Genomic DNA, 143,623 nt, shown 5'->3' with positions numbered 1-143,623 from the left:
CACAAAATAATCTGTTTGAAATGCTGCCACCAGGCAGACGCTACAGGAGCCTGAGGGCCAGGACTGCCAGACTGGCAAACAGCTTCCACCCACAAGCCATCCGGATTCTCAACAAAACCCTCACGTACTAATCTGCCTTCGACTGCATGCATAAACAATATCTTGCACTTAAAATTTTGCACTACATGATATTCTGCACTGCATTTTTAGCACTATTGTCTCTGTTGTTTATTGCTATTTATTTATTGCTCGATTGTGGAATGTAGTCTGCTGCTGAGGGAAGTGAACAAAATAAGAATTTAATTGTGTGGTACAACTATACATATGACAATAAATCTGTTGAATCTTGAAGAAATCCTGTAAAATCTCACATCCACCCAGAAGTGTCTATTGTTGGACTCAAACCCCCATTTGAGAACCCCCATTGAAATGCTCCCCAGCTCCCCCTGTTGGGAGACTCAACAGGGCTGCTCACGTGCGAGTCTGTGGCGTGCGACGCACAGGACCACAAAGATGTGGAAGCTTGCATATCGTATATCCTACACTGGAAAGTGTCCTCGCCAAGCTGTGTGTGCGTGTTTGTGTGCGTCTGCGGGCGAGCGTGTGTGGTCACGAGGCTTTCAGCACGCTGCGCTGCCAGATGGCATTGCGGTACTTGGGCCACCCCGGCTAACAAGGGTAGAACTGCAAAAAACTGGGAGAAGATGGGAATATGAGTCGGATTTAGGCTTCGTGGTGTGGCTAGAATGAGTCAAAAGATATAGATCAATGCATGTGTCCACAACATTGGACACAAAATGAATAGGCTGGGTCGCAGGTGGAGGCAGAGGACGACCTCCTCAACAATCTTCAATGAAACAAACTTATGTTTGTAGAATTCTGCTTCGACAAGCACTGGTCACTTGGCAGCTGTTCTGCAGCTTGTAACGTGTGTGTGTGTGTGTGTGTGTGTGTGTGTGTGTGTGTCTCTTGGCCTGGACCGCATGCCTGCTGGGCAACAGGGCTAGGCCAGGTGTGAGGTGGGCGCTGAGGGAGGAGTAGGACGAGTGGACCTGTTAATTAGAGAGAGGTGATTAATGGTGCAGAGAAGAAGGGGGATAGCGGGGGGCTATTGTGAAGGGAGGACGCAAATTGTTTAGGATGGGCAAAAAAAGTGATCAGGTAAGAGGGGGATGCATACATTTAACATTGCCTAACATATTACTACAAAGGTCATCATCCATCTACCGTGAAACACATTATACGTATAAGATTTTTGCCTGTTTGGTTTTTTCATTTCCGATTTGTTATGATAATGTCAAAAATACCGTTGTGACAAAATCTCCTCGGGGGATGCGGCATGTAAACACCAATCATTTGCCAGATGCACACCGGTTTCACAATTGAGACTAAGCATGTGCCTATTTCCTCATGAGGAGCAATTAATTCAGGCAGAATCAAAGCGTATGAGAGCAGAGTGAGCAATGAATGCGAGACATACGGTACAGTGGTAAAAACAGATAAAAACATAAAAATAGCATATGCATATTAAAAATTTGTCACAAAACAGTATAGCCAGTACTACTTATATATGATAAACATGTATAGAATTATATAACATAAATAAAAAATATTTAATGGAAAAATGAAATTTTATTTACCTTATACTGTATTTAGGAGTAAAAATACAAGTGGTTAGCAGCATGTAACTCAATGTGTTAGAGTAAGAGCAGCATGTATTCTTATATAATAGATTTAAAGGTACAGTGTGTAAGATTTAGAACGTTTTCCATTACGGACAACAGGAGGTGCTGCATTTACCATTTTCCGTGGCTATAACAAACATGGCCGCCTCCGGAGAAGTGCCACCCTCCATGTAATAGAATTTAATGACAACTAGACCCATGATTATGACTGTTGGTCATTAAGAACATGTTTTTTTGCACGTTTTTGAAATTTGCAATCATTTAGTTTATTCATTTTTAATGGAAAACAGTCTTAATCTTACACCGCCCCTTTAAGTAAAAGTAGAAAGTATTGAACTACTCTGATAAGTGAAATTAATTTCGTACGTTATTTGAGTAAGGGCTTTGCATCTCTCCACCAAAGACTTTTTGATAAGATTTTCAAACTTTTTCGATGACTCAAGTACAGTTCGAATTGAAGGTGAAATGATTGGATTCAAAGCAATGGGACTTTTTTAATTGTGATTTTACATTCATTTGAATGAAACTCAGAAATATAAATATGTCATTTTGTGATAAGTCTCTCAGGACATATCCCAAAATATTTCATAGTGGAATGATTTGGTTTGATTTAATGCACTTGCATCTTGTAATTTAAAAAGAAAAAAAGTGTACGTTTTTGTAACACCTCGAGTAAAAACAAGTTTTATTTTCAGGGTGCACTTGAAGGAAACTTTGTTTCGACGACAATAAAACACTGACGTGAGGCCAGCTAGAAGACATCCGCAAGAAGACACAGACTTGAGAGCATGTCCCGAGACATTTACAAATGTGTCTCGGCTTCCTCTTCCACACAATGTGGAAGTATTTCTTTTCGTGAGATTTCCCTCCATTCTCACCTCAATCCAGGCTCAGGAAACCGCCCGGCCATTATTCCCCGCCTGATTGCTCCGCGGCCAGTGTGATTAAGGAAGAAGACTAAACGGTCATTTTTCACAGTGATGGACACAAGAAGAAAGAAAAGTGGAGGCGGGCTCTGTTTAATCTTGCACCGATAGAGGGACGGCGCTAAGAAGACAGGGAGCCGTCATTTCCCGGGACGTGGTGTTGAAATTAAAAGTCCGGCCTTGATGGCTTCTTGGATAAGCCGCAGCTGGGATGCCTAGGACGCTCCCGCTTTTACGCGCAAATACTTTACAAATGAAGCTATGATTCATGTGATTTTTTTTTTTTTTTTTTTTTACTTCGTTGTGGTACACTTGGCGAGCGTGAATGACGTTGATGCAGGAAGATGATTGACCTCAAAAGAAAGACGGCAGACTCTTTGGAGCCATAAACAGAAAAGAGTCAGAGGGATGCCTGGGAAGCTCAAATCATTCATCACATTGTCACAGGCCAGACATTTGGCGACCAATCCTCAATTTGGAACGGCTGTTTGCTTGAACGTTTTACGCTGCCAAGAACTGTGACGGAAGGTTGTGACTTTTTTCATTCTGTGAATGCTGAAGACAATCACACATGTTAGTTTACTCTTATTTTTGTGATCATTATTTACATTATCTCTTCTCCCCAGTCCGCTTCGTGTTTGTTTCGAGATCCGAGGTGATGTACACGTCCGCTTCGTGTTGTTCTTTTGATACCGCGTCATCAGTAGGTAAATGAGTTGTCAGTGTAAAGCCCTTTGAGAACCTAAGGTAGAAAAATGCTATCTTAATTATTCTTATCTAAGCTCTCAGAGCGCATGTTGGCGGATCCCGACGGCCCTTTCTGTCCTCTTGTCCTTCTTTTAGTCATTGTCTTTGCATGTTTCTATAATGCAGCGCTTCTCAATTATATTTTGCCAAACCCGGCCCTAAGATAGAGAAAACCTTTCGCCCTCCCCCCACTCCACTTGCTGACTATGAATAAAATTATTTTCTATTAAAATTGTGTAACTATACCTAAACCTGTATCCTTTTTTAACATTAACAAAAGAAAAGCGCAATATAAATAAACTTTCAAGAACTGTTCATTAGTTTTACAGCGTGTTATACGGGTCACAGTTTAGTCTAAAGGTGAAAAAAATCAAAGAAAAGGATCAAAAGCCTGAAACAAAAAAAACAAAAAAAACACAAAGCCTTTGTGGTAGAATATTTAACTCATCTACTGCCAATGTTGGATATATACATCACAGATCCATTTTTACTGGGCTGGCAGTGACTGAACAGAGTGTCAAAACAGAGCAGCGAGTTTTCGTTGTGCTTCAGTAGTCACACAATATGTGTTTAAACAAAAGCTTTTAGTGTATAATAATTATCCTCATTAGAGGCTGAAAAATTACTTATTTCAATCCAATTAAGATGAATCATTCTCGCCACTTGTTTTCCACACGGACCCATGATTGATGATCCACCCCGGCATCGCCGTCAGCATGCACTCCGCTCGGCAACATTTGTGAATATGCCAAAAAGCAATCCAGCTTTGATAAGAGGTTCAGAATTAGCGCCTTTCGTCTCGGCGCCATCGCAGCAATAAAAGTGCAGATTTCAAGCGCACCTGTGTGAGCATGTGTACATACTGCTGAATGGAGCTTGTGTGTGCGTGCTTGGGTGGCGTGCCCCAGCAGAGCAAACTAGCGGGCCCGTCTGTTCTCACAGGGGGCCAACAGCGGAGGCCCGAGAATCTGAGTTAATTGGCGATGTAGCAAAGCAGAGCTGTGCAAAATGCAGATTTTTTTGGGTTTTTTCGCAATTCAATTTCATGGATGAATTTGAATTTGAAGTCACATTGAGCCGATCCACAGCATGGCACAGGAGGCTTTTTTTTTTTTTTGAGGGGAAGAGGGGGATGGAGGACAGGGGTGCACAGGGCAACCTCCGAAAAACTACTAATTGCGACCACTGGGTTTTAGCAGAGAGTCTTTTCCAGCTCTATCATTAGCTAATCTGCTGTGTGTTGTCCCCCTGGCCTACCATCACCAAGCCCCGCCATCAACAAAAACAAACACACTCACACACTTTCAAACACTTCCAAAAGCGCAATTTGACACACTCACATGGCATGATCTGTGTGTGACCAGACCATATTTGCACTGCATTTGGCTGGTGTGGCAACAGACAACATCAACGGGTATTCGTTCGGAGCATTCCAAAATCTTCCGAGGGGTGAGGGAGAAAGTAACGAGATTCAGGCCGTGCCCGGCAAAAAATCTCTCACCAAAGATCTTCAGTCATGTATGCAGACTACGGTTGGGGGACGGCATGACACAATCCAAAACAATTCATTGCTCATTAAAATAATTGTTGAATCGTTTTATTATTGATTAGTTGTCATTTAATTGATTAGTTGTTGCATCGCGGCTCAAAAGAACAGTGGGGGCAAAAACTTACCCAACACTGGTCAGAAGGAACCAACGTCTTTTTTGGTTACTTATTTAACCCCAAATAGTTGAGTTGAATGAATGACCCACACAACAACCCAATTTCTTTATATATTAATTTTGACCCAACTAGTGTTTAAGATAATGGTTGAATTGTTGGATTTTTGCTTAAACGAATGTCCCAGAAAAGTGGGGTTGCTTCCTTTTCACCCAAAAGTTTAAAAATTATTGTCAGTGTCATAAAATACTGCCAGTTTTGGCCATAAAACCAATTCATTTCATGAATTTTGTCAAAATGTATTTTTATATACGCCGCGGGCCACTGAGATGTGGATGGTGGGTGGCAAATAGCCCCCTGGTCCTAGTTTGGCAACCCACTACAAGCAAATGACATGAAGCAGAAAGGCTTCTGAAACACGGGTTTCCTTTAATTCACTTTTACATGGCACAACAACTGGCAGCCATTACTCTTCCTGTCTCATGTCTCAGTTTCTCCAGGCGAGGACCACACCGTTTCTACCTCTTCAGCTCCCGCCTTTCTTTAAATAGAAAGATCAGGCCGCAGAAAAACAACTTTCTGCTGATGCTACTACTCCTTCATCCTTTCCATCTTCCCCTCCACCTCCCACACCTATCACACACGTACACGCTGATAAGTGTGCCCCCCCACCCCCACCCCACCCGTTACGTATCTGCGCGCTGGCTGCATTGTCATCCCAAGGGCTCTTTGACAGGAGACGTGCAAAAGCTATAATCACTTGCACCTGAATGTGAAGGTTATGAAAATTCTCCTGAGGAAAGACTTTTTGTATTGATACAGCATGTAAGATGACCACAACGGGCACCTAATGAGAAAAATGTGTCAGGGAAGCTTGGGTTTGGTTATTTTGTGTTTCTTTTTTTCTTTCCGGGCTTCACCTCACTATTTTTACAGTGGAAACTCCCCGTTCTACTGGTTGCAGCCAAATATGCGGTTTGGCCCAGCTGGGAGAGGTGAGAGGGCTGAAAGGTATTGACATAACCTCTCGTTCCTCACTTACACCTGCAAAGGCTTGCTTGACTGTAAGACACCTGTCTGCCTGAATGAAAAAAATACAACCATTTTTTTAAAAAAAAAAAAAAGGAAACGGATGAAAACAGAAAAAATACCTCATGGTCGAGCAAAAGATGAGATCAAATAAAAGCAAGTTGAGGTAGGGACCACTTCCCGTCAGCCCGAACACTTTTCCATGTCAGCACTCTGGCTGCTAGTCAAAGAAGAGCAAAGGGATGCATTAACATCTGTAAAAACAGCCAGCAAAAAATGAGACAAATCTTCTACCTCACCACTTTGCATCTCCTGTCACAGGAAAGGTGAGAGCCATCAAAAGCGCATCAATTTCACTCAATTCAGAAAATCTGCCATGACAGGAACAGTACAGCTTTCTTTTCAAACGAAGAGCAAATTAATTTTACTGAGCGTTCTTCTTGGAGTTGCAGAATAAACTGTGCTAGGGGGTATTTGCTGAAAAAAATAAATAAAATTAAAATGAAAATGAAAACGAAATATAATAGAATTATATATATATATAGATATATATAAAATAATTTCCCAGGGGATACATGATTGACAAAATGTTGACAAAATTTTACAAACATTTTTTGTAAAGCATTTTTGTTTGTTTTGTGCAATGTTATGGACTAAACTACAAAGTGAACCACAATCAATTTGTGTTAAAGCATTTTTTGTCAATGTGAAAAGCTGTTCTGCATTTCAAAAGATTTGATGGAAGTAAAAAAAGCAGCTTTTTATTCCAATGTGTTAATTGAAAAAATACAGATAGATGCATATTTAAAGCATTTTTTGTTTGAAGTCTCATTTCAATTTTTACTGATAAAACTACTAGTGATTAATATGGATGAATTACTTACAAAGGCTTCCATTCTATTTTATTCACAACATACCTAAAATGCGGTTTTAAATTTTTCATCTGTGCACATGAAGCTTTGCCTAACTTTGTTAAATGATAAATTTGAATGATGAAAAGCATTTTAATTCTACCCGAGTATCAGGAAGGGATTTAAATATTGTTTTTCCATTCACATTTTACTCAAATGTGACTCAGACCAGAGAGAGAAATAGCAATAAATATGATTTGATATCAAGCATTATGGCTTCCACGAGAATTTCTGGCACTCTATTTTAGACCGTTGTGAGGTGGGAAAATATAGGTAATATCATTGAAGAAAAACAATCAACATCTTTACCATGTTATTTACCATGAGTCATATTTTAATATCAGGAACGCGCAAGTGTGATGAGCGTTACGGAAATGAATAAGTGTTGTGTGAAGTGTCATGTTCAAACTTCTAATGTTATTTGGGGAATATTGGAGGTGCATTTTTCCACCCTCTCCACCCGGTCCAACCGGCATTCCATGTCCTCATAAATAATTCATTTCTTAATCTGATTTCCCAGAGCAATTCTCAGTGTGTTAGTCACATATTCAATAACGGCTTGTGGTGAATAATCTGGCCGTGTGTTTCCATGATCCCCCCCCCCTCCCACACACACACACACACACACACACACTCCCATGTTGCGTGGTGTGTGTGTGGTCTAAAAGTGGCAATGGAGGCCGCGGGGGCGCACATCATCAGTCAGCATCCTCGCAGGTTGACAATGAACAGATGCGCGCACTTCTGTGGCGACCGTGTCGACTCCTCTCCGTCATGTGCTGGCGCAACAAGGGCAATGATTTAACAACGTCTCAATTCAGAATGAGCGGAAATGATGGAGCGCTACAAAAAATGCCGGTCTGTCATGTTGTAGGATTAACTCATTCAATGCCGTCCACGCGCTGACTCGTTTTTGTCAACTGTTTAGCGCCATCTACGAGATAACTCGTTAACTCATTCACAGCCATTGACAGGCAGGAATATCAAGAGCATAAAACTGAGCGTCTGGCAGTGATTGAGTTGTATGCGGGGATTATGTTCAATTACCTCATCTGACCTGGGGAGTCCCCAGAAGGAGCCGGAGTGAATTATTGAGGAGCAGGGTCGTAATAGTCCTCACTGGCAGTTCTAGACAGTTTGTGCTGGGGTGGCAAGGGGGTGGTAGAAGGTTCAGGTGGCGGAAGGCTCCGGCCTTCCTGTGTGGCTTATAGAGTCTTTTAAACAGTGTAGGGAGTAATGCATAACAAAAGTAATTTCATTACTGATAATGTAATATGTTACACACACAAAATAGTAATATTGTACTCGTTACAAATGAGAGTAAAGTAATGGATGACAATGCATTTTTAGCCTGAAATTTGTGGTTCCCCCCCCTCCCCAAATTCGTCAAAAACAACGTGAGATCGGAGGAGAAAAGTCCGGGGCAAAATGTTTACTTGCTGATCTACTACTGCTGCCCACTCACTTATCACGGGTGGGGTTCCATTCCCAGTGAACCGCGAAAAACGAGGGATTATTGTACTATAGTTATAAATACGTTCGAACAAGTCTTTTTTCGACTCCGCATTAGCAGCTCTGTGCTTCTGTAACTCAAGTGGTGTAATACAGTAAATGATTTCCAAATGACTGCTTGACCTTAATTCTTCTGTACGCCGAATAGTACAGAAATAAACCTGAAAACTATTGTGTGATATTAATTACTATAGAGTGAAAAAACATCAAATAATGTGAAATATAATTTCGGTTCATTTCTTTTTTTTTTCATTCATTTCATTTTAAATGTGGGGGAGTTCGTGTGGTTTTTATTGTTTTTTGTTTATTTTTTTATTTTTTTCGTTAGGGCAAAAGCCAAGTTGCCCACATTTTTGGACTCTTTAAAAGTCTACACACTTATGGAAATATATTTTGTCTTTCAAATTATTCATTTGCAGAAATCAAATTCAAAATATTTTACAGAACAATAAAACACAAAGACCCACAGCTTTTGGCATGTTAAGCTTGTGATTTTGTCAAATGCTTCTCTGCAAAACCAAACCAAATGTGGAAAACAAACAATTTGGGATAGGGAAGAATGTATCTTACTTTCCCCATCTATTCGTTCTCCAACTTCCAGTCACACTGTCTGGACCACAAACAATCAAAACGTCAAGATTTCTTCAAAACAGGCCATGTGCCAGTTTCATCATTTTCTCACAATCGTTCAATTGTGTGTCGGAATGACCACAAAAATTGTGAAAAAGAACTTAAGAATTCAAGATGTCCATGCAAACAAACAAAACGTTTTGTCATATTCCTTAAAAGAGTCGTTCTGACTTACTAGCTGTATGTGACGAATATCACATTTGAAAAATCAGCCGTCTTTGGCCCATCTTCTCCCGTATACCCTCCTGAGACTTGGCCTATTCATTTGTGTCCACTATTGTGGACATTGGGTCTCAGTGAGCAAAGTAAATTGCATCCCACCCAAACAGAATAGATATCATTGGAATGACCAGGATGTCCTCTAGCTGACCACACTAGCATTTAGTAGAGTAGCTCAAATGCATCTAAAGATAGAGATCAAAATTAAAGGACACAAACGAATTAGCTGGGTTTGGGGAGGAATATAAAGGAACTCAAAAAAAGAAATTAGGTTGCACAACATAAAACATTCAACAAATCTCTTTTGACGAAGCTGCATTTTGCAGGGTAACAACATGTCCATTCTTCGGTCTGATTTTCTGATTTTATTAATCAGAATGCTGTGTTCAGCCAAGTGGGGCCGCGTAGAACGTATCATTTTAGATTTTAGCGTTAATTTCCCCTTCAAGAAATATGACAGTCTTGTTGATCGATTACAAATTCATTTGTTTAACAAATCTCAAAATTAAGGACAGATTTTTTTTTAACTGTTTTCTCTTGAAACACTAAATTTCTACCGCAGAATTAACGTGGAGAATGTCATACACGTTACACACAAGGCTTCTGCTGTCGACCCGCTTTGTGTGTCTGCGTGAGGAGCAGAAAGAGAGCGGACAACGAGACCGTCACTAATGACAGAATTAGAGCATACAGCTGAATGGGGAAAAAGACAAAAACAGGACAAAAAAAAACTATGGCGCTCAAACATCCAATTAGGGAATTGCCTAACGTCTCGTCAGAAACTTGTGCATATTCAGCAACACTCAAGTGCTGGCTGCCAACTCCTGACAATCCTTATCTATTAACTCTTATCAGTCAATACCGTGGAACTCAGATCACCTCTGACCTTAAATACAGACAGAGTTAATGATCAAGAAGTCTTGTGGCAGGATGTTTTGGGGATTTTTATGGGACCAAAGGAAGGATGACTTGTGGCTTTAAAATTTGATTGTCCGGCAAGTGCACAGGAAGCACGTAAACACGCAATCACAAGCACACACACGCATACACAAGTGCACACACTAGGTCTGAAATGGCAAACCTAGAGCACCCCCTAGTGGCGGTTCTCAATAATCCACAAAACAGCAAGAGTCAACATTATCGCACGCACACGTCGAATATCGATTGGAGCCCCCACATCCACCCAAAAAAAGAACCATTAATCCTACATTTAATACAAATTGCCCAAGTCATCTTGTAAGATAGATCAAAGCAAGTCTAGTCTGTAAAATTTCCCAAACAATGATAACATATTTTTTCACACCGACTGTACTGACTGAATACTAAAAATCAAGGCAATAATGGACATTTATTTTGATATCTTTTGACTCATTGGAGCTAACCTAATAAGTCCTAGTGTGCTCCTTGGAGGACACCCAGGTCTTTCCAATTATTTCTCATGCATTTAGATGGGGTGCAATTAAATTTGCTGTTTTTCTTGGACAAAATGGACCAAGCAGTGTCACAGTGTCACATGAATAGACTGGCTATCAGAAGGGTATAAAATAGTCCTTATTTTCCAAAGTCACCAAACTCTACAGCGAAAGTTTGAAATTGACACATGCTGCTCAGGACCTGTGGGTTTGCAGACCCCTGACATTTTAAAGTTAGAAATTGTCGACCAAAGAAATCTAAAGTCCGTCCCAGAGCTGACTGCGAGAAAGAGAGAGTAATATGTTCTGGTTTCTTGGTTCTAGTTAGAACCCAAACTGTAACATTGCGAGACTAACGTAACAAAGGAAGTACATGTCAAATCAAGACTGTCTCTCTCATAGGTATGCCCCCCCTTTGGTGTTCTGAGGCCTTACCCACACACTCACCGAGGCCAAGGTATGCGTCCGGGCTCAAATTATAATGTTTGTGATTAAAAAGCAAGACATGAGAGCGGAGGCATTTCTGCAATCTTGCACATCCTAATTTGGCGCTGGGGGAGCGAACACACCTGCCAGGCTGGTGCTGACGAGGAGGATATGTCGACTTGTTGTTGTTTGCGCCGTCACGACAAGACGGCGAGAAGCGGGGGGCAAACGCCCGGGCTGGGCAAGACGCGCGGCTACCCGGCCGCAGCCAATAACAAGCAAGCCCAACATGGTCAATTGTTGACTGCCTGATGATTGATGGTAGTTATTTGTGGCTTTCCAACACTCCTCCCCCTGTCTGCAACACACAAACACACACACACACACAAACATACACACCCCTTTATCCTCTTTCTTGGGCTTCCTCTGACTAACTCGCGTTTTTGTTTCACTGCTTTGAAGCTTAGGTAAGCCTGAATTCATTATTTTACAAACCACAGAATTGAAAATGAGCTAAATTGTGAATTTGAGGTTTTGCGCAAGTGGCGGAATGCTGGATGGCTGGTTTACAAGATGCGTTCACGATCGATACTAGCTACTTTGTATTTTGTCATTTTCTGTGATAAAAAGTTAATATTTGGTCGACAATTCATTGATAATGATTTTTTTTTGTAAACAAATGAAATTGACTGAAAAACACACATGGGCTCAGGTAACAACCAATCGCGGCTCATCTTGCATACATCACTTGACCAAACCCAGAAAACAGGTGAGCCGTGATTGGTCGTCCCTTAGCCTTGGGTGCGTTTCATTTCTCTTTCAGCCAGGTTACTGAACTTGTTTAGCCTTTTCCAGCAGTAAAAAAAAAATAATAATAATATTTGGTCTTAATTTGACAACGTAATTATAATTATATAGAATTAAAACCTTTGTCAACACATTTTTTTTCCTGTTGACTGAAAATGACATGTTTTGTTCTCAAGGCTCAGGTAACAAACAATCAAGGTTCAACTTGTGAATGTCACATGACTAAACCCAGAAAATAGAAGAAGTGTGTGAGGCCACATTTAGTTGACAGCAACACACTACAGCAACACACTACAGACCCCCCCCCACACACACACACACATATATATATATATATATATATATATATATATATATATATATATATATATATATATATATATATATATATATATATATATATATATATATATATATTCAGTATATATAATTTATAATTTATATATATATAATTTTTGTGTGTCAGGGGTGAGGAAGACAAAAAGAGGAAGAGGACAGGTCATCAGAGGCTCAAGTTGTTTGTTTATCACCTAAACTTGAAAGACAAAAAAAAACAGATGAGTTGAAGGGTGAAGAAGATGCGAGCAATGGTTGTATTTGTTTTCCGTGGCCATTTCCTCAATCCGTCAGTGAAAGAAAACAAAGCAATGTCTGTGTTTGCGTCTCTTTTTCTTGCACGTTTTCTCATAAAAACATCATTTCACTTTTTCTGACCAGGCCTACGGTGATTCGTTTGGCAGAACAAGAGAAATACATGGATTAGGGGGAAGGGCAAGACAAGACAAGGCCTTTAGTCTGGAGATCATTACCTTTGCATTATTAATGGATTGTCAAACCACAGAGGACACTCTCAGACAAAGAGGAGGACAGGGACTCAACACTGAAACTCATTGGGAAGCTTGGATTCAAATATGTCATGCGTAGCTTAAGTGTTCACATGAGGACACCATTGAATAGAGCAATCCTGGGCTCGAAATAAGCGGTTTCACGTCGCAGTTTCCAGGGTCAAAATTCATTCAAACATACAGACAGCAAAACTGAGAACCACAGATTTGGAACTTTTTTCATGACTGAACTGAAATATGCTGCAATTTGCTTAGGCCATCTCCACGTGCTCCTTATACCATCCATACAAGTGCTAGCAAGAAACTTCTGCGAGCTAAACCTACCGTTTTACTTCTAGTCTGCATTCATTCCCATGCCAACGGTAAAATGTGATGGCACTTTATAAACATCGTTTCTACGAAGGGATGACTGGTCGTAATTAACAGAGGACAACGTCAAGCTAATCGCTAAATTAACCTGAGATTGACATGTAATTGTTGATTATTGGGATTGATTGCTTGGGTGATCGAGTACACGTTTGTCGGTCCGCCTAAACACACGGTAAATTGGAGCATAAGCAAAATAGCAAACAGTTTAAAGGTCTCAGGGATTGTTGCATTTGTGTAGCATCACAATAATTTCACTGTTCGAGTCATTTTTGTTTTCGCAATCAGTTTTGATATTCACAATACATGGTCTCAAAAAGACGTAATGGATCCTAAGACTTGTAGTTGTTTCATATTGCGCAACCGGTATACCAAAATGGGAACAAAGTATTTATTTGTCCGAGATAGACATGGAAAAAAAAACATTGCTTCTCAAAATTAGAATTTTGATCTTGTAAAAGTTGTTTTGAGTCAAACACTGAGATGAGATTTACATACTGTAAATAATACAGTCGATCTGAATTTCCACTTTTACTTTCCAGTAGGATTGAGGAGACAGATTAGAGGAAAAAATAAACTGTCATCTTTGCGTTTGTGGTTGTTGTGCTCTGCAGGCAAGGAGTAGGTTTAGCCGATACTTTGTTGAGGGCAAAATTAACAGCGGAGCGTTTCATTAAATGCTCAATATATCTTGTGTTTTCTGGATCATTTAAGCCCCATTACAGAACAGTGGCACTGCCTTAATTTCTAAAGTGCCTTTCAGAGGCATCACCTCAGGCGCCTTACTCCTGCTATCGCACACGCGTACGATGCCGCCGAGCGCATCCGCGCGTACCCGTGTTGTGTTGGACTTGGATGTTCTTGTGCTGACGTCCTGAAAAGGAGCTGCCCCAACATTCGCAAAGTACATACAAGCACTAAAGCGTACCAAGAGGAGCGCCAATTGTGACTAAATTGGTTCAGTGTGAAAAAGAAATGAAAATATGGACCGCTGTGGCGCTGTCATAAAACAAACCAAGCCCAAATAAATATTTAAAATGAAATTTAGAGAGACACTCGAGGACATTCAGTTTTTGTTGATTGCAGCAACACCATTTGGAAAATCGTGGTCGCGTTAACGCTAACATTAGCAGAAGGATTTTGATTTTTGAATGGACTCACTATTCCATCCTCTTTTTTGTCTCCTCAAACAATACGTTTCATTTATTTTGTTGTTTTTGCAGATTCAGCTGTGACCGCAGTTGACTGCCCTGTTTAGGGAAAAGGGGAAGTGAAGTATGTAGTATAGCAGTCGGCACATTTGTACTTTTTTTTTCAGCCACCGTCTTCGAAAAAAAGTGATACAGACTCTTCTCGCCATGACAAATATAGCATTCAACTACTCTGAAGTCGATTTTGCACCAAAAGAGTCATGAAAATATTCAAAAAAGGTTGAAAAGTTCAGATGAAAATCAAGGTCTTTTTTTTTTTTAGTTTTTTTGTTGCCAGAATAAAATGTTTCACTTAGTTATGGATCTTACAAAATCTCACTTTGATGTAATAATGATTTTTTTTCTTTATTTCCCTTTGACTTTTAATGTGTTTGTTTCAATTAAAGTAATAACCTTGCAATACAAATCTCCCGATGTGCAAAAATGAAAAACTGTTCTTTGTGTAAGCGTGTGAGAATCCACATGCCGCATTTTTTAGACTATAAGATGCACTTAACATCTTTTCAGTTTTCTCAAAAATCGATAGTGACAGTGACCCTTATCAGGTGTGCCGTGTATGCTTTTCACTTTGAGATCTCTAATTCCTTCTTGAAAAATTCCAAAAAATGTGGTCACATAACGAATCACATGGAAAAAATGCAATATTTCTACAGCTGAATGTGGAAAGTTTTACATATATACTGCCGTGGTGTCATTCCATTAATGTGCATTATAACCAGATGTGCCTGATAACTTGGTGTGCCCTATTAGTCAAAATTTCCTGGAGTAGATATGTTTATTGAGACTGCGCCTTGTGCACCTTGTAATTAAAATTAATACAGTACATTACCATTGATTCTATTGGCTTTTATCCAACCATTAAAACTGAGCGATTATCAAAGTAGAAGCGGATTGCCGCAAAGAGAAGAAACTAGTGATAATATGGATTTGTGGCTATTTTGAGAGGCTGAATAGTTGCTAAGCTCTGCACACGGGGCAATATTTTATTTGGGCCCTGCTACTCTGTGTGCTGCCTCAGCTAACTTCTTTTTCGTTTGTTCTTTATGCCATCCAAGTGGCGCCGGGGTCACCTTTTGAACACATTCGAGATGCCATATTGTCCTGAGGATGAACCCTGAGGCAAATCGGTGCCAAGGTCAGATTGCCCGTAGGTGAATGTGAGCGCACAGGGATGCATTTGCCCATTTGGATTGAGGCGCTAATGCTGTCAAGGTCTGCAGGCTTTGATCGAGCACAGTGGCAGTACTTAAAGTTGCTTTGCCAACTTGATCGCCGGTGTGTGTGTGCGTACTTGTGAGAAAGCATGTGACAAAGTGTGTGCTGAGCCAGCGGTGCAAGGAGGGAGGTGGAGGTGAGTCCTGTGTTGTTTGGGGCAATTGATACACTGCAAATAGAGTGGGCTTCCTGTCCGGGTTTTGTGGCTAAGGTGCTAAATGCTTCAGGAAACCAGATATACATGCGCATCCTCTAAAAAGATGGAGGGATAGGGTGAAAACTTGGGTGGAGGCACCTTCGGGAGAAATAAAGAGTAGAGGTCAAGACAGCCACTCTGACCAAAAGTATATTTGGACTTCCACGATGATAAAACTCTTAATCTTGAATCTTAAACTTACCTCAGCCCCAAAGCACACCGTGTCAGCCAACACCGAGTTAGAAATTTTGGATTTACCAATCATTGAAAACTGGTGTTAGCCACAATGTCTTCACAAAAAAAATAAACAAATAAATACCCACACATAAAACAATCTGCAGAATTTGTAAGGAGACAATTTTGGACGCATGTTCTCCTATGACCCAGCCTATGTATTTGTGTCCACCCTTGTGTCCATTTTGACATTTATTGCTTCCCACACAACCAGATGAGACATCGCTGGAGTCAAGTATGCCCCCTACTGAGGGTAGCTCTAATGCAGGGATGTCAAAATCAAGGCCCGGGGGCCAGACCTGGCCAGCCACCTCACTTTTTGTGGCCCTTGAAATGCTGATGTGACTTCAGGTTTCTGACTAAAATATCAAAATTGCAAGTTGTCTCTAACTTTTAAAAATTTGGGGGAAGAAAAACAAATATTTTCTTATTCTCCAAATCTCTTTTGAACAGTTTTTGCCGGCTTCTGATATCAAATCTTGGTAAATGTGTGATCAACACACTTAAAATGTATATGAATTCACAGTCATTCAGGCCCTCTGACAGAAACTATCACTACAATGCGCCCCAAAATAAAAATTGGTTTGACACCACTGCTCTTATGAGACCAGGCGCCAAAACTAAATGTCCACTACGTTTTAACGATTACTCTTGAGCTCGTCGGGACCTGGAGTTGGACTCAGACCTTTGCCACTCTGATTTTGACTCTGACGTTGACTTTACTTGGACTCAATAAAGGTTGACTTGACTACAACCCTGCCATATTGCTACAGGCTATATACATGTTCAAGACAATACCCTCGTGGCATTGCGGGACAAAATGCTACATATATAGCATTTAGGCTATAAATAAGTTTGAACTTTTCAGCGCGTTAGTTTAAATATACATTTATGTCATCATATCACAAGCGGGACTTCATGAAAATCACATCACATGAGAGGCAGAGAACACCTTTGTCATTTGTTTCTCGCGCTAATGAAATGGAATGTGGCTAAATTAGCAGCTGAGGGGCAAGGACTCATTTACAAGACTATCAAATGATCCTTTACAAAACACACTCAATATGCATTAGATGTCAGCTTTGTGAATATATGATGGCCTTCACATTTGCTCAAATGAGGAGGGGGGGGGGGGGGGGGGGGTATTTAGATGTGCAGCAGAGGAAAATGCCAAACTGAAATCATCCATCACCGCGCAATAAAAAGGCCTGCAGCGTTTAGAATAGACGAGAGGAGCGGCATGTTTGTGTTGGCCCACTGGGTTTCCCTTCCGCGACGGAGGGAATGTGTCAATGAATGTATAAATGTTCAAAAATGTTCTTATTATTAGAAGAATTGCATCATTAAATCACATTATAAAAACAAAAAATGCACCATTAATTTCCTCCCCAAACAGCCGTGAGTACACATCTCTCGTCCTACTTTTTGTCTCTGCGTAGCCCCATGGGGCGGAAATTCCAAAGCCATTCTATTCCATTATGGAGATCAATCAGAAAACATGTTCCAGGCTGTATTAGTCGGGGGGAAAAAATGAGACAACTTCCTGATCAGGAGAAAAAGACCCCTGCTTCTTACAAGCTAATCAGAGGTGTTTCCTTCCTCTGATACGAACATGAAAAAAAATCATCAATAATAGATGAGGTAGGTGACTAGATCAATTGGTCTGACAGATAGGCGTGGACAGAGCAAGACAGAGTCCCGTGCTGGGCTAAAACAGCTGACCTGCTGTCAGAGATAGCAGCAAATACGTGGAGATAAGCACAACTATATAAGATGGTCGCTAAGGTTTACATTAGCCAGCAAAGCCATGGTTTAAACACCATTTTAAAAAAACAGTGAGTGCAGCTTTTTCAAGTTGGCTGAGCTGTTTGATTTCCACTTTTCCAAGCAAATCTGGATTGTAACTTTGGAAAATACAACTTTTGGGAATAACATATGTAATACAAAACACATTAACAATGAAAATGTGAATTTTAAAAGGCCCGATTAAATCTTTGCTCCCTGACCTTTAGGATATAAATCTGAGAAAGTAAAACAATTATGAGCACATCTTTAAAACACATGCAAAAAACTAACTAGAAGTACAACACAGGCCTTTCATCTTGATTTGTGAGAACATAGTAAATTGGCTCTGTTTGGACTTACAAGGTTCCAGCCTGACAGCAATGATGGCCCTTGCAGTCATTATTCTGGAAGATGAAGTGTCGGTGGAAAAAATAAAACCTGCTACGTAATCTCAGGATGCGATATTTGAATTAAAATGTAACAAACTCTACGTGAGAAGGACAACGGCTGCTGAACATAGACAACGCAAACCTGCATCCTCAGCCATCCCCGTTTGTGCTGACCTCCCCCTAACCTGTGTTTTCTTCCGTTCCCCATATGTGACAATGCCAACGCAGCATGACAAATGCAAACAAAAGGTTCACCCATTCATCACTGTAGCAAAAACATCGCAGATAATTAAACATGTATGAAAATTATGACGTTGTTTTTTTTTTTTTTGTTCTCTGGGTCGGCAGTTTTCAAATGGGGGTACATCTACTCCTGGGGTAACAGGGTTTCTGCAGGTATCAGCAAATTCAATTGAATGCTTTTTAGTGGCGTGGCTGGAACAGGATAGTCTTCTTTTCAAATCGAGAGTATATTAATTGAATGAAGTGACTTATTGCTCAACTCTTTTGTAGTGATTGTAGTCATCATTCATTGGGAAAGGTTCGTCACTGCCCGTTTTGCCAAGAAATGACTTTTTTAATATCCTCACTGAAACAATACATTTTCTTTTCCAAATTAAGAACAAAATGAATAGGAACACAAAGCTAATTGTGGCTGAATTATGTAAGATTGACTCTTTCAAAATGTGTGCCTTTGTTTTGTTGTTTTTATTTTCATTAGTATTGCAACTTTTCAGCAGATGAGCCAAGAAAAAAAATTGTTTATATTCTGAGGTTGCTGAATGAAATACATATTAACTACCTCTAAATTGAAAAGTTTATTCAATCAAATTCAGATGGCTCAGCATTCTATTTTAAGTCTGTTTATTTATTTTTTTTGGGCGGGGTGATTTTATGTCACCGTTTTATGTTATGTTTGGCAGTATTATTTTTTTATTATTATTATTATTTGTTATTGATATTTATGTTCTATGCCCTGAAATGCACTTGTGATAGCGCTATATAAAAATGTTTTTGTTTATACAAAAACGCTTTGGTACTTGGCTGGGGATTTAATTCACATGGGGTACATCTTTGAAAAAAAGGTTTGGGAGCTGCTGCTCTCACAAATTAGAATACAAAAGATGGAGCAAAAAAAAAAAGAACCTTGCAGATTTTTCTGTAAGAGGGCACAAAAGTACATAGAAAATAACAAAAAATAAACAGGACTACAGCTTGCCTCTACTTGGGGATGTGATTAATCCAGTGCATTGGGGGAAGATTTTGACCCTCAACAGGAAAGTCTGTGAGAGGCACTGATTTATTTACATTGCTTGCGGCCCACATTAATTATCAGGTGCAGGTGCAGCACTAAATTGCTTCTTCCCTATATTTGCACCACACGCAAACAGACAAATAAATAAATGAAACAAGCACATCTCGTTGCTTCACCAGCTGCAAGCTGCTAGCGACTGGGTGGCACAAAAACACTGGCCGTCACTTTACTGAAAGATTGTTATTCCCTCATTTAGAACAAAAGCAAACACAAATCTTCCCATGCAAGTTTTCTTTACAGCTACTTTTTTCTCCCATTTATTACTAACACAACAACTGGAACTTGAGAGGCGCAAACATGGTCACGAGGAGGATTCCGAAGTTCAAAACTCAGTGCAACATGTTTTCATTTCTTTTTATGTGCATCATAAGGTCGGAGGTAAATTGAAACTGTTGTACACAATGTTTTAAACACTTGTAAGAGCGCACTGGAAGATTTTAGAGCAGTTGAACACAAAGTCTGTTTAAAGGTGTTGAATAAAAAACGCTTCGATAGAGCTACAAAGGTTGATCTACACACACACACACACACACATATATATATATATATATATATATATATATATATATATATATATATATATATATATATATATATATATATATATATATATATATATATATCCTTTTTTTTTAACCCATTGAAAAAAGGTAGCAAATCTCATTTCTGGAGTACAAATGACTGGCGGGCACCGGTCGGCATGCGTCAGAGGCTCAGGAGCGGGCTTCATCACTGCTGCTGTGTCGCATTCATTTATTACCCAGTTTGTTTGCACTTTATCCACGGCCTTGCCCTGCCAGCTCATCCATCAAGCAAACACAGACACTCGGGCTCACGCTTGTGCTGGCTGACAGTCAGCACCTCGCATTCCTGGACATACGCAAAGCTTTCATGTTCAACAGACATCCCACACTTCAACCACATGCAGCACATATTGCATGAGGGGATCAAACACGCCACTTTTTCCTCACACCATCCCATAAGTCTTTTGTTTCCTCAGTTGCCTTTCTCCCTGTAGTACATTACAAGCATGCGCACTCCCCATGAGAGCATGTGTATGAGAGCGCATCAGTGAACAAAACCTGACTCATCAATATCAGTCAATTCGGCGCTGTCTAATGGATTCATTTATCAATACTGAACAAATTCCTGGCCGCAACCCTCAGGGGAATTGTAAAGGACAAAAAAAGAAAACAATGTTAATTCACAAAAACACAAATTGGACATCAATAAGTCCAGCTGATGAGCCTCGTTCACTCTTGTGTGAAGATAAAAAAAAATAAATTACTCCGACTCCCTTAGCCATATATATGTTTCACGTGTTTTAGATTCTGGATTCTTCTTATGCTCAGAAAACAGCTTTGCGCACTTTGGTGTTTCCTCAGTGAGCAATATGACATGGAAGATGCACTTTGAGCTGGAATGATTTTCAGTTCACAGCTGTGCATTTACATGTGTGATTTGAGTTGGTATGTATTTATAAGAGTATGCGTTTACGAGACTATGGTTCAGTGTCATCATCTCACAACTGAGAGGTTGTGGGTTCGATACCCTGACCATCGTGACTACGTGGAAGCTTCCTTGAGCGAGACGTGGAAACCCCCAGTTCGTTCTGATTTCCATCAGATTCAAGATTTAAGAGTTTTATTGCATAGTAATACCACACAATGAAATTCTTATTCTGTTCACTTCCCCAAGCAGACTACGTTCCATAATCGAGCAAATAATAAGGTAGGCAATAAAACAAAAACGAACAAAAAAAAGCAATAATAGAGCAATAAGGGCTGTAATAATGAACCACTATTAAATTAATTGACTTACTTTCAAAGCATATAATGCAGTGGAAGAAACGGCCTGCATATTAGAAAGATAGAGCAAAATATCATGTATTGAAAAATATTATGTATTTAGCGGCATTCCTCCACCATGCAGGGTTTGTTAGGTCCATGTGAGTGTGCGGTAAAGTAACTGGTAATGAGGCATATCAGTGGGTAAATGTCAAGATCTTTGAGTACCTAATGTAGAAAAGCACTATATAAGTGTAAGTACAATATATTGAATTTCTGGACCTCTCATAATGTTTCAGACTATTTGAATTTGAAAGTGTTTCCAAACCTTTGACTTGTACTGAATAATAGCATAGTGCACTAGAGCAACAATGTCAAAAAAGGTATACATACAGGTGTGAAAAGATCACATCCCAACTCCAACTTGATTATTGGTAATGTGTTGCAATAAGGCGAGTTCTTTGTTGGTTTGGTTGGTCTTGTACCAGTGAGCCATCAGCATGGATTTTCCACAGAGTCTCAAGGTCACTGTCCGAAAGCAATCACCTTCCTGTAAAGAGCTACATCACTAAAGCCATATTTATCTACTCGTGGGACAGCCTGGGATGATCGATACTCTTAATTGTGTTTACTGGAGAACTCGCTCACGTTGATACTTCAAATGCGAAATGATGGGAAAAGAAAAGTTGGAAATGTCCAGGCCGACCAGTAGAAACACTCGGCTGATTTATGAAAATGAAAACACTCAGTACATACTGGATGTTAGATATCTTATCGGATGTGCAGTCCCATTAAACAAGCGTGAGTGGGTCATTTGCAGGACCAGCTTTTGCCAATGGAAAAGTTTCAACACAGAGTATGAGGAGAAGGTATTCACATCAAGTTTTTGACCAAATTTGAATACATTATAGATTTCTTTTACTGTATTGTTTCAAAAGCAACAGAACATAATTTGTTCTTGGAGCAAACATAATGGGAGAAAAAAGAGTAGTAGTCATTTTGTTATGTTTTGAAGTCTTGGTCTTTACTTCCAAAGGTCTACGTCTTATCTAAAACGTCTTGGTATTGCCTTGCACACGACTTCCAAAAGTTTAGATCTTGCCTTGCCTTGACATGTTCTCCAAAAGTCTTGTCTGTCTCGACTTCCAAAATTCTTGGTCTTGTCTTGGTTGAAACTTCCAAAGGTCTTGGTCTTCTCTGGTCTTCACCTCCAAAGGTCTTGGTCTTGTCCCTGTCTTCGCCTCTAAAAAAAACTTGATCTCGCGTGAGTCATGACCTCCAAAAGTCGTTGCCCCGTCTCCTCCTCAATCTTCTCTTGTCTCCATAATGTCATGGTCACGTTCAGTGTGGTCGTAACTGCAAGGCTAGTTATTTTGAGCAAAACAACCTAAAAAGCTTGATCATAATGGATCTGTCTCTTTGTCACTCAAATCCCCATTGGACCATGCCCAATTGATTTTGGATTATTTTTGGTCGAGTATTGGTATAACCCTAACCCTAACCCAAATCAAGTATTTTTTTAGACTTAGAATTGTATTATATTGTTGGATGAATTTGACCAAAGTAACAGATTTGTCTTTTTTTTTTTCGACTCAAATTGTTTTTGATTGTTGGGTTCTGCATTTGATCCAATTTTTTGGATGAAATTATTGACCCCAAAAAGTTGTGTCTCTCGATATTTTTGTTATAATTTATGTTATCTTTGACCCAATTGCTTCGAGAGACGGATTTGTGCCTCACTTAAACTTTCTGACTATTTTTGAATAAACATAAGATCCAAAATTTGCAAATGCAAATCGGTGTCATTTTACAATACGTGTACAGCACAGGTTAGCTCACGTCTTATATCAAAGCTCTACGTGGCCCCCGCACGCGTGTGGGCGGAGTTTGTGTGGGGGTGCAACTGCCAACAGATGAAGGATCTCCCTCCCAATTCACTTGTTATTGTGCTGTCTGGGTGACAAGTATACCTATAGAGTGAGTATTTATTTCCAGAATGTTTTGTTCCGTTTTCCTGCAATGATGAATGTTTCTTTTATAAATCCATCGCCAGGCCTTTCAAACCATAAACAATATTTCTCCAGCTCAGATTCCTTGTGCAGCAGTCTTGGGGAACCTTGAGATTTCCAAGCTCTGATTTAATGGCTCGTAATTCTTGAAAGGCAATCCTTCTTCGCCCTGGGATGCTTGGATGCAGCCCACCGTGCTTGCCCTCTGCTCCCGTCGACATCTGCGGGCCTGTCCCGACGCAAGTGAAAGCTGCTCAGCTGGAAACGGCACCGGGTCCCTTCTGTCAATGGTATCAGATACTCTGCAATAGGCTGACGGCGCTCATGAGTTGGCATCGTTTGGATGACGGAAAAGAATCCGGTTTGGGGTACTTAGGGGTACTTATTCTATGGCTGGACCTGCAAATTGGGCTTTTCAAAATATCTGACAAATCTGCAAAGGTATATGTTTTTATTTTTAAACTATTGCAAAGATTGAGATGCGAATGGAATTCTACCTCATGTACATGCAGTACAGTGACAGACATTGTTTTAAATTAGAGATAGACCAATGTTTTTATTTGGTACTTTCTTAAAAATTAAAAAAAAAAAAAAAAAAAACTCCTCCAACTTTTCAGATCTGCGCAAAGTTGATATGTTTCTTGTTTTGTGTAATATTTTTTAAGAACATAGGTGCTATTGAAACATTCAAACAAAAACTTCAGGGACATTCCCAGAGTCATCAGCGTGTCCTCAAAAGTTCAATGAAAAATTGAACAGGAAGAAACACACTAGCTAATCAAGTTCTGTCAAATTTCAAAGTAAAAGCATTTTCACAAGTTTTCTTCTTTGTTCAGCAGTAAAGTTTATACAAAAACAAAAGGTGTGTTCCAAGGGTCGGATATTTTCAACACTGACGAAAGGTTTATCATGGAGTCCAGAATACGGCGCCAAATTGGGCAGAGCAAATAATCTTAAATTTTACCTTTTTTTGGAGCATTAGGCGCATAGGAATTTAAGGTGCCGTCTCAATGAACTGATCTTATTTTTTCCAGTTCCATATATAGGGCACACCGAGTTAAAACGCTTGAGCAAACAAGTCAAACTTTTCAACTTCAATATTACATTCATACATGTGTTGCACCCAGTGGGTGAGTTACGGATCTGGTCCCTAATCAAAGAAGAGCCTTGACTGAAAAACAAAAATGTGGCAGTGAATTAAAATGTTTTAAAATTAACAAAACTGTCCTCCTTGGTTCTGTACATGGAAAGAAGTTGATGAAGATGGAAAGAAGTAAAGCAAATATTTTACTGAGAAAATTCACCATTTTACAGCACTCACTGACTGACGAGGACATGAAATCTTTGACGTCACTTCCCAAATTTGTGCAGTCTCAACAATATTTAAAACAATCAAACTTCAATTGCACGGGTGTAAAACGTTTTTGTTAGCATTTGACTAAAGATGTTTGGACCTTTATAGCCACTATGTGTTGATCTGTGATTGAGTCAGAAGTTTTCAATGTCCAATAAACATACGCCAGAATTCCAAGTACAAGGTAGAAACAACGGCACGTTAAAAAAAGCAATCATTAGCCTGGTATCGCTAATTGTGTTCCTTCCTCTCACGTTTAATCCCTGGTTCCTCGCTTTGCCCTCATTAACAATAGATGAATTCATTAGACGCCTTCATAGGATTTCTGCACACTGAGCCCAGGAGATAAAACACATCCTTTTCCTCTGAGCTCCTCTGTTTTTTTTTTTCTTTTACTATCTCCTTCCTCTGCTCTCTTAATTGTATTGTTTGCTTGTTGTGTCGATAGCGGGATTAATTTCACTATAGATCAGGATTATTGACCTTCTCGTCAATGTGATTTCATTTCTGTACGGTGCTAATTATAGGGAACAGGAGCGAGCAAATTGTGTTGTAACTTGCCTCACTTGCTTTCCAATAAAACGCAAAGAAAACAACAAGAATTCCTTTTTTGCTGCAGGGTCGAGTAGAACGTTATCTCTGGAGGACGCTGTTAGAACGCTCCAACTGTGACCTTCATAACAAAAACATTTGACTTTTCTTGCCCCCGCCCTCGTCGAATTGCCCAATGTGTCACACTTGGTACTTCTTGGATCTCTCACCTTGTTTTTGGCGACGGGGAGGGCACCGTTCATAAACAATTAACCGCCTGGATAAGTGATACACTCAAGCGCTAACAGACCTGAAAAACTCTGCCTTATAAATCCTGGTAATTAGGAGGGGGTTCAATGCTGGATGTCACAGAAGAGGATGAGAGCCAGTGAAAGCAAAAAAAAGCTTGTGAAATTTCTGACTTTCTTCTAAAATCTGACTTTGCAAGTCAGAATTCTGATTTCACGCTTAGAATTCTAACTTTACAGTCTCAAAATTCTTTGATGTCAGAATTCTCTTCTGAATTGACTTCTGTCTTCAAGATTCGGAGAAAAGTCAGAATTTTGACTAAAATGGGAGAATTCCCTGACCTGAGAAAACTTAAATCTGTCAAACAGAATTCTTAAATTCAGAAATCTGACTTTAAAGTGAGAATTTTTAGGATTGTCAGATCTCCAAGAATAACGTAAATCGTAAAAGTATGAAGATTGAGTCCGAGTTCTGGAAATGAGTATTTGAAGTCAGATTTCTGACATTATTCTCAGAACTCTCACTCCTCAAACCTCTGCCTTATTCCCAAGCATCAGAATTTTTTACTTCTGATTCTCAAATCAGAACTCAGGAATAAAATCTGAATCTGACTCAAGCCAGAATTCCGAGTCTAAAGTCAGAATTTTGAATCGTGTCAATTCTGAGAATGAAGTTTTGAGCAGTAAGACTTTTGAGACCAAAATCAGAAATCTGACTTAAAAGTCCAAATTCTGAGAATAAAGTCAGAATTGTGAGATAAGTGTGTATGTGGCCCTTCACCCGCAGGCTGTAGTTCAGAGAAGAGAGGAAAAAGTTGCAAGCTCCAACCTTTGTTGTTTTGAAAGTTGAGCAGCCTCCAAAGGTCTCGTGCAGTGAGCTCCCGTGCCCGCCTCGTGTACCCTTACCACCACTCCTGCACTCTTCTAATGAACTGAAAGGTCAGAGCACTAATAAAACTATTATCAGAAATGAATCTCTCAGATGTGTTAATGCACTTTTAATTCCTGTTAGCAAATTTCATCCCCCAGCAGTTTGCTGCCCGCTAATGAGAAATAAAACGCTCCGCTCTGGGGAAGAGGAGGGTGGGGGAATGGGTCGATGCTCCGGCTAGTCCACAAAGCACACGCAAGCACGCACACACGCACACCTACACACGCACACACACACACTAACATAGCGCCGTCCACAAAGCCTGAATGTGCTGGATGTTATTCACGGACTGAGGCCTGTTTTCAGCCCTGTGATTCTCAGGGTTAATTAAAGAGCACATCTCCATCTGTTCTCATTCAGTCTCAGCCCACTCGCTCCCCATCAAGCACGCAAGACACACAAACCCGCAGGATCACACTTACCCTTCCCTCCTTTGTTGCTCTTTGTCAGCAGTAGAGGGCTGAAAAGTTGAAGGCGAGGATGTTCGCACAAAACGACCGGGCCCCAAGTTGAGGACGTCATCTGGACTCGGTCCCGCTCATCTTCTCTTGCGACTCGACTGATGGCACGTGCTTGATCGTGAGGCCAAAAAGCCACCAGGTAAGAATACAAAGACAAGAGGCCTCATTTTCACATTTGACCCTTCCGGGAAATCGGAATAAATGTTCAACTTGAAAGCTCAATTTCTAGGGCATTCCAATACAACGGAATGAACTTTCAGACGAACGCTTAGAAGGCGATGCTCACTACACGCATCAGAGGACGATGTCCAAGGCAGCAAGTTTCAACAATGTTCAATAACAAAACGTGTAAACGTGTAGAGGCTTCAAAATGTGTCAAAAGAAAACTTTTGAGTATAACAGTAGGATTTATTGTATGATAGCTTTATCTCTTGCGCGGTCTAGCTAGCTCGTGCTTGTGTTGTTCATTTTTATGAAGACTAAACTGATTGATGTCAAATTTTTCATTAAAAGTCTTAGAGCCTGATTTAGTTCATGTCCGCTATGTATTGTCTTTTATCTGGACCATTTGTCCTGTTATAGCTAAGGCAAGAACAATAACGCATCCCTGCACTTCTTTTACCTCCACGTTCCACCCAGTAAAGACAACCTGTATACTTTAACACCCGACACCCACGATGTGTTGCGACTAGCATGTTTTATAAACGTACCTGCACAGATGTTGGCTTTTCAGCTCTCGGTCCATTTCCATTTACAGAATGTAGAGGGCTCATTTTTCTTTGAAAATCCCTGACTCTTACATATTTAAACCCAGCGTAGACATTTCTGAAAACGGAGAAAAACTGAAGAAAACACTCAGATGATAACAGTCACCGATCTCAAGACACTCCTGTAGATAGCAAAGTAGTCTTCTCGCAACAAGAATATGCTGGTTAGGAACATTTGCGGTGTAATATGAGACAGTTTACAAGCTTTTGGGTTGTGAATTGTCACTTTTATACTGGTAGTTCTTGAGTTTTTGTCCAAAACCAATATGGTCGAACATGCCCACATGCTGTTTTGTCTTGAACAATTGAGATCAACCGCTTCTAAGTAATAATTACTTGTAAATCACTCTTCTAGGAAATAAACGCGGTAAATAGACTTGTTATGATCACAATTATTTGCAGATGCTAAATTTTCCCAGAAACTAGCGCAATCGTCTTATGTGGGTTTTTTTTCTTTTCGTATAATGGTTATCCATAAGATTTTTCCCATGTAAAAATGGTACTTTGGCGCAACAATTATTGATTTCCAAGTGACAAAATCATTCAATACCCTCCTTATTGCTTTATTAAATAAGCGAATGTCAAGAAACCTAAAAAAAAAAAGATGAATGTGTGTTTTTAGGGAGGGAGGGCGTATGTGGGCTGGTTTACGCCTGGTTTGTGTGAGCAGTAATACTTGTCATGTTAATGTGTGTGTTGTGACTCATCACATCACATTTCATGACTATTGTAAACTGAAATCATATTACCAATGGGTTCACATACTTTCATGCTAGGCACTTAGCCGTTTAGGTTGGGTTTTTTTCCGCTTCCACCAAGACCGCCATTAAACAAATTGAAGCCTTTTGTTTGTTTGCTAAAAGCGCCATTCTATTTTTGTATTAGCCGCGTGGTTGAATTACCACGCGAGATCTTCTTTCTTTCATACTAAAGAAAGTCGAAACAGAAAAGGAAGACATCGCAAGGAAGCACAAATTGTCAAAGGAGAGGAACTGGGGCGCTATTACCCAAACTATGGCTTTTAATCAATAAAGAGCTAAAAGACATCTTAATCAAAGCCATATTTCCTCGTTTGTCTAATGCGTCTGCAGCCGCCGTGCACATAATCGTTTTAACGCTGAAAAGGATGCATAATGTTCTCCCAGTGAGCCACTCATGCGCAGCAAGAAGAAACAAGAGCAGTCAGCAGAAACACACACCAGCCAGGCCCGCTACACAGACGCCAAATTACATTAGGATGGGCATATTAAGGAGAGATTGCATCCTGTAAACGAGAAAATTATTTCCACACTCAGACGGCGCTCGCGTAAACACACGTACACCAAGCATTTTTAACACATCGGATCGCCGCGCTCAGTGAATCTGTGAGAGAACAGCCACACATGCTACAACGCTTTTAATGCACCCGTTGTTTGTCCGACAGGCAGACATCTGATAGCTGTGGCTAAAAAGCTCCAATCGGGTTAGGGGTAATCGGAGCACATGACAGCTCACTGAACTGAGTTTACACACAGCTAACAAGTCCAAAGCGCTGTCTGGATCATATTGCCGGAGCTAATGGGTCAAATGGTGACTTTCACTTCATTGCTTGATGAAGTATGCGCATTTAGGTGTGTGTGTGAGCTTGTGCGTGTGCGTGCGTGTGTGTGTGTGTGTGTGTGTGTGTGTGTGTGTGCATTGCAGGCAGGACATATTTAAGGATTTTTTTTTATATTTAAAAGAAATAATTACATTGAGAGAAGTTAATATAAATCATTTCGAAAAACCTGTTCCACAAATATGCACCTATCCTACAGAGAGCAATTGCAGGTAATGGCAAATGTATCAAATGTGTATTCACATCAGAGTTTCGCAATAGTTTGCTAAACGTTCTTCAACAGATTTAGTGGTTTTTCAGGTTGCAAGGGAAATGTTAACATGCCCAAAATTGCCATGCAAACAAGAAGAGTAGTGGCCAAATGTTTGGCGAATGTTTGAGCAAACCCTAATTTGAACTCAGCATTAAATCTATTAGTGAATGTGCAAAATTTCCTTTACAAAAAGAAAAAAAGCAGGTAAATGTCACCATCTGGCAAACTTTGAACAAAGCCTGACAAGAAATGAAGTATCCACGTAAACATTATGGGTTCATTGGGGTTCGTTCAAGGTCGCAGAAGTCCACCAACAGTAGGCTGACAGTTTTAATGCTTTTTCACGTTCCTTGTGACAACAAGTCTGGCGAATGTTTGCAACCTTGAACAAACCCTACGAGATCAAAAGACACAACATTTACCAAAACTCAAGCGTGATAGGCGTTTTAGTGAGTTAAAAAAAAATTGAAAATGTTCTATTACTTAAAGGTGTAAAAATGGTTTGATAAACTGTCATTCATAATACATCGTCATCGTCAGTCTTGCCATTTTAATCCGTCGGTCCGTTGTTTTATTTTACCCACGCTCTCACTATCACTTTGTCGCCACCAGAGGTGGGCGTTAATTATTATTATTTCTTTTTTTTGCTCATCTAATCGTTCAGCGGCGAAACGAGCATTCGTCGGGTGACGATCCCCGACCGACAGGCCACCTCTGCTATTTACTGCGCATCCGAGTTAGCGCGCGTGTGACGAGCATAGTGGCGCTCCGGCAAAAGTGATTCATGGCGTCCGTCAGGCCTTCTGACAGGCTGCGTTCGATCCCCTGCTCAACACGCTGTAGCGGCTGTAACTGCAAGCGAGGGTGGCCCGGCACCCTGCACATCATCATAACTACTGAGGGAGTGTTGGGCTGCTGACATATTGATCGGCCCTCGGTTAGGAGATTTGATTGATTGACCTCAGACCCATGACTTTAACAGGGAGGAAAAGGAGGAAAATAAACTGGTAAGTCAAAGAAAATAATAGCTAAAGGGTAACGGTTTCTGTGACTGATGTAAAGTTATGCACAGATGTGTCATCTATTCCTTTGATATAAGATGTATTTACAATTGAAAGCTGTGGTAGAGCTGCAACTAATAATTACTTCATTGTTAATTTATTTTTAAAAAAAAACCATGTCATTCATTCCACATAAAGAGTACAAAACATTGAAAAACACAGATTAAGTAATAAATTATCAGTAGTTACTGGTTAGATCATTAACACATCATAATATGGCCCAAAATACTGATCATTGTTTTCCAAATTAAGAGCAGCCATTTTTAAATGGCTTATTTGATTTGATATTTAAATAATATTTTGTTAAATTATATTAAACCATTTCTGGAGAAAATTTGTGGGAATGCTGAAAAATAATTGAAAAATATAGAAATGTTGAAAGATATTGGATGCGGTGGGATACTGGTGAAATATATATAATAATATTGGATGATATTTAATTATGTAGAATTAGATGAATGATATTGGTGAAAGGTGTGATATTTGAGAGAAAAACGAGTAGTTTTTGGTATGCAGGAATTGTGGAAATGTTTAAAATCATCGCCAGATGAATTGAACATTTTGAATGTCGAATGGAAATGTATTGTTGAGTGGGTCATTAGAATTATGGGGATTTTCTGTGTGGGGAAAAAAAAGTTAAAAGGTTGCATGAAACAAGAAAAATAATGGCCTGCAAAGTATGGATTATTAGAACATTTGAAAGTTGGAGGTTGGGAAATGAAAAAGTGGTAAAGGGACAAAAAATGGATGGATTAAAAAAATATATGAACATGAAAATAAAGGTCGAATACCAACAATAAGGTCTTAAAGTGATTAATCGCTTAAATGGTCAGTTTAAGGGCAGCACGGACACAGAAGGGTTAACACGTCCGCCTCACAGTGCATCAGTTGTGATTTTGCTTCGGGCTCCGACCTTTTCTGTGTAGAGTTTTCATGTTATCCCCATGCCCTGAGTTTTCACCTGGTATTCTGGTTTCCTCCAACACTCCGGAAAAAAAAAAAACATGCATTCTGGCTATATTTGACATTCTAAATGGCCCTCTACATAACAGTTACGGAAAAACTTGGGGAAACCCAAGCGCACCTGGACTTGGATGACGTAATTGTGTCCATCTAATATATTTAGCCGTCGACATGACGATACGAATATGCAAGTGTTGGGAAAACTCATCGGCTCGTTCCGAACCCTGAGCCTCTTTTGGGGCCTGTGGGACTCAGGGACCAGGAAGGACCATGAGCACACTAACGATGGAGGAAACTGTGTCCAGTCGGCTGGAGCCTGAGATGGCGCAGAAGAGCCTGGACCATTGTTCTGCCAAGGCGATGACAGGCCGTGATTTAGGAGCAGGGTTGCCAAAGAGCGTACGGGGAGGGTCAGGAGCAAGAGAGGTCAGGGAGAGGCTCCACGGGCACCTTTCAACAATCCGACCCAAATCCCTCTGTCCATCAGATGGCACAATGAATCATGGCTGACCCAACTCAAGACTCGGCCTGAGCCTTTTTTTCCACCTCCAATTCCTTCAGTCAACACTTCCTCTCACAGGACTAAGATGACAAATCTCCTGTTTGTTTACTTAAAAATGAAATGCAATGGTAAAATCGATACAGACTTTGTAGTTCTTGCCTTTCTGCAGCCCTTTCTTGACAAATTCCAAGCTCTGCTTGACATGGATAAAAAGCCTGGACTCAGATCGTTTCAGGTTCAGTAACCACACAATACTTAACATTTAGTCACTACTGGCTAATTTAATAAGGGCGCTCCCTTCTCGGATTTAATCTAATTTTTTAGAAAATATTACAGTTCCAGTGCTGCATTTTAGATATTTGCATTCATAATCTCATTGAATAAGAACTGTGGTTTTTAATGATTTTCTCAGGGTAAAGCGTGTGTATATATATATATATATATATATATATATATATATATATATATATATATAGGTGTTCAGATGGCCCACCAGTAATTGAAGTTGATTGGATTAATGTTGATCATTTACTTTTTCGACAAATAAATTTTAGGTTCAGAGGGGTCAAAACAATTACTTATAATTTTTACTATTAAAAAGTAGATGAATAGACATAAATGTGTTGTAATAGTTGCCGTTCCTACTTATCACTTACTAACAGCATAGACTCACTCAAATATGTTGTTTTAGCCAGCAAAAATTGCTGTTGTACTTTTGAAATCAATTTGTTTCATAGACTGAATAAGGAAATATTTGTCTAAAATCTCACTCTTTCTCAAGTCTGCTTTTACGATTAAGTAAAAAGAAAATGATCTATGAATGGAAAATTTCAACGTATTATTAAGTGATGTGTTTTATTGTCATCTGTCTGTCTTCACAACTGTTCTTTAACTAATCAAAATTCTACTTTTGTTTTACTTATATTCGAATACCTTATTATTGAATCAAATTTTCAGTAGGTTATCCTAATGAGTACAAATGTCCCACCACCGGTAAAACCTATAAAAGTTGATTAGGTTGCAAGACCTTATTTCGAGTGTTAGCTCCCAGACAGTTGTGTGCTCTTGCCGCGACAAGGAGAAAACAAATAAGGCTTCCCCGCAGGCGAGACAACCACCAAAAAGAAATAGCCACAGCAAACTGTCAAGGTTTCTGTCATGTCCTCCATCATGTCAGTCGCCTATTGCATCCCATCGCATGTAAGCATGCGCGCCGTCGTGGTCAAAGATGAAAGTGCTGGAAAACAGGAGTCATTGTAAAGCATTTTCTGGCCCGGAGCCCCCTCCACTAACGCCATCTCCACCCCTCTTCCTCCCATCTCCTCTTGAAGACAAATGGGCCCAGGGCAATGACAGAGTGCCTGCTCTACAAATCACTAGTGGCTGGTCTGCTCGTCCACCGCTTCCTCCTCACGCCACCCCCACCTTCCAACACCCATCCTCGCCCCTCCCTGTCCCGAGACCCTCCATTAGTCATGTGTACACGGGCAGCAGCCAACAGCCATAATTAGACAAGGACAAATCACCAGCCAAGAACAAGGATGGGTCCATACGCTAAATAAGGCCCAGTTTCCATACTGGCCACTGGGCAGCGGGTCGGGCCGGATAAGACTGAGGCGTTGGTCCGAGGAGCGGTGAGGTGTGCTGCTCCTGTCCAATACTCCCTTCTTGGCCTGAAGCAGCCACTCATTTATTATCCATCGCGCCTAAGGTTTGAGCTCACCTCTTCTCACCACTGCTGACCTGGACCGCTGCGCCCCTCCAATCCATTCCAGCTTCCAAAATCCAAGTTGCTTCATTTCTTAACCTTCTAACACTTATTGTGTTGTACCCATTACAAAATCTTATTTCAGCCAAGTACTCCAAGTACAAAGAATTTTAAACCAAAAAACCCAGAGTAAACTGACTCCTGTGCCATCCTCGTCTGATTGAATAAACTTTGTAACTAAATTTGTTGGGGTACCTCTAAGCTTATTTTACTCAGCAACTACAGAAGATACACTTTCATTTTCACTTCACTGGAAAATGTGTTTTTAAATGGCATTCACTGTAAATGTGACACAATTTAATTTTTAATTCATTTGTAGACAAAGTATTAACTTTCACTCCTGATAATGGTTAAATAAGTGTGCGCCCCCTTTTGAATCCCATTCAATTAGATTTCCTGATAGCTAGATATGCTTTATTAAAATCTAACCAATGCCTGAACGAACCCTCAGGTGTACTCATACCCACGTCTAAGAATCTCTGCTCGAATCTCTGCTTTGGTTGTTGTCATTCCTGTGCTTTATTTGGGGTAAAGAACAAAATGATTACTGCAAGACAAGGGCGAGTATTGATATCAGTTATCGGGGCTATACTTCTTTCTAAACAGGAAAGGTTTACAAACTGATAGCATGACCACTCCCACAGGGATGAAGCCTTCCAGTTTTCAGATCTGCCAGCTTGCGCTTGGCTGTAAAATGAACAAAGTTAGGTCAAACTTGCCTCCGCACAATTACATCGCGATCCGCCAAATACAGCCTTAAGTCGTAAGGTCTTTTTGTATATATATCTCAGAAAAAATATATCAATTGGACAAATAAAAATCCTCTTTCACTTTTTTGCGGTTATAAATCATTGTAGACAATCTTTCCTTTAGTTCCTTGTCAAAGTTGTTGCGTAAGTAAAATTCTAGCTATTACTGTTTTCGACATTGAATCGAAAGGCTCGTTGTGAATCATCCGACACAATAGCATTAAGCCACTTTGTGGTGGGCTCACCATCTCAAAATAAGTAAATTAAACCCGTAAGGCAATACTTCAGTCAGAACATTAGAAGGTCCGAATTGGCAAACAATGTGAACCAACAGAGTCGCGTTACACACAAACTATGAAACCTGCAGTCAACAAAATATAAATTACAGCCATATGAGTGTAGGGCAGACTTAATCCACAGAGGAGTATCAATAACAATTGCTTTGGCCAGGTCAGACCTGCAACACTCCCTGGGCAAAAGTGAGTCGCCACACACAAACACACACGCATATATAGCATGTCCACCAGAGCAAATCTTATTGATCCATCCCCTAATTTCATAATTAGTTTTTTATTGGATTTCATAATGGTCATCAAGACACATCAAAAAGAAACTCAAAACCGGCAAGATTTTTCTGCCGGATCAACGTATTTTTTTGTAACTGTGAAAATGAAGCCATGACTCGTAATCATCATTCCTGTTTTTCTCCCATGTGCACTAAGTGATGTTTAGCATGGCACATTTTCTGCATGATGCGCGGCTTATTCGTCACGCTTCTCCCTCCTCACTTGCGATACTTGTTCAAAGAAAAAGTGATGAGAAAAGAAAAACATGTCTGCTGCTGGTCGTGATTGCTGTCTTTTGATCGTTATTTTCATCTTTCGCCTTTTGCAGGTCGTCTGAGCTCCACGTCCTGGCAAATAGCAAAACTCATACACTGTACAAATCCATCCATTCATTATCTAGAGCCACTTATGCTCACAAAGGTTGCAGGCTTGCGAGGGACACCATGAAGTGGTTGCCAGCCAATCGCAGAGTTAGGGTTAACCCTAACCCTAACCCTAATCGCACCCTAACGCCATATATATATATATATATAAGTAGTTTTGCAACGATTAAACAATCTTTGCTTGGAAGGCTTTCAAGAAGTGACCAGACAGGAGGTCAAAGTTCAGGTCAGCATTTTGGGCAGGAAATGGGGTAGAAAGTGCTATACGTCCGCTGCAATTACCATTTATCAGGCCCTCCGTCCACCGTATAGGGACACAATTAATAAACAGTACTTACAAGTTTGGACATTTTTTTCTTGATACAGGAAACCGCTTTTGAAAACTGTAACTGCTCGTACATCCAAATTTTATCGGATTGGTTGCAAGGTGGCGACCACAAACATCCAGGAACAGTGGACTGATGCAAACGGCTGATTAGCCTGTTTTTGCAGTGTTATGCAAGTGATGGTGAAAGATATATTGATTACAAAGCAGCAGAGGCGATGCCCCTTTTGACGGTGAGTTTGGCTAGCGCAAGAAACTCTCTTTCCAGAGAATCTGTGTTATGCCACATGATGTGATAAATGAACAAATGAGAAGCGGAAACACATTGGCAAGGCATTAGGAAACTGATCTACACAGTATACTAGAAAGGAAATGTCTATTCTCCCAAAAGTTCAATGCTAAGCTGTCAAAAAGAAAGAAAACAAGTCTTGCCACAGCCAATACAAATAAAAAAAGTTTTGATTCAGACTTGTTATTTTAATGCCCTCAAAAACCTTATGATCGACAAAGCCGAAGTTGCCTGAGCCACTAACCAGGAGGTACTGTTACAAATGTTAAATTTTTAAGGAGAAATGTGAATAGTTTCAATGAAAAGGCGTTAGTGCTATTTGTGCTTCTTTAATAATTATAAAATGTTTAGTTAAACTAGTCTTTCCGCCCGATTACATATTTGAGTCGAATAAGAAAAAAAAAAAAATTCTGATTCGGCGTTCGTTTCCAATGGGGAGTGAGCACTCACTTGTTCCATGCTTTAATGGAAATAGAACAGCACTTATCTAAGTTCCAAGTTTTGCGGCTGTAAAGTGGTAAAATACTAAAATCTACATGGAAAGTCTGAGTCTTCCTATATGGGTCAGATCAGATCAGCTACGGCTTTTACCAAGTTTCAAAAAGGTTACAAGGAAGCTGAACAAACTTAAATTCCAGTGAAGATGTTGCCTTGATCAACGAGCCCATCGATCCCTGACGGATTCCTACTCCGATATGTCTTATTTTATTAGTGGCTTCGGCCTTCTGCCACCCCATTTCTCCCTGATCAATACCAAGACGGGTAGAGCCCATATTTTTCTCACTTTTAGTGCCTTAACACTGTTTAACCAAGTCACCTGATAAACGACAGGCCCTCCCCAAACACTGATTTCATATCGATTTCTCTCTCATTCAGCCGCCCCTTCCTCCGTCACTCTTCCATTGTTTTTTATCTCCGGTTACCTCCCTCGATATCTCTGCCCTAAAGCCCCACCCCCATGCACACGTTAGCTTCAAGACAGTTGATCTACTGTCGTTTAACCGCAGACAAACGAGACCTGAGCTATGAAATATCAGTTTCATCTGTATCCTTATATATGTTAGTTTACATAAATGGATCCGCAAAAGTCTCAAAATTGTATTCGGTGGATGTTGTTGTCACGGAAACATCAGGGTGACGGTAAAATGACTTTACCTGTGGAACAAAAATGAAGATGGGTGTAAATGAGGAAATATATTGACTAAATGAAAGATTACAGTATCTGATATTGCAACAGTGTCTTTGGGTCACCCAACAAAAAAAACAAAGATGAGATTGAAAGTCATCGTGACAAGATTTAAAGTCATTGCGACCAGTTTTAAATTCATCATGACGAGAACTGAATTCATTGTGATGAACCTACTACACCGTAGTAGAGAGCACTTTGTTCACACATACTGTAGGACCCTTTGAAGAAATGAACTTTCTTGATGGATGGTAAAACTAAAATTTCAAGCCCCGCTGTTGCATGCTCTGGGGCCCGTGGTCCAGTTAGCCAATCAGATTGTTACAATCCCCAAAAATGTGTTTTCATTTTTTTTTTTTTTTTTTGAAGGATGATGTTAATTCTCATGAATAAAAGGATGGTAGGACTAAAATTAGCAATAGAGTATACTTTTCACTTTTGCAAAACCATGATTATGCAATTCAGCTCATTTTCAAATCTCTAATTTTTCAAATGACAAATTTCACTGTCAAATGATGAGAGGTCTAAAGAACAAATTGGCAAACTAAGCATTGACGAAAATGTTTTTTTTTGCCTATCATTGTATTCATCACTCACCGGCAGAGGTGGGCAGTCCGCCGGGGGCCGTCATCGGTCTGTCGCTGACGGACGCCTGTTTTGCCGACAAACGAAGATTGACAGACTAGAAAAATGTGTAAAATGTCCTCTAGTTGTGATGAAGTGAGGATGGAAATGTGGGTTTAGTAAAACGACAGCTCAATGGACCGATGATTACAATTTGGTTAGCCTTGGAAAAAAATGGTGGCCCAAGGGTGACGACAAATGATGAATAATGGACCAGCAACAACAATAAGAGTGTTTCCGAACGTTTCGGTGCCAGTAAAATATCAGAATCAGATTTTTTTGAGAAAGAGAAAAAAACATGCCAATGAATATTGAAGAAACACTATTTAAAAAAAATTCCACCAGACTGCATTCCCCTTATCTCCCTCTTCTGCCTTCCCAGCTCCATTATTTATGCAAAATTACACCTCCTCCTTTCCTGCTTAGTCTGGCTCATCCACTCAGTTACCTCTTTATTGATCCCTCATCTAAGGCACTTGTGTAAATCCAGTCTCTTCCTCCCGGCCATTAATGCCATTAAATATGCGTCACCTTATCACCAGACACTTTGAAGATGTCTGGATCGGTCGGGCTACGAGATTGTGATATTCACTTGTCCAATTTACCGGGGTACCTATCAGCTGCTTCAGGTTTTGTCCTGAAGACACATTATAACAACAACATCGTACTTGATGCTGCAGTTCCCGCCAGAGATACACAATGCGCTAGAGATAGACCAATAAGGCATTTTTTTTTTTAGCACTGATACAGATTATTAGTAGTCCAGGAGGCCCATAGCGAAAACAAGTGGTGACATGTTTAAAGGTATTAATTGCAGGTGAAAAAATACTGTAATTAAATCATCAAATTAATGTATTCAGTGTCCAAGATGTATTTGAAAGTATCTTTCAAGAGGCTGAACATTCAGTCCCAGTGGTGTGTTTGTTTGTCAAAAGAGCATCATAAAATGGCTGCCAACTGAACTTTCTACTGCTAAAAATGACTAAATAATCAGTATCCATTTAAAATGCTAATACACTTATTTTGGCATTTTCTACGGTAAGAAGTTCATACAGATTTAGCTTTAATAACAATTGTTTTTCATTTACAATTAATATCTTTAACCCCCTCGGGGTCAGCCCTATCCATACATTTTGTTTTTTTCTGGGGGGGTGGGACCTAAACCACCTTTATTTCCAAAAATTGTAAAAACGTGACTAGCAAAAGTAACTATGCTGTATATTTATACATTTATGAAATTGAAATAGAAATATGATCAAAAATAGAGTTGAAAAATAGAGTTTTATGACTTTTGAAGACTTTTGCATTATGGGCGTCCAGGCTTAGCCAATCATTGAAGTCATTGAAAGGCTTGCAAATGTCATAAGTTGAATGCTAGCTCCACCGGTGGTTTTAGGGTGTCAACACAAAAATTGCTACGGCGCCTCGTTCGTTAGTTGCCTTTGAACGGATTCTTGCAAAAATCGGGGGACGTACATGATAACACATGGGGTTTTCAATATGTCCAAAATTGACAATATTTACAGTTTTGAATGGCAGTAAATGAGCCCGACATGGGCTAAATTTGGCACCGATAGGGTGTACCTCTCGACCTCCCATTTGCAAATATTTAGAAGGGACGGCAGCGTGGCATATTGAAAGTCGTCATGTTTTGACAATCTATGCAATATTTTAGTCTCCTAATGTTTGTTTTGCATGCTTTTCCTTTGATATCACAAATTAAAAACACCATAAAGCCTGAGTTGGGTCAAAATTTCCCCCAGGGGTTAAAAACGCATTTTGGCCACTTCAAGTTGACTGAAAACGCCATCACATGCTCAAGGCTCGGGTAACGCCCAATCCCGTTTTACCTGTTGATCATGTGACATTCACAAGACGAGCTGGGATTGGTCATCACCTGAGCCTTGAGCAGGCGATCCAATTTTCAGTACACAGCAATCTGCAGAATGTGTTTTTCAAAGTATTGGTTGTTCATGGAAACAATACAATTTTCCCACCGCTGAAAAGCGCCAAATAAGTTTAGCATCCCTTTAAAGCGATAATCAGACATTTCTTGTCTGCCCACCACTTCCAAGTTGCACTGGCTAAAGCGCGCGCAGAGAAACTGAGCATGAAGTGAGTGGGCAGAGCAGATATTTTCTATTAACGGCAGGGGAGACGTTGTAGGGGTCGCGGGCATCCCGACCCACTCGGCCCCTCAACACGGTTCCCACAGCACAAACGTCGAGCTTTGAGCACCAGCTAGCGGTAGTGGCCATTAACTGCCAAGACGCTCCACACCAAACACATTAATCATGAGCAGGGGAGTGTAAAATTCAATCGGCTCCTTCCATCCATTTCACGCCAAGCAGACTGAAGGCCGGCCTTGTAGTGCCGCAGAAAGGAAGGAAGGGGGAGAAAAAAGAAAGAGGGGCGCTCTACACTTCATCAGAAGCCCTACTTCATAACAAATGGAGTGTCTCTCTGGCAGAGGAGCGCCATCACAAACGCGCCTTCTCTCTATCCATTTAATTCCGGCGCTGGAGGAAGGGTCAGGGAGGGAGCAGCGGGTGCGGGTTCTGCTCTCAGCTCGCCGCTTCCCCAGTCACACAGTAAACTACCTTTTAGGAATTGTTTCTCAATAAGAAATGATCAGTCCATTTATCTGCACCAGGCGGGCCTGTCTCCTCACACAGACCTCCAATATTTTTCGTTTGACCTGATCAGGGCTATAAACTAGACCGAGACACTTCCAATTTGTCACCCGCGGAGGCCTGTGCCAGTCCTGGGCTACTGATTGCATCGCTTCCAAATATATAGAAAAACACACACGCTCACACACGCATACACACACACACACACAAAGATTCCATTGTTTGAGAATATGCAGAGATTGACACGATTCCCGAGAATTTATAGGTCCGTTTTTCAAAACAGGTCCGTTATAGCCTCCTGAGAGACAGCCTGACCATTTGCATCCACTGATTCAATGGCATACATATGTAGATCGAATTTATTAACGCCCACAAAAAAATTAAAAACGGTACGGTCACTCTTTGTAGTCTATGACATGGTGATGACACTTTAAGACATACCCATTAAATGGTCTCTACCACCACCTACAGTCTTGAGGTGGAACACAAGTCAACAAAGAAGTTTATGTTCACTGACATAGTTTGACTGCCGTTCAACAGAATGTTGCCAAAATCGCAGAGAAAATCAATGTAATAAATCCTATGAAAATACATCTCAAAAATTGTACTTACAGTGGTTTTATGTGGTCCAAAATTTGGACAATGATTATTTTTGTACACAAAATCTCGCACGTCCAGCTGCAATCACATAGAATTGTCAGAATTGCATTTTGAAATTTGACATGTTTTATTCATCTGCTGGTAATTTCAACTCCCTAGTGTGTTTTTCTTCATTAATCATTTTATATAAAAGCATATTTACTCTGTAGCATAAATGGCTGATGTGAAGACCTTCAAACTGAAATTTAGTAAACTTAGAACTACTGTACATATTAACTGTGCTGTTTACTTTTAAAGCATGTTCAAACTTTGAACAAGGACTAATTACAGTGCACACATGACTTGTTTTCCCTTGCGAACTGGTTAAACATTATTTGAAGTTAACGGAAGCATATCAGTAGTTTGGAGGGGAGCGCAAAGTGAACCATACCAAGTATTAACCACCCAATCACTCCACACGCTCGCCATTAAACGCTGATGCCTCCGGATGTTGTTAAATGTTTCCAATTACGCAACTCGGATCGGCAACAGAGGTCAAACCAGTGAAACATCAGTGGAGCTTGATCTGGCTAAGCCAGGGTGTCCAAACTACGATCTGGGGGCCGTTTGCGGCCCACCATCCACATTTCAGAGGCCCACCCTATATATATATATATATATATATATATATATATATATATATATATTGTAAGGCAGTTCAGATGTTGGCGACCTATACTTGTGTATCAATTCTTGTTTTGGTTTTCCGAGCCAAGTTTGGTCATTGAATGCAACATTCGTGTCCAGTTCGCGGTTGTCATCGCGAGACGAGTTGTTGTTCTATGGTTGTTTTTTGGTACTCACGGCTCACTGCACGGATACTGCTCAGCGCTGTCTGTGCCCGAGCTAGAGGCCAAGAACAACGTAGAGTATGTTAACGAAACGTTCACTCGTGCGTGTAACTTGTGTGCGTATTGGAGACAAGTAAAGTGCACTAAGGAGTTATTTTTGTCGTGTGACTCTGTCCACCCACGCTTCGCCATCACACGTGGAAGGTAACAGCACGACAACTGGTGTCAGAAGTGGGATATTTCTACAAAATAATTCCGTAAAGAATCGAAAAGACTGTTTTCCTCTCCGCTCCGAACGGATTAACAACTGGAGTCGAGCTAAAACGCGTTGCCGTTCGTCTAATTGAACGTGGAAAGTAGAGGAGATCTTGTCAAGCTGTCGCAGCGTCGCTGCACACAACTTCCGGTCCGCCCCTTCACGATAAGAGCGTGAGCGGAAGTAGCGACGAAGTGGACATAATATACAATAAAAACTGAGCAAAAATGACGGAGGAATTACAAGGCGCAACAGCAAGCCAAGCAGAGGCGGATATAGCTCCAAAATGGCTGCAAACTCTCTTGGAAACTCAGAACCAACAAGCAAGACACCTTCAAATGATGTTGGCCCCTGTCCTTTCACATATAACAGGACAACCAACCACACCACAGATCCAAGCATTACTTGCTACTGCACAAGGTGGAGAAGACATTAATCCAATGCAGTCAATGGAGGAAAGCCATTCATTTGAACCAAGTGCATCTATTCATGGACCAACCAGGCCAAGAGATCGTGTTCCTTTTGCAGCCGAATTGGAAGTGATAAATCAAAGATCTCAAAGCTCAAGACCATCAAGGCGAGTTCCGGACACTGACAATAGACGCCCAGAAGTGAGAGACACGGAGCACGAGACCTCACATGCCCACACCACCTATGGAAGCAGGGAACCTAATACTGGAGTCTATTTTAACAACATGCCAGAACCTCAAAGACCTAAATTAGCCATATTTGATGGAACTGATGACTGGGACTCTTTCTTAATGCCATTTGAACGCCAAGCCAGAAAGTATGGATGGAGTACCTTGGAACGAGTGGACAGGCTGCATGAATGTTTGAGAGGCGCTGCAGTGCGGTATGTCTGCTCACTTCCTGAGCGCACGAGGGAAGATTATGTTCTACTTGTAGAGCAACTCACCCAACGTTTTGGAAAAATGGATCCACCAACAACAATAAGGAGGAAGCTGGGAGAACTGCGTCAGGGCCGTGAGACATCTGCTGAATTTGCTGAGGAGGTGAGACGCCTTGTCACACTTGCCTACCCAGGAGTTGATCTTCAGCTTCAGGACCAGCTGGCAACCGATGCTTTTCTTAAGGGCTTACGGAACCAAAAGGTGGCCTATGAAGTCATGAACCGTGAGCCAAGCTCTTTTGTTGACGCACAAAAGTTTGTGGAGGCCCATGAGCATAACTTCAAAGCCACAGTGGGCCGTGAAACTGAGCTAAGGAACCGAACCAGGCGCATCGCATGGGTTGATGAAGGAGACATGCTTGAAGATACTGCTGCGATATCCCGCAGGGTTCAGACTCCTCAGTATGTCACTTTTGACCAGTTTGTTACGCTAATGAATGAAGTGAAATCTCTTGCTAACAAATTCGAGAGTCTGCAGCTGCAAGTTGGGAATCTCCTGTCTCTAAATGCAGGACACCAACAACCCAAACCAACCCAAAGCCAAAGTCCAGAACGAAAGCAAAACTACCAGCAGCTGCAACAAAGCAGAGGACGTTCGCAAACACCCAGCCCTAATCGTGCGGTAGCTGGCCCGTGTTTCAAGTGTGGTGAAACAGGACACTTCAGAAAAGACTGTGTTACACCAATTAGCCCTATGACTGCACATAAACATGGCGACAAGCATCAAGAATTCCAGCTGCAATCGGATGGCGGTTCACACAACTCAGTTGTAGACTCAGATCACCAGTTACAAGGCCGGCAGATTGGCTGCACCAAAAAGATAGGTGAAAGTCTACAAATTCCTCTAACTATAAATGGCATTCCAACTCAGGCTGTTGCGGACACTGGAGCTCAAACCACTGTGATCTCAGAGGAACTGTACCAGCGTATCCTCAAAAGCAACATTGCACCAACTGATCTAAATGAGACCTATCTACTGAATGCAGGAGTTGGAGATGGCATGAAAGCTAAACATGGACTCAAAGTGACCTTTCAAATTGGATCCAAGACTATTCCCTGGGAAGTGCATGTAGCTTCCATAAGGGACCATGTTCCTTTGGGGCTGGATTTGATGAAGGCGCATGATGTTGTTGTCTACGCCCGTGGCAAGGTCTTCATTGGAAATGAACTTGTGCCATCAAAGATTGTGCGAGATGATGAATCGGACTACTGTGTGGCTAGAGTAACACTGGGACAAGCCATGACCATTCGACCTTCATCTGAATGCATCGTTTGGGTTTTGAGGCAGAGAAGCAAAGTCCTACAGCATTGCCAGCCCCCAGGGTTCCAAGACATTGACAATGACATTTCCCTACTGCCACTGCTGCTGCCATACGATCCAGGTGGGGAGTCCAAAGGTCCATGCGAGATGACCACATGTTCAATGGAGTCCAAAGGTCAATGTGAATTACCTCAGACCAGCACCTCAGCAGCTCAGCCAAGAAGAAGACGAGGCGATGCCAACTCATTGGCAGAGCCTTTTCAAACATCAAGTGGTCGCCTAGTTCATAGACCAGAGAGATTTGGACACTAGTTGCAAGTAGAATAAAGCTAAATGTTAAGAGAAAGTTCATTAATTCTGTTTAAGTTGAGTGTAAAAAAAAAAAAAAAATGTTTATGTGTTTTTACCTATATGCAAGTTAGGTTGGGTCTATGGCCTAAAAATTCAATAATTTAGTTTATGTGTGTGATTACACTAACACTCAGCAACTTTGATTACATTACCAGATACTGAAGGGACTCAGTATTCCTAAAGGGGGGGTAGTGTAAGGCAGTTCAGATGTTGGCGACCTATACTTGTGTATCAATTCTTGTTTTGGTTTTCCGATTCAAGTTTGGTCATTGAATGCAACATTCGTGTCCAGTTCGCGGTTGTCATCGCGAGACGAGTTGTTGTTCTATGGTTGTTTTTTGGTACTCACGGCTCACTGCACGGATACTGCTCAGCGCTGTCTGTGCCCGAGCTAGAGGCCAAGAACAACGTAGAGTATGTTAACGAAACGTTCACTCGTGCGTGTAACTTGTGTGCGTATTGGAGACAAGTAAAGTGCACTAAGGAGTTATTTTTGTCGTGTGACTCTGTCCACCCACGCTTCGCCATCACACGTGGAAGGTAACAGCACGACAACATATATATATATATATATATATATATATATATATATATATATATATATATATATATATATATATATATATATATATATATATATATACATATTGTTATGAAAACGTTAGAAGTGTGAAAAAATGTTTCCTACCTCTGGAAAAGAACATTTGGGAGCGGAAGCTAGACCTCATTCATTGTCAATTCCCAACTTTCAACAGTCGATAAAAGACATTTATTTGCACCCAAGGCTGAGTCCGAGTCACGTGATTTTGAGGCTCTGCCGATATCGAAGAAAATCGCTAAAGAGTTTTGGGGGGGAGGTTTCTCTTTTTTTCTAGCATTAAAATTTGCATTCGTCTTGACCTGCATGCAGACAAGCAACGACACCATCACATTTGGATGCAGATTTTTGGAAAACATAAATAAAGCTGTTCTTAAAAACCGACACAGTGTAAAGACAAGAACAAAAAAAGCACCTTTGGAAAATTTAATTAGCTCTGCATGCTCTCTAGTGGCCATTGCTAGTACTGTTAGCATTGAAAAAATGTCCTTTCACCTCGTCCTATAATGTATCGTGATTCGTTGGCGAGGTAAATATACTCGATTAAAAAAATATATACATATTTTTTTTAGATAAATAGACATCAGGCACATTGTCTTTCCATAAAGATTTTGAGAGTATTACATTATCTCTCCCTCATGAGATTTTGCAATAGACAGCAGAGGAGCTCCTTCTCCTAAATATATTCGGTTAGTTTGTGCATAGTTTATCGCTCATACAATGTATTCAGTGGTCTTTTGGAACAACTTTAGAGTGACTCAAATCTTTTGCTTTTTCCTCGATTTATTGTGTGTAGGCTTTACAGCCAATTCACTGTTTTCACATTCACATTTTTATGTCGCGTTCGTATTTGTCTGAAGACTCGCTCTTTTAATGCTTAAATGCTTACCAAATGTTAGAAATACGTGAAAAATGTTGGAAAACTAAAGTAGTATCGAGCATCGTTTAAATTCGTGGCAATTATAAACACATTATGTCATTAGTCTCCATTTGCAATAACTTTATCAAGATATTTTTACATCTAAAATTGCATTATGTATCATGTAAAATTGTGTGACATTCCTGATGATGACCCGTTTCCTTCAATCTGTCACGTGACCTCAAAATGTATGCGACAGTAAAAGCACCAATTAATACAACGTTCCGTTATAAATAGTAACAAACTTGTGCCGCGCCTTGATGCTTCAAAATGCAGTTTTTGCGTTTGTCGATCAACAGCGACATCTAGTGGCCAATCTTGAACACTTGCATAAGATTTCAACAAAAAGACTTGACACCACGTTTGATGCGGTTTGGTGATTTTATTCGGAGATGCAAGAAAGAAATGGCCAGTGACAACTATTCATAGCGGTAATAACTCGATGGGGAGGGATTTAGCATGCAACGGTGTCTTTAGCTAAATAGCTAGCCTACTGTACTAGCTACTGTTGTGCTTTTGTGTGTGGCTTAACGGAAATGCAGCAATAGTACAACAAATCATGCACATTTGTCTGAATTTCAAGATTATTAGCATTTCTAATAACATCATGACAAAATGTTAATAGGCGGTTTGTTGATATTCACCTGAAGACAAAGGAAAAGCAAAAAATGCACTAGTAACGGAGGTTTACTGATCTACTGCAAGGGCTGCATTCCTAACGTAGACGAGATTAGTGCTGTTGAAATTCTCATGGCTGAACAAAAAATGAAAAGTTTCTATAAACGCTAGTTCTTTTGAGGCTTTAGGCTACATCCGAGTACATTTGACATCGCCACGTTGACAAACAGCACTATTTGGTTATCACAGTTTTCCATGTTCAACGCCCGTATGTTTATGTGGAATGAAATGACAAATATGCTGACTGATGAAAGGAATATGGCACTGAATGGCGAAAAGGCTGTACAATCTGACCTTCCGGAAGGACGTTTACGCAAACGTCTTCTCACAGTGTCATCACAGGGATATTAAAAAAAAAAAATTAAAACTAAACTGAAGGTCAAGTTACAGGCCACGTTACTAAAGGCACAAAGGTCATGAGAGGGGAAAATTAATTTAAAAAGAATGTCAAAATCGGGGAACACCCACGACATTTCATTGTTTTTCCTCCGCAGTTTAGCATCCAGCAATGAACAAACACACTTTCTAAAAAAAAAATAATTAAGCTTAGAACCAGGTATGACTGTGCACAATCCCCGGATGGGATTCTCTGACTTATATACAAGTACGACCTCATTTCACATTCAACAGCAATGGCGCTCACACAGATCAATGTAATCCAAAAAGCCAGAGCTGTATGCATGGTCAGAGATGTGTGTGTGTGGACATGGTCAATAAATATGACAACTTTATTTACATGGAGTGAGAAGTTTTTTTTTTTTTTAGAGGATACGGGATCGCTTGCTGCCAAGTGAATCATGCTGAAATAAGGACAAAAAAACATTGTTAGTACAGTGGTTCAATACTTTTTGTCAATGATGTACCAACACAAAGCATTTTTAGATGAAAAAAAACACACAAAAAATTTACTTATACAGTTTTTTTTGTAATCGATAATACAGCTGAGTCTGCTCGGCGAGTGGGAGGGGACTAGAATACATGAATGCAGCATTAATGTATTATACAGCACTGCCCCCTGGCGGCCAAGGCAAGCACACCAGTTGGAGCAACACATTTACGCGGACATCAAAACGTCAAACAAACTGTTTTATGCTTTCTATTTTGTCAATGCTTTCTATTTTTATTAGATACAATACTGTAGAGTGATAGTTTATTTATTTAATAAATATATAGGGGATTTGGGCGTGGCTGGAAAAAAAATACTTTGTCCCATGCATTTCAATATGGAAACGTTTCCGATACAAATGATTTAAGTTACAAGTATGGCCATTAAAAAAAAAGAACATCTCAAGGCACTTTTGCACAACAAGCTACCACTTACAAAATAACCGCACATTTTTTAACCATCCACTTTTAGAAGCAGTTGAAATTCTTTCAAATAACAAATCTAAATACATAAGAGCCTGGGATTGAATATCTGGAAAATGTGAATATCAAGGCACCACTGTGCAACAAATTACCATTTACAAAATAGCCACGCCTTTTTTTTCATTTAATACCAACCATTTTTTTGGAACCTCTAACAGCTAAACTGTTGAAATTCTTTAAGGAACCTGGTATTTAATATCTGGACTCATAAAAAAAAAAAAAACTAAAATTATGAATTTGGAATTGAATAATTAATTAGAAATAAATCACGGCATTTTCTAAGATCGACTTACTTTAGCCTGCTTGTAGAAGTGAGGGGCCAACTCAACCAGCCAGGACGACTCCACTGCAGTCACATCCCGCATGAAGTATTTGCTCGTCTGCAACACTTCATTGAACACAACCCTGTGGTAGCGACATATTAAACCTGATGAGTGTAAATTCGCAAGAAAAATGATGGCAGCAGACACTACGACAAAAGTATAACAACCATTTTGGTGGTTTCTCTCCATACAGTACAGAGTTGGGGTGGATGTGAAGCTCACGATCATCTCGCAAAGTCCTGGCACAGAAAAATATTACTGGGGTCATAAACTGTGTGCTAATGTGCCGTACCAACGCCAAATACCAGTGTCCCTAATCTGTCTATCCCTAGACAGAAATGCATTTGAGAAAGTAAAGAGGCGTGTTTACCGGTATGAACCAGAGTGATGAATGCGTGCTGCATTAGCAAAGAACCCAGATACAATGCATCTCAAGATGACATCAGGATCACCTGACAGGAAGCAGACAATTGGCTTACTTGCACACACTGGCTTGGGGTCGAAAGGTGAAGGTACTGTCTAGAAAATAGTTGACACAAGATGTACCTTCGCTGGAGGTCCACACCACCTTGAACTTGGCCATGAGGCGCCGCAGCTGCTCTCGTACCGTCACGGCACGCTGCAGACCTTTGTAATTGAGAAAATGATCTTGACACCATTTGGAGCTCTTCTGGCGCTAAAATGGAAAAAAAAAAAAAAAAAAAAGGTGAGACTTTCCAGATTTCTTGACAACTTGCCAAATTCGCAAAAAAAATCTGGTAATATTTTGGTGTTAAACGTTTCAGGAGACTTCAACTCTTAAGTGTGTTTTTTAGCGCTGTCTGATTTAAATGGAGGTCAGTTTTGGAGGTCTTCAAGTTGATTCTGCGTGGATTTAATCAAAGCCATTTTCTTAGCCGCCTATCCTCACCAAGGTCGCGGGCCTGCTGGAGCCTACCTCAGCTGTCTCTGAGCAGTAGGCTGAACTGGTTGCTAGCCAATTGCAGGGCATGTGTTTTGGGAATGTGGGAGGAATATTATCGAGATCTTTTCTCTCAGCAAGATAGCAAATTGAAATGCATCCCCCACAACCATAGGACATCACTGGAAAGGTGAGGATGTCCTCTACTGAGCACATTTGGGACTTAGAAGACTAGCTCCAATGAGTCAAAAGATCTAGAACAAAATCAAATGCCCACTGCAGTGGACATAAATGAATAGGCTGGTTCTCTGAAGTGTTACGTCTCATAATGTGATTCAGTAACTCTGACACAGTGTAAAATGGTTAACTACGGTACTTGGAAAGTGTCATTTCAAAGTAGAATGTGGTGTACATAAACTTGGAAAAGTATTGATATGGGCTTTTGCTGTTGGAAAAAGTATTGATATGGGCTTTTGCTGTGTACACATACGGGAAACATGCTCAAGAGTACCTTTATGTAAGCTTCGTACACATTAAGCATGGTAAGGTGATCTCCCTCTGCAACAGCGAATTTCCTGTGCTGACGAGCCTGCATCGAGAAGTGACAAAAAAAAAAAAAAAGTTTTGTTATGCAGACCTTTTTGTCCGTTTTTAACAAATGCCATTCTTGTAATTCTCCTTACAGCGGCTTTCTTCTGATTGGGAGGAACCACAAAGATATTCTGAATCTGCATCATTGCCGCAATGGTGACAATCTCTTTGGAGCAGCCGAAGTTTCCCGACTCCAGGAGCATCTTGGCAAACATGGGGCTGAGGGGGAATTCGGCCATGCGAATTCCCATGGGATCCGTTAAACGTCCATAATTGTCCAGACCTATAAATGCAGAGTGGAAAAGACTCCAGATAGCTCCATTTGCTTGCTGCCACAGATAGACATACAGGAAACACTCATCATCCTGCGCATTTTCCTTTCATACCTCCAAGTGCAAAAAGAAGCTCCAGAGCCTGCACCATACTCTGCGCTGGAGGAGGCTGGTAGGAATTAAAAAAATAAATAAATAAAATATAAGATGATCAATTTCACCGTTAAAAGTTAATATGATTTCTTCTACGTTATTACAGTGGTAACTTGCACATTTACAGTGACATAATTTCTCGACTTGCAGCCTCAAAAGACATGGTTTTAAGCTATTAACATATAAAACCCTATTTTTTGATGTGTTTTTATTAAAACTAACCGTCTCGTGTGAATCACGGGTGAAATGGTCCAAAATGTGCAGAGTATGTCATAATTTTGATGCTAAATTAACTTCAACCGTTTCTTCAAGGAATCCGATGCCACTTCTTAATTTTTATTCACACTAATGTGCTTTTAAAATGTACTTTATGTGATTAGGAGCAGATGTGGGGGTTTTTTGGTTTTGTTTTTGTGAGACCAAAAAGTGTAAATGTGAGTATCAACAGTTGAAAAATGAGAAACTGCTAAACCGTGTTTGAAATCTTTCATTAAGAAAAATATTCTAGGAGAAGGTTTTGATATATTGTTTCAAATCAAATACTTCTTTTCCTGGGAGCACTGTGTCTTCTACTCACCGACAGGAAACTGAACCGCAGAACATTGTCAATGCCTAAAGCTTTGAGCTGCAAAATAACTGGCGCCAAGTTGGTGCGCTGCATCTCAGGCACAGTAGAAGCAGGAAGTTTTTCGTAGTCCTCCTCTGTAGACAAAAAAAAAAAAAAAAAAAACATGAGCAGTGCAGGACCACACAAGATGAAATACAGGTCTCTTTTCCTTCCTACGAGGAACAAACCTGTGTAAAGTCTGAAGCACTTCCCGGGCCGGTTGCGGCCGGCTCTGCCCGCCCTCTGGCTGGCTGAAGCTTTGGAGATAGGCGTGACCACCAGCGACTCGATGGCGGTGTTGGGATTATACGCGCGCAGCTTCACAAAAGCGCAGTCGATGACGAAAACAATACCGTTGATTGTGATTGATGTCTCTGCAATGTTTGTAGCCACCACCACCTGTAAGAAACGAGGCATTTTCAATGAGGTAAAGCATTCAGATTACACTATGTACTGTCACTACTCGGGATGGGGCGAGACACAAATTCAACAAAGTGAAAGTGAAACAATGGTATCCAATACAGTAATTGCCGTCAATTAGAATGCCTAAGAAAGCTAAACCGACTTTGCCCGATGGAATGGCACACTCGAGCAATGCTAGCTCGCAGCTAATTTATGCTGGGCACTGCGATTAATGCGAGCAACAGTTGCAAAATACAGTTAGCGCAATTAAGTGCTTTTTAAGCATAATTTCAGAAGAACGCTGTGTTGGCCAGCGTCTCCTGGGGCAACAGTCGAGTCAAGTTAGTGATTGCCGCAACTTGTTTACGAGAACAACTTCAAAATAAACACATGCCAAGGCATTGGTGTTGTTATATTATTTGGGATTGTTAAGTATATTTTGACATTTTCACCCTGTTTGGGGGTGATTTACTGTCATGCACAGCCTTAATAGGAAAGAGCATTCTCCTGTGTACCCCATGTCAAAATCAACCAAAAAAAAATAGATCTCAGCTGTGCACAGACAAGAAATTTCTACCGTTATAATCTCGTAAGATCTTGTCGTACAAGATCTTGTCCAATTCCTAATTACTACGACTGAAAATAACCTTTTCTTTAAAAGTCTACATGTGAAACAGTATTTTGCAGCGTATTTACCTTTCGAACGGTGGTGGGCACCCGCTCAAAGACCTTCATCTGCTCAGCGTAAGGTAAACCAGAATACATTGGCAAAATTCTTAGGTGTTTTTTCATGCCTTGTCGTGACAAGGACCTGGCCTGCTCTTGCAAGAGAGAAACCACCTTCTCCACTTCTTCCTAAGGGGACAAACCCAAATCACAATAATAGCAATGTGTTAAAAGAATAACAATGAGCACAGGGTCACAAACTAGCATCCTTATTTTTCTTATAGGTGACCCCTCCCCAGCGGCTCAGAGGCTGAGTGAGCTAAAAACTAGTACATCTGACTCACAATTAAGTGGCTCCAGAAAATGGATGGAACCACCTCCTAAATGACCCTTAAAGGAATTGTCCATTTATTTAGCCATTTCAGCAGTAAAAATGTAATTAAGTGTTTTGTCTAATATTAATAACATTAACTAATACACAAACACATAATACACACAGCAACGGTGTCAGTTGAGTCATTTAAGTCGATTAGATTGCGTTTGAAAAGTCATCCGACGGCTCCTTCCAGCCTATATGGAGCAGTTGAGCGCTACGAGTTGATAAGACTGCTAACATCTAGTGCTGCTCATCGCTGCTAGCGCTGCTAGCTGCTAATGTTGGAGCTGCCATTTATCGCTGGCAACATGCAGCATACAATGCAATATATATAATACACTCGCCATAATTAAGCATCCTTCGTTTGCAAAATTAGCAATTGAACTTTGATTTTCTTTTGTAACTGGGGTACTCAAATTACTCGTTCGCCTCTATTTCGGAGTTATTTTGAGCAGCTGAGTCAGCGATATAAAAACAGTTAGTATGGTTTGGGTAACTGAGTAAACCTCATTTAAACTTAATGCCCTTAAGTATACATGGGGGTATCACTGTTTCTGGAATTAAAAAAAAAAAAAAAAAAATCAAGCCTCCAACCTGCCCAGTCAGGAACACCAGCACATCCCCAGCATCCTCCGCCTCATGTATTTTCACCACTGTCTCCACTGTGGCTTTCACATAGTCAGGTACAGGACTGTGGACCGAAGACATAGGCTTTAGTCTCAAGAGTAAAAACTGAAGATTGTACAGCGTCACAACCTGATAGTGTAGAAAATATCTACTGGGAAGGTTCGACCCTCCACTGTTAGGATTCCACATGTGTCCTTGCTGGGATCGCCAGACTCGTTCAGGTTGAAGAACTCGTGGAATTTCTTTCGGAAACAGGAAGTGTATGGTTATTGATAGCAAGGAGATATATTCTAGACAAAAGATTATAGTCAGTGGATTAAGAGGTGCACTTATCCAGCCAGCACTTGGCACATTTTACAATCTGACCTGAAAAGGCCTTTAATTTTTTTCACCGCTCCAGTATTCTTCATCACAATGCCACATTTACCTTGGCATCCAGAGTTGCGGAGGCCACAATCAGTCGCAGTTCTCGCCGTTTCTTCTGGATCTAATTAAGGAAAAGATTTGCAGTGTTTTGAAACTAGTTGTGAAATGTGAACGATCAAATACACGGGTAATTATGATATGGCCAATATTAAGGTTCCCACATGTGTAAATGCCTCAGTGTTGTATGCGGGCTCCCTCTAGTAGTAATCTATGGAATTATGCCTATATAAGTACAGTGCAATATATTTGCATTTATTCTTTAAGAAGTGTTGTTTTTTTCATTTTTATTTTGGTACATTTATGGATACCAATTCAATTCTCTCAGTGTAAAAGTAAGGTGTGTTTTATTTATCCATACCGTACGCAGCGTTTGAAGTGCAAAATGCATAATATTACAATGACCACTATGAGAAATAAAGCCTGTACGTCATTTTTTGATGACTGAAAACCATTGTGCTACTTCATGATGTATACTGTAAGCATAATTTATGGTGCATTTTGATGTTGGTACTTTGTACAAAAAAAAAAAAAAGTTTAATACGTTTTGTGGTTTTAACCACCTACTTAAGAGCGATTGAAACAATGTCACAGCCCGTGATGGAAAAAAAGTTTGACCCCTTAACATATATTTTACACGTGTGATACCTTCTTGAGCAGGCCGATGGCGATATCTGTGTACAGGGTTCTTTCGTGCGCTTCATCCAGCATCAGCACACTGAGAAAGACAGCAAAGCGGAAAACATTAGCGCTGCTCGGACACACTATACAAAATCAGCTTCAAAGTTCCACGACTATACCTGTATTTTTTAAGCAGGGGATCGGCCATCATCTCCCGCACTAACATTCCGTCTGTAAGGAACTGAATCCCAAAGGCACAAGATGAAATAAACTTTAAGATGAAATAAACTTTATGCAAGATTTTAGATTTGTAATGGTATCTCTAGGCCTATTTACTCAGTAACTGCAGAAGATGTGTGACAAGCTATTTTATTCCTGGGTCATCTGACAGAAAATCGTGTCACAATTGAAAATGAACATCTGTATGAAACTAAAAAAAAAGTTTTGCAAACAAGTCACTATAATCTCATTTAGTAATTCAAACGTCAAGTCATATTCCATTTAATTTGCTCTTAATATGAAAAGAAAATTGCACTGTTCCTGTCATGGCATTAGTTAAGACAGCATTAGTATTAAGACACTCATGTTTTAAGTTACATGTATAAAAAATAAATAAATAAAAATAAATAAATTCCCCATATGCTTAGGGCTACCTTGATCCTTGTAGCTTGAGGGTCAGAGCGGTCATCAAATCGAATGGTGTAGCCCACTTCATGTCCTAACCGGGCACCTCTCTCTTCTGCAACGCGGGTCGCCACCTGACATCCAGGAAAAGCAAAAGTGCCTCAGCGCCAACGTCCTTGAGTGTTAAATCTGATTTCCCTCAAGTAAAAGGACTCTGGCAAAGACAAAGGCAAAAGTGCAGGACATCTGCAAAGCTCTTACAGTGATAGCGGCCACACGTCGTGGTTGTGTCACACCAATCACCCTCCCCTCCGCTGCCCAGCCGGCCTCCAGCAGGTACTGAGGGGAAATCAATTCAAAAAGATAGCTGCAGAATGAGCAAGGCAGATTTGCAGGAGAGCTGATGGAACAAAAAATGGGCCACACTACAGAGGTCATGTTGAAGTCACATTTGCACACATCACCTTGATCACCAGCTGATTTTCAAAAGTAATCAAGTACAGTACAAGTAAAAACATGTTAAAAAAAAGGGGGAGGGGGGGCAATAATTTGTTTAATTTTCGTACAGCATATTGTCATCCATGGGATGAAGTAACAAGCCTATTTTGACAAAGCAGGAAGTACATATACGATGATGTTTTGAGATACAAATGAAATTTGTATTACACTGAAATGAAATAGAATTAATTATTCCAGCCTCCTCCTCAACAACAATTTATTTTTTTGTTGAGGAGAAAGAGCAGTTTATTGTACTTTACAAAACGAAATAATAGTAATAACATAGTTATATAGAAGAAATAGTCTTGGGAATTTTGCGTGTAATGACTTAATGCTGCAGTCTGATTCAGCACGCTGCTCCCTCTTACGTGCGCGCCAAGTCCACCGGATAAACATGTTCTTAACGGCCAAAGGTATAGTTTAAATATAAACGTAGGTCTAGTTATCATTAAATTATATCACATGGAGGGTGGCAGGCGGACAGATGGATGGATGGATGCTCTGTGTGCCCCCATTGATCCAAAAACAATGTTCTCTTCAAAATTACATTTGTGGAATATGAATTAAGCAGGAAACTCCGTTTTTAGCAATCTAAGGAGCAGCTGCTTAGCTGGCGAAGGTCACATGACCAAACTCAGAAACTAGTTAAACTCTTTCAAGAGTAAACTCGTTTTGCATCACTTGCACTTTGCACCAACCTGTGGGATCTGTGTCGTCTTTCCACATCCTGTTTCCCCAACTATGATGACAGTCTGAAAGCTTTCCACCATGTACAGGATGCTGTTTCTGTGCTGGAAACACAATCATGTGATCCACGATGAGACACGGTCGCTCGTGTTTGTGGGAGCGTGAGACATGTTGAAGTTGTTGGGGACACCTTGAAAACGGGAAGCTTCTGTCTCTGCTTTTCGATGGAGAGTGAAATGAATGGGTTAAAGACGACGGTGGAACCGCTGGTTTCAGTGTTTAGTTCACGTTCCTCGGAGATCCCAGGCGCCTCGGACCCTGAACACACGAGTGGGAGAAGGACTAGTGGATTGACGGACAATGCATTCAGTGTAAAGCTAGATCAGAGAAAGGATAAGGATTTCGCTACTGTACTTTGCGCCTCGTGTTTAAAATTGAAAGGCGACTTTCCGCAGGACTGGCTGCGTGTAGCGCGCACATTCCCAAAATGAAGCCTTAAAACCACTAAAATGCTAACGAGCTTATAACGCTGTTCATACGCGAATAAAGTTGGACTCGTAAACACGAAAAACGGTGCCAAATAACACTCGGGCAGACTTATTAACTTACCCGGCTTCCAAAATTTCATCCTGGATCGGGTGCCCGCCATCTTGGATTCAACGTCACAGGTTAGTTAAGCAGATCATCGATGGCGTCACATCGATCTCTAATGCTGCATTCGTTGAAATTGGTCACGTTGTACTTTTCAAACTCATAACTAGAAAAAAAGTGCGCGAGAACGCTCCTTTGAACGGGAATAACCGAGTTGCGACTTCAGAATTGTAAACATATATCCGTATCCATTATGACATTTAGTTATTAGCAATACCTTCCCTTAAAGGGACATTGTGTAAGATTTAGACCGTATTTCATTAAAAGTGATTACATTAAATGAGTATACATTTCAAAAACTTGCAAATAAATTAGTTCTTAATAACCACCAGTATGTTTTAAATATAATCATAGGTCTCGTTATCATTAGATTATATTAAACAGGGGGGTGGCACTCTTCCGGAGGTTGCCATGTCTGTTATAGCTACAGACAATGAATGCAGCACCTTCTTCAGTCCCTAATGAAAAACTGTCTAAATCTCACACATTGCCCCTTTAATATAGTGCTTTTCAAAAGGAAGTAGACATGCATGATTCCTTGTAATCCTGTTTTTTTTTTTTTTTTTAAAGGGTTAGAATGGCTTGCAAGTCCTCCTCACAGTTCAGAGTCCTGAGTTCAATTCCAGCTCACTCATGGCTTCCTGCATGAGGTTTGCATGTTCTCCCCATGCCCGTGTGGGAGCTTTTTCTTTCCCCTCAGAAAATAAAACAAATGGTGCTTTTCATTTCCAATCATTTATTTAAAAAGTAGTAAAAATAAAACTGACAACCTCATTGAAAATGGAGGCCAAATGAAGCCCATGTTTAATGATTCCCCAAAAAATTGATCAGGAAACACGATCATTTCAACCACAATCTGCATATTTCAGCTAACAGTTTCATGACAACTTTGCAGAAACTGAGAACAAACATTCCCGATTCTAAAATACTGTTCAATGTTACATCCTGCCAGCTCTAATGTAAGTACACACATTTGAATTTGACAAGTTTCATTAACACTTTAAATTAATTTCAAAATAAAGGTAAGACTCTCATCTGGGAGCTACATTAAAAAAAATTCTACCCACTTAACTCATCGGTGACACATTGAGATATACTAACAGTTTGTCTTGATGTGCATCGGCCACGTTTAGCTTACGTCTGTGAACGTTTTTTTTTTTTTTTTTTTTTTCTCACTGGATGGACAGCTTGAGATTTAAATAGTAAATTGAGCTACAGCAATATTCAAAAGCATCCACCCGGAAAACGTAAACACATTTGGAGATGGTGAACGGAAATGTGGAACTAAAACTTTTCCTTGTTTTCAAATAGTCAATTGACACAGATAAAAAATAAGATTACAAATTACAAAGGCATAATATGTATTGTGTCAGTAAAGTTCAATGACTGGTGTCACCAAAGGTATTTTTTAGGGGTGTTTGATACATTTTTTCATACCGATATCAGTAAGAGTACTCAACTTTTGAGTAATCACGGATATTGACGTCAAGTACTGATACCACTAATATTTTTGATTGTTACACCAAATTTCACTCCAAAAACTAATCATTTTAAAAAATCCATATACTTAATCCAGTCTAAAAGTCAAAGACCCGTTTTCTGGGCGCTCAGAAAACAATAATTGGTTTTAATTTCCCATGTCACTTTCAGCATTCGCCAATATTGACATAGCTTTAAATTTGAGCCGGTTATCTTTACTTTTTAACTCATTCACTGCTATTGACGGCTGCAGACATCATTGATCGATTTTTAGAAAGTTGAAAGTAAATGATTTAAATGGCGATGTTCTATTTTTCTAAAAAACTGCTCGATACTCACACATCCATAGTATTTTTCCAATTCAACACGATCCTGTGACGTTTGCTTCATTGAGTGCACAAGGAGATGTAGCGGCTGCCCACGATGCCCTGAGCATCTGACATGTCCTGGCCAAGAAGACGAATGGCATAAACAAGATACAAATAACTTTTGTGACACCAGCCTAGTAACTTTCTCTAACACACTTTGTTTGAGAGTAATCAACAGTATCAATGCATCTGAGTGTTTGATCTTAAAAAAAAAAATGGATGTCAAAACTACCAAAATGAGCTGCCATGTCTGCATCTTGAAACCTGAGGAGTCCGCTCAGGAGTCGAACCATGTACAGTGACATGAATATAATAACAGATGGCAATATGAGTGTTCTTCAGCAGGTAAAATGTCAGACAAAAGGGACAGCATCCATACTCCATTTCCTGTCAGGCTTTGATTCATCAGAAATCGAACCAGCGCCATTCTATGCTTGTATTTAGAGTTTGGTCGGCCATGGCGACACCGACACAAGTGAGGAAGAATGACAAATGGAAAAGTTTGTCACCCGTACAAAGCAGCCCGGCAACAACACAAACGAATTTAATCACGTCAGTCTTCCAATCTTTCCATGATGCGGTGCACACTGAGGAATCGTAAAATTTGCGGGTACGTGGGCACCCCTTTTAAGCTGTAGAGTTCCTGCTTCTTGACGCAAATGTTCATCGAAAGTGTTGAATGGTATCCTGTCAGTCAAAGTGAAGGGCTGTGTAAAAGATGATCCACACCACCTGGGAAGCACAAACAATTCACAAATGAGATTAGTAAAGCTTCAGCTGCAGACACACATGAGGAAAAAAAAATGGTCACCGCTCCATTAGCTCATTCCCATCAACAAGTTAACTGATAATGCTTCCGATATGTTTGCAGGTACACGGATAAACCACCTGGCACATGTTTCATGCTTTGCCCTGTACTCTCAATTTACATACTGTAGCTGCTCACTTGAAAAAGTCCATTTTCATATCTTGTATGTCAAGGGAGGGCCATTGTGTCAATCGCAATTGACCGGTGGACCACCTAGCTATACTTAGTCGCCCGCATGACATCGCACAACATGGAAAAAAAAAAACTCAGCCAAAAAAGAATGTCAACTGAGGGGGAAAAAAAAACCCATCAGTGTTTACATTGAATTCCGCTCAAGCTGGGAGGTAAAGATGATCAAGTAAAAAAAATAAACCACCCATGACCTTGCTTCCAAGAGGATCTTCAAAATAAAAGCGTGCCAAGACCAATCATTTCTTACATTACTATCGCCATTTGGCTGTTGGACGAAATACAATGGCCTGACAGGCAGAAAGTCTATGAAGTATTTTCCTACCAGGAAGAGAGCAAAAGATGTCATGAATCCTTCTTTGGTGAGCTCCCACGTTCCGCCGTACTCTTCCTCGTCAATTTGCTGAAAGCTGCTGAAGTACAAATAGAGGACGCCGGCGTTGATGACGCAGAATCTAGAGGCAAAAAACACAGCCAGAAAATGAGTCAAAAGTGATCAAACATAATGACGAGCCACATTGAAGAGTTCTTCTTACATGGCTATTCCCAGAAATCCTTTCAGCGGGGCCACACCCCAGATGACACCGAGGATCACTGCGATTATTTGCCGGAGCCAGTAAATCACATCTAAAAACTCATCCTGCAATTACACAAACAACTGGAATAAAGCTTTTTTCAGTTAAATCCCCACAGCAGCTTCTTTTATTTTTCCTCACGAGATGAGTTCAAAAAATGTTTCGTAGTCACAGAATTGTAGTTGTCAAAAAATAAATGATGTATCAAATTATTGTTATTGCTACAGTCTGTCCTTGTTTTTGGTGTCCTTTAGTATTAATAACTTTGATATTGCTTTTAAAAAGTGCTCTATAAATAAAACAGAATTTAGTTACATTGCACCAACACAATATTCACAATACCCTGTATACTTATGTTTACTTATTTGTACCTCTCTTGCATGTTAGACTTGCTTCATTAAGGATATTGTCACATTCTGACACAACTCATCAGGTACAGATTCATTTAAGGTTACAGTTACAGATTACTAACTGGAAACTATGGTTTTGTTTTGAGGTGTAAATAAAAAAAGTATTACATTTATACCAAAATGACTTATTTTCAAGCCACTACTTCTAGAGTGTAAAACAAAGCCGGCATTTAGCAAATTTTGAGGTGTTCAGAGGTGTCCAACGTATGGCATGTGAACCGCATTTGGCCCGCTGCACAAACTAAAAGTTAAATATATTATAATTTGTACAAAGAAATAAAATTAGATGTCCAGATCCCAATTCCATACTCATAAATCAGGTTCTATTTTCAGCTGATTGTAATCAGGGGAAATTTCATTTTACCCTTTTTTTTATTTTTGAAGGACAGAAAAGTACACTGATATTGCCCCTCCTCCCCTCCCCAAAAAAAACTATAACAATATTTTTGTGTACCATGTGAAAAACGGCAACATAGCAGGAAACCGCATAAGTTAACACAGCCAGCAGGAGAACATTTAAATATTTTAAGATACTTGTTTAAATCACAGCTTCACAAGCCATATAAAAGGTGTGTGCACATTTTGTTTAAAAAAAATAACTAAATAGTTAAAAAAAAAAGGAAATACAAAAAAAAAAAAATGACAGTTTGGATACACTTTCTTTCTGTCCCTAATATACTGCTGTGGTATCGCATCGTAAATCAGTATACTGTAGTCAGATCCGAAAATCGGGTGACTCAAACTCGGGTGTAAAAAAATGTTAGCAGGTCATCCCCTCAAGAAAAAGTCAGAATTTCTTTTCAAAACACTGGTGGGAAAAAAAAAGATCAATTTTAGAAGCATTTTTTTCCACTGTGAAAAAGTCTGATAGCTTGAACGCGTCACATTCTTGATACCCAAATAACTTATCGAAAAGCTTAAGAAATTCTTAACTAATCACTATTTAACGAAAAGCTGTTTTGCAGCAGTTTGACAAATTAAGGAAAATCATGTTAATAGCTCGCTTGCTTTAAAACGCGTTCAACAAAGTAAAGCATGCGAACTTTAACGTGCCCCTTGCATCCTTCCATATTTCTGTATGTGACCTTCAAACGAAAAGTTTGATCGCCCTGATTTAAAATGTCTAAGGAAAGCGAAATAGATTGCGAATCCTTTTTACACAGGAGCCGCATGATTTTGCGGTGCGCCTCCGATGCAACGGACAGTAAACCGGGTGTTTTGAGAAAAGCAAAATGCGATAAACTGGTAGGTTACTAGAGAAAGAAATGCTGACCGACCTTCTCCTCCCAAACTGCATTACCGTTGAACGCTTTGCTCCATGTGGACTGTTTGACAACCCCATTCAGTAGCTGACTTTCTTCTTTCCGCTTCGAGCTGCTCGTCATTCTTTCCTGCTTTTCTGCGACAAGCGCGTCAAAAAATAAACAAAAATCCCCCAAAATTGCAACTTGAAGTAAAAATGGTCCCCTGCACCGAGTGAATGGAATCCGTGTATTAAGTAGTAAGGTATTAACAGTTGGGACTGTCCGCTGATCTGACAGATTTCTGACGCTAGCCTCAAAAAGGCGACAAAGCATGCGCAGAATAGTTTGACCTCGGCCAGATTTGGCCAATCAAAGAGTGCTACGTAGCTGCCTCTGTTTCTATAAAAAGTCCAGGAAACCTACAGCGACACTGCGTGGTCAATACTTGTAAATACTTTCCGCATATTCAAGCTGCCTCGCCTGCTTTAAACCCTTCCATCCATTATCTGTCGTCGCTTTTCCGCATTTAGGGTCGCAGGCCTGCTTATGCCCATCCCAGCTGTCAATGAGGCAGTAGACAGAGGACACCCTGAACTATTTGCCAGCCAATTTCAGGGCACGCAGAAACCAAGAACTATTCTCGCACCCAATCACACCTAGGGGCAATTTAGTATGTCTAATACAACTGCCATGCATGTTTTTGGAAGGAGGGAGCGGGGTTGCCCGGAGGGAATCCATGCGGACTCGCGGAGAACATGCAAACTCCATAAAGGAGTGCCGGAGTGAGGTGGATTTGAACTCAGGTCCTTGAACTGTGAGGTGGCCGTGCTAACCACTGCGTCACTGATCCTAATTTAAACTTGAATTTGAATGCCTAACCCTGGTTTAAAACCTCAATTGAAACATTAACTATAATTTAAAACCCTACTTTGTAACACAAGGGTTAAAACATTATTTGAAATTTTAACCATACTTTCAAAACCTAATTCAAAACTTTATATGGTTTAAAACCATAATTTAAAACTCTACTTTAAACCCTAACATCAATTTATATGAAGCCAAACCCTCCCTTTAAACCGTGCGGGCTTTGAAACTCCAAAACTAGGAATAAATCTTAATTTGAAACTCTATCCTAGTTTGAAGCCCTGCTTCGAAAACCTTCTTCAAGTTTAAAATGTATCTTTAGACCTTAAACCCAAAACCTTAATTTAGAGTCTTCCGTTCAAACTATAACTCTAGTTTGAAACCCCAATTTCCTAATTTGAAACCCTTTAAAACTTTAAAATCCTCACCTAGGTTTGATACCCAAACCCAAGTTTAAAAACTCTGTTTGAAACCCTAACCCATTCTTTAAAAACCAGAACCCTAACTTAAAATCCACGTTAGAATCCATAATACTTGTTCAGCATTTTGAACCCTAACCCTGGTATAAATTTCTAATTTGAAACCCTAATGCCCAACTTCTGAAACCCTAACCGTAAAACCCTCAATTGAAACATTAGTCAAATTTAAAACCTTTTTTGAAAACCAAATGCTATCTTAAAACCACATTTTGAACCCTAGTACTGGATTAAAACACTACTTTGAACCCCTAGCCCTAGTTTAAACCCCTAATTTGAAACCCTAACCCCAAAGCACTAGTACTTTAAAAACCTAAAATGCAAGTTTTAAAAATACTTTGTGACCCAAAACCTAGTTTGAAATCCCTAAACCCCCCAAAACTTTTCAAAGAAGTTGATTGGCTGTCGCGACGCGAAAGGCGGAAAAAGTAAAAAAAAAATTAACTTTGCGCGAAAGGCGACATTTCGCTTCTCGTGACCCCCCGCGGCCATTCGCGTCGCTCCATTCGCGTCCATCGCGTCGGCCGACGCGCATTCGCGCCGAATCACGCAAACGCCATTGACTACAATATAAAACTCTCCACTTTTTCGCCTCGTTCGCGTTTGGTGCACACGTACCATTAAACTAAATCATCTCCAAAACATTATTTCGAGTGCAGCCCACGCGGCCCGGTACCAGTTGATCCACGGACCAGGGGTTGGGGACCACTGTTTAGACTTTAGAACCCCTAGTTTGCGGCCCTAATCGAAAATCCTAATCCAAGTTCCAAACCTAAAGCTATAAATTAAAACAATTAGTCCAGGTTTAAAAGATAAATCTTGAAGCCCTAATTCAATCTCAAGGACAAGTTTAAAACCTACTTTGAAACTCTGTCCTTAACCTACAAAAAGAAGCAAATAGAACTTAATGTGCTTGTGTTTACCCAACGGCCTATTTGAGTAAGTCATCATTTCAATACTGTCTTGGTACCTCGACACTAAAAACATGCCAGATTGTTATTCATGGCTTGGAAAAAAACAACGACAAAAAGCACTCATCCCTCAGTCTAGCAAGCTCAGTGATGTTTGAGAAGGTTCACCTGCAAATTTGAAGGGAAACCCGTCAAGAAGTAAACCATTTTGGCTGTTTCATTTAGTGCTCGGGGTTGTTCCAGGATATGCACATTTAAATATGTACCACTGATGACAAACATCCAAAACCTGTTCCCAGCCTGCATCCTTGCCCGTGCGCTTCCGTCTTTTTCCTCACTTTTCCTCACTCTGATGTTAAAATGAGAATTCTGACTTCATTCTCAGAATTGTGACTCCGAGTTTGACTATCTTCAAAATAAATCAAAACAATTTAAGTCAGAATTCTGAATTTACGTCGAGAAGTATGACTTCATTCTCCTAATTAAGAAATTGTGAGAATTTTGACTTCTCAGAACTTTCTCACTTTAAAGACATTCTCAGAATGATGTGAGAAATACGACATCATTTTCAAAATTCTACTTTAAAGTCAGAATGTTTTGTTGTGAGAATTCTGACTTTATTCACAGTATTAATTAAACCAAAAAACGTCTCTCTTACAATGATACAAAAAATAGTCAGAAGCCTGAGAATACAGTCAGAATTTTGGCTTTGTTCTAAGAATTCTAACTTTATTTTCAGTGTTAATTAAAGATTGCAGTGACAATTCTCACTTTAAAGTAAAAATAGTCATAATTCCGACTTTAAAATGAGAATTCACTTTGAAATGTGAATTCTGAAAACAAATTCAGAATTATGACTTTTCAGCCATAAAGACTAGTCAGAATTCACACTTTATAGTGAAAATTCTGAGAAGTCAGAATTCTCATTTTAAAGTGAGAATATTATTGCTCTATTACTGTTTTTTTTTTTTTTTTATTGCCTACTTTATTATTTGCTTAATCATGGAATGTAGTCTGCTCGGGGAAGTGAACAGAATAAGAATTTGATTGTGTGGTATTGCTATATCACAATAAAACTCTTGAATCTTGAAAAAAAAAGTCAGAGAATATAGTCAGAATTGTAAGATTGAGAAAATCCAGGCCACCTTTTATTTTTCTTTACGAAACCTAATTCTCCTCTGTATATTTTTATACCAGCCCCCTCAGTGGTCTAAATTGCAATAAAAATGTGCAGCATTTTTGAAACATACTTTTCAACATAATTATGACGATATTAATTTGTTCTAAATATATACTACATTGAGTTATGACTCCAAAGTACTGCACATACAGTATAAAAGTGAGAAACAACTTTCATGACAAACCATTGATGAGGGATGAGAGGATGCAAAAAACGGATCCCTAATATACTTTACAAGGGATTTCCTGCATCAAAATTTGACAGTGGACAGCAAGTAGCCCCCAGGCCGTAGTTTGGACAACCCTGGCCCAGGGAACCTTACGCTCAACTTCAGTGAGTGTTTGATGCAAAAGCAAATGACAAAATTGATTCGCGTGACTTGGTTTTACCGAGCCTGCTTCTTTAAGAGAGGTCACCTGGGGCGACAGGTGTGTTGACGGCTTTTTTAGTTGCACAGTATCGGGAGGATGGAGCCCGTCCCGCCCGACGTTGGGGGTCCGGTTGTTGGCGGGACGTCTCTTTCTCCCTCTGGGGTTCTTCTCTTCGCCTCTTTACGGGCTCACGCCAACTCCACCGTCAGTGACGTCAACGTCACGTGTTCGCCTCTTCCCTCTCTCCGTCCGCCGTATTTTCCTTCCCTCCATTGGCTGCTCTCACACTGGAACCAGTGGAAGCACGCAACAAGCCTGAACCCAAACAGCGGGTTCGGCCGGGCTTCGGCCGATGGACGGAGCAGCTCCCACCTTGAAGTTGCCATCAATGAGGCGCAGACCTGCCGTCGCCCCCGCTGCCGCGCTGGTTCCGCCGAGCCGCTGCGAGCATTGAAAAGTTTTTTTTTTTTGGTTTGTTTTTTTTTCGGCGCGCGGGTGGTTTTGTCGCAACGACGTGCACCGTCGGCGTGAGGTGAGTGTGCCTTCCCTGTCTCCGTTTGGACCGCGGCCGGTGCTGTCTGCGCCCAACTTCGCGTCCACCTTGGCCGGCCAGCTGCACCGTACGTCGCCTGCTTAAAATGGCGACAGCCGACGGGGGGCGGAGAGGGTTGTTCGAGGGCTGGCGAGTCGGCTTTCTTTCTTTTTCTTTTTTTCCTCGCCAATGCCGCGCGACAGATTGGAACACGAGGATTAATATTATTGAGGTGTCCACGAAGTTGGCACTCAACTCCGCCTGCCCGAGTTTAGCGGAAGGAAGATGCACACGCGTCGTAATGGCAAATTGCGTGACGGCGATGACGTTCGAGTTCGGCTGCTCCGATTTTATAAACATGCATATATTTTTTAAGTTATTAGTACATTATATTTCCTATTAGATTTTTAGACAATTCTTGAGCGTGGAAAAATATTTTCACTCCTGTATATTAAAAATCGTCCCAGCTGAATTACGCTCCTTAAAAGTTGGTCAAAAAAGCTAGTACTATCCTTGTGCTTTTGATTTATTAATGTTCCTGACATTAAAAAATTCTCCATACGCAACACCAAAATATTCTTGCGATTGGCAATGCAATGACAAGTACAGTAGCACAGTGTAGCAATGTGGAAACTTGTTGTCATCTTTGGGGAATTTATATACTGTGCTTTAAATTTGTAATTACACTGATACTCATATACATATACATACATACACACACACACACACACACACACACACATATATATATATATATATATATATATATATATATATATATATATATATATATATATATATATATATATGGAGAGTATTAGTGTAAAGGCAAATTTAAAGCACAGTAGACCTATATGTAGCAATGTGACAAGTTTCTAAAAAAAAAAACATGAAATGAGAGGTTTAATATTTGACAATAAACAAAACTGCTTTGCTTACATGACCTATGCTTGGCCACACTGCTTTTCTCACCAATATTCTTCCATCTGTGCTAGTTAAGTTGAGTTTTTTGGGAAAGTATTTGAAACATTTCACTGATTTTGATGCTAGTTCAGCAACAAAAAAGTCATATCAGTCATTTATTTTCTTCAACAGATTTTAACAGATGTAATTGTAAATATTTACCTTCTGCCACCAGAAACAGAGGTGCAGTTTTTTTTTCACTTTCCAAATAAAAATATATATAATATAATAATAATTTTCAAGAGGCAATGTAATAAAAAAGTTCCCTAAATTTTTCCAGAATGTTTCATCCAATGATCAAAACTTTTCTCTGTGTTGTAATTTGTTTCAAGTGGCCTTTCCAAACACTGCTTGCATTTGCACATTGCAACAAGGTTTTAATTGTTAAAAAAAAACCAGGTTTTATTAGTACAGCATAGTCCTGAATGACAATTTGGAGTGTCCAACTACTATGCATGTTTTTGGGATGGTGGGAGGAAGCCAGAGTACCCAGAAGGATCCCACATGGGCACAGGGAGAACATGCAAACTCCACACAGGAAGGCCAGAGCTGGAATTGAACCAGTCCTCTGAACTGTGAGGCATACGTGCTTAACCACTCTTCTACTGTGCCCACCCAAAAAACAATGAGAGATTATTTTTAGGACTTCTCAATTCCAATATAGCACTAAAATTTCAGAAAATTATTCAAGTTTGTATTCTTCTAATTTATCATTTTTTTGTAAAACTGTTCCAATAGAGCGGACGATACTAGTATCCACTGCAATGATGAATACTGATATTTTGAAATAAGGCCTGGTGTCGCCCAGATACCAATACATGGTATTGGTATTTGCCCATCCCTAATAATGAGACACGTTTGCTCTGTCACAATTTTTTATAAATAAACTTCTAACCTTTCCCTTTTTATATCTTCAATCCTTGATTCTTGAAATATTTCAACTTCAAGCAGCTTGCTTGTTGCTTGCAATGCCAAACAGTCAGCGATGAATTTGTATGCTGGCCTGGTGATGAATCATATGTTGTTGTCATGGCTGTGTGACTCTGGGGGATTTAAGAGTTCACCCTTGACGACATGACTCAATGCTAGAGTTGGGTTGCATTGCAGTGAAGGCCAAAATATTGACAACACCACGGATGTACTTCAAACTTGTGGTGTTTTGTTCACCCAAAACCCGACCCCGCCCACCCCCGCTTTCTGGGGTTATTATTTCACCTTGCAGAGGATGCATAAATGAGATATTTTTGCTACCCTTTTGGGGCTGCAACTAAAAATGATAAAAATCGATTAACCGATAAATCAAATTGGGGAGGGGGGGACTAAGCATGGGTAAGAATGCCGAGTATAAATTTTGGCGCGATACCTTGTGTTATTTCTTGATATCGATACTCTGCATGATATTGACCGCTCTCTTACAGCAGTTTTACTTTCACAAAGTAGAAATGACAATAATAGAAAATTACATAACAATGAATAGAACTCTAAAATTAATTATCAAAAATTATTAGTGCCTCTTATACAATGGTGAGAACAGTCAGATTTCTCTTTAAAGGAAGTATACATATAAAAAAAAACAACTGGCACAGTTGCCATTTGTACTGATCATCTTTTAAAAGAACCAGTTTGACTCAAGTGTGCTATTTCAGCTGGCAACATCGCTCCTGTGGTTCTGACATCACTTTGTCTTGTAGACCAAAAATTAAGAGGTGAAAAAAAAAAAAAATTGGAGAGGAAGAATAGTGTTCTGCAAAAGAAGTTTAAGTTGGAAGAATTGTTGATTCTCAAAAATGTTTTTTTAAGTTATCATTATTAGGTGCAGTTTTCTTTTTTTTGTCTTCTGTGCTTATAATTCTTCTTCACCAAGCATTTTTTTTAACCCGAATTCTCGATTATCTTGTAGAATTTTCAGTAGGACTTCCAAATACCAAAACTCTGAATAGCCGCGACCCTGGATTAACGTAATTATTCTTTTTTTTTTCCCGCTCCTTTGGATTATATCTGCAGTCCTCATTCAGGGCTCCTACGTGGAAGGGATTTCAGCACGTTCAATGACGTCAGGCTCCCTCCCTACTGTCATGACGACGATGCGTTCGCGTGTCTCGACCAAGTTGACAACTGATAGTCGGGAGCCTTTCCCGGTCTCGACGAGCTCACGCTGATTCATTGGCGTATCCGGCGCAAGCAGGTTGGGGTTAGCGGTGGCAGCCCGCGTTCTGCTCGGTTGCTTAGCAGCTTGTGATGTCAGCCATTTTAGCTGGGACGGCACAGAGCACGAGGCAACGCCATTTTTCCTCCCTCTCTCTCTCTCTCGCTCTCTCTCTGCGGCTGTTCTGCTTGCCCCAACTGAGGCCACAGCAGCGCAGCCCTTTGCGAGCCACATATTCATCTGCTGTGTGACCCGAGACTTGCTCAGTGAGGATGGGCTGGCCCACTAGGAAACTGACATGAAGCGTTCCACTGTTGCCAGTGCCGAGCCAGAGTCACGGGCGAGCAATGCGAATCTCTCCGTGACTCTTGAATGTCAGCAAAGGAGCAATTGTGCAAATCCCTTAAGTTGGAGGTCAATGGGGAACTTAGATAAACTTGTCTTGAACTTGATTTTTTCTTCTTATTTTTGCTCATTGGGACACAGCACTACCTGGGTTGCTGCTGGTCAAACCCAAAGATAGATAGAAAATATTCATCCCAGATGGGAACAGTATGGAAGTGTGGCTGCCAATTCGGAGTAAACACTTTTGACTGGCAAACTCATTCAAACATACTCGCAAATATGTTCAAACGTATGTGTAGGCTACATGTTAAAAACAGAGCAGTATTTCTTAGAACGCCATGGGGTATTGACTTCAACTTGCACATGCACTGTGGAATAATGGGTGAAAATGCCGACTGGACATACAGTACGTAGTAATACTAAAACCATAAAAATGACGAATAAACTGGTTACCTAATTTCTGAACGTGTTGCTATATTGTAGGCCAGGGGTGTCAAAGTCAAAAAGGGACGGGCGGCCAAATGAAAAAAATGAACTACGAGCCGAGGGCTGGTCATATCAAATGTTCGTTAAAAAATGAAAATGACCGTGCATACTTTAGTGGATCTAATTGCACCTGCTGCAAACATAACAAATATACAGTATTACTATACGTTAGATCGGATAGATAAGGAAATATTTTCTTATTTCTCATTGTCATTTTTAATTTTCAACAGACAACCTTCATTTATGTAAAAATATCCATAACATTTTCTGTTCGTCATTCAAGTGAAATACTTTGGAAGCATAATTGAAAAAAAAAAAAATATCTAGGGGACCTTCAATTCTGGGGTTACATTTTTCACAGGGGTACTGTACTCAAACACTGTCCATCCAACCTGCTGGACAGAATCACCTTTGGCTTTGGCCTACCATGCACAATTGAGCGCTTTGGTTCCCCCTGTAGACCCAGGGATTGACGGACACGCTCAGCAACTGTGTTTTCTGCTCAGACTCACATGATAAAATCTCAATCTGTAAATGGCCGAGCTGATTTGGAGATCTTTTCTGCCGCGACAGCAACTTCGCTTTGTGAATTGGCTTGTCTGAACAGAGCCTGCCAAGTTTTTGAAACTTGTTTGAATTCTTCCATCTTCTGTAGCCTTTTGTTTCACGTCCACATTCTTGTTTCCTTCCGTGATGCCCCGATCTCAGATTATAGTGTTTCATTACCGCCACATTTTCCACACACATTCGAACACTCTCGCCAATTCGTTTGAACGTACTTGTCGGCTAAATGCTGAAAACAGCCTTATGAAAAAAATGCAGAGTGGACGTAATAAAACCATAAAATGTGTGTGTGTGTGGGGGGGGGTGATACTGTTTTTAGCATTTAGCCTACAGTCATGTTTGAAGGTACCTGCAGGTATGTTTGAATGTATTCATATTCAATCATGTACAAATTACATTTGGACAAATTTGCCAGTCAAAATTCTTGACTCCACATTAAGCTCGCTGCACTTCCGCAGAAGACTGTGAGAAGTAACCAAGTCAGATATTTGAAAGGCCACTGGGGCATGTGGTCAACAGGAAGAGTCAGTCAGCATCATCACTCGCCAATAACTTTCTGAGGCGGCCGCACCTATCTGGTGCCGAGATGGACTAAAACAAGGGCAGTCCACTTCGGGGAAGCTCCAAAATGCCTTCAAACAAACAAACAAACAAAAATACTGCTGTAGCCACAGCGAAATCACGTGTGCGCGTAAGCTATGAGGTAGACACACGCATTATGTGTTTCTGCACTGCCGGTGGCTAGCGCTAGTGGTTCGGGTGAAGGGGTAGGAGGGGGTTGCCATGGAGACGGTAACACACCAGTGGCGCTGCCGACCTGTCTCCCTCGGCCAAGCATGCTATGAGAAGGAGGAGGGGGAGGAACGCCGGGAAGGCCAGAGGGGAAGCGGAGGCGGGGGCGTAGCTGTGTGACGTCGAAGGACGTGCGAGGAAGCTCTAGTCAACAAGCAAACAGACTACTTCCATTCTTAAGCACGCCATTCTCATCACTCTCGTATAGTATCCGCTAGCCGCTTAGCGACTGGTATTTATCCGGCCTTCTTTCGAGGCTGCCGTAGCTGCGCTTGAGCTATTCTTGGCCGATCCGCTGCAGAGCCAGACCGGGCCTGCGCAAAAGTCGGGCCGAGGGATGAAAAAAAAAAAAGAGGTCACGGCAAAACAGGGGTTGAATAAGCAGCAGGACGAAATTGTTTCTTTGTGTCACCGGCAGGAAAAAACTGACGCCTCGCTAGCGCAGTAAACAAGCTTCAGACGCAGGCGGCCACCCCCGCGCCCACAATGCATATGAACGCAAGCACATGCGTGCCCTTGCTCACCCCCCTTCCCCACAACCCCACCCCCATCGCTTCGCTCTAAATCTCACAGGAAATCCACACACACAAACTTGCCTTCGCCACAACATGCGACTTCTAATTTGGCGACATTGACTTCGTACACCGAGAGCCGATTGGTTGGCTGGCGCGGCAAAGCTCGTGCTTCACTCGTGAGGCCCAGGGTACCGTCCGACATGAGGAAAAACTTCCACGGACGACTTTGTCGCGCTGTAACTTGTAAGGTCATTCTGTATTATAACAAAAACTAAAATCGGGAAAACATTTGTGTCGGTGTAAAAAAAGAATAAAAACAAAAACGCTTTCAACCTCCTTAGACCCTGTCTATTCATTTTTGTCCACTGTAGTGGACATTTGGTTTTGGTTGGTATCTTTTGGCTCATTGGATCTACCCCACTAAGTCCTAGTGTGCTCAGTAAAGGACATTCTACCCTTTCCGCTGATATGTCATGTGTTTAGTTGGGATGCAATTCATTTTGCTGGTTTGCTTAGACCAAATAGACTTAATGGGCACAAATGAATTGGCTGGGTCTCTCGGGAGGTTAAAAAAAAACTGGAACTTGAGCTTACATTTATAAAAATGCAGATCATCCGTTACTCAATAACCATTTTGCATAATCGATCCATCGTTTAGAGACCTGGTTCAATTTAAAAGATCCAGACCCATGGATTTTCAGCCTCTCATTTGTAAATGTTATCACAAACGGACGTATTGTTTATTCAAAATAAAAAATTTAATGGGGGGGGGTGTTAAACTTTTAAGCGCTTTTTTTCTGTCATTATGGACCAAACCTGTAACAAAATCTGAGTTAATTGATTTAACCCTCAATTTGAATGTCCAGTTTTGGAATATATATTTTTAATCCAATGAATTGATCCTCTTTAGTTGCAACCCTATTATAATTATAGTAATAAGGTCAACTACCAATTGATTAGGGATGTTCGATGCCACTTCTTTTTCAGATTGACACCAGTAAGATTAGTCAACTCTCAAATTATCGTGATAGCAAGTACAGTACTTATATTAGTAGTGATTTTGATACCAAAAAAAAATCCCTCGCCAACCCCTCCCCAAAAAACTTGTGTAAAACGTATCCAAGAGTTTGGCCAATTCTCATATCGGCTACTGACGAGATTTCAGGGTTCATTCACAATGTTTTGATTTCAGAATGTTGTATGTCGAACAGTTGTTTAACATTATAGTTTACTATATTTTTTTTTTAAATCTTGCACTTGACAAACATTCCACATTAAAAAGAAACAGTAATGCAGAAAATAATGAGAACAATTCGACTAAACAAAGTTTTTGGAAAAATGGACTGAAGTTAAAGGTCAAAAAGTGTCAAAAGAATGTGTAAGGCCCGTATTTTATATATTTTTGCTTCTGTCCACTGACTAAGAAGCTTCTTGACTTGGAACATTCCAGTCTAAGCAAGCACAGCGAGCGTTTTTTTTTTTTTGAGGGGGCAAAGTTGGGTGGAGCGCCGCATGATCGGGGGCGTCGAAGAGCGGGGGCGGGTAGGGTGGGGCGGTTTAGGTGATGGGCGGGGGTGTTATCGGGTCGGAAAAATTCCTCTCTGAAACACCTCCGAGCTTCCTCCACGACAGTTAACACCCCAAAGCGTCTCCCCATCCCCCACCGCCCGTCCGTTCACACCCGACGCTGCCGCGTAATGGATGGCTGAGGCCGTCCACCCAGAGGCCTTTGTTTCAGTCATGTGACCGCTCCGCCTTGGCAGCGTTGTGCCCCCTGATGCAAAATTGAAAGGCAGAAAAGCAGGAGGGGTGTGCGACAGCCCAAGGCGAGCATAGTAACACCCATGGGGGCCGGCGGCGGGGGGGGTCTCGAAGGAACAAGGGGCATGACGTCCCTTCGACAATTCCAAATCTCAGTTGCCAGTAAAGCTCTCACGTTCCGCACCATCTGGCATCTAATAGCTCAAGTCATGGGGCAAGATGGATTCTTATCAAGTGGAAGCTAATTGAATTCTTCGCTTAACCCAAGCGGCGTGAACCAAAGATGTAACGTTTCAATGCAAACAAACAACCGAGGTCATATTTGGTTGGGTGAAAGCGTCGCGCCCCCAAGCAATGAGAATTAACTCTTGTCAGACACTAACGCGCTACAAATCTTCTCTTGCTAGAAACTGTTTGTGTGTTTACTTTGCGGGTGCAAGAGAAGCATGGCCTTGACGGTGTTTGGAGAAGGGCGGGTTCGGGGTGTGCTCGCCGTTTTCAATTTGGCTTATCCAAAGGCGGTTGTGTCTTGCGTAATACGGAACAAGAGTTGGACAGGTTTTTTAATGAATCCCTCCCTGCTTCTTACACTTATTTCATTTGATAAATTAATTACTTTTAATGTACAGTTAATACCTTTAAAAACAGATTTTACACATGCTGTCAACTGACGCCTATTTGCTGTGACATCGGCGAGCTGAGCTGTGATAGGTTGTTAGCTGTCTTGCATACCTGTGATGTCATTTTTAGTCGAGAGCAAGTGTTTTTAAAGGCATTAATTGTACATGAAGAAGAATGTAGTTTTCAAAATAAAGACACAATTTAATGGCTAAATAAGCTTAGCATTCCTTTAAAAAAAATAAAAATACTTCAATAAATGTCACAAGCCTGATCATGTGATAGAAAATTGGGACTGGTCGTGTGTGTTTCAGCTAAGTGAGAAGACTTCTCAAAACTCTCACTTTGAAGACTAATAAAGAAAGAAAAAATTCTGAGATAAAAGAAAGAATCCTCCAAACATTTTTGTCTTGACCTTAATTTTGTACTGAGATGCGGGATATGGAAATATTCACTCACTTGTAGCAGCAAAAAAAAAAAAAAAATCATCAAACTATAGCTTACTATTTGACCTTTAATGCGGTTGCTAACAAATGTTTGTCCCAGTATTTGTCAAGGTGTGCAAGGGCTCGTTTTTTTTTTTCTTTTTTTTCTAAATGCTCTTGCTCCCTGTTGGGAGCCTGGGGGGCGGGGGCATGATGGAGGGGAAGTGAGACATAGTGGCGCGGGGGAAGGGGAAGGAGGAGCACTTCCAAAACGACAGTGCTGAAGGCCTATAGTGCGTCTGATTTGTATTATTTTTTTTTCCGCCAACGAATGAGCCTAATGGCACAAGAATACTTTGGGATCCCATTTGGGGGTTGGAATTGTTTAGCTTGGAGAAAGCCATCAAATTGCATAGCTAATACCCGCCTCTCGCTTTTCCAAATAAACCCGTCTCCTTCAGGACCTGACCTGAACAAGTTGCTCACGTAGTTGTCTTTCATCGTAACTGTCAATTTCTCCTCCAGGCCGCCATGAAAGCCGCGAGCGGACGTACGGACATGCTGTGCGGACTCCCTCCCTCCGCGCCCGGCCTATAGGCTACCATCAAGCGCCCTTCCTCCCCGTCACACCCCACTTGCAGTTATTTGAGCGGCGCTCCCCACCGTGTGGCCACACCATGGCCAGCAAGAGGAAGTCTACCATACCCTGCATGATCCCCAGCAAGATCAGGAACCACTTTGAAGACCTTGACCTGGACATTCCGCTTCTTCAGAAGCAAACGCCGATTTCTAGCGGCAGTCACAGCCCGTCGGAACTGGCCCTCTCCCCCAAACTGGAGGCGGTAGACCCCATGGTGGACGACGCGGGGACCTATATCTGCAAGCCGTGCAACTTCGAAACCTACGACCTAAACTTGTTCTTAGACCACGTGTACGCCGGGCACCCGGAATTCCGCTCGGATCCGAGCTTCCTCTGTGTGAACTGCGGCTTTTCGGCCTTGAAATTTGAAGGCCTGGCCCTTCATAATGCAAGGATTCACCCCAGCACCTTCAACTGCCCTCTGCAGCTGAGGAGGCGGGACAGGAGGGCGGTGGTGGAGCAGACGATCGTAACTGGCTCAGATGAGGGCAAAGATAACGAGATTTCTATCAGCAAAACCCCAATCATGAAGATGCTCAAGGGCAAATCGGAGCTCAAACGCATTGTCGTATCCCAGCCTCTCTCGGACGCGCTCTCCTTATCTGGCTCCAAGGAGCCCAACAAAAAGGAGGCGGTTGCAGTCTCGCAAGTGGCTCATGTGCCCACGCTTGTCCACAACGGGCCAAGCAAGGTCACGCTACCCTCAGCCATTCAGATCGTTAATGGGTCTGGAGCTTTACCTGTGCTCAAGACCCCCATCACACAGGTAGGTCCAATCCCTGCTTGCTTTCACTGTCGTCCTGTTTGCAAACTCCAAGGTGGAGCAGCAAGTCATGATCTTCATTAGGGGCAAAACAGGCCTCTGAGTAATTTGACTACCTCAGTAAAATAAAAAATGTTTGCTGCATTTTTATTTTCTCTGCCACAGATACACATTTATTGTGTAGTCTTCACTGTCAGGAAGAAGTCAAGCTGACGGCAGCAACAGGTCTTCATGCTTTGCGCGACAGTAACAAACCACTGGTGCAATGACGTTATCCGACATCAAAATAAACCTTGACCTTCTATCAGATGGACATTAATGCATTGGTACACTTTTATTTTGGAGTTTACTTCTCAAAGGCAGTTGAATAGACGTAAATGAGTCAAGTTACACATTTTCTGTCCCTACTGATCACCGTTTAACCAAATAGGCTTATTCAAATATTCTGTATTAGCTAGCAAAAATTGCAGCTGTGGTTTTGATGTAACTTGGTTTCATAAACCAAATGGGGAAGTAAAGTCTCACTAATGTTTCTGGTGGAAAGTCGTGTTGCTGGACAATTTCAATGTAACCAAAACAAATTGTTAATTATCTATACATACATTTAAATGTATTTTTCAGGAAATGTTTTGCCTTCTGCATTCTTAATTGTTCTTTAATCTATCAGAAAACTATGGTTTATTTTTATCAGGATGCCTGTTTATTTGATAGAATTTTCAACAGACTATCTGAATACCAATATATTTGATCGCTCCTACCCTAATTTTTGCTATAGTTTTTTTTTTTTTTTTTGATCATATCACTTTAGGTTAAAAAGTTAACAAGGTCTAAACGATTACTCCGCTTTTAAAAGGTCAATGTTTGTCTCACCTGTAATCCGATGTGTGCATAGGTGGTCTCTGTTCAGAACAAAAACCTGCATCAGTCCTCTCCGACGGCTGCTTCCACCAATGCCTCATCCGCCAAGAATCTCCCCAAAGTAATTCTTGTTTCAATTCTAGCTCCTCCAACATGGCTGCCCAGCAGCATTTAAGCCTCACGTTCACGCTCCCAACTCTTCCCATTCAGGTGATGATTCCTTTGAGCAGCATCCCCACCTACAATGCCTCCATGGACTCGTCCTCCTTTTTGAAGACCTCCTTCAGCAAATTCCCATATCCCACAAAAGCAGAGCTCTGCTACCTGACTGTGGTCACCAAGTTCCCAGAAGAGCAGATCAAGATCTGGTTCACAGCTCAGCGCCTCAAACAAGGCATCAGCTGGTCTCCCGAGGAGATCGAGGAGGCCAGGAGGAAAATGTTCAACACCGTCATCCAAACCGCATCCACCGGCGCACACAACCAGCCGCAGACACCCGCGCCTCACACGATCACAGTCCTGGGGGCCACCGGGATCCCCCAAATCCTGCAGGGCTCTCTTGTGAGCCAGGGGGGCGTCCTGGTCACGCAGCCCGTGATGGCCAACGGGATTCAGGTCAACGGTACCCCCGTGGCGCTGGCCGTCACGCCCAAGCCCCAGGCGGCGGCTCGACCCACGATGCAGGCCAGACCCGCCGCCGCCCCGGTGGCCGACAAAGGCACAACGCTGGGCTTGCTGGCTAGCGGCAGCGCGACGCAGACTAGTAGGAGTGGGGCAGCCGTGCCGAGCGACATCATCAGTAGCAGCGGTCAAGCTAGCGTCATTAACCTCGCTCTGGGTAGCAATAATCACGGCAATGCGAAAGGGAGTAGCGCCAATGCGAAAAGCCACAGCGGCGCTCATGGCAAGAGCAAAATCGACGCCGGCAGAGGCACGGGCGCCTCCAAACAGACGGACGACGGACCGAAGGGCAAAGACCCGAGCAAAAGCGACGCCTCCGATGACGCCGACCCGAGTGCCGGCAACTCCCTCAAAGTAGACGAGGCCTCTTCCCCTTCCTCCAAATCCTCGTCGTCGTCACCTGTGGCGGGCGGCTCCCGCGGAATCAACTCCTTCCTGGACACCGGCTTCGGCAAGAGCAAGAAGTCCCAGGAGCAGCTGGGCACTCTCAAGGACAGCTTTCTGAGCAACGCTTACCCCGACCAGGAGGAGGTGGACCGCCTCATCTCGCTGACGGGACTCACGGTGCGGGAAGTCCGCAAGTGGTTCAGCGATCGACGCTATCACCTTCGGAACCTCAAAGGCCCGCGCTCCGGCCCGGCGCCGCCGAACAAATCCTCGACAGGGACCGGCGCGGCGGGCCTGGACGAGGGCAGCCCCGGCCCCATCGACCTGTCTGAGAACAGCGGCGGCGGCAACTCTGGAGCCAAAACTCCGCAGCACAGTTCTGCGCCTCTGAGTCCGACGACAACGCACACTCCCACGTCTCCCTCCACGCCCTCTCGCAGACTGCCCAGATCGCCTTCTCCAGATTTCACAGTCGTCCGCTACAAGGAGAGAGAACCCCACCAGGTGAGTGCAAGGTCACGAAAAAAAAAGTGCTCGCTATTGTAGCGAGGTCCCAAGTAGGGACCAAGTGCTGGTAGTTAAGGAGGCAAATGACAGATATTTTCCCTTGCAGTAAACTGTAAATTAGCATCAAAATTATACTTTGTTTAAACACCTTTATTAGCCTTACCTTTGTTTATCAAACAGCTTTTAAAAGTTTTACAAACGTAGCTCCTTAGCGTTTAGTGCTGTCTTTCGCTAAGTTTGCGTTTGTTCTCAGTTCAGTTCATAAGCTTCAGCTTTTGTTGTCTCTCCCTTGCTTGGTGTTGCATGCTTGGCTACTCCTTTTCCCGTTTATCGAGAAGCAATACTCGTTAGATGTCAGTTGTTTTTGCTGCCATGCGGGCAAGGGTAAAATCCACATCACACGGCTCGTAGCTGCTGCCGACAGACACAGTGCAGAACACGATAACTTAGTGCCTCACATTCCTCTCCGTTTCGCGAGCATTGGCAAATAGGAAAAGAACCACTGTTAGTTGTAGTAGACTGTTAGTTATTCTCCATAGTATGTGTCCTCTATTGTGTCCATTTTGTCCAAGCAAAACAGCAAAGTGAAAGCTTCCCATGAGACATGAAAGCGATGGCCAGAATGTCCTCTTCTTAGCACATTAAGACTTTTTGGAGGCTATCACGATTGACTAAAAATATAATTGAGGCGTGTATTCGTTAATGGCAGTGAATGAGTTTTGTTCTTACCTCCTATTTTGTTCAGATCAAAGCGCTGGAGGCCAGCTTCACTCAGGCCGCCGAACCGTCAGGAGAAGAAGTGGAGCGACTGCGCAGTGAGACCAAGATGACCCGAAGGGAGATCCACAACTGGTTCGCCGAGAGGAGGAGGAAAGCGGCGGCGGCGGCCGAAAGACGGAAAGAGGAGACGGAGCAAACGTCGGGCGGAGGGACGGAAGCCGACGCCGAGGAGGAACCAAATGACGACGCTTCGGGCGAACTCAAAGTCAACCCGATTAAGATCAATCTAAAAATGCTGAAGGTGACCGAGGCCAACGGCAACCCGGAGGACGAGGCGGCGGACGTCTCCGGCGGGGTGTCTCAGTCGCGCGCGCCGAGCGACCCCGCGCCGACGCCCGGCGCCAAAGCGGCCGTTCTGCGAGGTAAGAAGACGGCGGAGCAGCTGCACCTGCTCAAGCAAGTGTACGCCCGGACGCAGTGGCCCAGCGCCGCGCAGTACGACCAGCTCATCTCGGGCACGGGGCTGCCTCGGCCCGACGTGGTGCGCTGGTTCGGGGACTGTCGCTACACGCAGAAGAACAGCCAGCTTAAGTGGTTGGAGGCTTACCAGAACGCGGCCTTGGACGAGGACCTCGACGGGGACAAGGAACTCCTCCTCCAGGCTCACCTCCATGCGCGCGCCGCTCAGGGAGACTCGCAGGTACCAGCTCCTGGTGGCTTTCACTTGGCCCTTTCAAGCAGACTTAGCATTTTGACACTTGTCACAGTGAAGCGCTAGCTAGCTAGATTGTGAGGTAACTAGCATTTCTCAACCGGTTGTGGGATCGTTCGCGATCTCAGTCATGAGACCGTGCTCGTTTTGTAATATAGAAATATCGTATTTAATGGGACAGTGTGCAAGATTTAGACGGATTTTATTACGGACAGCAGGAGGTTCTGCATTGACCATTGTCAGTAGCTACAACAGACATGGCCGCCGCCGGAAGAGTCCCACCCCCATGTAATATCATTTCACGATTAATTAGACCTACGATTATATTTCAAACATACTGTCGGTCGTTAAGAACAAATTTAATCATTATAATCATTTTTAATGAAAAACGGTATAAATCTTACACATTGTCCCTTTAAATACTATCATTTTGTGTCATTTTTCAAGTATTTTTACTCAAAAACTTGATATATCATCCTGAGAGCAAGCCTATTCATTTGTATCCACTGTAGTGAACATGTGATTTTGGTCTATATGTTTTGATACATTCGAGTTACCCAACTAAGTCCTAGTGCACTCAGAAGAGAACATCCTGGTCTTTTCATGCTTTTGGGTGCATTGCAGTTCCCTTTGCTGTCTTGAACAGACAAAATGTTCACTACAGTGGACACAGATTAACAGGCTGGGTCCCAGAGGAGATAATAAAAAAAGACTACAATATTGTATAGTCTACCAAGACTTCAAAAGTATAGTAAATCAATCCCATGTTTCTAAAATTCTTACAAAAAAAAGTCAATAATCATGCCCAGAGAAGAAATTTAAACAAATAATCTAAAGCTGCCCCTTTTTGTAAAAAGCAGGATTGAAGCAGTAAGTTTCAACAAAATCTAGGCTGTAAAAAATAAATAAATAAAATAAAGGAAATGAGGAAACCAACCAGAGGAGCTCTTTTTTTTTTTCAATTAAAAAAAAAAAAAAAAGATCCCAGAGGAACTCTCCAGGTGCAAATAAATTGCCATTTATACTTGCATGGGCAAAGGCAGTTAGGCCGAAAAACGTTGAAAAACATCTAGTGGTCTCTAGTGAAATTACAACTAATAAGGAGACCATAAACCAACCCTGAACGTCGGTTGAAGTGCACAACATTGAACACTGGTCATTTCCCGCCTCCAGTTCCAGGAACTAGCAAAGGCGACCGGTTTGACAACCGATCTGGTGAGACACTGGTTCGCCACCAGGGCGTCTGCGGCCGGAGCGGGGCAACCCGCGGCGGCCGAGCCGCCTCCGTCATCGGCGGGCTCCTCCCCCCTGGAGCCGCACCCAAGAGGAAGTAGCGAGAAGATTGAGCAGTCTATCTGCGACCAATCGGGTGAGGCCGATGCTCACAAGACTACCCAAGGTACTTTGTGTGTTTTTGACACCTATTAGGAATTACAGTATACTTCCACTCTAATTTTTTTTCTTTTTTACGGTTTCACGCACTACAGGAGCAGATTGACAAACGTGACAGGACCATTGGAAGCCAAGAAAGTTCCTCGATGGCTGCAAAAAAAAAAAACACTTCCAATTTCCTGCTGCGCACAGTCTTCCTTGTCAGCCGTTCAAGCAAGAGTGCAAAAAAAAAAAAAAATCTACAGTGATTGAGGACCATTCACCGTAGTTTGTTGCTGAATGCATTTCCTGAAGCCTTAAAAAGTCTATTAAAAAAAGGAAAAATAGAAGTCATCTTGCACTAACTCACTCTGAGCTCGGGCAAGTTGGACTCTAGCGTTTTACGACATGAAGCGCTGAGGTTGTTTTTTACATTTTGTCCACTCATTTGTACATGCTGTATAGAGGTATAACGGATGGGACGCAAGATAGCAATTACTGGCAAGTGGTGGAGTTTTATTTGTATTTTTTTTTTTTTTTTAAAGGGAGCATTTTACTGTAAAACTGAACTTTTCCAGGGTTCCTTATTTAGAATAAATGTATCGTTTTTACAGGTGTATTTGCAGAATAAATGCAAAGTCATAAAATGTTTCAGGACTCAAATTTCTTACTTGCTTACCAAGCAGGCAAGCTACGAATCACATTATTTTTTTGGTTGTTTATCAACGCACACCAAATTGTGTTTGTTCTGGGCCAGCAACGTTTAGTGCTCAAAAAGCTGTTTGAGAGTCTCCCACGGGAAATGACACGCATTGGGAGGCACAAAAACATCAAAAACGAGAAGGATTACGCTGCATATAAAAAACATGAGGAAATTTGCATGCCAAATTTCAATCATCAGACTGCAGTCGTCCACAAGCGCAAAGCAAAAATGCTATCAGTTTTGTTATCATTTTACCACGTGGCATGAGGTCAGTAGTCTGAGTTTGATTATATCCAGGGGTGGAGCTACATGACTCCTTGTCATTGGCCACAACCACACCCTGATTTTTTTTTCTGTCATTTTTACATGCATGCAGTATTCTTATACACAATAATACCTGCCATTAATAATACCTGCCTCTAAAGTAATGTTATGGCTCCACCCCCGACTTTCATTCAGCCCACAGATAACCCACACAGGCATGGGGAGAATAAGCAAACTCCACACAGGATGGCGGGAGCTGGAAGCGAACATTCCACTTCCACATGTGAGGCAGGCATGCTACTTATTCTTCCACCATACCATGCAAAATAACTGCCACATAAAATTCACAGAACCGGTCAAATGTTTAGAAACACCGAATTCAAGTGCTCTCAAACGAAGAGGTTGAGACATTCTTGAAATTGCACAATTGGGAAATCATTCTAGATTATAAAGCGGAGTGAAAATAACAAGATGTGCAAAGCTGCCTTTTTGGAAAACAGTTTGAAGAATAAAAAAAAAAAGATTTTGGTTTAAATTACATGTTCAACACTTATTCCTAGTGTGTTCTGAATGAATTTATTATTTAAAATCTAGGGGGAAAAAAAATCAGCTGGTGTTTCCCAAATTACTGACACATTTAAAAAGTTTTATTTTGAAAGGTACATGAGCACTACAATCTTCATATTTACAATTATTTTTCGGAACCAACTGCCGCGATTTTAATTTAGATGACGTCCTCATTATTTGAGGAATGAGCCACGTGCAGCTCCGGAGACGTGGGTTGCGCACCACTTACGTTGACGTGTCGGAAAACGGAGCCTGGCATCTTCACGCAAATTATTACCAAGGACAACGTTGTATAAAGTAGTAAGTATTTTATTCTCAGGCTTGAATATGTTTCTTATGAAAGGCAAAATTAAAATGAATACTCTTCCTCTCCATAGTTTAGGCACGTTACAGAAAGGCTAGACTGTCACTGAGGAAACAAACAAACAAACAAAAAAGACACTTTGGGGCCCTGCGCCCATATTCAAAAGTAGGCGTTGTGAGACATGAATTCATTTGACCTCTTTCAATCTCTAACAGCACAAAAAGTGTTCAGCCCACCAAAACGGGTACAAGATCAAAAGAAAATACAATTAGAGGGTGACGGGCAACGTTTTGTCATTATCACGCGTTGCTGAGACCCGGTCAGTCAAAACGGCTTTGTGAGCGCACCAGGTCTGCTGGTGAACGCTGGGGTCATTCAAGCAGACATTTGCAGTAATGCAACCTAAACAGGTGATGGGAGGGGGTGGAATCATATGCAGTCTCACACACATATACACTCAAGAGCGACGCTAAAAACTTTCTGGGGAACGACTCATGTTCTCCAACATCCAAACTGTCGCCTCCAACGGGTCATGATAGCTTTTATGTAAAGATGGGAAAACGAAGCTTCATGAAACACTTGTGATAGAACTGTCTTTTTTTTTTTTTTTTTTAAGGCTTCGAGATGGCACTCATGATTTAAAGATACCGTGGTGATGTAGTATCTACTTTGAACCTTGAGTGCCACCTAGAGGAGTTAATACACAATCACAAGTGCTTCATGAAGCTTCTCTTTCCCCATCACTAGATTTATGGCTTGAGAAGCTCAGCGGCGGACCACTGAGCGACAATACTGACTTACGTTACATCATGACGGCGAGAAAACAAACGGGCAGCGGAAAGGCACCATAACGTCTACCCGAAAAGGAGCGACACGCGCCCGTTTTGAGGTAAGACGAACAAGCGCAAGTCGGAATAGGTGCGGACGAAGACGGTTGACGCGTGATGGCAGTGGTGTAAACTTATTATAAATATGGCAAATTGTTCCGCTCCAAGAGGTCGGCTAAGCAAAGTTGGGAGCGATTGTGACAAAATGTCGACAATTGCGGGAGGGCGTTTTGAACATGATGCCGTAACATTTTTCCACCAATGGAGGATAAAAACATACCGAATCCAAAGAGATCGTCACAATTATTCAAGAGGTGAGATTAAGAGGACAATTTGGGCAAACAAAGGATCAAGGGACGGCGCTGCGGCTGTGTGGCGCTGCCAATGAGGTGTCATCATTTTTGACTTGCTAATTCGTTTGAACGTACTTGCAAAAACGTTGGAATATACTTGTAAGCTGATTGCTGAAAATAGCATTTCCCCCCCGATAATTTCATGGTGTGTTGACTTGTGCAAGCGCATATTGTGGCGTTGTTGCAAAACTGAAGACGATTGTTTCACCTTAAAAGTGACAGTTAAAATACTTATTACAAAATTATTACAAAAAAAAACCAAAACCCCACCTCAGCTATGTAAGGGTGTTGGACGAAAGTTTGACTTTCTGTACCGCCTTGTTTTTCTTAAAGGGATAGTACACTTATTTAGCCATTTTCATTTGTAAAAAGTGTTTATTTTGTCCATTAATTTGATCAAATTATTGTGCATGTAAATTTAATAACGCTCAAAACTTTTCAAAAAATTCTTCCCCCCGCTGTTTGTCAACTGAAAATGACATCACCCGGGCTACAAGGTTCGACGAACGAACCAATCAGGACTCACCCGTTGGTCATGTGATGAGACACAAGCATGATGTCATTTTTCAGCAAGCGAGGAATGTGTTTAAAGTTAACTGCACATGAATAACAAATTTAAAATAAGACAAAATAAAGTCTAAATAGGTAGACTATCCCTTATTTAATGCGTTAAATACAGTATATGGCTTAGAGATGATTTGATTTAGAAAGATAATGTAGAGGAAATGCATATGCTTAGCACCTTGGCAACCCAACTAAAAGCTATTTTTCGGGAAATCATTTGTCATCCGTCAACTCTCAGTAACTTCCACGAGAACTTTCAACGAGAAAACGAGTCTTAAAATCTGGTGCGCCTCTTAATATAAAAAATACGAAATTGGTATAGCGTAGGCTGACTGCTATTTCTAGTTTATTTTACTTGCAGAAGTCACCTGTAGCATTATGGGACAAATGCTATCTTTTTAGCGTTTAGCCTACAAGTATATTCGAACATAGTTTGCACGCGTGTGCAAATGTATTTGCAAACACATTCGAGCAAGCGTAAACGCGTTCGAATGAGTTTGTCGGCCCAAATGTCGGCTCCGCGCTTGCATCCCGAGCGGCGTGACGAAAACGTGTGCAAATGTGTCATGTGCAAGTTTGAGATGATTGGAATGTAACAGAAAAAGAAAAGCGCTGGCATCCCACCAGCTATGACTTCTTCCCGATGCCTTTCACAAGTGAAATATGCGGAGAGGGGGGTGCATAATATCCTCCGAAGCGCAGAGAGAGAGAGAGAGAGACACGCGTTAAAAACAGTCGCAGAGCCCTCGTGTTTGACACATACTGTATACATCGACAGGAAATGCAAAGATCACATTAGGAACGTTTAAATAATTAAAAGGAGGGGAAACGGGAGCTCTTTGAGAGCAGGTGGAGCGCCGCTGTCCTCTCGACTCGCCGACAGCGCGGCAGGAATAAATACGTTTCGGTTCATACGCGGAGATGAGTCAACGGCCCGCAACAGGAAACACTTTCAAACTTGCCAGCGAGCACCTGTAAGGTCGGCTTTTTTGTTCTACTACTTCCTGTGTGCGGCAAGCGGCTTCCTCTCTGGCGTCGCGCTCCCTCCCTCGCGGGGTGGGCGGACGGGGTGGCGCTGGGGGGGTGGGCTGCCTGAAATGTAGGCCAAAGCGGTGGTAGGCGTTTCCATGGAAACCATTCACAGCAGTCAGTGACATCATCGGTACGGGCAGAGGCGTGCGAATGGGAGGGGGCGGCTCGGGGTGGAAGGTGCCGGCTTTTGGATTCAGACGCGGTTGTCTCCGCCCACTCGAGTCCGCCGCAGCATCCTGACAAGGAGAGGGGCCAATTAGAAAAGTCGCGGCCGCAGCCTTCCGCGCGCTCGCCCGCACGCACCTTCTGTTCTGCGGGTCCATGTGGTCCAGAAGCGGCTCCTGCGACACCCGGAAGTCGTCCAGCGGCGACTGGTAGCGGGAGTCGAAGGAGCCCTCCCGCCCCCTGTACGCCGCCACGGCCTGGCCCGGCGACTGGGCCGCGGGCGACGCGGCCGAGGACGCGGGCGACGCCGAGGCCAGCTCCCCGAAACGTTCCCGCCCGGCTTGAGTCGACGCGGTGCTGGAGGTGGCCGAGAACGGGCACAGGATATCGCCGTTTTCATTCTGGGGAGGGAGGGAGGGAGGGACACGTGTGGCAAACAAGGGGCCGGGGCGGCAAAAACATAAGGGATGGGCGAGTATCAATACCAAGTACCGGTCAATTCGGGCAATTCCTTGGAGCAGTACCAAATTAAAACAACAGAAAGTTGCCAATAATTTCAGAAAAAATAAAATCAAATAAATAAATGCTGTATTCCAATGGGTAGCTCACTTCAAAATCATCTGTGATTGTTTCATTTCAAAGACAGATTTTGTGTCTCAAAAGCCAGAGTAGTATCGGTCTGAAAACCAGTGGCAGGTAACATCCCATGCAAAGGCCACGTAAAGCTAAATAGTAAATCCAGAGAAATGCTTACACGTCCTCTGACGATGTCCATGTGGACCAACAGCGAGGCCAACTCCAGATCCTCGTTGAAGCTGTTCTTCAGAGGGACCGACCGATAGCCTGGCGAAATGACGAAGAGGTCACGCTAGCGAACGATGGAACTTCATCTTCATTCTTTTGATATACATGTAGGCTTTTCTACATTTAGACATTTGCAGTTATTAATGCATCGCTGGGACCTTTTTTCTGAGTTTGGAACGTCCGTCTGCACGTGTCTCGTCCGCACGTTGGCGGCTAGCGCTTTCCTAATGTCCTTAGCTATGTGACTGGACATTTTATTTCACAGTCCAATAAGCAAACTGCAAATGGCGGCGCCTAACCCTAACCCAGATCAATGATCCATTGCAACAATGGTCAGAGCACCACCACAGCGTGCTAACAACTGATGGGTTGGAACAAGTGGCCGTGCCGCCGTTCTTACCAGTCTTCAGACTGTGGATGGGGAACGTGGCCTGGGCCAGGAAGTTCTGGTCACTGAACATGTCGATCTCGTAGACCACAAAGCGCAGGAAGGCAAAGGCCGAGTTGCTCACGGCGAAATGGAACGGCTTTCGGGGCCAGGTGGGGTTCAGACCATTATCGGCTGGAACGGGAAAGCGGCACAAGAGGAGGCGGGGTTCATGATTGGCGAATGGGGAATTCTCCTTTGTGTGTTACGACGGTAACGGAACGTGGAACTGCTCAAGCGAGCACTTGTTATTTGTCTTAGGGATGCCAAAACAATCTGACGTGACTACTGTGACATTTCTATCAAATTCTCGGAGCGACACGAGACGCTCTGTATTTGTCCAGCACGGAACGAGCCAATTCTTTCATGCTGAAAGTCAACGCTCACCTTCTGAATCGGTTTTTTGCTTGACGCTGTCATACTCAGCCCCGCATACCTCAATCTCGATCAAGGGGCAAACAATGCCCCGCCCGTGCTTGGGTAGGTGCCTTGCACCCAGCACCTATAACAGACATGGAAGTCAATACTTTTGTTGACATCGCGTTTCTTACTGAAAGAACCTACAAAGTGCTATAAATGGTAAAAATAGTTAAAACTGCAAACAACACCCGTGACATCATAGAGCATATAATAGCTTAACAGTATGAAACAGTATATCTTAAAAAGGGCTCAACTTTAAAAAGTAACTAATCTCATAGAATAGTAAAAAAGCCTCATCTAAACAAATATATATCATAACAGGATAACAAAGCATAAAAAAAACCTCAACTAGAAAAAAATAACAGAAGTAAACAAAACATAACGGCATAGCATAACATAACATAAAAAAAAAGGCGCAACCCCATTACAAATAGTTTGGATTTGAAAAAAGTTAACGGGTTACAAATTTTATGTGTTCATCAAAAGGCAAAATCTGCTTAATTACAATCCCAAAACCGCAAATGATTTCGTGTCAATGAAGAAACGAAGACCCCGACGGCATGACATCTCACAGGGAGACGTACCTCGATCTGAAGCGAGACCTCCTCCAGGCCGCGCACCGTGTGCCTGTCAAAGGGATCGAAGTTGTCGTCCCTCATGATGGGCGGCTGGAGGACGTAGCCGCTCCTCCCGTTCAGCATGAACAAGGCCTGGTTCATCTGCATGGGCTTGTCTGAACAGGACACCGGCGCAATCGTCACACGCCGATTGCGTACGGGGAAACAGTTGAGCGGAAAAGCGGCGCCTACCGGCGGTCTGGAAGTTCAGCGCCACAAGCTGCGAGCCGCACAGCCACATGGGCAGAGGGTCGTAGTTGGAGGAGTCCAGCCTCTGGCCTCGCGGGTAAATCCTGGACAGCTGCAGCCGATTGTACTGGAGGAACTTCTTCCCTTTGATCTTATTGACGTATTTCTCCGCCTTGGTCTCCGGAAAGGAGGACATGTCTCGGAAACAGGCGCGTTCTGTGCCGATCTCTGGGGGATGCGCAGAAAACAAGGACTGGGTTGATTCACCAGAATCCGGACCTGAAGGCTCCTTCGCGTAACCAAGAGGTGAGCCGTGACTGGTTGTTGCGGTAAACGGGCCTTGCGCACCGGTGATGACATTTTCAGTCGACAGCCAGTAGAAACGAGGCTTTAAAAGTATTGTTAGTGCATGAAAAATATTGTACCGGGAGTTATCGAATTAAATTCGTGGACTGTGCACTTAACTCATTCACTCCCACTGATGCTTACAGTCATCGAGGTGAGTCGGATATAAACAGCTCAGCACAGATTTACCGTATTTTTCGGACTATTCATTTTCCTCATGATTTGAGCCCTGCGGCTTATAGTCCAGTGCGGCTTTTCTGTGGGGTTTTTTCCCCACCGGTCGAGCAAATATGTGTATCTGTTCAAGCTGTCAGTCTATGGAACAACTATGAAATAGAACTGAAAAGATGCGAATTAATGGCTGTGCTCGAAAAGAGTTTTAAAAATATATTACTTTTTTTTTTAATTGTCTAAATTGAATAAGAGCTTGTACAAAAGTTTGGGTGAATTTGTGACATGTACATTTTACACAGTGTAGCAGTATATATGATCTTATTTATGGTTGCACATATGAATTGTGTGCAATGTGTTTTTATGTTCACTAAAATAATCTATCAAACAAAAGGGGGACAAAGAAGATGCAATTGCAGTTTTGATTTTGAACTAGTATTTAACGAACAGTATACTGTTGGTGTTGAAAATATCCATCCATCCGTTTTCTATAACTATGTTGGGACTAAATATGCAGGCATGTTCTGTCTGTTAAAGAGAGGATGTTGCTGATGGCAGACCATTATAAAAAATTGTAATAACTAAAAATAAAATAAAAAACGTCCACATACCATGTTTTTGTGTAAATATCTGACCTGCAACTTATAGTCCAGTGAGGCTTATCTGGGACAAAAATAGTTTTTTTTTTTTTTGCTCAATTTTTGCTGCATAGTCCAGAAGATAGGGTAATTAACAAAAAACATGCAGTGGAAGTACACAAGAACCTTAGCAAGCAATTTAAGCGCCATTTTCCAAGAAATGATGAGACATTTCTGTCAACTCTCAGTAACTTCCACTAAAAGGCTAAACTTAGCTCCTCCCCATAATGTAAAAATTTGAGGCTCTATTAGGATGCATCAGTTCTCCATACTACAAAATTCCCCCAAATTTCAAAAACAAAAACAAAAAAACAAAAAGGTAGTCATCACTGACGTACGACTTACTGTCTTCATCAAACGGCACAGGTCTACAGTAGACGACCAGGTCGGATAACTCCAGCGCAATCTTCTTTCTCCTCTCCATCATCTTTCCCTCCTCCAGCTGTGTAGATGCGCGCACGCACGCACAAACACACACATGCAAAATTTGACAATTTGACACATCAACGGCACGTGGACACACACAAGTGCTGTGTGTCCCTTTGAAAACACGGAATGCACAAAACACCTGCTCACAAAAGGCACAGCGCAAATGTGGGAGCACATCGAAGTGAGTGTGAATGAGACACACACACACACACACACACTCTCACCTTGGCCTCCGAGGTCATGGCCACCTCACGGATCTTGAGGACCCATTCTTTCAATTCCTCCTGGCTGCTGGCGGCAACTTCCAGCACCGGTCCTGTCCGCATGGCTGTGGTTGGCACGAGGGAGAAGACATGCGGCCTGCTTCCTTTTCCATCCGGCCGCACAACTGTTTCCAAAATGGATGTCAAATTCAAGTCAAGAAAAAGAGCACATTAAATATATTGTCTGTATTTATAAAAATGTATTTTGAAGTCCGCCCAATATGATTTACATTCTACAATAGGGTTGTAATAAGACAAAAACCTTGTAAGATCAAACACAAAAATATTGCAGGTATGCAAATTTAACGTGCGGCAATTAATCAAAAACTAAATGATGCACATCTATGAGTATCTTGTGGAATGAAACAATGTTTTGTTTGCGGCCAATATTTTTGTTGATTTGCCGACATTACAGGACAAACAATTACAGAGCAAACAAGCTTTATTATTTTAACCAAATCATTAAAAAAAAAAACAGTCAGCATTTACTGCATGGTCACTTTGAAAAAAAATATTTGAACAAAGGAATACATTTCAAAATGCTTCTTAAAAAAAAAAAAAAAATCATTTATTGATTAATAGATTATTACCGTAACCATTAGGTGCAGCACTAATAAAAATGAAACATAACTGTCAAATATGACAATACTGGATAATGTTTCCAGGCCCCTTCCAAACACACTTTCCTCTATTTCAATTTGAAGTTGCTACATTTTCGATAGAATTCAAATGGCCTATGATTAAAAATCTCTTAATGCTGGGATCACTCATTGAGTATCACATGACTGGAAGTGCGACAAAATGTCAAACTCAATACTGCCACTAGAGGGTGACAAACCCCCAGCTTTTTATATCCTAAATGCTGTGTGCTGACGAGAGGTCGATGAAAAACGGGTTTAGTCCTGCCTAGCCGCTGAGCCTCGATTCCTGATAAGAAACAAATGGCTTGCAATAATAGAACACAAAAAACAGGCCTATTGTAATAATGGAGTTACACAAATCAAAAGCAGTACAACTAATCGCAAAAGTAGCCAGCGATCATGGCAGAAGGCTTGCCTTCTGGCATAACAAAAGCCAGCATAGTGTAGGCTAACAGGAAGCGGAGCGAGAATGGTGGAGGGTTTTCACTCACCAATCTGACAGGAGGAGACGTCCACACTTCCTCTTAGCAGATCTCCCAGAGGGCTGTTTTCGGTCATCTCCTGCTGGATACGGGAGAGGAGCATAGGTGAATCGAGCGAATCTAAGGAAGCACAAAAGCGCTGCGTGGATCCTCACGCTTCTGTCTGGTTCAGCCGCTGACGGACTGATCTCCTCCACGTAGTTGGCAGGAAACCACAGCTGCTTCTTTCCTCCGCAGTCCCCCTTCCACCTGGCAAAAGCGGAGTTTGGTTATCAACGGCACGTGGACTCAGATAATGTACCTTCTACAACGGAAGTCAAACTCACCACCCTCCTTCTTGCTTGTCCACGTTGCAGATGGTGGCATTTTTAGTGAAGGAGAGCTCATCATCTCTTTGGGCTTTATATTCATACATGGCTCTTACTGTGCACTGCAAAATGCACACAGAAGGTTGATGGAAAAGTTGTGAGATTAAAAAAAAAAAAAGGGACAATAACATGCAAACCAAACGGAATTAGTAGAACTGAATTGTTGTTCAAAAGCCTTTTCCACCCCTAGTGTACATGTGTGCACGTGTTGCAACTCCCACAGCCGCAAACAGAAGAAACAGCAGGAGGGAAGAACCCGCTTGAGAAAAGGTTGGTGACATATACAACCAAACAGCCACGGGAATTAAAATTTATCGAAACCCAAAAACGATCATGTCTGTTTTTCCCCTCATCGAATCTTAACTTGATGAAGTAATTGTTAGACTTAATGGTGACATGATCAGCTTGATCGACTCTTATGTCCTAATTTTCCAAGCAATTAATGAGGTCTTTGATCAGTTGCACAAATAGCCACATATGAATGCTTTGAGGGTCAACATTATGTTTATTTGCACTCGTGTAATCATTCATTTTATAAGAATGTTTACTGTATTTTCAGTTTCTTAATTGCAATATTTACTTGTTGCTATAAAGCAATTTAATTATAATACAGCAATTTAATTACAGTAAGTTGCTGCATCCATTATTTTCTGTCTTGATTTTTTTTGTTTTTGTTTGACCTGACCTGAACTTTGACTTTCTGTCTGGTCACTTCTTGAAAGCCTTCCAAAGATCACTGATATCTTTACCTGCAAAGATTGTTTAACTGTTGCAAAACTACGTTATATATATATATATATATATATATATATATATATATATATATATATATTATATAAATACTTCTGTTGATGCTCTATAAACAGTATATAAAATAATGCAGTAAGTAAATAATCAAGTTATTGGATCCGATATTGGTTCATTTTAAACTCTGATCTGCAATCTTGATTGGCCCCAAAAATTGTGTCGAGTCCAGTAATTATATGGTGACAACTCGAACCTCCAGTCACTGGAGCAGACACTCACCTTGAAAGTAGGCATTTGATTGGCTTCGACATAAAAGCCGGGATTTCGGCCCTCATAGAGTGACCCATAGTCGGGCTCCTGTCAGACGGGACAAGATTTCTTAATCGGACTGTCATCATTTCACATTCAACATTACAGAGCCTCCTAAAAATCCAAACGGTTTGTAAGAATGATTTTCCAGGCATTATAATGTGGTGCTCACAGCTGTGCCGATCTTTTCCAGTGTGTCTTCATTGATGGGATATCGCAGTTTCATTTTGCGATACAGAGGGTGCTTCTCGTAGTAGCTGATGAGATCTACAAGGCTGTCAAACTCTGAGGTGCCCAGCACCACAGTCTGACCTTCCTGCTGTACACAACAGTGCTTAATCTTGCCCTCGGCCCTGCATGGCAAATGTAGATTCAATGAATAACAACCACACGATAAAATCGCTGATCCTATCTTTCTTAAGAACTTTTTCAAAATGTGAAAATCAAGTCGTGGTTACTTGCCTGAAAGAAATGGCGAAAGAGTTGGATTCAGCCCTCTTCCTGACAAGGAAAGCCCCGTCTCGAGGAACCCTCATCAGCATGTTTTCGGCATGACTCCTGGATAGGTTTGCATGGTACCACCTGGAGCAAATGAGAAAAAAAAAACCTCACTTTTGAACTGTTACATAGTCTGTATTTCCTACCTTCCAATCGTTTTAATAAATGTTTAGAACCAAAATGTGTACTGATTACCATGCCACCTACATATTCTTGAGGACTCTAATAAGCTCAGACAACATTTTCTGGGCTTTCTCCCAATCCAAGTACCATCGTTCCATTCCCTCCCCATTGGTTTCAACTATCAAACAATGGCCACAAAAACTGGTAAATATTCTTAAGATCCTTTTCTCATGCCACTAATTTCTTTAACAACCGACTTATAATAAGTGGCACTTGGTTCGTTTTACCAATACATGGGTTTATGCGAGTGTAATGCAAATAATCACGGAGTTAAAATTAGAAAAGAAAAAAATATAATCCATTCAGAGCCTTAATCCTGATTATAAATGCAAATCACAAAAACGAGTACCTTAAAAAAAGATAGATGCAAACAAAAACCCATTACAAAACGACAAACCACAACTGCAAATTAAAAACCACACTCAAAAAAAAGCAGGAAGGAAAGAAAATTTATCAAACAAAAAAAGTAAAAACACAACACAAGTGACCAAACAACTGTCCTGATGCCAAGTGTACATAGACACCCTTAAACTTGAACATTGAGTTTGTTGTGGGCAATCCATGACCAGCAAAAAAGTCTAATAACAAAACACCAATTACGTTAGTGTGTTTGTTTTTGCATTTTGCACAAATTGCGCAAAGCAATTTGTCGTTCTTAATATGTGTGTGAAACTCACTCTTTGCTCTCGTGGGCGTTGGTCTGCGGCACAGGCTCAGTCAGCTTCATCTCAAACTCATTGCAGCGCAACGCCACCTGCTGGTAGTGGTTGATAAGGGCAAAGAGCGTGTCAAACACCAGGTTGTCAGTCAGGTAGAATTTGGGGCTGCCGGCCTCTTGGCGGGAGTGAATGCGACAGTGCTGCACTCGCCCAGAACGCCTGAGGGGGGGAAAAAAATGAGATTGATGAAGGGTCAAATTGTCACATGCATAGTTTTTGTTCAATATTTTCCCGGAAAACTGTGCATATACATTCAATCATTCCTCAATCACTCCTTTCATGATTGCGCTTATTCTGAGTCAAAGCAATGACAGACAAAGTGAATGATCCAAACACCACAACATCAAATCCATGAAAGGGATATTCACTAGAATGGATCATCCTGTCACTCCGATCCTCCAATTTAGAGAATTGCCAACCAACAGAAACTCACTGCCAGAAGAAATTTAAATAAAAAAATCCGTGGGACAATTAATACAGTATGTCATTCAGTAATTGATTGCACAAAAGCAGTATTAATCAGAATGCCATGTTTAGATTGGTGGGGGCATGTCGAACATTATTATTAGGACCATTTTGGGGCCGACTTTCCCTTTAATTATATTACATATTCAATATAAATGTATATTTTTTTTTAAATGAAGAGGTGGGTGGGTGACATGACTGATGCTTTTCAGTGAGAGCCAAGGAAGTGTTACAAGATGGTAATCCCAAAAAAGCATGAAGAATTTTACCCAACTCCCACACAAAATTCCCACATTCAACCAACGATTCAAATCAATGTTGGATGTTGCAAAAGCAATTTGAAAAAATGCTGTTAAAATGGAAAATTAAACATTCTGTAGTTTAATATAAGCCAAATAATTTGATCATTGACCGCATTAAATTTAGTACCGCGGTTTTCAGAAAGCGCATCGGATTCCCTATGTGGAACATACCAGAACGACAGTGTGTAGTCCCCCACAAAGGTCTCGCTCTCCCGAACCAAGAAGGAGCCATCAGGCGCTCCGGTCTCCAGGCAGTATTCTGAGAGCAGCCGCTCAGCAATCTGTCGCCCGTCGCGCCCTGCACCCAACTTTCCATGGAACCACTTTTCTGTAACATGCTGATCCATCCCATTGGAAACCTGTCAATGAAGCAGAAGGCACAAAAAGAAACAAAAAATAAGGAAGTACTTGATGCAACCCCACACATTTGGAGAGCTGCAAAGATATTATCTTGGGACTGTCTGCAATCCCATAATATGAGGCCCGCTAACCTCTCTGTGCTCCTCCTCCTCATCGTTACCCTGATTGTTTGAGGTCTCCTCTGAGTAGTAGATCTTACTGCTGGTCAGGACGAAAAAATGAGGATACCACTCCTGCAGCAGAGGAAGAGGATATGAAGAGGCACAATGCATGAGCTACATTCATTATCAATGTGCTGCAAGGAAACGTGACTGTCATATTACAAGAAAAAGCAGTTCTACAATATTTGGGCCATGACACAATAATCTAAATAGAGACTTCACAAACATGTCTCATAAGACACATGCTGAGTTTACGGCTGTTCCGAAGGCAGTTACATGATTAATCGGGTCCTCCAGATACAGGATTCCGTTTTTGATGGAGTTGCTGATGTCGTTCTCAGAGTAAGGAGTCGAAGTAGACACCTCCTCATAGGCGCTGCCCTCAGCAAGCTTTTTATGCTGCGACATGGAAAATGACAGGAGTGAGACAAAAGATGAACAATTACATGCATTCGCAACGATATTAAATAATACAACAACATCTTGAGAAACAATGCAATTTTCCTTACAATATGCATTTTTGTTTTTATTATATGGCACTGTTTGTGGGGACATTTTGTGTCAAAAGCACTAGTGGCCTCAGTACTTGGTATCGGTGATGACTCAAGATTTAAGTACTCATAGTGGTATTGGTCTTAAAACAAATGGCATCAAACATCACTAGAAAGTACACCATATAGCAAAACCAATTTGCGCTGAGAGACAATATATGAGGGCTGCGTGATACAGCCAAAAAATAAAATCTTGAATTTTCTTTGGTCATTGTGGAGTCTGGACAACTACCTTTTTAAATTGGGGTAATATGTTCTTCAATGGTTTGATTTATTCAAAAATAAAACCTGTGAACAGTGGCTATTATGTAAAGGGCCCAATCCATTTCAATGACGGCTTTTCAAACTTTGCTGCCCCCCCCAAAAGAGAAGCCAAATGGACAAGTTTTGCCATTTTAACTTTTTTGCTTTATAAACTCTAACCATTTAGTAGAGTTTGCAAGTAATATTGACAATCACCCTTTTTTTTTTTTAATTAGTAATGACAATCAAGAATCATTTGGACCTGAATGAAAAAAAAAAAAAGAAGCAGAATTAGGAGTAAGAATTGCTACCTTGATGAGGATCTTCTTCTTGAGCTGGTTGGGCGAGGGCAGGCCATCCGCCGCGATATCAACCGCCTTGGTCAGCAGCATGTCTCCGAAGAGTTTCTTAAAGTAAGTGGCCATGTTTCTCTGCTGGACAATACTACAGTGGTCCTCAATGGACAGGATTATAGGAAAACTGTGGGAAAGATCATCCGATTCAAAAGTTGAAACTTCTTTTTTTCATCGCGCTTCTCATCTTATTTTCTCACACTGTACAATTTCCTCAGGCGACATTGTTTCTCCACACAGCCTAATTATCTTTGCCATAATACATCACAGAGGACACCTTAAACAAGACACTGAAGACGACAGTTTCAACAACAGTTCCTGTGAACTCACTCTGACGTGACAAATGCGTGCTCTTTGATGGTGGTCAACACGTCACAAAACTTGATCTTTGTGGTCAGGGTGTGCCCGTGGTAAATGACTGGCATTCCATCTGGACCATCCCAGCAGTCCACTGCAAAAACACAATGCAGTCAACCAATGCTTTTATGCAATTAAAAGAAACCAGCTTGAGCAGCTGACGTATGCGACCATGTAACGCAGTTATGAAACTGCTCTTTACGCGCACGTATGTATGAATATTCAGTCAAGCTGTACGGACAGTGTTTCCTCACGTTCGATACAGCGGCAACCCATCCTTAGACAGCGAGCATACGCCTCCAGCGACGACTCGCTGGAAAACTGGTCTCCTGTCAGATACCTAAAAATAAAGCATGTGACGAGTCAAAGCATGCATAGCTTCTTTCACTCGGAAGCATTCGCACTCTAATCACGCCGGTATCGTTCAGGCACAAATGTCATGCTGCCTTTGTTGACCTGACCACACGCATTTCAAACATAAATCAGGCACGCCATGTCGGAAGCTGTCATTCGGCTCTTTCAATGAGTATTGTTGGCCAACATACAAGTTTCACATTGGTGAAACGTTTCACATAATTGAAGGAACAACATGTTCCGGTATTTTCCAAACAAAAATACAGGCCTCTCATTCTGGAATTTGCTGTTGAATAATCCACTTGAGTTGCAATGATTCTCACTTTCCTCTGAGGACTCTTAACTTTATTCTCAGAATATTCTTAAGGGACAATTCTGAGAACTCAAAGTGCGACTTTATTCTCAGAATTGTCACTATAGTCAGGATTGTGACGTCTTAGAATTTGGACTTAACTGTATTCATCTTTACAAGTGAGAAATATGAGAATAAAGTTATGAAAAGTCTGAATTTTGAGAAAGTCAGATTGACAACTGTCTGAACAATCTGCTTTCTAAAACTGAGAATCCTATCAACCTTTGCTGACCCTAATCTTCTTTTGTCTATGGGTGACACCATTTTTCAAAAACATGAAGGTTTCACACCAAGATGTGGCCAAACTCCAGAAACTAATGTAAACAGAAACAAGCTGGACTCTTACGTGTTGTGTGAAGAAGAGATCCAGTAATGAGACAAAGGGTTGTTCATATTTTCGGGACAGACTTGGTCCAAAGAAGAATCCCAGATGGTGTTCTCTTTGGAGAACACGTATGTCAGGAACTAGACAGGCCAAACAGAAGCAACAAGTAGAATATTTTATTAATGAAGCATGGCAACCAATTCATGGTGTAGCCCGCCTGCTGCCCTATGACAGCTGGGATAGGCACCGGCAAGCCTGCGACCCTTGTGAGGACACGAAAATGAATGGCTGGATCACAAATCTTCTTATATTGGTAAATGCTGGTTTACACAAATGTATCAAATTGCCCATAATGTAGAATAAGCAAGACACTTCCATATTCTCGCTTACTCTTTCAGAGAAACTTGATTACAGTTACGAGAGTCCCAATACAACTTTTAAACTTCCGATGCAAAACTGATATTGTGGCCTAGAGTACTATTCAATGACAATATCGATCCAATAATTAGCAGGAATGATGTACACTTTTATTTTTTAGAATAAAATGTCCAAGGACACGTGATCAAGTTATTGATCAAGAAATTGTTTTTAAAACAGAATAGTTCGCAAAAATAGGTATGATAAAATATCAACCAGTTATTCCAAATATTTAAGGTAAACAAAATTTTCTCAAACTTGAGAATATATTGCACTAGAATAAAATGAATACAAAACCTAATAAAGTCAGTAAAAACACATTAAAGTACAAAATAAAAATTCAAGTTTACCTGAGTACAGTGCTAAAATTTGAGATTATGGATGTGGATATATTTTTTTCTGATAATGGACTGATATCTTATCAATATTGGCTACAGAGGAACCCAATTACAATGAGGTCAAATAAATTAATACAAGCTATAAATAAATATAAGATAAACAAAGGTAGGAAGACGTTTTAAGATTAATGAAAAATGTAGCAACATAAGACATGTATCCATGTTCACTTTAATGCACCATAATATGACCTGTTGCAAAAAGGTACCCACTCCCACAGATTGGTTTGCAGAGCTCGCTGTACTTCGCAGAAGCGTCAAGCTTTGCTTTCTTGCGACCACAGAAAGCACCTGTCACTTTCTGCATACTAGTCACAAGTGTTAAAGGCCAATGATCAAGTTTTTTTTGTGTCAATTACTGAGTACTACCTACACAAACAATACTGGACAATGGAGGTGAATGGGGAGTGGGAAAGTACACACAATTGACAACTATTTCACATTTTATCAGAGGGCAAAAAAAATAAATAAAATAAAATGTAAAAAAAAAAAAAAAAAAAACCATAGTTCAGCTTGTGTACCTCATCTTGGAGGAAATAAGGCTGTTCCACCTCTCTTAGTGGGTCTTTCAGGTAGCCAAACATGAACTCCTGAACCTTGCTGCTGTCTGTGGCCCACATATCCTGCATTTACATGCACAAATGTATAAAAACACATGGAAAGAATGCTGATGTGCAATAAACCAGAGAAATGAGTACCCTTTGAGAATCCAGGAGGAAGCTCTTAAAGTCCTCGAGGGAGATCCTCTGTTCTGGTCTGTCAATAATTCTGGTAGACAAAGTAATGCCTCAGTAAGTACACATATGGGATGTGGCTGAGCACTGGCTTATTTGTTGCGCCATGGCCTACCTCTGCAAAAATGGAACCTCCAACTGAAAGGAGGAGGAAAGAGGGGAAAAATGACAGTTAATTGGAGGGTGGGTGTCGGGTGAGGCTGGTTAGTCATAGCACACACTGAGGTCATCGCTTTTATTTTAAATATACCCGAGCCTGCCTCCTTTTCATCAGGGTGAGTGTGTTTATGTGTGTCCTAATGGCCTTCACCAGAAGGGCTCATGGGTTTGTACTGGATTGTATTGATTTTGCTGCCATTTGAGAACAGACAGATGGGGGAGGAAGCATGCCTGGGCAATGGCATCAGATTGTGGGGGTGGAGGATCGTTGAGGGGATGCACAGACTCAGATTTGTCTGTGAACACTGGAGAAGTTGCAAAATACCCTTTTATGAACTTACGTTCTTTTGGGCGTCAAACATGAGGTTGCGGTAAAGTTGCGAAAACTGGCTGAAGGACACTTCTCCATTCCTCCACTCAGAGTCCTGGAGGGAAAAAAAACAAAACAAAAACAAATAAGAGATTTCATTGTCATGCAAAATAAATATTAAGAGCAAACAGGAAGGCAAATCAGACTGTTAAACAGGGTGAAGTTACCGGAAGTTTCTCTCTGAGGAACCTCATGTTGGGCACCCTGTAGTTGACCTGGCTCAGCATGTTCTTCAGATCCTTACAGGATATCCTATACACAAGCACACACTTGCTTTTGAAAAATGAAGGGCAAATATTGAAAATGCACGTAGTTGCATGTCATTTTCAAAGGGCATAATAATCTATATTCTCTGTGGCCCCACTAGTCTAAACTCTCGGGGTGTAATAAAACCTGTCTTAAAATACGAGAGAGATACAAGAGATATGTATCAAATCATTTTTTATTGGTAAGACATCTAAGAAAAAAATAGCACATTTAAAGCATTGATGGGAAAAGAAAGCCTTTGCAATATTTAATAAATAAGTATATAAATAAGTTCATGAGGCTTCATTTCCCCTATCATTAATTTACAGTACCGATACGTTAATTCAAACGTAAAATGACAAGAAAAAAAATTGCATCATATCTTTTCAAGCTGAGCAATACCTAATCACATTGAATCGTAAGCAGACTGAGGTAAACACAATCAAATTGTTTCACTTCAAAATCAAACCGTTCTTTAATCGTTTGACAACACACGCAATGTAAACTGTCAAATCGTCTTTAGTGGAAGACACACACCTCCACTGAAAACAGTATTCTATTGGAATATGAATTAAGCACACAATCCATACGTTTTTTTTTAACATCTCAGGGGTAAGAAAATATTCACTGATGGGGGGGTGAAAGTCCTAGGATTTATCTATTTTTTTAAATTCAACAGTCACAAAATGATTAATTGGTTATAAATAATGGTATAGATTAATTTGATATTAGATGTTGATTCATCATTGTAATACAATAATATTTTATTGTAAACTTTTTTTTGTACTTGACTTTGCCTCTAATGAAAGAAAACTTTGGACAGGGAAAACAACAACGCACAACAAGTCTCTAACGGACTTGCTGTCATCTAGGACGTGACAGACGCGGTTTCTGTGCATCTCTTCCAGTTTTGCACGGACCATTTCCTGCAGCAGGAAAAGTTGCTAGTGCGCAGTTGAATGTTTTGTTCCTTCGACTGCACCTCACAACATTCAAGCCTGGAGTAGCTCATGAAGTTCTTCCCTTTGTCTTTTTTCTAATTGATTTAATGAGGATGAAACTTGATTGAAACAACATACCTGTCTTCTCTGTTGCGGTCAACGGCATAGAATTGTTTACGTAACCACCTTGAATAGAAATAAAAAATGAATGTGATCCATGGCAAAACATGGGAGCAAATGCCAAGACGTGTTCTAAGTCCTAACCTCTCGATTTGAAGTGGTGTTGGGGACTTAAGCGTGTCAGCCACGAGCCAGTTTAAACCCTTCACCCACATGGTCATCTCCTCATCAGATGTTGCTGCAGATATTGACAAAAAAAATTAAATGAAGAGCTTTAAAAATGACACAACATACATTCAAGACATCAAGCAATTCTTTCTCCAGTCACACATCTTTCAATGCATACCTGCGAGGCTGAGTGATTTAAGGCGAAACTCCGTTCCATAGAGGATGACAAAGCAGTGGGCTTGATCCAGCCTGGCAGCAGAGTCTTCCATATAGCGCTCAAAGTCCCGGGACTTCTGCCCGGGTCGGATTTCTTTGATTTCTCGGATGTCAACTGGTGATGCGGCACACATATGACATGACATAAAAGTTGAGAAGGCAAGTATGGCGACGATGATGATGGCGACCCGAAAGCACGATTAATTAAAGCACGACTTTGACATGGTTGCGTCAGTCAATCTAATTTACCAAGTAATGCTTTTTAATGCCATGACAGGAACAGTACACATTCCTTTTTAAATTTAGAGCATCTAAAAATCTAAAAATTATTTGCACAAGGGGATACTTGGCTGGGAAATAATTTCATTGGGGGTTCGTCATTGAAAAAAAAGCTGAGGACCACTTTTGTCACTGAGTAAATAAGAGCCTCACTACACAAAATAAAAGGAGATGTGTAACATGCTGGCTGCAATGTTCAAATATGAAAAAGCTTTTCTTTTGAGCGTTTAAGCTTAGTAACACAAATGACTGATTTTTGGAACTTGCCTGTTTTTAATGAGTGCACACAAAGATTTACAAGTGTGGGCTGAGGCGGCTCAAAGGCCTTGAAATAAGGGGACTCTCCTGCAAGCACGCACACATATGCACGCATGTTTTTTTTTTTCAGATCCTGCCACTCTTCCTGCTCCTGCACCACACTTCCTGTGCTTTTGTCACCTACACATCACATCGGCCTGTCTTAAGGTGTACACAATCTTTTCTGAAACTAAAAGAAAAAAGCAGGTCTTCTCACAAATTGCACCAAGATAAAATGCAGAAAATGGTAAAATACCTTAATTGCATATAGTGTCATCTTTAAAAAAAAAAAAAAAATCCTCTCATCCACGAAACAATGATTCATTGTCATTAGGAATATTCAATACCACTCGTTTTTTTTCAAATACCATTTGATTAATCACTAATACGGATAACCAAATACCGATACAACTAGTACTTTTGATACACATAATCTGCCCTGATGAAAAACATAAAAGAAAAACCTAATTATTCCAGGATAGCATTTTCCTAAAAATGCCCTGAAATAAATTACTATTTTTGATGGAAATCCAGTTTGTTATTTTCATTTGACTAGAATCAGAGGACATTTTTAGGCATGCAAAGCAAGAAAATACTGTAATCCAAAGTACATAAATATTGACAAAAGAAAAAAAAAAAGTTTGATCAGAACATATGCAGAAACAGTGGAGGTAAACACAGCCGGCCGGGGACTGTTTAAGTACTTATCAAAGGAAGCTAATATGAAGAGAATGTCATATAATGCTAATGTCTGCAGTACGGAAATATTTAATGTGTGTGAATTGAGCATTTTGTATTAAAAAAAAAGAAAGGATTTAAATGTTAAAGGCTAACTTGGTCTAAACCACTACTTCTCTAGTCATATAAAAGATGCAAAGTTGGTATAATTATGTACAATATGCACTTTTTTCTTTCCTTAATACATTACCAAAGTTTTGAATCAGTACTTTGTATCGTCAAAGTTACCCGCCCCAAGCTGCGTGTCATTGAGTTCACCATATGTGCCGCCAGATCCGCGCAAAAATCAAGCCAGGTTGACTTGTTTCAGTCTGTTGTGTCAAACTTTGTGGGGCCTACTTGAGCAGATGCCGGAAACCAGGAGGTAGCCAGAGGTATAACCTCATTAAAGGAGATGAGAGGATGTACCCTGCAGCACACTCCCACGCTTCCTTCATCTCTCCATCCTGCCTCCCACAAGCACCTCGAACGTCCACAACCAAAATGTGCATTTATTTTCAACTGGCCATCCACTTTCTATAATGCGTGTCATCATTAGAGTCCACTCTGGTAGTAAGTTGAAAAGTTCCTTAAAGTGACATGTAAGGTTTAGACCATTTTTCATTAAAAATGAATAAATTATTATATATTTAAAAAAAATAAATGTGTTCTTAATAACCAACAATATGTTTTAAATATAATCGTAGGTCTAGTTATCATTAAATTATATTACATGGGGGGGGGCACTCCTCCGGAGGTTGCCATGTCTGTTATAGCTACCACAGCTGGAGGAGGAGCGTGTATTGTTACATTTACCGCAATGGCCATAAAGCTCCCACGGGCGCATGTGAAAATTACACATACTTCTTTTAACATTTAATCAAATTGTAGCAGACATTTATGCTTAGGACTCAAGAGAGTTCCCACTTCCTTGAACATTTTGCTGGAATTGTAAGACAAACATGTTTTGTTGTTTTTGTTGACTTCCTAATTTTACAAATGTGAAAGTTGTTCAATAAAAATGATTTTAAAAAACTCAACATTGAAAGTCAGCAATTGTTTCATTGTAATATTTTGACAACAATATTTCTCTTTTTCCTGAAAATAAAAATGGGCTTCAAATATTGGTTATTAGACTACTTGACTACTAATAATCAGTAAAGTCTCTGATTAAAAACATACTGTATTAGTTTATCTCTAATCTTTGGTACAGTGTGTAGAGAAACTCAACACAACTCAAACCATTCTTTGACCAAGTAAAAAACCCCAATGCTTTTCTTAATATAGTAAAATAATAATAATCCAGAGAAATTATGAGTATTCTGAATGAAGATGGTGCAGGGATTATTCAGGTAGTAGACATAAAATAAGTTTTGATTAAAGAATACAAATCATCGCGTGCGAAACAAAACGTGAACTTGCACGATGCTATAGCTGAGCCAACCTGCTGCTTTAAGGGAAGCTGATAAAAATCGTTTGATATCGTGTTCAAAAGCATTTTCTTCAACAAAACATACCGGAAACAAAAGAGTTTCCACACACCGGTCATGTAAACACAAATACAGAGTTATTTGCCCACGTGAAACCCGCGGTGCAATGTTTCCAAATCACGCAAGTGCATATCTGAAATGACATCACAGGAGAAATGTGCTCAAGCAAAAAAATGGTAAACCTTGAACAGCGGGTAAAGACAAAGCAGGTTGGACTGGAAACAGCAAGTTACTTAATACTGTATTTACATTTCTGAAATTGCCACAACCACGGACCAAAGTTATATTTGGCAAGTGCATGAATCCAAAATAAATGTGTGCCAAGTGTAGGCTTGTCTTCAATGCATTTTTTCCATGGAAACACCACGTTGCTACACAAAGAACAGCACTCAGGTAAACAAACTCCACTTCTGACATGACACCAACCGGGAAATGCTTTTAGTTTGGAAACTCTATGAAAAGGTATCACAATCCAAAAATATTCCTGAAAATATTATGTTCTATTCATGTTTTTCAGAACATGAATTATGCAACAAAATACATCCATCTTTATCCATTTCAGGGGTGGCCATAAGATCACATCGCATTTGCGCAAAGCTTGGGGAACACAGTCAATGTCACATGACCTAACCCAGAAAACAATTGAGCTGTGATTGGTTGTTTGCTGGATCTGATGTCTGCTTAAAAACGTCATGAAGAATGCAAAAACAACAAATTCCAATGGTGTTGTTCTTTTTTTTTTGCTATAAAGATTTGATTTAGAATATAGTAGACAATGGCTGAGTTTACACCTAAGTGTTCTATTGTTGGGGATAGAAAATTAAAATAAAAAAAAAAATCAACACCCACACTTAACAGTATAACCCAGTTTACTCTTAGTCAAGAAATCATTTGGAAGACTAATTTTTACCTCCTATTATGGTAAAGTAACAAAAATACTTTTACCCAAATGTGTAGCGCACTCAAGTAAAAGTACCGCAATCCTGAGAACAAATGTTGGCAACTATTTATTTGCTGCCTTAACCAAACAATTTCCTGTATTACAGTGCTGACACGCAAGTTAAGTTTCAGAGTGAGCAAATAATATGTAATATCATTTTAACCACCTCAATACCATATAATTTAAGCATGCAGTATGTAAGTCACTTCTACAGTGTGACAAAAAGTGTGTTCCATCTCTGACAGTGATGAGTTAACAGACTGGTCCAGTTAGTCCTGAGTTGCATGAGACCAGCCAGAGAAGACTGGCACATCTCAAATGTGTCCACATACTACATGATGAATAATCCTTTTCCTAATTGATTATTCATCATGTTTGCTCAATCATGTCTATTTATTGCCCTTAAACCAAAAAAAAACAGTATATAAACAAGGCTTCAAGGCTTGATACTTACAAATGATAATAAAAAACTAAAATAAAAAGTAAATAATAACTAAAACAAATTCACAAGACATGGCAAAAACTTGGCACACAGGGCAACACAGCTAACTTACTTGCTGAGTGCAAACCAATGAAAGAAAATAAACCTATTTAGAACCAAGCACATTACTTCCTTTTAAGTCAATTTTAAGCCATTAGCAGTCAATTAGCACTGTGATTATTGCCATGAAACAGCCACTCATTTTGATAATTTGTTTTATTTCAAAGTACCAGTAATTGCAATGGCAGCCGATACGAGTAGCTGCCATACTCGTCAAGCAGTTTCATAACCGTGAAGTAAAAATTACAAATTAGAAGAATAGAAAAAAAAAAAAACAACATGTATTAAAACTCATCAAAAGATTTATAGAAGAATAGTCTTTCTTTAATATTATGTCATAGTTTCTTTTGGAAAAATACAGTGTCATTCATCATTAAAAGCCGCTCTGTCTTAATGTATTGAACAGATGGATATTATACTTTATGACAGTTATAATTTTACTCTAAATATTTCATGCGCACAAAATAAAATCCCATCATTTAACCTGGGCCTAATTACATGTTAAAGTCAACCAGTGTCACACAGCTGATTATGCTTGTTTGTTATGGTTTAATTCCAGGCTAACTAGAACACAAATAGGAAATCAATCAGAGGGTGAAAAATGTGCAAAAGGCATCTCTATGCTTCCCTAACCTTCATATTTAACCTCAAATTAGAGGGCCATTGCAAAGCTAATGGACATAATATTTGCGATGCTTTTGATAGGCGTTTCTTCAAGATTACAAACGTGTAAGAACAATAATTCCCTCATACTCTACTGATGTACACAAATAAGGTATCATTTTAACTCTCAACAAATAGCAGCCATGAGCAGGTGTGTGAGATTTTTTTTGCTTGTAAAGAATAGGAAACTACCGTGGAAAAGAATTTTTTTCTTTATAACTTTTAACGCCTGTGAGTGTGCTGCATCCGGAGCAGAGTGCAGCTGTGCACAAGGCATCCTGCTACGCCAGAGCTAGACTTGCCACTAAACAGCTCAATGAAAAACTGCATGTCCTCAGATAGGCCCACCAGTAGCATCCTGGTATTGTACTGTAATAAAGACTGAAACGACATCGAGTGACCCCCATGAAACAAGTGGAGAGTTTTGTCAACATCGCTTGCATGTGGTCGGAACTATTAGTCCATAAGAACAGTAAGAGTAGCAACAAACACATTCATCCAAAACTTTGCCCTCATTTTCTGATTTATTCAGTTTTGGAACTCCATTTGAATAGTGGTATGTCTTGGACAACATGAACACAAAATGTATAACTTTAAAAACTTTAAAAAACCTAATTTCAACTGATTGACAGGTTTCAATGGGTTAGGTGACGGCTCAAAGCAATTATATTATGTAATATAATGTGCTTTTTTTTGTCTTGATGCATCATCATTTCTGTATCACTATGGAAGTATTTTATACAGGACTGGGTTCAAAGTTGGGCTGCACAATTAATCAAATTTTAATTGCAATCACAATATTGACTGCCACCATTAATTAAGCTGATCCTCGGCAATATTAACATTTTAAAAGCCGGCTACCATACATGTGAAATCCAGCACTTTGACATCCTACCACCAGGGGGCAATATTTCCCACATGTTTGCCTGGCAAAAGCCTCTGCTTTTTTCACCCTGTTATTTAAAAGTGTGAAATGGCGTTGGGTTTCTCACTTGATTCCTAATATATACGTACAGTGCTAGGTGTCAACTGAGACCCAGTTTGAAAAATCAGATTGGCAAATAATTGGAAAATTTTTTTTGAAATGGCCAAAGAAAACATTTGACTGCTAAATGATTAAAATTTGCTTAAAAGTATTTACTTTTATTGCTTTGTGCTTGGTTCTAGGTAGGCTTCATTTTTTTTCATTGGTTTGCACTCAGCAAGTAAGTTATCTGTGTTGCCCTGTGGGCCAAGTTTTTGCCATGTCCTGGGTGAATTTGTTTTCATTATAATGGATTTTAGTTTATTATTATTAATTATTACTTGTAAGTATCAAGCCTTGTTTATATACTACAATTTTTTTTAAAAGGTGTTTGACCAAACATGATGAATAATCGTGACTTCGACATTGACCAAAAAAATCGTGATTATTATTTTGGCAATAATCGTGCAGCGCTAATTCAAAGTCATACTTATGACATCATTTAAGCGTGCAGGTGGGTACTCACTCTCGCCCTCTATTTTGTCTGTGCCCCTGGTCCAGATAATGGTCCTAGTCTCTAGCTTGACCTGGAAAGTTCTCCTCTCTGGCCTCTGAGACTTCTTGGAATAAAACAGCGTCAGCACTGTGCCAAGTTCCAGGTCTCGGTAGAGGTTGTTCATCTCTGCATCGTTGTCCATCCACGCCACGGGCCCGTTGGAAAAGAAGCCTGCAGCCATGTTCACTTCCCCTGTTTGTTATCCGTTTCCTTTCAGAACAATATGCTCAGCCCAGGCCTAGTAGACAGGGATACCTACAACAGGAGGAGGAGGGGGAAAACTCGTGAAACAACGATTCCAAGTAAATCGGAGCTATACATACTTTCAACCAAAGTTAAAAAGCGGCCAAGAGGAATGTCTGGCAGCTTTAGTCGAGGTGTCGAAATTAAATAGGCGATTATTCAAATAATCGAGTAATTGTTTAGAGTCGCCGTTTAACTTCAAATTGTCCAAATCCTGTCAACATCCTCTCACCAGTAGTTATTTTCTGACATCTGTCATCATATGTGAAAGCAGAGCAATTAGCTTTAGTGTTTAACCAAAAAAGACATTTGCTAGGTTTCAAAAGGTTGGTGAATACACCAGTCCTTCGTGTGTCATATTGCTTGTATGCATTTAATAGTCTTTTTTCTCACTTACGAGTACCAAAGAGTACCCATTTAATTGCACATTTTGCTTATTGATTTGTGTCCACTGTAGTGAACATTTGTGTGTGTATATACTATATATATATATATATATATATATATATATATATATATATGTTACTCTGGAGCTGCTACTTAGTCCTAGTATGAGTACAGCCTGGCCTTTCCAATGATGTTTCGTGTAAGTGAATGGGAATGCAATTTGCTTTGCCGTCTCGCAGGAAAAAAAAAAAAACCTACAAAAATGAATTGTCTGGGTCTCAGGTGGAGATTTGCCATTCCAATTCAAATTTGAACACACGGGGGAACGTGCTGTTTTATAAGCTTGACACACAGCAAAGCTATTAACAATATTTTCTCCTACGGGCGTCACAGGCAACATTTTGTCACAAGGCTCATCTTCATTGCAAGAGGCAAAAACAAACATAACACAAGGATCCATTGTGCAGTCACAATCGCGATAGGCGACACGATAGACGCAAGTCGGGTCAACAGTCAGTATCGCCTTTGGTGAATTTATAGTTTGGAGAAATCTGAAACGCTCGAGTGTCAAGTGGCATTACGGCAGAAACACGAAAGATGCAAAAGCAAACATCTGGCGAGGAAGCTAACGTTCCTGAAGCTAATCAGCAAACGCATCCAGTAAGTTTCTGCACATTTGACCGTACACTTTCCACTTTCTAGTCATGTGGCGCTCAAAAATATTATTGCTACCCGCGCCTCTGCAAAATACGTTTGGGGACAGCAACGCAACGTAGTTTTTTTTCCTTTTGTTTGTTTTGTTTTGTTTTTAGGGTGGGAGGACGACACTTGGCTGCGGCCAAAGGAGTGAGCAAGCGACGTCGTCTGGCCATTTCCTCAGCGTGGAATCGCGGCCGGTGAATGAGCTAGCATATCGTTGGGCCACGGACATGCTGCTTTTCAGACCCTCAAAATTATGGGCTCAGACAGGAATTACTACGCTTGCCCGTCCTGGCATATTTGCCTTCGTATCTTTATTTAGCACAGAAGCGTGGGGGCTCACGTCGAAGTGGATCGAATGCTGTGTTGTGCTGGACTTACCGCCGCAATCTCGGCCTGACCGTACATCTCGAACGGCTGCCTGCTCCCCGCTCCCGTTTGCCGTCTCCCCTTCTGCGTTTCGTCCGCTTTTCCGGGATTTGGGCACCGCCGAGCCCCTGGGGAGGCTCACCAGCTCCGCTTGACAAAACGCCCAGTTTCCTCGTCTGCCTTCTGGCCGTCCATAGAGGAGAACTGGCAGTTTGCCAGAGCAGAGGCAAAGGTAAAGCAAGTCTGCTTTTTTTTTTTTTCCTCAAGTCACCAAGCTGCAACGCAACCAATTTCTCCTCCCAGCGACCACCAGCAGCGTAAAATTTACAGATACAAACACGAGCACTTCCGGTGATAACTTCTACAATAAAAGCATTATTCAAAAAACAAACGACGTTTTTTGAGTTGGAAAATTGAAATGGGATGTCATTAAAACAGATATGACGGCAATAATTATCACCGCTACTCGAATCCATCAACACTACAGTATAACCACCAGTAAAGCCATGTACTAATTCAGACCATGGGTTTTTCTAGCACAATTATATTTGATTAAAATTCACTAATTATAAGATTGATTTTTTTTCAAAATATTTGCCTTTTCAAACGAGGAATGTTTGCATGCAAAAGTTTTTATAAGGGACATTTCTTAGTTTTTTTTTTTTTTTTTAACTTCATTTTGTATTCAATATATTCCAGTACAGTACATTCATATGTTTGAGGTTGAATTTGTGTTTACCCAAAATATTTGTAATCAATAGGTCATATTGTCTGATCACCTCTCAAGTTTTGGTTTCTCTTATCTAATGCACATGTTTGGAATAAATGGGTCGTTTCCTCATAGCTGCTGTTGCTGACTGTTATTCTTTGCTTTAAGTAGTTAATTCTCTGCCAATACAGTATTTAATAAAAAAGCAACAGCATGTATCCTTCCATCCTGCTGATGCTGGTATTGCACAGTACTCAAAGCAGCATTGTTGGTATCGTATTAGAAATGAAAAAGTTGTATCAGAACACTCATTCCAAGAAGGTTTGCTGTCACCATGGACCCTAAATGACTGCAAATACTTAATGTGGTCAATGTTATTTTCAACATAATAAGCAGCAGTTACAAAAAAAAAAAGAAAAGGAAAAAAAAAAGTGTGTTCCTGTTACAATTTAGACAGCTCACTGGCGCAGTGGTTAGCCTCACACACAGTTCAGGGACCAGAGTTCAAATCCGCTGTAAAATTTCTCCCCAAAAACAATGTCAGATCATTTTATAGAGCTAGAGTTCACAATATAGCATTTTGATTTAGGACTACACAAAATGAATGGCAATTTTCTATTATCTTGTTCTATTTCTAGAACAATTTTTACAGAAATGGCATCTTACTGTACATCTACGGGACATTTATGATAGGTTGGCATTTGTTGTTGTATTCCACCGAGGTGACAATATCTTTGCTACAGTTGCATGATGACATATAAGTACACGAGCCCAGCCACTGTCAGGTCGGAGTCTTGTCGACCTCCTTTATGGATTCACACATGTTCAGCTGAATTGTGTGCCAGTTTCCCATGCACCACCCTGCAAGGTGAAAGCCTTGTGACCGGGCAAAACACAGAACATTCCTTTATCCATTGTGCTGGAGGAGGAGGCTCTCCATAAATAGCAGTGGGCCATCGGTTAGGGAGGGCGGACCACCTTTTCAGTGTGGCCTGACCCTGCAAACACCTAACAGACAGCTCCACATTGACTTCCCTTATGGATCAAGACGCTCCCAGAAACAAAACACACAGCCGTTTTCTTGTTTTCCCTCAGCAGCTTTTTCCGACACGTTAGGTCCCATGCCTGTATGTAACCCAGGTTAATGTTTCACGAAATTGAATTTGAGATACAAAATGATGAGTGAGTTTTTTGAGAAATGCGAGCCTTCATTTAGCACTTTTTCGGGGGAGGGTTTTGTTTGAACTTTGGAGCAGTGGCAATGAACTCAACACAAGTTATGATAATAAGCTAACAGTGAACAAATCATTAAAAAAAATGGTACATTGAATGCTGACAGAAGCCAAGACATTTAGACTGACAAAAATAGTTTTCACTATCATATACAGTATTCTTTAAACTCTGCATAGAACTACTGATATTAACTCAGCTCTGTTTTTATTCCATTTGCGGTAATAAAAAATACACGCGTTGAAAAACAGGTGCAAGAGCTCAAAATGCAGTGTCATCATCTGAAAGACAACAATAGTTAAAGGACAGAACAATGGAAAAAAACAATTACCATATGAAATGTTGATAATAAAATACAAATTCCACAAATAGTCTTTAAAAAAAAGGAAAACGATTCAACAAATGGCAAAAAATTCTCATGACGAACTACTAAAATCCATATTACTGTAATCCATATGAAAAGTATAAAAAAAACTGTGCTGTATGGAAAAGCTGGGAGAGGAGGAATTGAGACATTTCAAAGAATCAATAGAATAGGGGTGTGCATCCCTCCAATTAAAGATTATTCGATTTGTACACTATTTCAATAAATGCATACAATAACAATTCATCTTAAAGTGGAACTTGATTCTGAGTGGAATTTGATTCTGAGAATGATTCAATTCAATATGGCAAGGAAGGCTCAGTTCAAGAGGGTATCTTACAATAACATGATGAATTAAATTGTTAGCATCGTATATACATATAGTATTTCTATTTGTTCAGTTTGATGTTGCCACATCTTTGAAATCCAAGCTGTTTCTCATTCAAATTGGTTTTCGTTAGACCCCTAGCTAGGATATGGCCCATTTGAGGCCGAGGCTGGACGTGTGCCTGTCCGATACTGCACCCTGGTGGCCAAGAGGAGCACATCAGAAAGAAGCATAATGGCCATTCAATCGATTCAGTGACAACTCTAAATCTCTTTTGTCATTGCTGCATGTTTATAATTCTTTTTTCGTGTGACGTTTTTAAGACGGCCAACAATTGAACATTTTATGGGGTACTAAACTTATTTCGCCATTTTCAGCAGTTGAAAGGTTAACTTTCTGGGGTTTGACACATTAGTTTAGTTTTGTTCCCTTGTTATTTAGTAGCTTGGGAGAAAATGCTTAGGACAGGTCCGAAATCACATTGTCGCTGATCATGGCCAATTTTGTTTGTTCTGAGAAGCCAAAGAAGCTTTCGTGTCTAATTTGCACAAATCTGCGATGAACAGCGCTTCATGACATCATTTGTTGCGTGACAAACTATATTAAAAACAGTAACAATTTAACATTCGTTTCACACATTGGCTAAAGCAGTAGAAAATTTATTTAAGTTTTAACATCGTGTGGCAAACAGGACAAGCTCCATTATCAGTCTAAACATGATTATTCCAGCAGGTAGTAGCAACAACAACAAAAATCACAAGATATTATATGCACGCATTTAAACTACAATCTCACAGTACAGGATGGACAATAACATTATTATTCTTTTCTTTAACAATCTGTACATAATTCTTTCACGAGTTAAAAAAAAAATCAAGCTGGGACTTAGCAATCCAAATCAAGTGATTCACAGCAGAAAACAAACATAACAGTGGTCAAAGCAGACATCTGCTCTTATTTTGACTTCCTTCGTTTGGCCTGTGTGGGGCTGGCTCCAGTTTCTGGTGGAACAAAAACACAACATGCCATGGAGTTGAAACGTCATGGAGCAGTCAACTTTGAGTTAGTAAAGAGCATTTATTGACTTGTGTTACCTTTAACAGCGGCGGCGGCGGTTGTTCCGGGCCTTGCGGCTCTCTTCCTGACACTACTTTCTGCGACTGGCTCCTCCTCCGCTTCTTTCTCCGCTCGGGAGCTGCGTCTACTCGGCCCCTTGGTTTTCTCCACAGCAGCCCTGGGTAGAGTAGATTGGGGGGGTGGAAAGAAGAAACGGGGCATAATTAAAGAGGGGAGGAGTTAAACGCCGCACTCCTCAGAAAGATCGAATACCGCGCCGGACTTTGCTGTTTTTCCTCATCTACCACAGATACTGTCCATCTTCATCCCGGCAGCTCCCCTACGTCAACATGACCACTGCTTTGTGTCTTTGCAGCGCAAACACGATCAAATACATACCTTGGAACTAAGTTGATGGGCGTCTTTCTTTTCTTTGCCCATCTGTGATAGAAGTGGAAAAACAGCGGTAAACTATCAACTGTGCTGAACAAACATGGCTTCACTTCCAAAACCATATGAATTACAACCCTCAAAAAAAAAGAAAGAAAGATGAGGCCATGAAGGTCAGCGGAGTTGTGTGGGCTGCCATTAGCTTTCACCTGAGACATGCATTAATGTAGTATTAGTAGATTGTTACATGCTCACCATACATACCATGTGCCGAAGCCACGAGGCTGACTGACTTTCACCATAAAGCCCCTTGGCAAACCACATGACCTCCCTGAGTTTCAGTAGAGTTAGACATTTCTAAGCAGTTCTTCAAGAGCACGAGTCGTAGGCCAACTGAGATGATCACTAATGAGGAATAGCTTAGCAAACCCCAGTTCCTTAAGTATTCAGCAAGACATCTAGTTACAAAGCAACAACAAGGGCTCTTACCCCTGATCAGGACTTGTCAAGACCTCTTCACCTAACAAATGGACAGAAAAAAAGAACATATTCCTCCAAATTCCAAAGATCCGCGATCTGCATGAAATGTCGCACTCACCTGTCTTCTCAACAGCAGCAGGCTCTTGTGAAGCGTCTTCCTGAATAGACTCTAAGGGGAAAATGGAGATCGAGTCAAAACAGGTTCATATACAATACAATCTTGTGTATAATAGTAGGGTTTAGGTATTTCGATATCCTAGTGAAAATTCTATCAAATAAAGGGATATTCCAATGAATATAAAAACAATTGCTTAGTGAATAAAATATTTCTATTCAATTATGAATGATCAACTTTTGTCATTTAAAAAAAAACATTTTCTTGGCTTGAAGTGTTTAGCACAATACGACTTCTCTCGAGAAGCATTAAATAGATTTTAGACAACTTTCTAAAATCACTCTTGATAAGCTGTTCTTGTCACCGAAGCGATTTTGCTGGATTAAATATTTGGGTGAGAGGAAATGGTAACGGGGACATGCTGTCAGCATCAATGTGTTTGGAGTCATTTCAGTTGAACAGCCTTTGAAAAATAAGACGACTTTCATCAAGGGCACTTGAGCGCTGCTAGCTACTAACGCTTTAGCTGCTAGCGCTGGCAGTAGGAACCGCACAATGTCAACATACGAGTTTTTTTTTCACATCCTAATTAGTGATTACATTTGACATTTCAGATGTCGGTGGCAACTATATTACCTCACCCTTCCAAAAAAAATCAAGTTAGATGTGACTTTAACTGACACACTGCTTGGATCCGTTTCAAAATAAAAGACTGGAAGTCACTAAAATCGGTGGATTACACACAATGGAACGATTTTATTTTGAAGTAGGCTCCCCACGTTAATTTTTTTTTCAAGGAGGTTCTTTATGTAAATTGCTTCATACTTTATGGAAAAGTACACATTTTCTTCGTATATGAATGCTAGGATACGGCGGGATAATTTGAGATCCATTCATAAGGAAAACAATGGATTTGGCAATATGTTTTGGACTTAATTGAACAAAACTGTGAACTATACTATAAGGAACACTGAAGTACCTCGCATCCAGTACAATTTAGTTGAGACCTTAATTACCTGGCGTTGTCTGAATAGATTCAGCAGGAGCCACTACTTGTGTAACAGTGGACTCAAAGGCCACAGATCCAGTCTGAGAAAGAGGAACGCTGCCGGCGCTAGGAATAGATGAATTTGTGGGCGGTGTCTCCTCAATTAGTCCGGGCATGGCAACGATCGGAACCACAGATGGTAGCGGATTCTGAACGGGACTGACTGTAGAGACCAAGGTCGTGGAGGAGACGGCAGCACTGCTACCAACTACGCCGGGATTTTGGGGCGTCGGAGCTTGGGTGAAGTTTGACAATGTTGCTGCAGGAGGCAAGGGAGCCTGAGAAGGAACAGTAACCTGAGCAGGAACCGAAGCAAAAGACGAGACTACTGGCGTCGTAAGATTCGGGGCGGACAGAGTGGTGTGGGCCACTGCTGCTTCTATTGAAATAACAGGACTCGCAGAAGAGCGAAAGATATGCTGCGGCGCAGCCGCACCGGTTCCTTGAGACGGGATCGGGGAATCGGCTGTTCCCGAGAGAGCGACGGTCACCTGGGCCGGCTTCGTTTTTAACTGGGCAGCGGGAGGGGCAGACATGAGACCTTTTCGAAGTGCGTTCATACTGCTTGGACTGGAGCAAGGTGGAGAGGCAGCGGTAGGTTGAAATGAAGATGATGTCGAGGGACCTGGATGAGATGGCTGGCTGACTGGCGGGCTCGATTTTTGAGCTTCAACTGTATTTTCCATTTTAAGAGGCCCGTGGTTGATTTGCTGAGGACTTGAATGGGCACCAACTGCGGTGGCTGACGACACACTGGTGACGCCCTGAAGGTGTCCGACAGTGCTTCGCACAAGTTGAGATGTGCTCATGTTTGCCCCCGGGGACTGAGCAGAACTCTGGGCGGTAGAAAGTTGGATGTTTGTCGTAGATACTTGGATAGGTCCCATCATAGTGACCGACTGGGAAACAACGGTGGTATTGGGCGACACAGATGTACTCGGTACTTGAAAAATGGGATTGATAAAAACAGGTGTGGTGGTGATGAACTGAGGTGGTCGGGTCGCAGGCGTCTGTTGCCGGATGTCCTGTGGCCGAATATTCTTGTTGGGAAGAGTCACAACTGTGGAGACCATCGATGAGGGAACTTGAGATGTCGGCGCAGAAGTCAATGGGTTCGGCGTGACAAAGACGGTGATCTGGTTGGGAGAAATGGAACTGGACGAAGCAGGAATCTGTATGACTGAGTGAACCGTTGTAATAGGTTTCGAACCCATGCCAGGTTTGAGCACCACGCTGGTTTGACTTGGACTACAGCTGGCATTGGAACCGCTGCTCCCGGCTAATGAAGGACCTCCCTGGGTGGAAGGTACCGGTTTGGGGCTTGCACTCTGGGCAACATTAGTGTTAGTGAAGGTAGAAGAAAGGCTAGTGGCTGTACTCAGACTGGTAGCAGCACCAGGAGAGGGTAAAGGATTTTGGTTATTGCTTGGAGTGGTATTGAAGGTCACGTTGGTGTGCGCTGTGATGTGACTGCTAATAGGGGATGACACAGAAGGCTTGGGTTTAGCTTCTGATTCATTCAGCGTGGCAGAAGTAGCAACAGGGGCTGCAGGCAGGTCTGCACTCTGAGTACTAAAGTGAAGTTGTCTCTCAGGATCCGTCGCTGGCTTGGGACTTTCTTTTGTCATAACGTCCCTCACCATATTCGGCACAGGCCGAAGAGGCTTGTTTGGTACGTCCAGAAGCTGGTTGAGGGAAGTGGGAGCAGCCCTCACAGCCCCAGAGTCCTGCGGCGGTTTGTGTGGCGGCTGCCTATCGACTGTCCCAGCTTGCACCTCCGAGTCGGATTTCGGCTGCTGAGGAGCGGGAAGACGAGGACTTGCCATTCTTGTAGCCGATAACTCTCGCAAGGGCTGAGGATGTGGTTGAGGCTGCGTTACCTGGCGTTGCTCAGACGCAATCGTTATCTGACTTTCTCTGATGCCTTCAGGATTAGGGTTGCCTTGTAAACCGTGGAAGGGACCCTGGGTCTTTTGTGTCTCCATGCTGCCACCTAAGTGTGACGCCAAAGATACTGGATTTGATGGGACTGATGTCGAGCTCAGCATCATAGATTGCCCTTGAGCATTAATCAGCTGCTGCGGTTGGGGAGCGCTTGTGACGGCCACTTTAGCTCCTTTTTGTCTTCCGGGACTCGGTGTGGTTGACTTGCGACTTGAAGCTGGGCTTGACCTGCGACTATTGCTAGGACTGGCCCTTTTACTTTGTCCTCCGGACTGCTTGTCCGGTTTAGCGCCGCCCCCACTAGTAGCGGTAGAGAAAGGTTGTTGACTGTTAGTGTTATTTCCACCACTTCCATTGTTGTTGTTGCCCGGTAAAGTTAAGCTTGGGGGCGCCTGTCCAATGGCTTTTAGAGTTGTTGGGTTAAGGCCCTGTTGGTCAAATCCTCTATTTAGGTTTGTCTGCCTGGGTGGCAGAGGAATGTTGATTTTAGGTGGAAATAACCCTGCAATTGAAGCGTTGAGCCTTTCTGGGGAAAGGTTGATTTCTGAGGGCTCAGTGCTCGGTGGACGATTAGTTGGGGTGAGCGGGTGATGGTATGGCCTGGGGCTGGCCCTGTTGGGGGTTTTTGGTCTGGAACTCTGCAGAGTTGTGGGAACGTTGGGGAAATGAATGCCGGACATGGGTCCTCCTTGTTGAGGTTGAGTGGGCAACTGCTGTTGAGGACTGGGTGCAGTGTGCTGGGCTGCTGATGACGGAACGGGGCCTTGCTTCATCACGTGCGTCGTGGGACCCTGGTTGCCCATCATCGGCTGGGCGCCATTTCCGGGCTGCATACTCATTTCTGTTCCGCTTGGCCTATCCTGCTTTGGGTGGATTCCAGACGTCTCGTCAGATCCAGCGCCTTGGGGAGCCTGCCCTGAATCGGGAAGGGACATTCGTCGTGCAGCACCGGCAAGCTAAAGGGCGAGACACAGTGAACTCAATAAAAATATGTCACATTCACAATTAGTGCTGTCAAAAGACAAAAAAAAAGATTTATAAAAATCTGTTACTAATTAAACTAATATATCGCTTTTTGATCTTACCTAAAAAAAAAAAAACACGTAAAAAAAAGTTTTGTTTTTACTTTAGCTACAATGCATTATTGTGTGAGATATACAGCAAAAAATGCTTTAGTTGTTTATTTTCTTAGACTAACAGATGCTGTTGGAACCATTTAACTTAAAATACTGTACCTTCTGTATTTGAAACTAGTCCAAAGTGCTGGCTGGAACCTTCAATATCGACCATTGGGAAGAATGGTGGCGTTTTTTCATTGTTCTTTTATTTTTTTTTTTATGATAAATAATTCCAGACTAACTTTAGAGTAAAATAACAACCATCCATCCGACGCAGACTTACTTACATACGTGCACTGTTTGTAAATCTGCCCCACTTATTTGCACTTCGCCACAATACTTTATAGAGAAAATTTGACATGACAAAAATAGTTTTCTTGAAGTTAAGTCTTTTTGTGAAAACCAGTTGCCATGATTCGACCACTTTCCCTCACCTGGGGATTTATGATCAGGGGCATCCCTCTTGCTTTGTCAGGCGACGGCGCTAATCCTGCATGCCCTTGAAGGCTGATCATGACAGGCATGTTGCCTTGCTGCGAGACTGGGAGCCTCTGCCCCTCAGGTTGATTGCCGACCGCGCGGGAAGGAAGTTGAGCTCCTGGAGCGGCGGCCATGCGATTTTTCTGCTCTTGCTGCATCTTAAGCATCATCAACATTTGCTGCTGTTGCTGGGTTTTGAAATCGTGCAAGATTAGCTCAACAGATATCTATCGCATAAACATTTGAAGAAATGACTAAAATTGCACAAAATTACCTGCTGTTGTAGATGTTGCTGCTGACCCTGCTGCTGTTGCAGTTGATGGTGTACCTGGGGTTGGCCTTGCCCTGTGGTCTGTGGTCCACTTATGGCTTGCTGCCCTGGCGCATTTTGGAGACCTTGCATCTGCAACTGTTGCATCTGCTGCTGCTGTTGAAGTTGCTGTTGCTGAATTTGCTGTGGTTGTTGTTGAATTTGCTGCTGTTGCTGCTGAATTTGTTGTTGTTGCTGAATTTGCTGCTGCTGTTGTTGCTGAATTTGCTGTTGTTGAATTTGCTGTTGTTGTTGTTGCTGAATTTGCTGCTTCTGCTGCTGCTGTTGAATTTGCTGCTGCTGCTGCTGTTGAATTTGCTGCTGCTGCTGCTGTTGAATTTGCTGCTGCTGCTGCTGCTGTTGAATTTGCTGCTGCTGCTGCTGTTGGATTTGCTGCTGCTGTTGCTGTTGAATTTGCTGCTGCTGCTGCTGCTGCTGTTGGATTTGCTGCTGCTGCTGCTGTTGGATTTGCTGCTGCTGCTGTTGTTGGATTTGCTGCTGCTGCTGTTGTTGGATTTGCTGCTGCTGCTGTTGTTGTTGGATTTGCTGCTGTTGTTGGATTTGTTGCTGTTGTTGAATTTGCTGTTGTTGTTGAATTTGCTGTTGTTGTTGAATTTGCTGTTGTTGTATCTGTTGTTGCATGTGTTGAATTTGTTGTTGTTGCTGCTGTTGTTGTTGCATGAACTGCAACGGTACCTGCTGCAATATCCTTTGATCACCTGGCTGACCGGGGAATACTTAGGGCAAACAAATACCAAAAAAGCATGTTAACAAACTGAATGCACAAGAAATGTTGCTATAACTGGACATAGTGAGATATTTAACACCAACTGGCTTCATGAAGAGCAACAACCCTTCTTTTGACCTTATTTAAAAACAATTTAACTGTGCATAACTAGCCCTTGCTCCACACACACTCATCCTAAAAGCTATATATATATTTTTTTGTTTAAAGGTATGAGATACATCCAATCATTTTCTATCGCCATTTGTCCTCACTGGCGTGCTGGTGCCTATCACAGCAGTCTTCAGGCAGTAGGCAGGGGATTGTCTATCGTATTGGATTCAATACTGGAAAATAAAAATCTTAAAATACCTGAAGGCCTATTGGGAAAGTCAACAAGCTTTGGGCCCGAGTTATCCAGGCCCAAACTCTGTTCGCCACCGAAATTTTGCAATTCGGAATCCTCCATTGTACCGGTCACATCCAGACCTCTAAAAATATAAGAAATGAAAAAAACTCCCATTATTACACTACAATGTGAAAGTACAAGCTGCTTTGAAAACTGATTACCCTGATCCATCAATTTGCTGGAGGCCTTCTCCATCTTTTGGCTTCTTCTTCCGTGCCGGTTTCTTCTTCTTGGGTTTGACCTGATTGCTCCCACCCGCTTGCTTTCCTCCTGGTCCAAACTGGCTGGCTGAGATATCACTCTGCAGCAAATTTACCAGCAAGGGGCTTGTCAATGTGACATCTTTACTGACAGGAAAACCGCCTGCCTGCGCACAAGGCCCCCCCATTGGAACCTGAGCCGGGAATTGGGGGTTAAAGTTCATGCCATGGCCTGCAAAGTGTCCGTTGCCCATTTGAATGTGCTGCGGGCCCCCCATCATGCCTTGTGCCTGCTGTACCTGCATATCAGGGACCATTTGTTGAACCCCCAAATCGCCTGTGCCGCTATTGGGATCTCCCAACTGATGCGGGTGCGGTTGAGCTGTCTGTTGTTGTTGCTGCTGCAACAAGACTTGCTGCTGTTGTTTCTGCTGCTGTTGCAACTGTTGTTGGATAAGAGGGTGACCAGCAGGAAGCCTCAACTGATGCATACCCATGATTTGATTCGGATTGGCAGTAAGTGGAACCTGTTGAGGCTGCTGCTGATTCATCTGCTGGTGGTGGTGGTGTTGCTGCTGCTGAAGCTGTTGCTGCTGTTGCAGTTGATGCTGCTGTTGCAACTGTTGCTGTTGTTGTTGCATATGAGCCATTTGCTGCTGCTGTTGTGGCGTCATCTGCTGTGGGCCGACCTGGCCCTGGAACTGGGCCATGTTACCCGGAACGTTTGGTGAGGGGCCGCGCATCATCTGACCGGGCATGACCCCAGAAGTTAATTTTCCTGCAAATGCCTGTTTATTGCCTTGCATTTGGCTTGCAACCATTTGTTCCATCATGGAATTTTGCTGCTGCTGCTGCTGTTGCTGCTGCAGCATTGCCTGATGACCTTGGCCTCCAACCATCTGACCCTGCCCATGAATCACCCCCTGGCCTTGCTGAGGCATCATTTGCTTGGGTGGGGTCATCCCTCCTCTCTGCCCTTGACTGAGAGGCCTAGAGAGGACAGTCTGACCTCCACCCTGGCCTTGAACCATCTGGCTGGGGGAGGAGGACACGGGTTGGGCCTGATGCTGGAGGCCCAACATTGGGGTCTGAAGGCCTGGCTGCTGCTGCTGCTGCTGCTGGGTCATGCTCGGCCCAGAAGCCGTGCCAGGGGACTGACCAGCAACGCCACTTTGTACGCCCATAACATTGGGTTGGGCGTGGACTGAATTTGGTGTGGAGGATGACTGCTGCACTCCTGATGCAAAAGAGAAGGATGAAATTGAATGAATGAATGTTCAGCACTGTTGCTGATTATTGTTCTTTGTTTAAATAGTATCATTTGTTCAAGTCTCTTCGACCATGTCATACTAAAAAAATGAGAGCGCGTATCATTCCTGTTAATTACAGTATTGTACAGTACTCGAGGCTGCAATATCTATATTGTTCAAGAAGAGAAAAAGTTGCGTTGGGACACCCCAAAATATCATCGTTACAAATCTGCAGACACAATGCAACCCCAAACCAAAGTGCCGCCAATAAAAAAAAGAAAAGAAAATGAAGAAAAAAAATCTTTGCAACACCTTGTTCCACATCTGTTCTCTTTGTCTCCCGCGAATATCTATTCATCAATCCATTTTTTATAGCCGCTTATATTAACAAAGTTTCAGGCTTGCTGGTGCCTATCCCAGCTGACTTTGGGCAGTAGGCGGTCCCACAGAGATGAACAACAATTCACGCACCCAATCACACCTAAGGACAATTTAATATGTCCAATACACCTGCCATGCATGTTTTTGGAGTGTGGGAGGAAGCCGGAGTGCCCGGAAAGAACATACACGGGCTCGGGGAGAACTTGCAAGCACTACAAACGTGAGATGGATTTGAACTCAGGTCCCCGAACTGTTAGGCGAATCTCTTGCATTAGTTTAATTCAGCAATTTAGCAACTAAGAAGATAGCTCGTGTACCCTAATCAGTTTAATTTCTGGCTCATCTGCCAGAAAATTATGTCAGTAACACTTATAAGACTTAGCAAAATAAAGGCATACAACATTTTGAAAGGGGATCACTACAACACAATTTGGCAATAAGATGCTCCATGTGCCAATTAATTTGCTCTCCACATGAAAAAGAAATATGTGCCATTACCGTCATGGCATTAAAATGCATTAAATTAGATTTGCTGATACCTGTGGAAATCCTGCTAAAATCTCACGTACACCCTGAAGTGGGCTCCGCCCTGGTGCTCTACTAAGGGCGTTTTACCTGTGTGTGTCATAGTCTGGCTGCTTTGTAGCTGCTGACTAGATCCTCCACCTGGGGCTGCTGGTGTGCTTGTGCCCACCTGACCTTGGGCGAAGTTTGGGTTTGGAAAACCCATTGGCCGCTTCGGTATACCTGTGGTCAAAATTCATATATTGTCACACACACACACACACACACACACACACACACATACATATATATATATATATATATATATATATATATATATATATATATATATATATATATATATATATATATATATATATATATATATATATATATATATATCACAAATAACATGCAGAATTTTATGGTCTACAGAAGCATATCCGTTTCTTTATTTCTGAACACAATGTCAATGATACCCAGAGATGAACAGTTACCGACCTGCGTGAACTTGCGATCCGGATTGTCCATGTTGCGGCATTCCTATAAATCCTTGTTGCATATTACCTTGCTGATTGAGGGCTGCTCGTCCAGGTGAGCCAACACCCTGTGGAAAACCCTGCGGAGTTGTAGGTCTCTGAGCCATCATTGGGGGAGTTCCAGGTGAACCCTGTTGAAATGGAGACGACGAGGACCCCGGGGATTTGGCAGTGAGATTCCCCTGCGGGCCAGTAGTGGACGGAATGGGTGGAGGAGGTCTAGGTGGTCCTACTACACCACCAGGACCTACCTGTGGACCTTTAGGCTGGGGCGCAGCAAACTGAGCCATTGCCATCTGCTGTTGCTGCTGCAATTGTCCCTGTCCCATAGCATTGAATACCTGACCTGCTTGCTGGCTACCAAATGGATAAGGAGGCGGAGGGTGACTAGGCGTCTGAACCGTGCTAAGGGAAGGAGGGCGTTGAATCATTTGGGCTTGAGGTGGAGGTTTCCTCCAGGCGGGACCTCCTTGGGCGGCCGGTGTCTGGAGGACGCCCGAAGGGTTCCAGCCGGGCGGCATAGCCATTTGGCCCGGTGGGTTGAATGGAGGTCTGGCGCCGAGTTGAGAGAGCTGTGCTTGCTGTTGGGCTTGTTGCTGTTGGTGGTGCTGCTGTTGAAGCTGCTGTAAAGCAGCAGGGTTGATTGGTCTCCCAGCCTGCAAAGCCTGCATGTGATGGGCAGCCTGGGGAGGAATGGGGCCATGGGGACCAGCCTGTTGATGCTGAAGTTGCTGTTGTTGCTGAACAGGCATCCCAGGCATCATTGGATCCATGACATCTGTGACAAAATGTAGAATTGTGTCAATTGTAGTTCTGCGCAAAATAAAATAAAGAAATTGAAGCAGTGACGGGGGGTTAAAAACCTGTCTGTGAAGATGGTCTTGCAACGCGTGGATGCATCTGTCCACTGTTGCCTGGCACCAGAGCTTGGCCTGTCATGCCTGAGCCTTGGGGGACCATCGAAGGATTTGGCATCCTCACTCCTACTTGTGAAAAAGTAAAAGTTTAACATACAGGGGAGATAAAAGGTCAACACACCCCTATTCAAATGCTAGATTTTTGTGTGTTATCAAAAAAAAAAAAGACAAACACAGGCTGGGCAATAGAGCCTAAAATAGGGGTCTGCAAGCCACGGCTCCTGAACTTGACGTGGCTCTTTCATCCTTTTGCTGTCGCTCTCTGTTCAGATTTCAGATACTGATTTATTTGATCAGTTTCAATCGCAAGAAATACAGGCAATACAATTTTTTTTTTTTTCTTTTGCAATTAGAAAATGTGGAGGATGAAGCTGAAGCTTCTGAGTATTAAAGGTTGCAGATTCCTGGCCTAAAATTCAACAGATTAAGCATAATAAATGTAAGTGTCCAAATTATGAGAGCAAAAGAACAATACGATCGGCTAAAACAACAATTCATGTTTTATTTTAGCAGCAATACCTGAACCAGGCTGACTTGGAAAGCCCACGTCCATTCTCATTTGGCCAGCTGCTCCAATTGGTCCATTGATGCGGACTTCTTGTCCTCGATTTGGTCCCCCTGCAACGTTGATGGCCCCCTCTCCTAAACAATAGATGCAACATTTATTCATTAACAATTATTCTTACTTACAATGTTGAACATAAACCAACATATGTACAACGAGTCATGGAATAAGACCTATGTATCTGACCTTCAATTTGCACTGAAAGAATTCCCAGGTCTCGGAGTTGCTGCTGATTGTTCTGAGCCAGCAGCCTCAGTCGTTCAGCAGCATCCCGCGGAATGTTGAAGGTAACGCGCACGCTGTTCCATGGCTCCACATGCTGTGGCTGAAGCGTTTTGGATTCTAGAAGTGGGCAAAATACAACTTGGAGATTGCAGGGCAAGACTATCCTGAAGCCAAAACTCACTTTAGCAATGCATGCTTTATTTTATTTTATTTGAGACTAATATGGCACGAGATTTTTAATACTATGGTGAAGATGTATTCATTCTTTTTCAGTATCATTGTCAATTATAGACATCAGAAATGTCAAATTTTTGCCTGGCTCCACTTACAGATATGTAAGATCCATTTTAAGTGCCCTGACAGCAAATGAGCTAAACATATTGCAACGTTATGGGGAAGCCCATTCAGTCAAAACATACCTATTGTACCTTTGTTCGCCATTTAAAGGGCTAATCAAGCCTAAAATGTTCTAGACAATAATTTGCTTATATTCAACACACACAATATTAATTATAAAATCATGTACAGACTACTAGGGTTGCATTAAACTTGATATTGTAAAAGAAAATTCTGATGTTAACGTCCCCTTTAAAGGGATAGTCCACTTATTTAGCCATTTACAGCAGTAAAAAGTTTATAATTTGATGAATACATTATTTTTGTGTATAATTAATGCCTTTTAAACACATGTTGCAACTTGCTGTCAAACTCAAATTGGCATCACATACTGTATGTTCAAGGCTCAGGTAAGGACCGATCACGGCTCACCTGTTTTCTGGGTTTGGTCATGTGACTTTTGCTGAGAGCTGTTATTGCGCGGTACCTTAGGCCAGAGCAACTCTGATGTCGACAGCAAGTGGCAAAATGAGTTTTATAGTTGGAGCAGAAAGACGGGTTTAAAAAAGTATACTAACCCATATCAAGCACGTTTGGTATACCATTAAGGACAGTGTCAAGTTTAACTGTGAAGTCTTCATCATCCATACTTCCTTGGAAGGCGACAAAAACAGTAAAATGCGTTTCCGCTCCACTGCTGCCTTCTGTGGCATCTTGGTGGTTGTCCTCTTGAGTCCCGGGGCTTCTGCGGCAACTTTCAACCTCATCACCAATGCCAGAGTCCAAGTCGGACTCACTATCATGCTCCAGGTCTGCGCTATGTTTCGGTGAAGTGACTTGACGAGCCATTCTCCTCTTTTTCTGGGAGAGGCAGGGGAGCTGTTTTAAGCTAAAATTCCACATGGGAGAACAAGAAGAGGAATTGAATCAAAAGGGCTAGTGTTATAAGTGCTGGGTATCGGTATGATGACTACTCAGTACTTGAGTACTGTACTGGTACTGATCTAAAAAAAAAAGCTGTATCGATCATCCCTAATAATGACAAGTATTGGCCCTCAAAAATAAAGCATAAATAAATGTCTGATTTTCATTTATTATTCATCAATGCATTGATATTTAGTAATCGTTACGTCAGATTCAAATGATTTGTACAATTTAATTTTGGTATACTTACACCAAACGCTTTACGTTGAAATATTCGCGCACTCAAATTAAAACAGCGTAGGTTTTTTTTTTTTTTTGCCTTGGTTAGTGACACAGACCAATATCATGAGGCCAGTACTACACGCGTTATTGCAACGCGTAAGAAGTGCAACGTTAGGGTGAAGTGTTGACTTCTGCGAGCCTTGCATTACTGTTTGAAATAAGCCGTAAATGATAACAAAAACAAAGCAATACATCAGATGAAATGATCGGCCCTGCAGCAGCGGGCCTTGGCACAAAGCCTCGACCCACGTAAAAAAAAAAAAAAAAACAATCCTGCATTCATCTATTCTGCAATGCTACACGATAAATGAGACTGATTTTTTTTAAAGATTATGTTATACATTCAGAACAGATCAAATCTCCGACCAGGCGGATCCTTCGGGCATCCGAGCTTCAATTAGCAAATGCTAGCGATTTCACCACGGATGCCTCAAAATGGCACGTATTAACTTCTCAGTCCTATATAGGTTAGGACATCAACAACGCGTTAATCGTGGCAGGTTACGCAAGGAAAAGAAAACGTCTTACCGCGCATAGTTTTGTGAAAATGAATTCGACCTGTCGACATCTGCTAGCCAAATTAGCCAACAAAACAAGGATGACCAAAACACAACATTAAGCACGCTAAGCGTTTCCGCTGAGGGTTTTCAAAATACATCCAGTAAGCGAACACGCATAAACGAATAACCGTAAAATGTCTATAAACAAAACGTATACTGTACTGTACTGTACATACAATTATCATGAATGTCTAAATAGATTCTTGGAATATACGAGTTCTATAACACAAAAAAATAATACGCAAGATTCAAGTTTAATTGTCATATGTATAGTATTATTATACCACACAATGAAATTCTTCTGTTCACTTCCCGAGCAGCAGACTACTACGTTCCACGAGAAAATAAATAAATAGCAATAAATAGCAATAAAACAACAAACAGAAGCAATGGTGCTAATAATATAGCGCAAATTTTATGCATGCAGGAAGAGGCAGATTACTGCATGAATAAATAATATATTGTATACATATACATTTTACGTATGTCTGTGTGTGTAATAGAACAGTCTTCAGTCATTTTATTTTGAGCGTGAATGTTTATTTGTGTGCATAAACAGTCACATAAAATCACTCACATTTTGTATTTTGTGCAAATGTTTGCATGGTACTATACAGACAATAACACAAGCATCATTGCCATATTGCACAATTTAGGATTAAAGTATCACTAGCGTACACTAAATTAAAACCACTTCAAGTACTTGACGACAGCTTTGGAATCTAACCTCTATCTTCGCAGCCAAAAATTATTTAAAATATCTGTAAAGAAAAATCTGTAAGAAAAATCTGCATTGGCATGCATTGAAAACCCAGTGTACATCTGCATGCAGTAGCTTGTGCGAATGACATTTTTCTGAAAACTTAACATCTAAACTAAGTTACACAGCAATGTCGGTACTAGGGTACGGTGCGGTTATTTATTTATTTAGTGCTATCATCCTCTGGTGCAACAATTCTGAAACCACTTGGTTTAAATGTTGGTTGGTTGATCAGTATTACACTATTGCTACTCAGAACAAAATCTTGACAAATCCGCACAATTGTTGTTTTATGAGATTTATCGTAGCACTGCTTACTTTAAATCACTTGACAACCCTGCATCATTCGAACAGTTGTAATTATGTCAGCATAGAGTCTTAATATAATTCATGTTAAAAACTTGTATTGTGACTTGTTTGTTTTAGTACTGAAGCGTATTGGACTACCGTTGACAAATTCCTTGTGTGGATTATATAAGGGAGTTTGTATATCATCTTTCAATGAGTGAATGGAAATAGAAAAACAAAATATAGTTTCAGGGTGTAGGATATTTTTCAAAAGAAAGGTTTGAAGCATGCGGGAACCTCGTAAAGCAACAATGTTGCTACAAAAACTTCATGCAGGTAAAATTTCACATTTATTTTCGGCTGTCAGAGGTTAACTGTAGAACGGATGAACATGATTGAACTAATTTGAATGAATGCATTGATTTCTTTGTAGTATGTAGAACATAATATTCACATGTAATATGAGTGTAGACAACAGTCTCTTCAACTATTGCCTTAAAATGATCTGCCCACATAACATCTGCAAAATCATTTCAACCTGCACATCTGTGTAGTTTGTTTGTGCCAGGAATGGTCCTTTGCCATACAACGTGTTCAAAACAATAAAACAGCTGTGTTTTCGGATTAGGTCCTGGACATTGCAAGTGCTGAGGCGTCAGCACTACGAGGGTCCGTCACTCCAACAATAATGTCATTAGTTCTCCGGGTGCCCTCTACCAATGACAAAACCTCAATTCTCTCAACCTTGTGACCTTTGGCCTGCAGCAGCTCAACATCTTCATCTAGAAATTCAGCTGGAAGAGAGGATGGCTGGTTGAGTTTTGTTGTCATCACCAAAATAGTTTCAGTAACATAGTATGTATTCCTGAAAAACGATGCAAGTGTACAAAAATATTTTGTTGAAGCTACAGAGCCAATTGTACGTGGAATTGAAAATAACAACAAAATCACAAAATGTATTACTGTAGGTATTAGGCCTGTTATGATAACAAATCTTACCAGCTGCAAATATTTTTTCAAGATATGCTGGTTTACTGCATTTTTTTTTTAAACCCTTGTGCAGTATTTTGAGAATTTTGGGGTTATTGCATCGGAACTATGTAGACTGTATGCTGCATGGACTCAAAATTAGGTGCCACTAGCAAGTCTCTTTACGTTTCTGGTGGGATGTTAGACCGACAATGTTTAGCATCAATTCATGCTACAGTGCATGACTAATGCAATTGATACCTACTGTATACTGCTGCACATCACAATAAATGATAAATATATAATTATATTACTATATAAAGAGTTGCGTTTTCTTATGAAAGGGCTACATATGAAAATCAAATTGCAAAACTAGAACTGAGCTATTTGTCACAAACTGTTCACTCACAAAAGAGAGAACAAACAAAGTGAGTGAATGTTAATTACCGGTACGTAAACGGTAAGTAAACGCACATGCAAATGGACACTTATCGAGTCCCCAAAAACTAGCATGCCCATTTTCAGTTCATCAAACGATCAGTTGATATAGAATTTATCATGACAGGCCTCGCCCAGAACCTGCTTAAGGAGGTAAAAAAAAACAAACAAACAAAAAAAAAACACTTACAGTCTACCAGTAGAATGTCCTGTTCCAACTGTGGGTGGAGTCTCCCATATGCTAAACTTTCAGTCATATTTTTGCGTGAGAACAAAACACTTAGCAGCACCTGTGACAGATAAAAACTCAATTACATCCTTATATAAATAAATATATACACACACACACGTTCAAAGTAGTTCATAATAATAACTGTTTATTGTGTGCAGATTCAAATTTGCTAATAACCTGCGTGATGCCACTCAGGGCTTTCGCCCCGTTGGAGGATCCAAGCGCAATGTATGTACCGCACACGCCATTGGATGGCCTCACAGCAGTAGGCATCAGGAAGGACAATGGTCGCTTCCCAGGCTGGAGGCTGTTATGCTAATAACATCAACCGTGTTTCAGAAAGGGAGAATAAACAAACATGAAGCAATATGAAATACAGCGGTACCTTGAGATACAAGCGACCTCGTGAACTCAAGACAACACAAATCAAGACGCTAAATGTCACATGTTTGAAGTTTACACAACACAACTTGTGCATTTGTAAGAACCATAAGTTCGATTTTTAGTCTACTAACACTATGCTACGGTGTTGTGCAGAAACAACAGTGCTCATATATCCTTGGCCGTATGATGAGCAATATTAGTGTCGCACTAATGAGCTGAGAGAGGAAATGAGAGGTTATTATGATATGGCCAAAACATAATCTCTCGATATATCCGTAGGTTTGTCTTCCGGTGCTCCCAAATGGTCCAACAAGCACACCAGACCGAGCAACATTCAGTAGAAGTTTTCTGACAATAACAGTTTTATTGTATTGAATTACATCATTATTGTATGTTTTATGAAGTAAAAAATTGTGGTGCGCTATTTCCTTATCAAAATATTACTGGATTTTTTGGGGGCTTCCCTTCAGTGGGAAATTATTTAAGAATCAAATACAGCCACAGAACGAATTCGACACATATCCCAAGGCACCAGTGTTAAGGCATACTTACAGGATTAGGTGTGGAGCTTTGGGTTTTATTTGGCCAAGAGAAGGCCATTATTTGGCTGTTCAAGAGGATTCCTGAAGGAGTCACTATCCGACTGCCAAACGGTTTGTTGAGGGAGCTAAAAGACCAAAATATGCTCCGTAACTATTTGCAGTAAAAACGAGCCATGTTGTATGCGTACCTTACAACTGAGACTATGTGGTCATCTGGGCCCATGACTATGACCTGGGCAGCTGGCGCAGCGTCATCCAAACTGAACGTGGACGTATAATGGCTGGCAGGAAAGGCCTGAGAGTCGTTGATCATTTGGCGGAGCAAGGACGCCTGTGCTTTGCTTCAATATTGGACATGAATGGAAGGGCTCTATGCATGAAAATGACAAAGACAAAAAAAAAAAAAAAACATCTGAATGTATACCCTTACCTCACCATTTTGCTGACTGTCTCTGAGATTGACGTGTCAAACATGGGGTCCCCGAGGCCACTCGCCAATGCCAAAGCTATTTTCACCGACTTGAAAGAAAACAACACAGTTGTTTGAGTTGTTTGAGTTAGTGTACCATTTAAAGACACAGACACAGACTGGTTTGCATTTGATTTAAAGTGTTAAACATGTCTGCCTCAAAGTTCAGAGGCCCAAGTTTAATTGCAGCTAGCCTCCCTGTGTGGAGTTTGTATGTTCTCTAGGATCTAGGGTGTTCTCCGCCTACTTCCCAAAGAGGGCTGGGATAGGCACCAGCAAGCCAGCGACCCTCCTTATGAGGATTTGCGGCTATAGAAAATGGGTAGATGTCAATTTAACAGACACCCCCCAATTAGTCCTTTAAATTGTGGTTCTACTGCACTGTATTTGAAACAAGGTTTAAAGATAAGACGAATACTACCTCTGCAGTCCAGTGATATGTGTTGTTCCTGGGAACCTGGTTGGTAATATTGTAACCTTCCAGAATGTTGAGTGCTGCGATCAGGCCAATACCTGCATGGGGTGCTGGAGCCACCATTACGTGGTGCCCTTCATAAAAATCCACAAGGAACAATATGTACTTGTAATTATTGTTGCAAAAATAGATGAAAGACATTGAAAATGAATCAGAAAATCACCTTGATAGTTAATGTGTGCTGGCTGCTGTAGCACCGTGCTGTAGTTACCAAAATCATCTTCTGTGATGACCCCACCAGCTGCTTGCACCTTTAGAAATACAAAAGTACAACACAATTGTCCAAGCAATTTCAGTCAGGTTACTGAATTCAATCTTTACCCAGTCCAGAAAAAAAAAAAAAACTACAATGATCACGCTAACAGTTCAAAAGTTATGATCAATTCAAAGTACAGCAATGCCTTGTGATAAAAGTGCCCTGACTTGCAAGTTTTTTGCAGTTTAATTCGGCAAAATTTGAGATACAAGCACCTTACAATGGCAGTGAAGCCCAAGGAGCTCACGTCACAATATGCCGCAGGTTGACATCGTGTCTAACTCTTCTAAAATGTGGCTTCAAGCTGTTTAAGTTTTCTGTCAAACTAAACATAAAACAAATAGAATCTCACTTTGTCTATTAACTCACATATCTTGCCTATACATTCGCCTGCTTAGTGCTAACAGACTGGTTAAACTAATAGTATTACACACTGTGTATTTAAAAAATCTAACATAACTTGTTTTTAAGTCAGCTAGACTAATGCTAACATACTCTACGACGATTAGCACTGTAGCCGAGCTAAACATCTATGTGCGCTGCACTGTGGTGTTTTTACTACAGTGCGATAATAAAGATGCACAAACTGTTCCGTTTTTTACATTCTGGCATGTTCAGGCTCAACCAAATGAATGATGGCACTGCCTTTCATTTAAAAAGAAGTTGATTTGCCAAATCAGTTTACAACTGTATGTAATCCAGATAGACTGATATGTTGTTTTCAGGGCTGATTCCGACTACAGAGAGCCCTCACTATTTTGCACCTCCTCCATTGAGCCATCAGTGCATCATGAAAAAAAAAGCTATAATGCGGAGAGACACACTGTGAAGTTTCCCTGCATGACATACAGATAAGTTAACTATAAATGCACTTGCCACAGGCACTCCTTGGACGTCAAACTACTGCAGTAAACTAACATTAACTGTTAACTGTTGTTAATCAACCCTAACCCTATTCTGTTTTAGAGTTGACTAAGTAAGAATACTTTTGATATGGCATGCTCAATCAAAGTGGATCCTTTTTATTAAAGTAATTTTTAATATTAATTAAATTTTTAAACCGACAGTATGAGTGCTCAGTGAACATGTGAAGAATTAATGCATTCTAATATCATCATACGTTGGTATTTGTGAAATCGTTACCGCAGAAGCAATTTCCTGTGTCAGGTTTCCACTGTAGAACTCTGCTATCCCTTTAACTGCAACGGCATCCAAGATGTTGGCCAAATCCAATCGTCTGCTCAATAACCCAGGGAGCGGAGCCTGGCCACCGGGTAAGAAGAGATCCCGAAATGCATCAGAAACGTTTTCGTCCTTGATATTAGCCACAGCTTCAGCTAGTGATCCAAAAAAGATGGTAGAAAATATCAAATGTCATTTCTAAGAAGTGAACTATGCGCAACAATTTGATTACCGACCAAACTCATGAGTGACATTAAATCCATTTCTGGCCACATCTGCCGCCATGAAAACCACGTCCTTCCATTGTAGCCTGGAAAATTCACAACCACAAATATTGGATTACTTGACTAAGCGAATCAAAACGGGATCTAAGAATAGGACAGCAGCTCGTGTGCAGTACCTATGGGGGTAAATAAAGATGAAGCCATAATTTGGGGAAATACATCTAACAGAAAAATGCAGTTGTAGTCCAACTGTAGAGGATGGCAACTTGTTGAGGTCAAAAGAAAAGTCTAAAATGTGATGTCACAAACCTGCCATACAGTTGGTGTGCCTGATGCATCCCTTTGAGCATCCCTGGTACGCCAACGAGCAGACCAGGCTGAAAGGCAAATGAATCACGCGATTAAAAAACTACGGAAAAAATGCCTTGTTGAACATCTGAATAGGGTAAAACACCTCACATTGAGATCAAGGTTTGTTTGGAGTAATTCTTCCCGAATGGCTGCAGGTGCCGTTTCTCGAAAGTCAACGATCCTTGTCTCATTTTTACGAATATCATGCACCAACATAACTCCGCCCCTGAGGACATCACACAGACATCTTGGTGTGTACAGACAAATGGGCAGGTCATACATATATTTGGAAGCATGGAGTTGCCAATGTGGGGTAAATATTTTTGACAGGTAAAGTCGTTCGAACACACTTGCAAAAACAGTTCAACATACTTGAAGGCTAAACGCTAAAATGTTTTGCATTTTTCTCATAATGCAATTTAACATTGACTTTAGCATTGACAGCATGCACAATAAAAAAAAAAAACATTCAGCTTAGACCAATATGTTCAAAAATTAAATAAGTAAATATTGTTCATTAGTCATTTTTATGGATTTATTATCATGTCCATTTAGCATATTTCCCATAATGCCACAGGATATGCTCATGAGCAAGTCATACCTTGTGGCATTATGTGAAGACTGTATTGCCTACAACAGAGGTTCTAGACTCATATTCGGCTCTTTAGCACCGCCCTAGTGCTTCCCTCGAGTTTTTTTAAAAAATGCATGAAAGTGGAATATATCTATCTATCTATCTATCTATCTATCTATCTATCTATCTATCTATCTATCTATCTATCTATCTATCTATATATATATATATATATATATATATATATATATATATATATATATATATATATATATATATATATATATATATATATATATTTTTTTTTTTATGGTTTACATTTCCAACACTGTAAAAATGTGCAGAATACATATTACATTTCAACATTTCACAAAGATTTGTGTCATGGCCTGCAGCATGTGTTTCATGCGTTGCATGATTCTCTCCAGGATGCAGGAAAAGTAAACATTTAATTATCAAGGCTCATTATTGTAGCCTATTTAATCCTTTGTATAGTTGGCTAATATACAGTAGCAGCATACAACATGTATTCCATTTTTAAATGAACTTAAATAACAAGATTAAATGAGTTTGACACCCCCGCTGGATGGTGCTGTGGTCTCAAATGCTCTACCTTGAGGAGGAAAATTATTTTTCTCTATCAACAAGTTGTGGTGCAAACTTTTAAAAACATTCAAATTTATTTCACTGAAAAATTGCAGTGGACTTGTTAGTCTGGGATCAATTTTTTTCAACCCCCAAAACTACGATTACTATTACTATGTTATTGTCACATTTGTTGATATCTGTTGCTGGTATTTGCTCATGTCATGGAAACGCGTTGTAAATGCCTTGGACTCATTTGCCCTTTTGATTGCACAATTTTTGATTGCACAATATATATATATATATATATATATATATATATATATATATATATATATATATATATATATATATATATATATATATATATATATATATATATATATATATATATATAGTATATATATATATATATATATATATATATATATATATATATATATATATATATATATATATATATATTGCCTATGTATAGGCATTTTTCCCATAATGCCATGGCATATAGCAATGCCTGATGGCAATATGGGAAGAATTATTTAACCTTTAACCTACAAGTACGTTTGAATGCATTTGTAGGTATCGTGGAACGTATTTGCAAAAACCTTTGAACGAGTTTGGCAGTCAAAAATGTCGCCTCCTTGATTTCTGCCCTTGTCAACTTACCCTCCCAAACCAGAGGTGTGAGGGTGTACAATGCCCAAACAGAGGGCAGCAGTGATTGCAGCATCAACACTAGACCCCTGCTTTCCCAACACTTCAAACCCGAGGGATGTACACCGAGCCACGTCGGTCACCACTGCTCCTTGGTGAAAAACCTAGCAAAAAAAAAATCAGGTGAATTATCTCAGCAAATGAACCCAATTGTAACATGCCAGTAGTCACTCCCACCTGGGGGTCTCCAAAGTAAATCTGCATGATGAGCGCAACGGTGACTCCCGTGGCAAAGGTCAGACAAGCTGTGATGATGACCTTCAGTCCATCCCGCTGGCAAGCGCAATCTTGTGTAAAAGGATCCATGGTTGTCTCCCTCAACGACGCGACATCCTCGTAAGCCAGGTCAGACGCTGAGGACGGGAGACGCTGGAGACGAGCAGACTTCAGAAATACATCTGGATCTGGAATGTCAGATAACATTTGACGTTTTAACAACATTTTCAACTTCCTCAAGTATGAAAAACCAAAGGTACACGCACAAAAAGAATGCCATGTTACAGCTTCACTGACCTGTCTCTTGCTCACCAAGGACATTGTCATCATCTTTCCGAGATTTTGAGATATTTTCCCCCTGCATCACTTCTTCCTCTGGCAGCCTGGGGAAGCTGGTGATGCTCATGTAGTCCACCGGAGAGTAAGCACTGCCCAGCGTCGTCTCTGGAGTGGCATCTTTAGCCACCACGGATCCGGCGGTGTACTCTGCCACGACGTCAAGGGATGGATTGTGCATGGCTATTCTTCTAGATCAGTGGTTCTCGAACGGGGATACAGTACGTGAAGACATTGCAGGTGGCGCGTGAAATTTAAAGGAGGTTTCTGTAGGTATCAGGAAATCTAATGCTATTTAATGCTGTGACAAGAACAGTACATCTTTATTTTCGAATTAGGAGCAAATTAATTGGAAAATGAACTGATTTGATGTTGATTATTACACATTTGTCAAGAGTGACACCAATTTACAGCACAGGTGAGCCAGAAAAGATCCGGGATTACGGAATAAAATACACCTAGGAATACACTACAATGTAGTTCCAATGTTTTTTTTTTCTTAATTAGATACAGATTGGTTATTCAAAATGCGTTGTGGGGGGTGAGGGGATATGACGGGGTACACAATTGAAAAAAGGTTGCGAACAGCTGCTCTAGATCAAGACCTAAATATTACACTGGGGAGAAGAGGCAGTCATTCTTCTGTGTCTCTTGTGTGCTCTGGATTAACCGGTTTCCGAAGGCCAACTTCGGTGGTTACTTCGGTGAGTTTTCAACTTAAACTGGGTCACAGTCTGACTTTCTTTACGACTTGTTGCTAATAAATGGGTGTGTTGCTCCGATGACGGCGTATTTGGACAAGTGTGCAAACAGGAACCTGCAGAACATAAACATTTTATCTTAAATCCCATGCCCTACATCCTCACGTTAGCTGCTCGTCGACACGGGGCGTATGCTAATCAACATCTCAACACAACGTTGTTATTGCAAGAAATGTAATTAGACGTTCATAGAGACGCGTCGTATCAGGTTGCTAACATAACCTGTCAGGAGATTCCACGCGCTCCTTGCACAAGCTAGCTAGCAAGCTCTGGCTAATTCTATTCAACCACGGGCCCGAAAATAAGACAGGCAAATACCATTTTACTCACCGATTTAATAATGAGGTCGAAATAATTCCTCACGGGGTTATTTTTCCTTGTTAGGATGTCGCGCTGTGTTCTTCGTTCGCTACGGTGGGGACGCGGTTTTGTCGAGGGAGTCCGACCAGAACAACTAGTTTGCAACAATGCCCCGAGATTACTTATATTTCTTTTTACAATCCCACAGCTCACGATTGTCGTCTTAACACAGAAATGCCAAAGTAGCTGTCAGTTTGCCAGTATCATCAAGCCTTTTTTTCCACGCCGTTGATGACCTTGATGTCGGCTGCTGCTCCTCAACATCGCATCTTTTCTTGCTTAAAAGTGTGCAGCGATTTTTTCTCGTCGTCTAGCTTCGAGGAAAAGGTAAACCAAGTAGATGCTGAATCTGAGCCGATCACCTGCTTGAGCTACGTCATGTTGTTGTCATCCGCACCAATCTCCTCCTCCTTTTTCGAGCGTCTTGAAAAAAGAACCCTCCCCCAACCAAAACACCACCATCACATATACTGGTACTCCTTTTAATTCTTTGCAGTGAACTCCTTGCTCCTTGATGCCCGTTCCATAAGTGCGAGTTGAACTTACTGATATACCGTTTTTTTCACGGATTTTTTTTACACGTTTTTTTACTATTGAACTAGGTGTGCGCTTGCACCCTGCATAATTGCGACCAAGATAATATTTCCGATCTTCTTCAATACTTATATACATTAAACATCAAGACAAAGAGAAATACATCAAAATGAAGCATTTCAATGACCCCCCCCCCCAAAAAAAAAAAAAAAAAAACTTTTAGTCTCTGGCGTCGAGCGAAATCATGAGCGAAATCATTATCTCCATAGTCATTACTTTACTTAAGTAAAGTTGGCAAGATATTGGCAGATTCGGACTTTCGCGATCAATACCTCTCAGACAAAACGTCGTCGGAACACCAAAGTCGCCTTTATACCTCCTTCATAACACGGACTACCAGCTACAATGTCAAAAAAAGACATTTGTAAAATATTTAAACCGTTTCTTTCGGTGAAAAGACGCAATTGATCTCTATGAGCAGCAGAGGCTGGGTGAGCGCGCAAGGGACCGTCTGCAAAATACTAGATGAGGAGGGGGAAAAAACAATAACGCCACATTTTGTGATTATGAATTCAACGAACACATCAAAGACATTAACATAATCATATTGAGACAGTGCTTTTGGATAAAAAAAAGCGTTTGTTTAATTTTGGACAATGTTTGTACTTAAAAATCATTAATAAACTGAATATCCATCTATAGCTCCAATATTGTTTAATATAAGGAGTCCAAAATCACTGGGCACATTCATGACATTTTCATGATCACACTACAACACTCGTTTTTTAAATAAATTATTTTGATAAATTTGGGGGATTTATTTTAAATGCTTGTTAATCATTTATACCCTCAAATGAATCAGTGGCTCCCCTTTTTGAGTTGGGGTAAACACTCCTAAATCACTACACCATCAATGAAGTACTCCCAATTATCCAACAACTGCTGGTTTTCTAATAAATTCCTTTGCCTAATTTTAAGAATTTTTTTAAATGCATATTGACCATAATTTGCCAATATATTGATCAATAGCTCTGCTGTTGGTTGAGTTAGAGACTCCAAAATTACCACACAAATCAGTGACATCCCTCCCCTTATGCTACATCCTCTGGTTTTCAAATAAATCCCTCTGCCCAATTTTAAGGATTTTATTTATGATTATTGATCAATATTTAACCATATATTGATCAATAGTTCTGCTGTTGGTTGTGTTAGGGACTCCAAAATCACCACACACATCAGTGGCATCCCTCCCCTTAGGCTACATTTACTGATTTTGAAATAAAGCCCTCTTCCTATTTTTAAGAATTTTTTTTAATTTATTGATCAATATGTATCAATATATTGATCAATAGCTCTGCTGTTGGTTGTGTTAGGGACTCCAAAATGACCGCACACATCAGTGACACCCCTCCCCCTATGCTACATTCGCTGGTTTTCTAAAAAATCCCTCTGCCAAATTTTAAGGATTTTATTTATGATTATTGATCAATATTTAACCATATATTGATCAATAGCTCTGCTGTTGGTTGGGTTAGGGACTCCAAAATCACCACACACATCAGTGGCATCCTTACCCTTAGGCTACATTCTCTGGTTTTCAAATAATTCCCTTTGCCTAATTTTAAGGAATATTTTGTCATTATTGATCAATATTTACCCATATATTGATCAATAGCTCGGCTGTTAATTGAGTTAGGGACTCCAAAATCACCACACACATCAGTGACACCCCTCCCCCTATGCTACATTCGCTGGTTTTCTAATAAATCCCTCTGCCAAATTTTAAGGATTTTTTTATGATTACTGATCAATATTTACCAATATATTGATCAATAGCTCTGAGTTTGGTTGCGTTAAAGACTCCAAAATCACCCCAAACATCAGTGACATCCCTCCCCTTATGCTACATCCTCTGGTTTTCAAATAAATCCCTCTGCCTAATTTTAAGGATTTTATTTATGATTATTGATCAATATTTAACCATATATTGATCAATAGCTCTGCTGTTGGTTTTGTTAGGGACTCCAAAATCACCACACACATCAGTGGCATCCCTCCCCTTAGGCTACATTTACTGATTTTGAAATAAAGCCCTCTTCCTATTTTTAAGAATTTTTTTTAATTTATTGATCAATATGTATCAATATATTGATCAATAGCTCTGCTGTTGGTTGTGTTAGGGACTCCAAAATGACCGCACACATCAGTGACACCCCTCCCCCTATGCTACATTCGCTGGTTTTCTAAAAAATCCCTCTGCCAAATTTTAAGGATTTTATTTATGATTATTGATCAATATTTAACCATATATTGATCAATAGCTCTGCTGTTGGTTGGGTTAGGGACTCCAAAATCACCACACACATCAGTGGCATCCTTACCCTTAGGCTACATTCTCTGGTTTTCAAATAATTCCCTTTGCCTAATTTTAAGGAATATTTTGTCATTATTGATCAATATTTACCCATATATTGATCAATAGCTCGGCTGTTAATTGAGTTAGGGACTCCAAAATCACCACACACATCAGTGACACCCCTCCCCCTATGCTACATTCGCTGGTTTTCTAATAAATCCCTCTGCCAAATTTTAAGGATTTTTTTATGATTACTGATCAATATTTACCAATATATTGATCAATAGCTCTGAGTTTGGTTGCGTTAAAGACTCCAAAATCACCCCAAACATCAGTGACATCCCTCCCCTTATGCTACATCCTCTGGTTTTCAAATAAATCCCTCTGCCTAATTTTAAGGATTTTATTTATGATTATTGATCAATATTTAACCATATATTGATCAATAGCTCTGCTGTTGGTTGGGTTAGGGACTCCAAAATCACCACACACATCAGTGGCATCCTTACCCTTAGGCTACATTCTCTGGTTTTCAAATAATTCCCTTTGCCTAATTTTAAGGAATATTTTGTCATTATTGATCAATATTTACCCATATATTGATCAATAGCTCGGCTGTTAATTGGGTTAGGGACTCCAAAATCACCACACACATCAGTGACACCCCTCCCCCTATGCTACATCAATATATGGGTAATTATTGATCAGTAATCATAAAAAAAATCCTTAAAATTAGGCAGAGGGATATATTTGAAAACCAGAGAATGTAGCATAAGGAGAGGGATGTCATTGATGTGTGGGGTGACTTTGGAGTCCCTAACCCAACCAACAGCAGAGCTATTGATCAATATATGGGTAAATATTGACCAATAATGATAAAATATTCCTTAAAATTAGGCAGAGGGTCTATTTTCAAAACCAGGAAATGTAGCCTAATGGGAGGGATGCCACTGATGTGTGTGGTGATTTTGTAGTCCCTAGCCCAACCAACAGCAGAGCTATTGATCAATATATGGTTAATTATTGATCAATAATCATAAAAAAATCCTTAAAATTAGGCAGAGGGATTTATTTGAAAACAAGAGGATGTAGCATAAGGGGAGGGATGTCACTGATGTGTGGGGTGATTTTGGAGTCTTTAACGCAACCAAACTCAGAGCTATTGATCAATATATTGGTAAATATTGATCAGTAATCATAAAAAAATCCTTAAAATTTGGCAGAGGGATTTATTAGAAAACCAGAGGATGTAGCCTAAGGGGAGGGATGTCACTGATGTTTGGGGTGATTTTGGAGTCTTTAACGCAACCAAACTCAGAGCTATTGATCAATATATTGGTAAATATTGATCAGTAATCATAAAAAAATCCTTAAAATTAGGCAGAGGGATATATTTGAAAACCAGAGGATGTAGCATAAGGAGAGGGATGTCATCGATGTGTGTGGTGATTTTGGAATCCCTAACCCAACCAAACTCAGAGCTATTGATCAATATATGTGTAAATATTGATCAATAGTCATAAAAAAAATCCTTAAAATTAGGCAGAGGGTATTATTTGAAATCCAGAGAATGTAGCCTAAGGGGAGGTAAGCCACTGTTGTGTGCCGTGATTTTGGAGTCTCTAACCCAACCAACAGCAGAGCTATTGATCAATGTATTGATAAATATTGATCAATAAACAAAAAAAATCCTTAAAATTAGGCAGAGGGATTTATTTGAAAACCAGAGGATGTAGCATAAGGGTAGGGATGTCCCTAATGTGTTTGGTGAGTTTGGAGTCCCTAACCCAATCAACAGCAGAGCTATTGATCAATATATGGGTAAATATTGATCAATAATCATAAAACAATCCTTAAAATTAGGCAGAGGGATTTATTTGAAAACCAGAGGATGTAGCATCAGGGTAGGGATGAACCTAATGTGTTTGGTGAGTTTGGAGTCCCTAACCCAATCAACAGCAGAGCTATTGATCAATATATGGGTAAATATTGATCAATAATCATAAAAAAATCCTTAAAATTAGGCAGAGGGATTTATTTGAAAACCAGAGGTTGTAGCATAAGGGTAGGGATGTCACTAATGTGTTTGGTGAGTTTGGAGTCCCTAACCCAATCAACAGCAGAGCTATTGATCAATATATGGGTAATTATTGATCAATAACTATAAAAAAATTCCTTAAAATTAGGCAGAGGGCTTTATTTGAAAACCAGAGGATGTAGCCTAAGGGTAAGGATGCCACTGATGTGTGTGGTGATTTTGGAGTCCCTAACCCAACCAACAGCAGAGCTATTGATCAATATATGGGTCATTATTGATCAATAATCATTAAAAAATCCTTAAAATTAGGCAGAGGGATTTATTTGAAAACCAGAGGTTGTAGCATAAGGGTAGGAATGTCACTAATGTGTTTGGTGAGTTTGGAGTCCCTAACCCAATCAACAGCAGAGCTATTGATCAATATATGGGTAATTTTTGATCAATAACTATAAAAAAATTCCTTAAAATTAGGCAGAGGGCTTTATTTGAAAACCAGAGGATGTAGCCTAAGGGTAAGGATGCCACTGATGTGTGTGGTGATTTTGGAGTCCCTAACCCAACCAACAGCAGAGCTATTGATCAATATATGGGTAATTATTGATCAATAATCATAAAAAACATCCTTAAAATTAGGCAGAGGGATTTTTTTGAAAACCAGAGGATGTAGAATAAGGGGAGGGGTGTCACTGATGTGTGGGGTGACTTTGGAGTCTTTAACCCAACCAAACTCAGAGCTATTGATCAACATATTGGTAAATATTGATCAGTAATCATAAAAAAATCCTTAAAATTTTGCAGAGGGATTTATTTGAAAACCAAAGAATGTAGCATAAGGCGTGGGGTGTCACTGTTGTCTGTGGTGATTTTGGAGTCCCTAACTCAACCAACAGCAGAGCTATTGATCAATATATTGGTAAATTATGGTCAATATGCATTTAAAAAATCCTTAAAATTAGGCAAAGGAATTTATTAGAAAACCAGCAGTTGTTGCATAATTGGGAGTACTTCATTGATGGTTGTAGTGATTTAGGAGGGTTTACCCCAACTCAAAAAGGGGAGCCACTG

General features: G+C 41.0%; 6 protein-coding genes and 2 long non-coding RNA genes across 14 annotated transcripts; 2 read left to right on the top strand and 6 right to left on the bottom strand.

Moving 5' to 3' along the window:
* Positions 1-46,596: 46,596 nt before the first annotated feature.
* Positions 46,597-56,706, bottom strand: dhx35 (DEAH-box helicase 35). Its single transcript, XM_088408593.1, has 21 exons — positions 56,661-56,706; positions 56,242-56,369; positions 56,063-56,155; positions 55,128-55,205; positions 54,896-55,000; positions 54,422-54,483; positions 54,270-54,339; positions 53,626-53,685; positions 53,328-53,440; positions 53,166-53,262; positions 52,226-52,384; positions 51,316-51,526; positions 51,098-51,222; positions 50,482-50,536; positions 50,188-50,378; positions 50,016-50,093; positions 49,150-49,279; positions 48,974-49,055; positions 48,771-48,842; positions 48,574-48,685; positions 46,597-47,712 (listed from the first exon to the last, which is right to left on the bottom strand). The coding sequence occupies exons 1-21, from the start codon at positions 56,698-56,700 to the stop codon at positions 47,674-47,676; spliced, it is 2,100 nt and encodes a 699-aa protein (XP_088264719.1). The 5' UTR covers positions 56,701-56,706; the 3' UTR covers positions 46,597-47,673.
* A 715-nt stretch (positions 56,707-57,421) lies between these two features.
* On the bottom strand, positions 57,422-62,100 carry rab5if (RAB5 interacting factor). Its single transcript, XM_088407649.1, has 4 exons — positions 61,809-62,100; positions 60,083-60,186; positions 59,872-60,001; positions 57,422-59,281 (listed from the first exon to the last, which is right to left on the bottom strand). Exons 1-4 carry the CDS (start codon positions 61,914-61,916, stop codon positions 59,240-59,242), a joined length of 384 nt encoding a protein of 127 aa, XP_088263775.1. The 5' UTR covers positions 61,917-62,100; the 3' UTR covers positions 57,422-59,239.
* A 3,044-nt stretch (positions 62,101-65,144) lies between these two features.
* LOC148427159 (uncharacterized) lies at positions 65,145-66,417 on the bottom strand. The gene is made up of 2 exons (XR_015864747.1): positions 65,950-66,417; positions 65,145-65,864 (listed from the first exon to the last, which is right to left on the bottom strand). It is a non-coding gene; the product is annotated as an uncharacterized LOC148427159 (long non-coding RNA).
* On the top strand, positions 65,705-82,010 carry zhx3b (zinc fingers and homeoboxes 3b). Its single transcript, XM_088407648.1, has 7 exons — positions 65,705-66,109; positions 75,250-76,130; positions 77,020-77,106; positions 77,196-78,557; positions 79,306-79,980; positions 81,166-81,391; positions 81,480-82,010. Exons 2-7 carry the CDS (start codon positions 75,402-75,404, stop codon positions 81,488-81,490), a joined length of 3,090 nt encoding a protein of 1,029 aa, XP_088263774.1. The 5' UTR covers positions 65,705-66,109; positions 75,250-75,401; the 3' UTR covers positions 81,491-82,010.
* Positions 82,011-83,185: 1,175 nt separating this feature from the next.
* Positions 83,186-110,418, bottom strand: plcg1 (phospholipase C, gamma 1). Of its 2 annotated transcripts, none has more exons than XM_088436976.1 (33): positions 110,139-110,418; positions 108,399-108,683; positions 101,944-102,096; positions 101,742-101,835; positions 101,616-101,663; positions 100,458-100,542; positions 100,262-100,345; positions 99,877-99,899; positions 99,726-99,795; positions 99,549-99,650; positions 98,237-98,355; positions 97,439-97,524; positions 97,158-97,278; positions 96,786-96,954; positions 95,957-96,079; positions 95,651-95,752; positions 95,331-95,518; positions 94,351-94,551; positions 93,455-93,574; positions 93,165-93,345; positions 92,963-93,040; positions 91,895-91,998; positions 91,724-91,817; positions 91,578-91,650; positions 90,407-90,570; positions 90,099-90,195; positions 88,603-88,827; positions 88,378-88,526; positions 87,761-87,875; positions 87,347-87,508; positions 86,897-86,985; positions 86,281-86,543; positions 83,186-86,213 (listed from the first exon to the last, which is right to left on the bottom strand). In XM_088436976.1, exons 2-33 carry the CDS (start codon positions 108,607-108,609, stop codon positions 86,171-86,173), a joined length of 3,936 nt encoding a protein of 1,311 aa, XP_088293102.1. In that variant the 5' UTR covers positions 108,610-108,683; positions 110,139-110,418; the 3' UTR covers positions 83,186-86,170. The 2 variants fall into 2 exon arrangements, with proteins under 2 accessions (XP_088293102.1, XP_088293111.1); XM_088436985.1 differs by having other exon boundaries at positions 91,578-91,647.
* Positions 109,348-110,969, top strand: LOC148427156 (uncharacterized). The gene is made up of 2 exons (XR_015868175.1): positions 109,348-109,718; positions 109,871-110,969. It is a non-coding gene; the product is annotated as an uncharacterized LOC148427156 (long non-coding RNA).
* A 2,431-nt stretch (positions 110,970-113,400) lies between these two features.
* On the bottom strand, positions 113,401-127,545 carry ncoa6 (nuclear receptor coactivator 6). Of its 5 annotated transcripts, none has more exons than XM_088436964.1 (19): positions 127,483-127,545; positions 126,327-126,637; positions 126,181-126,252; positions 125,374-125,529; positions 125,142-125,264; positions 124,569-124,688; positions 123,668-124,483; positions 123,278-123,409; positions 121,331-122,268; positions 120,993-121,225; positions 120,795-120,913; positions 119,663-120,435; positions 119,343-119,576; positions 115,815-118,746; positions 114,802-114,852; positions 114,693-114,723; positions 114,213-114,254; positions 113,852-113,991; positions 113,401-113,758 (listed from the first exon to the last, which is right to left on the bottom strand). In XM_088436964.1, the coding sequence occupies exons 2-19, from the start codon at positions 126,595-126,597 to the stop codon at positions 113,712-113,714; spliced, it is 7,230 nt and encodes a 2,409-aa protein (XP_088293090.1). In that variant the 5' UTR covers positions 126,598-126,637; positions 127,483-127,545; the 3' UTR covers positions 113,401-113,711. The 5 variants fall into 5 exon arrangements, with proteins under 5 accessions (XP_088293090.1, XP_088293073.1, XP_088293055.1 ...); XM_088436947.1 differs by having other exon boundaries at positions 120,993-122,268; positions 123,668-123,887; positions 123,957-124,483; XM_088436929.1 differs by having other exon boundaries at positions 120,993-122,268.
* A 487-nt stretch (positions 127,546-128,032) lies between these two features.
* Positions 128,033-138,047, bottom strand: ggt7 (gamma-glutamyltransferase 7). 2 transcript variants are annotated; one of them, XM_088408714.1, is made up of 16 exons: positions 137,601-138,047; positions 136,471-137,326; positions 136,135-136,361; positions 135,910-136,061; positions 134,193-134,310; positions 134,043-134,110; positions 133,746-133,819; positions 133,471-133,664; positions 132,235-132,322; positions 132,018-132,145; positions 131,558-131,646; positions 131,316-131,468; positions 131,138-131,252; positions 130,379-130,516; positions 130,160-130,259; positions 128,033-129,356 (listed from the first exon to the last, which is right to left on the bottom strand). In XM_088408714.1, exons 2-16 carry the CDS (start codon positions 136,688-136,690, stop codon positions 129,187-129,189), a joined length of 2,034 nt encoding a protein of 677 aa, XP_088264840.1. In that variant the 5' UTR covers positions 136,691-137,326; positions 137,601-138,047; the 3' UTR covers positions 128,033-129,186. The 2 variants fall into 2 exon arrangements, with proteins under 2 accessions (XP_088264840.1, XP_088264841.1); XM_088408715.1 differs by having other exon boundaries at positions 136,471-136,659; positions 137,601-138,045.
* Between the last annotated feature and the right edge of the window lie 5,576 nt (positions 138,048-143,623).

This window comes from Hippichthys cyanospilos, chromosome 2 (genome assembly GCF_059441005.1).
Source record: "Hippichthys cyanospilos isolate Australia breed blue-spotted pipefish chromosome 2, RoL_Hcya_1.0, whole genome shotgun sequence".
Lineage (NCBI taxonomy): Eukaryota > Metazoa > Chordata > Actinopteri > Syngnathiformes > Syngnathidae > Hippichthys > Hippichthys cyanospilos.
This window is presented reverse-complemented; position numbering and strand designations above follow the sequence as displayed.

Bases quoted from the DNA above. Each gene is read 5' to 3' on its own strand.
- dhx35 (XM_088408593.1), bottom strand. From the start codon at position 56,700: ATGGCGGGCACCCGATCCAGGATGAAATTTTGGAAGCCGG. The intron at 55,001-55,127 runs GTAAGAGCTTTG...CCTGGATGTCAG, and splicing joins GACGTGTGGCCGCTATCACT to GTGGCGACCCGCGTTGCAGA. The intron at 54,340-54,421 runs GTATAGTCGTGG...TGTCTTTCTCAG, and splicing joins CCCCTGCTTAAAAAATACAG to TGTGCTGATGCTGGATGAAG.
- rab5if (XM_088407649.1), bottom strand. From the start codon at position 61,916: ATGACGAGCAGCTCGAAGCGGAAAGAAGAAAGTCAGCTACTGAATGGG. The intron at 60,002-60,082 runs GTAAGAAGAACT...TTTTGCCTCTAG, and splicing joins GGATTTCTGGGAATAGCCAT to ATTCTGCGTCATCAACGCCG. The intron at 59,282-59,871 runs GTAGGAAAATAC...TGTGCTTCCCAG, and splicing joins CATCTTTTGCTCTCTTCCTG to GTGGTGTGGATCATCTTTTA.
- zhx3b (XM_088407648.1), top strand. From the start codon at position 75,402: ATGGCCAGCAAGAGGAAGTCTACCATACCCTGCATGATCCCCAGCAAG. The intron at 77,107-77,195 runs GTAATTCTTGTT...CTTCCCATTCAG, and splicing joins CCGCCAAGAATCTCCCCAAA to GTGATGATTCCTTTGAGCAG. The intron at 79,981-81,165 runs GTACCAGCTCCT...TCCCGCCTCCAG, and splicing joins CCGCTCAGGGAGACTCGCAG to TTCCAGGAACTAGCAAAGGC.
- plcg1 (XM_088436976.1), bottom strand. From the start codon at position 108,609: ATGGCTGCAGGCTTCTTTTCCAACGGGCCCGTGGCGTGGATGGACAAC. The intron at 96,080-96,785 runs GTAGCAATTCTT...TCCATGTCGCAG, and splicing joins AGAAGAAGATCCTCATCAAG to CATAAAAAGCTTGCTGAGGG. The intron at 87,509-87,760 runs GTGAGCGTTGAC...TTCCCGTTCCAG, and splicing joins GCAAAAAACCGATTCAGAAG to CCGATAATGGTCTGAACCCC.
- ncoa6 (XM_088436929.1), bottom strand. From the start codon at position 126,597: ATGGCTCGTCAAGTCACTTCACCGAAACATAGCGCAGACCTGGAGCAT. The intron at 124,484-124,568 runs GTTTTTAACCCC...ATTTTGTCACAG, and splicing joins AAGACCATCTTCACAGACAG to ATGTCATGGATCCAATGATG. The intron at 113,759-113,851 runs GTAACACAAGTC...TTGTTCCACCAG, and splicing joins CGCCGCCGCCGCTGTTAAAG to AAACTGGAGCCAGCCCCACA.
- ggt7 (XM_088408714.1), bottom strand. From the start codon at position 136,690: ATGCACAATCCATCCCTTGACGTCGTGGCAGAGTACACCGCCGGATCC. The intron at 133,665-133,745 runs GTCGGTAATCAA...TTGGATCACTAG, and splicing joins TAATGTCACTCATGAGTTTG to CTGAAGCTGTGGCTAATATC. The intron at 131,647-132,017 runs GTAGTATTCGTC...TTTTCTTTCAAG, and splicing joins CATATCACTGGACTGCAGAG to TCGGTGAAAATAGCTTTGGC.